This window comes from Mus caroli, unplaced genomic scaffold, assembly GCF_978045245.1.
Source record: "Mus caroli unplaced genomic scaffold, Mus_caroli_1 scaffold_6, whole genome shotgun sequence".
Lineage (NCBI taxonomy): Eukaryota > Metazoa > Chordata > Mammalia > Rodentia > Muridae > Mus > Mus caroli.
In genome coordinates this window covers 72,096,379-72,240,557 of record NW_028227261.1, presented here as the reverse complement: position 1 = coordinate 72,240,557, position 144,179 = coordinate 72,096,379, and the positions used below count along the sequence as shown (strand labels likewise).

General features: G+C 42.5%; 2 protein-coding genes and 1 pseudogene across 7 annotated transcripts; 2 read left to right on the top strand and 1 right to left on the bottom strand.

Moving 5' to 3' along the window:
* Positions 1-55,200: 55,200 nt before the first annotated feature.
* Positions 55,201-55,534, top strand: LOC110293551 (non-histone chromosomal protein HMG-17 pseudogene; annotated as a pseudogene).
* Positions 55,535-66,739: 11,205 nt separating this feature from the next.
* On the top strand, positions 66,740-92,908 carry Snapc3 (small nuclear RNA activating complex polypeptide 3). Of its 4 annotated transcripts, none has more exons than XR_015047359.1 (10): positions 66,740-67,057; positions 67,708-67,785; positions 74,482-74,566; positions 81,174-81,278; positions 82,466-82,615; positions 84,240-84,322; positions 85,830-85,994; positions 86,966-87,073; positions 88,910-90,006; positions 90,873-92,908. XR_015047359.1 is itself a non-coding variant. In XM_021159284.3 (10 exons), exons 1-9 carry the CDS (start codon positions 66,756-66,758, stop codon positions 89,055-89,057), a joined length of 1,224 nt encoding a protein of 407 aa, XP_021014943.1. In that variant the 5' UTR covers positions 66,740-66,755; the 3' UTR covers positions 89,058-89,078; positions 89,810-90,525. The 4 variants fall into 4 exon arrangements, 3 of the variants coding, with proteins under 3 accessions (XP_021014943.1, XP_021014942.1, XP_021014944.1); XM_021159284.3 differs by lacking the exon at positions 90,873-92,908 and having other exon boundaries at positions 88,910-89,078; positions 89,810-90,525; XM_021159283.3 differs by lacking the exon at positions 90,873-92,908 and having other exon boundaries at positions 88,910-90,525.
* Psip1 (PC4 and SRSF1 interacting protein 1) lies at positions 91,547-125,367 on the bottom strand. 3 transcript variants are annotated; one of them, XM_021159287.3, is made up of 16 exons: positions 125,101-125,367; positions 124,542-124,753; positions 121,231-121,307; positions 113,158-113,296; positions 110,820-110,924; positions 109,630-109,692; positions 104,471-104,564; positions 102,616-102,691; positions 100,609-100,834; positions 99,295-99,413; positions 96,889-96,944; positions 96,160-96,230; positions 95,857-95,958; positions 95,547-95,760; positions 93,833-93,944; positions 91,547-92,934 (listed from the first exon to the last, which is right to left on the bottom strand). In XM_021159287.3, the coding sequence occupies exons 2-16, from the start codon at positions 124,611-124,613 to the stop codon at positions 92,874-92,876; spliced, it is 1,587 nt and encodes a 528-aa protein (XP_021014946.1). In that variant the 5' UTR covers positions 124,614-124,753; positions 125,101-125,367; the 3' UTR covers positions 91,547-92,873. The 3 variants fall into 3 exon arrangements, with proteins under 3 accessions (XP_021014946.1, XP_021014948.1, XP_021014949.1); XM_021159289.3 differs by lacking the exons at positions 91,547-92,934; positions 93,833-93,944; positions 95,547-95,760; ... (1 more) ...; positions 96,160-96,230; positions 96,889-96,944 and adding an exon at positions 97,892-98,130; XM_021159290.3 differs by lacking the exons at positions 91,547-92,934; positions 93,833-93,944; positions 95,547-95,760; ... (1 more) ...; positions 96,160-96,230; positions 96,889-96,944 and adding an exon at positions 97,892-98,184 and having other exon boundaries at positions 125,101-125,366.
* Positions 125,368-144,179: the final 18,812 nt, after the last annotated feature.

The following is a 144,179-nucleotide window of genomic DNA, read 5'->3' as shown; positions in this document are numbered from 1 at the left end:
TCACAAGTGCATTATTTATTTATTAACTAGAAATATGTATAAGCAATTGTAAATTTGAGAATTAATAGTATCTGAGGGACGAACAATTTTAAGTAATTATGAGCTCAGAGATATAGCATTGACTATTAATATACAAATTAAGGTTTGATTGTTTAGCATTTTAAAACACCATCTACAGCACACAACCAGATTATTTGTGCTGGGACAGGGGCAACTGTGTGTCTTAAGACTTTGCCCCACAGCAGCTAGTTGGGCCCACGTGGGCCAACGATTGGCTGGGAGGATGAGAAAAATGACTTTACAATAATGTTTTTTCTGGCCAAAGAATTGTCTTGGGCACAACTAATTTTTAATTACCAATTAACAACAATTATAAAAGCTTTCTTTATTTTTTGTAAAACCTTTTGTAGTAAACTAAAACACTAAGTAATAAAAGGATACTGTCTCTGAATCTTTTGGGTGAGAGCAAGGATTTAAGGTAAACTTCCCTTGAGAAGCATTAGTTAATAAAATACTTTCTACTTAGGAAACAATATATACTGAAAGATTAAAACTTTTGGCTTCTTGTATAGAAGCAGAAACAATAAAAAAAATTTTTTTACATAATGTAAAGCTATATTAGCCATACCTAGAGGCAAAATTTTCTAGTGATTACCAGTTTACTAGAAGTAAAAATCTTTGAATTTAAGCATTATTTTTAAACATCTGAATAGATCTGTAACACTGTTAAAAAGAAATTTTCTTGAACACAGGGAAAAACCTTTTCCGGCATTGTTTGCAAAACAAAAGAAAGGACACAAGCTGCTCTGGGGCTGTCCAAAGTCCTGTATTGACTCAAAGGTAAAATACTTTTTAATCTGAGCATCAATCTTAAATTTGCAATCAAACTGCAAGCTGCAGTCAATGGAACAATGGCAGTTTTAACCATAATTTTTAAGTTTTTTGTGCAAGGTTAGGATAATACCTACAACTTCGGGAAAGCAAAACCTAAGTTTAAAACAATTTATCATCTTTAAAATCAATATTAGAAGCATTACTATCATATTACAAAGTTTGGATGTCAATTAATATCTATGAATACCTATTAAAGCAAGCTTTAACGCTTTAATAAAGAGGCATTGCTTTAAATCTTATCTTAAATTTTACTATTTAGAATAGGAACCACATTAATCATTATCTAAACTAGAAATATCTTTAGAGACCCAGCCTCTAGGGCTGCCTTAGGCCACGTGTAGGAAGGACTCTAAACTTGAGTTATCAAATTTAACATTAACCATCTGTAGCAATGTAACAATTATTAATCTTAACCAACAACTTATGAGCTGAATGTGAAAACATGCAGAGCACATTTTCAATAAAGAAGAACCAAATGAAGCAGTTAATTTTAGACCAATCAGAGAATATTAATTTTTGTAGCTACAATCATAGAATAAAAAAGCACTTTACCATTGTCAAACACATTAATCATGAACCATTTATCAGATTATTTACTCCGAAATTAAGAGGCTGTGCACTCGCTGCTTTTTCTAAAAACGAACATTTTTTCTATCAGGGTCCCTCCTGCCACGTGTCTGGTTTTTGGCTGAAACATGTGGCAGCTCTTGGCTTTGCAGATAAAGTTTTTTATACCATCTTTATTATCCAACATAAAACATAGAACATTCATTCATACAGACTGGACATGAACATACATGAATTGAACATGAGAACAGATTGGTGCACCAGACATTAAACAAGACACAAAAAGGGGGCAGAGTACTCCTGCTATTTGGGACAATTTCCTCCCTCATGATGCAGTTTTTATAACTGCGGCAATCCACCTGATTATTAATTTCCTTTTAATAAACCCTTTCCTTTCTCACACCTAACAATGTAGCTTTTGCGAGCCACGGCCTACCGCCTGTGCCTAGCTCCTCTTAAGCTTCACTGCTGAACCTAAGTGAACCAGCGCTCGGGTTTAACACTGTCTCAGCTTAGCCCATACCTTCTCCGGTATGAATTTCCTTTATCCTTTAATTATTCCATGGAGCTCCAAACCAGCAGTGTCTCTTCCAAAAATCCTTTGCCGTTTCTCAGTCCCGCGTTGGTTCGCCAAATGTTGTGTCTGGCCAGCAGATCACAGCCTGGGTTCTAGCCTGGAAAGGCATTTTGGAAACCTGGAAGAGAAGAGGGGCTAGGCGGCGAGAGAAAGAAATGTAGCTAAGACAACATTCTGATCAAAGCTCAATTTTACTATTTCCAGACACTCAGTTATAAAGGAAGGGGGAGGGAACCCGATTTCCCACCAAACAATCTCGGGTCCAGTAGCAGGACGAACACGTGTGTGCCTCCAAGCAACAAAGCGACAGGGTCTAGCAGTGGGCGTGGCAGGACGAATGAGCAGGAAGCTCCACCCTTGAGCAAGCAGGTTCAAGCAGGTGGGGGAAGGGAGACCACAGTAAGGCACACCAATACCACATAGCCTCATCCGCTGCCTGTTGGGTAATATTGATAGCCTTTCCTAATATCACATGTTCTCTCAAGCGTCTACTCTAGCAAAACATCACATGCCCTTTTCCCAGGCTGCTTCCAGAAATACACCATGTGTCTGCTTCAGCACAAACACCCTCTCATAAGACAGTTTGCAGAAAAACATCACATAACAGAACTGAGTTTCCAAAGAAGCCAGAAATTTCCACTTCACATTCATATTACCAAGTATGAGTGAAATTTAAAAGGAAACAGGTGTTACAAAGTCTAGTTCCCTTCTCTCATTGGTATGTTTTATAGAGAGAGAGAGAGAGGGAGAGGGAGAGGGGGAGGGGGAGAGGGAGAGGGAAAGAGAGAGAGAGAGAGAGAGAGAGAGAGTATTTTTTGGGTTTGTTTTCCTGTTTGTCTTGTTTATCAAAGCCTTGGAGATGGAGACCTGCAGTCTTTTATAAATCTCACATATCAGTCATTTTGCTCTCTACATCTCCCTCTCAAAGAATGATCCTCTTGAGAGTTTGTCCTTTCCAGTGAAGCAACAATGGGCACAAAGATGTGTGGGGAGAATCAGCCCCTAGAGAGGTGTTCTGCCTCTTACTATGAGTTTGGGTTTAAGGAAAAACTGAAACAAACCGATGTACTCAGGTCCCTCCAGGGTTCGTGAAAACAGACGCATTTACAGAAGAAACCAGTTCCCTACTCAGCCTTGTGAGCACCTTTGGGATTTAGAGCTGCATCGTGATGTCTTTGTCCACATTAATGTAGCATGACAAGAGACCAGAAAAGGAGGAATCTGCCTGTGTCTTCATTGCCCTAGCAGAAATAAGCAACTGGCACACAAATGAAGCAAAACAGACAACATATTAATAGACACCCGCAGCATCAACCAAGGACTTTGAGATCTTGAAGAAGGAAAAGATCTCCATCAAGGAGGTGGTTTTCAGAGAGAAGAGAGCTGGACAGATCTGGGGGGTGGGAATGACAGGTAAAGGAACTGATGGTGAAAGTTATGAACACAAGTAAAATCAAGATCTTTCCAGTGGACTGCATGAGGCAAGGAAGAGATGCTTAAAAGCACAGTCAGGTCTGGGGCCAGACACCCCATCTTACACTATATACACAAGGCATTTGTGGGTCTTACACTATATATACTAGGTATTTATGGGTCTTACACTATATATACTAAGTGTTTGTGGGAATGGCAAGGAGTTCAGAGAAAGTGGTAAATTTGTAATTTTTGTTATTTCAAAACTGTTGCATAATTAGAATTCTAACTTTTCATTTGAGGATTGATTTTTAGCACTTAGCCTAATTTCTCTGTAGCTCCTGCTCATGCTGCAAGTATCTGTAGATTGCTCTCTCGCCCTTCTAGTTACACAGTGTGTGTGTGTGTGTGTGTGTGAATGCGCGCGAGCGTGCATCTGCGTGTGTGCACGGTGAATCTCACTAGGGTTGGTCACAAATGCAGCGGTGGGAGGTTATTCACACGCATGTGCACACCTTCCAAGAGGCTACACCACTAGGTCTCTTAGCCAGCTAGTCACCATTAGCTGCCTTGTGAGCACTTTTCCCTCTGTGGCAGGATGTTGATAGACCTGATGCCCTGGGACTCCTGTAGGTCTTGGGCAGATAACTGCAGCTTCTACAAGTCTGAGAGTGTGGTGGCCTTGTGATGCCTGGAAGGCAGTGCTCCACAGCACTCCATCCTCTCCAGCAGCTCTCCCATGCTTTCCATCACACGTCATCTCACCCCACCCCCCTTCCTCAGTGTTCCCATCCAGTGCCTTGGATGGAGTAACACGTGTTTCAGTCCTGGGTAAGCACTCAACAGGAACCCGTCCTCAGGACTTTATTCAGTTATGCGTTTCTTTAATTTCTAACACTCACTGCAATAAATTAAACAAAAGCTTCTCTGCTCAAAAATGAGAGTCCCACTGACATATGAACATAAACATAATTTGTAAGAAAGCAGAGTACTATGCATATCATGTTCGTTTAGTGCAATAACATGTAGTAGTAACACTCTTATTATGTTCTTTCCAGCCATGGACTATTAACCAGGCTTACAGCATCAGATGTGAATCCTGTCTTGTGCAGAAGACTTTAAGATTTGTTTATTTGGGGGCTGGAGGGATGGCTCAGCGGTTAAGAGCACTGACTGCTCTTCTGAAGGTCCTGAGTTCAATTCCCAGCAACCACATGGTGGCTCACAACCATCCCTAACAAGAACTGACACCCTCTTCTGGAGTGTCTGAAGATAGCTACAGTGTACTTACATATAATAAATAAATAAATCTTTTTTAAAAAAGATTTGCTTATTTGTATATGTATGAGTATTTTGCCTGCATGTGTGTGTGCCCACCATATGCAAGCCTTGTTCCTGCAGAAGCCAGAAGAAGGTGTTGTATCCCTGGGCCTGGAGGCATTGATAGCCATGAGCTGCCTTGTTGGTGCTGAGAATCAAATCCTGTTCCCCTGCCAATGCAGCCAGTGCTCCTAACCACTGATCCAGCTCTCCAGCCCCTGCAGCAAGCCTTAAATCCATTTTTTTTTACTAATTTAGTTTTAATTTTTAAAATAGTTCTTTGTTTATTTTTATGTACTTGAGTAAACTGTAGCTGTCTTCAGACACATCAGAAGAAGGCACTGGATCCCTTTAGAGATGGTTGTGAGCCACCATGTGGTTGCTGGGAATTGAACTCCGGACCTCTGGATCAGAAGCCAGTACTCTTAATCGCTGAGCCATCTCTCAGACCCCTAAATCCATTTTTAAAAAAAGCAGTTGCTAATTCCAATAATACTTGTGTTACCATTGTACCAGTGGGTATATATTGTCCAATAGATGAACAATGTAACAAATAGGGGCCACCGTTGAATAATACTGTTGATGATAATTTTCTTCCAGTTGCCTGTGTTACCCCTCTAGCATTATGAAAACAAGCCAGCGTATTCTACTTTATTTCTCTATGTCCTACAACTAGAGTATGTGGAGTCTTCAGCAATAGTGCTTTATAATCTAGCTCTGGTGACAACTGAAAGAGATAGCAGTGGTATGTATTTGGGAACCTCAGGAGTCTTTTCAGCCAACAACTCACAGGAGCCCTGGATTTTCATTTAAATAATCTTACGGCTTCCAGGAATAACTTTATCTAGCCATATAGAACATCTCCATTCAAACTTTCATTGTTGTTGCAATTATGTGTCTATGTGTGTGAGCATAGTGTGTGCACATGGATGCCAAAGAAGGGATCTTCCTCCCCCCCCCACAACCTTTTCTTTTTAAAGATTTATTTATTATATATAAATACACTGTAGCTGTCTTCAGACACTGCAGAAGAGGAAGTCAGATCTCATTACAGATGGTTGCTTGCTACGGCCCCATTCGCTACAGCCCCACTCACCTTCCTCTCCCTTTTAGCTACATTTCTTTGCTGGACCTGGAGCAGTTGTTCCTAACCACTGAGCCATTCCTCCACTCTTTTTTTTTTTGTTGTTATACTTTTGTATATGTTGTACGTTGAGCATAGTTCACCACAAGACCCTCCTACTCATCTTTTTCTTGTTCCTCCCTCTCCAGTCGGTTCCCTTGTCCCCTCGGGAAGTGTTCCTTCAACTCTCAAGTCATATTTCACATGTCTACACAAAGCCAAAGTCCAGAAAACACTAGATGTGCAATTTGTCTTTCTGCAAATGGCTTTTTACTAATAAGATTGCTTTCAATTGCATCCACTTTCAGACAAATGACATCACATAATTGTTTTTTAAATAGAAATGCATTGAGTGGGAAATGAGGAGGCACATTTTCCTTAGCACTTCTCTGTGATTGAAAACTGCCTGTTCAGCCGGGCGTGGTGGCGCACGCCTTTAATCCCAGCACTCGGGAGGCAGAGGCAGGCGGATTTCTGAGTTCGAGGCCAGCCTGGTCTACAAAGTGAGTTCCAGGACAGCCAGAGCTACACAGAGAAACCCTGTCTCGAAAAACCACAAAAAAAAAAAAAAAAAAAGAAAAAAGAAAACTGCCTGTTCATTAGCTCACTTGGTTGAGTTGTTTGCTTTCTTGTTGTTTAGTTCCTTGAGTTTGTTTGTTTGTTTGGTGTATTCTAGATATTAATCCTCTGGCATATATGCAGCTTGCAATGACTTTCTCTTGTTCTATAAGCTATTCTTTCATTTTCTGTATAGAAAGGTTTCCTTTTTTGTATAGAAGCATCTTAATTTCACAGGTCTCATCTGGCAATTGCTGGCCTTATTTCCTGAGCATCTGAAGTATTACCTTGCCTGAGAGAAATCCCTCGCCTATGTCTAGAGTTTCAGGTCTTATGTTAAGGTCTTTAATCAATTTGAAGCTGGTTTGTCTCAATGAGGTAAGAAGCTGAGGTAAGAAAGAATTCACAAGCAAAAGCTTCCAAAGGGTTCTCTCGCCAAGATGATCAACTGTAGGATAGCACTGATGAAGAGACATATGTCTGCCTCTATGCCCTATGCAAGAAGAAGCCATTGTCTTTTATATAGGGTTGCTGGAATGAATTAAGACCTAGCAATTTCCCACTAGTCATATCTATCTATCTATCTATCTATCTATCTATCTATCTATCTATCATCTATTTATCTGTAGAGGGTGGTTCTGATGCTAAGGTCCTGTTCCCCAATTGGTTTGTGATCAATCAATAAAGATGTCAGGGGCTAATTGCTAGGCTGAAGGAAAGAAGTGGGACTTCCAGGTACCTCCCTACCTATCTTCTTGAAACAGGGTCTCATATACTCCAGGCTGGCCTTGAGCTTGCTATGTAGCTAAAACTAGCCTTGGATTTCCGATACTTCTGCATCTTCCTCCTAACTTTGGGGTTTCAGGCATTTGCTATCACACCCAGCTTTTGAGAATGAAACTTTAAATTGTGAGTGTGTGTGTGTATGTGTGTGTGTGTGTGTGTGTGTGTGTGTGTGTGTGTATTTGGAGGTCAGGAGACTTTCAGAAATCAAGTCTTTCCTTCTACAATGTAGGTCTCAGGGATCAAATTCAGGTGCCAGGATTGGTGACAAGTACCTTTACCCACTGAGTCATCTCAGCAGACCCAAAATAGAATTTTTAAAAGAAATCTGTAATACTGTGTTATTTGATTTCATTACGTGTAAGGATATTTTCTGCCAATTTAATTGTTTTTTAATTACTACATAACTATAAAATAGAAACTCTAAAACAAGGGACCCAAAGAATTGAAATTTCTCCAGGAATCCTGTGTTGGTGAGGGGAACGTTTAAAGTCTGGTGGCCAAAAGAGGTCTGGGACATTTATCTCACAATTTAACTGACAAGTACATATTTCCTCTGGTTTTGTTCAGTGTTTTCTATAAAATTGTGACATTGCCATGTGAAAGCCAAAAGGAAATCAAACCATATGCCTTTTTTCATGCAAGCCTGGTCCATCCATTTTCCTCTGCCAGCTTCTGTTTCCTAACTTCTCTAGAACATAGAAAATTGAGATGGCTGGGCGTGGTGGCGCACGCCTTTAATCCCAGCACTCGGGAGGCAGAGGCAGGCGGATTTCTGAGTTCGAGGCCAGCCTGGTCTACAAAGTGAGTTCCAGGACAGCCAGGGCTACACAGAGAAACCCTGTCTCGAAAAACCAAAAAAAAAAAAAAGAAAAAAAAAAAGAAAATTGAGATGGCAAGTTCAAGGACCTAAGCCTGGTAACAACTATGGTTGTCTGCCATCTCTAAGAAGAAGGGCTCAAGGTCATTTATTTTATTCTTCGTATTTCTCTATTCTTTCATGAAATGTATGAAACGAACACCTGTTGCTTTTTTGTCTTGGAATTTTTATTTTTAATTATATTTTATTATGTGTATATATGTGAGTGAGACAGCGGAAGTATGTGAACATGGGTCCATGCCCACAGTGGCCTGAAGAAGCCATCTGATCACCTGGACCTGGAGTTAAAGAAATTGTCAGCAGCCAACATGGTTGCTAGGAACAAAACTCAGACTCTCTGCTAGGGCAGTATGTGGTCTTAACCGCTGACTCTGCCAGGGTCCTATATTGCTATTTTAATGCTATTTTAAAATACTGAAATGAATAATGGAAAAACTACAGAAGGCTCTTGAGAAATCCTCTAGTTTCATTCATCTTTCCAATAAATATATAATCTTCCTGTACTGGCTGGTTTTGTGTGTCAACTTGACACAAGCTGGAGTTATCACAGAGAAAGGAGCCTCCCTTGAGGAAATGCCTCTATGAGATCCAGTTGTAAGGCATTTTTTTTTCTCAATTAGTGATCAAGTGGGGAGGGCCCATTGGTGGTGGTGCCATCCTTGGGTTCTATAAGAAAATAAGCAGAGCAAGCCAGGGGAAGCAAGTCAGTAAGCAGCATTCTCTGTGGCTTCTGCATCCACTCTTACCTCCAGGTTCCTGCCTTGTGTGAGTTCCTGTCCTAACTTCCTTTGGTGATGAACAGCAATGTGGAAGTATAAGCTGAATAAACCCTTTCCTCCCAACTTGCTTCTTGGTCATGATGTTTGTGCAGGAATAGAAACCCTGACTAAGACACTTCCCTGTCGATTACTGTTTGTAGGTAGGTGAAGGCAGGTGAAAGATAAGGCTAGAGCCTGTGATTGAGCAGTTGAAAAAGAGGCGGGCTGTGAGGGGTAGAGAGAAACAGAGACAGAGAGGGACATAGAGAGGAGAAGACAAGATAGAACCTATAGGAAAGGAAGATGAGCCTAACTTACATGGCTTGAAAGAGTCACAGGTAGCTGTGGATGTGATAGAAGGACAATGGATGTAGGGTGCATGTAGGTTAATGTAGGGTGCCTTTGCCCCATCTAGGTGTGCAGCTTGCGTTTATATCAGTTGAGTTTTGAGTTCTTTGTGTGGGTATTTTGGGGTTTGAGAATATACTGTTATAAATCTGACTGATAAATTATAAGCCTCTGGAGTCTTCTTTATACAGACAGAGCTCGTGTTTATAGCCAGTCCTGGCAGACTAGCCGCAGGGCACTGATGACTGGGAATGTGAGTGGTTTGGTGGCAAGCGAATCACAGGAAATTGGGCGGACTGCCACTTGGGGATTGCTGGCGAGTAGCTTGAGCTAGCATGGATTGTTTTTTAGTAATTACACGTTACACTTCCCCACTGGCCTCCAATTTAGCAAGAAAAGCTGAAAAGGAGAAGGACAAGATGGATGTATTGGCTTGCCAATTCCTACAGTGGGCAGAGGGCAAGAGAAGGAGATTTCAAGTTAGATTTATACAAGAGCCACTTGTGGGATGCAGAGACTTGGACCCCAAGGCAAGAATGAGACAGTAAGGAGGAAGAGAACGTGCTAAAAATTATGGAAGAGACTCAGGTCCAGCCTTTGCTACGGAGAAAGGGAGGGGAAAATCTGTGATTCGGCACCCAGATTAATTAATTAATTTTGGCCTAGTACAGAACTATGATAATTTAAGGATTGTTCTGCCCCTGTACTATTAAACTGTGAAAGGTTTTAAACAAGAAATGAAAGAGCCTCTCACCACTTGACTCCTGAGGCTGGAGGCATAGGGTGAGCAGGTCCAGACAGGGCTGAGAAAACAGAAGAAGGGTACAATGTAACTGCACACCCTTCCTCGAGGCAAAGGCATCCAACCCAACGGAGAGAATGTGAGCGAAACCAGTCTCTTTATGTACTGATTCAGACACTTTGATATCGCTGGCTGAGGTCCCATAAATATCAGGGACTAGAAGACAATGGAAGGAAAGGCCTTAGGGAGAGGTAGCATTTGATGTTCAGCTTACTGGGCCAGGTGGAATCCTGTTCACAGAAAAGTTAGGGAAGGGATTAATCCAGCAGGGATCTCTGTGCTTGAGCGCTGGTCTTTGGAGCCCCATAATGAGAGGCGATCTTTCTGAGGCAGAAGAAGCTCTAGCAGAAGTGCATGATTTAGACTGGCCTGTAAAGAGGCTTTGTAAAGTGCTAAAGCCATCAAGGGAGGATGAGAACAAGACAAGTAGACAAGAGTCTGCTCAGGTTACTCACAGGTAAATACAGCAAGATTTGTGCCAAGGCAGTTTCCAGGGGGAAAGTGACAGAATGGCAAATACTATGCTAATGAGATTCCAGGCTACATTGAAACCTGAGCAACAGTTCCCAGAAGCTGTCTATGAGAAAGGGATGTAGGAGGAATAGCTTGAGCTTGTCCTGGTGTGAGCAGGTGTACCTCCAGAGTATGCAGTATACATAACAAAGAGTCTTAGGTAGGGTTTTACTGCTGTGAACAGACACCATGACCAAAGCCAGTCTTATAAAAAACAGCATTTAATTGCGACTGGCTCACAGGTTCAGAGGTTTAGTTCATTATCATCAAGGTGGAAGCATGGCGCAGGCAGAGCTGAGAGTGCTATGTCTTCATCCAAAGGTTGCTAGTGGAAGACTGACTTCCAGGCAACTAGGGTGAGGGTCTTAAGCCCACACCCACAGTGACACACCTACTCCAACCAAGTCACACCTATTCCAACAAGGCCACACTTCCAATGGTACCACTCCCTGGCCCAAGAATATACAAACCATCACACAAAGTATATTAGGGGTGAAGATTGTTTACCCAACCTACAATCCTTTCAACATCCACAGTGGCTACCAGACAGGGAAAGGCCATGCTGCTGGCTTGAATTGTCTGCTCTCTGTTAGGCTCAAGCTCAGGCAGGATAATGCGGGCCCACGGAAACCAATGTGAGTGAAGGGGTGCATAGCAAGCCCATAGCAGCAGCAGCACCCTAGGATGAAGAAGCCAGATAGCTCACAGGAAGTAATTGGAGTGTAGAGTCATATTAGATGGGGTGTTGTCTCCAACACACACCACTGTACCTAAGACCAACACACCCCACTGTACCTAATCGTGTGCTTTTAATGAAACAGCCAATACAAGTGAGGACATGTTTTAATTGAGTGTCAACCTTGCTACACACACACAGAGAGAGAGAGAGAGAGAGAGAGAGAGAGAGAGAGAGAGAGAGAACAAAACTTTGAGTGTCTTAAAGATTTGTAAAAGCATTAGAAAGAACAGAAAAGACAGGAGTTTAAATAAAATTTCACGCATGGGAAAATGCACTAAGCTATGGGGTTATTTGGTGAAAATCTAGTGATCTAGTGTCCAGGGCAGATTACGTCTCTTTGAGTTGTTGGCTGGGGATGCCCCTCCAAGGACACATAAACAGTAAAACTATTGTCACTATTGTTAACTGCAGACCAGAACTCAATGGTAAATTCTTATTGGAAAAGACACTAGTAGCTGCAGAACATATTCTAGCTGCAGAAAATGGAGAATTCAGGCTACAACAATTCTTGCTGACTGGATTTGTAATGTTGAAAGGCATTACAAAGCCTTCTGGGAAGAACTATGTGTAAGTTTGAATGAGAATGGCCCCTGTACGCCTGTAGAGAGTGGCACTATTAAGGGGTGAGGTGTGGTCTTGTTGGAGAGGATGTGACCTTGTTGGAGGAAGACTCACTATCCCTGGGGGTGGCTTTGAGGTTTCTGGTTTATGGTGCTAGTTTGTCTTAGTTAAAGGCCCAGTGGCTCTCTCTCACTTCCTGTTGCCTGAGGATCCAGATGTAGAACTCTAAGCTATCTCTCCATGGGCCGCCATGCTGCCCACCATGATGATATTGGACTAAACCTCTGAACTATTAGCTAACCCCAATTAAATGTTTTCCTTTATAAGAGTTGCTGTGGTCATGGTGTCTCTTCATAGCAATAAAAACTTTAACTAAGACAAACTAGCACCATAATCCTGTCTACATGTCAGTCAGGATGTGCTCTCTAGGGGGATAGTGGCTCAATTATTCTCATTTAACCAACTACTTTTGGATTGAATTTTAAATCTGTACTCCAGGAAATAGCCCATGTTTGATGCTATAATATAAATGTCAGGGAAGATCACAGTGTCCATGGAAATGTCGTGGAGCCCCACCTGAGCTATCACACGTTACCAGGGGAACTAGGGTCCCCTCTTGGGATTCTTAGTCTCTTTAATAAAAGAAATCAAGAACTGCCTCAAGAGAATCACAAGGGCAATTTTATTAAAGTAAAGAAGAAAAAAAAACCTAAAACACAGGGCAGCTGTAAATCCACAGCTTCCCAAGTAAAGGAGATGATGAAAAGGAAGAGGAAAGGAAGGGCATGTGGTTGGAATTAAGCCAGCATGATGGTCAGCCACAATGTGGGCAGAATGGCTTCCAAGGAAGAGTACAAACGCCAGAGAAAGCTTTCCTCAGCTCTGGCCAGCATCTGAAAGAGACAGAAAAGAAGGACAAGGGAGAGCTGTGATTTTCTGAGTGATTCAGAAAAGCAGGCAGGCTTAACTTGGCTGCAGCTCCATTAACAGCCATACTGTGGGTATTGTCTTGGGGTAAAGAAAGTATGGTTCCTTTAGCTTGACTCCAGGAGAATCAGTCCCCTTAGCTTGACTCCCGGAGGATCAGTCTTTCTGAGGTGGGCTCTTGACCAGGTGATTAACCTACCCAACTGGATCAACTCTTTAAGGAGGAGACAGGGCATGACAGCCCCTGCAGTAGATTCATTCTTTCGAGCAGAAGGAAATGGTTTTCTCTTAATGGGCTTTCAACAAGAAACCACATTGGGGAAGCGACTGCCAGTCTTTTGTTAAATGGATAGGAATAATATGCCTTTTAAATAGCTTTTGAAACATTTATGTTTGTGCCCATAGATTATTACTGCTGTTATCCTTAGTTGGTCATGGCAAGGAAACTTCTTTTCTCTTTCTTTCTTTCCTTTTTTTTTCAGTGAAAAATATACTGAAAAAAAAAAGACTCATAACTGCTCAATATTCTAAGAATAAGTGACTATTGTTCTGGCATCATGGCCCAGTACTCAGCCATGAATGGAATTAACAGGCATCTATATCAATACCTCCTAGGATCAAGGAACATTGCAGGGAAAAGGCATAAAGAATATAAGAACAAAGAGAAGGATCGTGTTGTGTAGGTATTTCATCTAAACTCACATATTCCCTATCATGACACATCTTCCTCCCTTTATAGAGAGGAGGGAAAGTCATACAGCTTACAAGGTCCAGAGAGTTCCTGAAACTTACATGACTCACAAGGCCCTTCCCCCCACCCCCCACCCCAAGTTATAAAAGCCCTAAGCAGTTGCTGAGGGGAAAAAAAAAAAGACTCTCCCATCAGCCCACCTGCCTACGAGCTGTGTAGGGAATGGCAGGGATACAGCTTTTATGAGTTGTCACTCATTCTGGGGTGGGCTTTTGGTGGGTTAGTTACTCTTGAATTGCCCATACTCCTATAACTCCTCACCCACACTGCTGTAAATAACCATAGTGAACTTACTATTCCATCAAGCTGGACTTGGATGCAGTAATTTTTTTTCAGTCTATTGATGGGGCACTATCTAAGATGAGTGGACATTCATTCACATCTCCTCAGGAGAAGTCACAAAACAAGGAGTCACTTACCCTTTCCAGTGACGTCTCCACTGGGATCCCTGATCATCCATCTTCACAGGGTGGCTCGCTTTGTACTGGGCAAGTGATCTAAGAGAATGCAGAAGCTACAGGTACAGTTTATCATCTGCCCTCAAACATTACTGTCTTTTCTACCTTATCCCATCATTTATCTTATCCCATCATCTAGGATCAGATCTGATTCTATATGGGCAGGAGTCACCAAGCTGTGATAAGGAAGAACTGTTTTAGAACTGGATACTCAGTTCAGGATTTAAAAATAAAAATTACTTGAAACACAAATGCAAATATTTGTAAGAGTAAATGTTTAGACTGAGCATGGCGCCATATACCTTTAATTTCAGCACGTAGCAAGCAGAGGGAGTCAGATCTCTATGAGTCTGAGTTCTACATACTAATTTCTAAAATAATTAGGATACATAGTGAGATTTTGTCTATAAAACAAACAAACAAACAAAAAAAAAAGCCAGGTGCAGTTCCTGGTGCATGCCTTTAATCCCAACACCCTGGAGGCAGTGGCTGGTAAATCTCTGTGAGTTCAAGGCCAGCCTGGTCTATAGACCAAGTTCCAGGACAGCCAAGAGAAACCCGGTCTCAAAAACAAAACAAAACAAAGGTGAATTATTATTGCTATTCATTTAAATAGAAAACTTGGTTGGCATTGACTCAATTGTAGAAAAATAATCTACTTCCACAAACCTACAAAGCATCGATTGCTTAAGTAAAGCACACTTATAATCAACCACATAAGCAAGATAACCAGAGCATCTCGGATAATCTAACTTTAAGGACCACCGTTATGTATGTAATCTGTTCCTGACTGGGATGGCATTGTGTGGTCATATATCCTTCCTCTGACTGACTTTAAAAATCTTAGAATACATTTGCCTTCAGGTTTCAATGTTCTGGAAGCTCCTTTGTGCAGAATCCAGAAATCTGTAGAAACAAAGCCTTATGGATGACAGAATGATGCTTCTATGTGTTTGCTTCTTTACAGAAAGCAAGACGAATGATCAGTTATGGAGAACTCAGCTTTAGGAAGTCTTGCACTTTAATTCCCTTTGTACACAAACACTGCTAAAGCACCACGCATAGATTTTACTCTTCTCAACCTCACTCGGCCAATTTCAAGCTAACATGTATTGACTTCACCTATGAATGACTGTAGCTGGAGTTTCTGAGTTGGACAAGGTGCCAAAGAAAATGTTTGCCTTTACTTATCGTGGCAACACTCTTGTCAGCATAGGCACACCTCTCCTGGGTCTTAGCACCACCACACCCCGCTCTTAAGCTATCCCGCCCATCCCCCCACCCCGCCCCCTTACAGCGCTAGATGCTAATTATTTGGCTGAGCCCAATCTTTACCTTTTACTTTGCTGTTCTCTCCCTTCCCCAAAGAGCAAGATTTCAAAGACCCTCTAGTTCACACTCAGCTACCTGTTTCCAAGGCAAGAGGTCTCTCCAAACACTGTAACTCTGCTGTTCTCTCAGTCCTCTAAAAAGGAAACTTCTGTACTTAACTTTCAGTTACACAACCTGTAAACTCACTTCAAAGACTGTACTGTTTACCAACAGGAGAGACTTTACCAAACGTTGTCTGAAGATTATATGTAAGGAAGACAGCGCGTTTGGTCACTACAAGGAACCATTCCTGAAAGTATCAAGCATAAACAAGTCACATAGCCCAAGATGGTCTCAAACTCCCTATGTAGCTGAAGATGTCCTTAGACTTCTGATTCTCCTGCCTTCACCTTCTAAGTTTTGGGATTACAAATACATGTCACCATGCCAGTGGGGGTAAAAAATAAAAATGTGAAAAGTGTTTTATAATGCTTAGCATCACAATATATGTTTAGCTATAAGGTGAACATATTACTGAAAGAATGATATCATCTCTTCCACCTTTTTTACATTATTTATCTTTTAAAATACTTTTTATATCGATAGGTATATTTTTCTGCATACATTTTTATGATTCTGCATTTGCCTGGTGTCCATGGATGCTGGAAGAGAGTCTGGGATCCCCTGAGACTGGAGTTACAGATGTTTGGAGGCCACTATGTGGGTAATGGGGTTTTTAACCCAGTTCTTCTGGAAGAACAGCAGTGTTCCCATCTCCTGAGACATTGATGAACCAGCCTGCCTCCGTCTTAGGAAAGAGCAACAATGTCTTTGTTTCAAAAGGTTGTTATAACCATTGTGCAACCCGACCTTTGTCTGTTATAACCACCAGTTGCTATGATCACCTTGTTGTGTTGTGCTTCTATAATTCCACCTACTTGCCTATCAAATCTCCTGTTTGGAAATCCCTACCCCTGGACCTATACAAGCCCTCATTTTACACATGTCCAAGGCTGACATCTTGAACCATGCCTCAAGGGGGAGGCAGCCCATGAACATGAAATAAAAAGCTTGCTTTAATGAATTGCTTGCTTTTTAAAATTTGGCCGTGATGATTTATTTGGGCTGCTGATCTTTTCTTCTCAAGTCTTTTCATCACTCCAATCTCTTATTTTATAAAGATTTATTTTATTGTTGGACCACAGTGGTGCACACCTTTAATCCCAGCACTACCAAAACTCAGGAGGTAGAAGCAGTTAGATCTCTGAGTTAGGGGCCAGCCATAGAGTTCTAGGACAGCCAGAACTACATAGAGAAACCCTGTCTTAAAACAAACAAACCGGGCTGGTGAGATGGCTCAGTGGGTAAGAGCACCCAACTGCTCTTCCGAAGGTCCAGAGTTCAAATCCCAGCAACCACATGGTGGCTCACAACCATCTGTAACGAGATCTGGCGCCCTCTTCTGGAGTGTCTGAAGACAGCTACAGTGTACTTACATATAATAATAAATAAATCTTTAAAAAAAAAAAAAGTTTGTGCCACTACATCCAACCTGAAAATAATTTAAAAAAAAAAAAAAAAACAAAAATATTTTATTTTTTATTATTTCTATATGTGGCGGGGTGGTGGTGGTGGTCATATGCATATATGAGTGCAGATGCTCTCAAAGTTCAGAAGATGGTATCAGATGCCCTGAGGTTGGAGGTTTGGGTGGTTATGAACTGCCTTGTGTAGGTACTAGGAACTGAACTACGGTCCTCTAGAAGAGCAGAATGTAGTCTTCGCCACTAATGAATGACAGGGTTTTGAAGTGAAAGACTATCTTAGTAATTGGGGGCAATGAAAACCACAAAAATCACACCATACAACAGACCTCATACAAGAGATATATTGGTGATAGAAGGTGAAAAATGGTTGCCCCTGAGTGGGGATGGAGACAATGGCAGACAAGGTCATGATGGCAGGCTTAATCAGGGGAGCTGGTATGGAACATGTGCATGTGAAAATAGAGCCCCTAGCCGGGCATGGTGGCGCATGCCTTTAATCCCAGCACTCGGGAGGCAGAGGCAGGCGGATTTCTGAGTTCGAGGCCAGCCTGGTCTACAAAGTGAGCTCCAGGACAGCCAGAGCTATACAGAGAAACCCTGTCTCGAAAAACAAAAACAAAAACAAAAAAAACAACAACAAAACAAAAAACAAAACAAAACAAAACAAACAAACAAACAAAAAAAGAAAATAGGGCCCCTGAAGTGGAAACTTAAGGGGTCTTTGGAGAGTCAGTTGTGGTATATCATGCTTTGCTGGGGCAAACACGTGAAAGAGTGTTTTCCTGAAGTGCACACAGGTGAAAGACTAAGGCAGACTCGTGAAGGAGTGTTTCACTGAAGCAGACATGGGAGAGAGGATGTTCTACTAAAGCGAGCATGTGAGAGGACGCGTGATGAAGGATTCTTTGCTAACAACACACATGTGTTGGCCCGCCTTACACTGAGAAGCATTTGTTGTCACTGCGCAGAGAGAAACACACCAAAGCCTTTAATCCCAGCACTTGGGAGGCAGAGGTGGATGGATTCCTGAGTTCGAGGCCAGCCTGGTCTACAGAGTGAGTTCCAGGACAGCCAGGGCTACACAGAGAAACCCTGTCTTGGGGGCGAGGGGAACTCCACAGACAGTGACAGGGCCTGAGCTAGGCTTGAACTTTGCTTCCCTGAGACAGGCTGGTCTCTCGTGCTGATTTGTATTTGCTATCCTGACTCTACCAAACTGGACTGCTGCTGTATCCGGGAAGCATTTGCGAGTGGATCAACTGCTAACCCATGAAATAAACTGGAACTCAGCAGATTTCCAGACAACACAGAAGGGCGTTGTCCAAAAAACCTTTCTGAACAGATTCACTTCCCCCCAACCCCCATCCTTCCTTTTCCACAACCTCTGGTGGGTGGTGAGCCACAAGGTAGAAACCTATCTCATTGGCTGCTAATGATGACAGCCCATTAGTACTGGATGCTTGAAGGCCAGGTAGATGGGAGAACACCTGGTTCAAGAATGTGGGTAGTTCTTCATTGACTAACAGCTAAGTCCTCTCTCACCCACCTCCAATTTATTATTTTTTTTAATGAGACACAGCCTTACTATGTAGCCCAGGTAATCCTTTTGCCTCAGCTTCCTGAGTGCTGGGATTACAAATATACACTAGACACCTTGTTAAAATAAACCTTGCTAGAATCGTTTCTTCTGAGTGTTTTGAACCTCTTTCTGGTAACACCTCCAAGATGCATTCAAGGCAGATTCACAAAATCTTAACCAAGAAACACAGAATGCTATACATATACACAGCCTATGCACATTTCTATGTTCATGTATTGTTTTAAGGTTCCCACTCGGCATGGTTGAGAGGGTTTGGAAAAAAAAAAAAAAAAAAAAAGCACAACTATTACCATGCAGGAGTAGGAGGCTGTCGCTTGACTCAGACTTAGTCACCCTCTATGAACAATGACATCTCTGCTCATTTCATTGTGAGACAGCGTGTTTGCCCTGAGTAAATTTAGTTCGTGATCCCACACCATAAACCAGCTGTGGTGGCAGATGACTGTGAAGCTGGCTTCCTGACCCTATACCTCCACAGTGATAAGCACGAAGCAAAGCAAAGAAGAAAACCCCACAGACCTTCAAGCTCCATCCCCAGTGTATGAATAGATATGAATAGATTGTATGTCACTAGAGAAAAAATGCAAACTCCAAAAGAAGACATTTTTGTTTGTGGATTGTTTGTTAGTTTGTTTGTTTGTTGAGGCAGAGACTCCTGGAACAAATTTGAACTCAGTCCATAGCTGAGAATGACTTTGAACTTATGACCCCTGGTTTTCTGTAGCATAGGAGATTGAACTCAAGACTATGGGTGTACTATATGTTTACACCTTGCCTTAGCTACATTCTCAGCCCACGGACTTCATTATAATGACAAGGACATCCATGAGAGTTTGCCACAAAAAAGCAAAGGGGTCCCAGATGAAGCAGTAAAATTCTTTCCAACTGGTATCTTAAAATATGCTGTGAGCTGGGTGATCAATCAGGCAGTGGAGGAGGATCAGTCACCTGATCCAGGTGCCCAAGAAGGTGCCCAAGAAGGTGCCCATTGCTTGGGCAATGTAGTGAGAGGCCATCCCGAAATAACAAAGCACCTAGGTTCTCCTTGCTCTGCGTTGTGGTTTGGGCAATCAATCGGTTTGATTTTTTTTTTTTTTTTTTTTTTTTTGGTTTTTCGAGACAGGGTTTCTCTGTATAGCCCTGGCTGTCCTGGAACTCACTTTGTAGACCAGGCTGGCCTCGAACTCAGAAATCCACCTGCCTCTGCCTCCCGAGTGCTGGGATTAAAGGCGTGCGCCACCACGCCCGGCTTTGATTTGGTTTTTGATAGCGGAGGCAGGGTTTAACATCCTCTACAGGGCTGAGATGCTGGGAGGACCGTGGGGTAGAGTCTAAGATCCAAACATTCCTGGAGACCACAAATTTCAGGGCAAGAATTTTAATTAACACCCAAGCAACCCTTACTCGACAACGAGGAGTTAGCAAGCGAGCCCTAGCTACACAGCAGGGAGAATCTTACAGAGCTCTGTAGTGACCTTTGCAAGCATGCACAGCCTAACCAAAGCGGAACTTTGCTGGTTACTGTTTAGCATAAATACATTGTTAGTTTTTAACGTCTTTGTGGTCAGCCAGTTTCTGAAAGCCCTGGAAAGCCTCATTGTTCAAGTCAAGTCGACCTGGTTCTCAGGAGGTATTTGTGATCTGTTGGTTTGGAAAACTGACAATAGGAACATAAATCTTATTTCACCTGACAAATACAAGTAACAATACCAAGACTTTGGAAACAAGTCTGGAAGCTGAACAGGGAAAATGGAGACCCTGTTATTATTTAACCCCTATTAAAATCAACAGTGAATGCAGACATGGGGGAGTCAGCTTTTAACAATTTTCATAAGATATTTTAAGGCAGTTAGTTAGTTAGTTAGTTAGTTAGCTATAGAGCTAGTTAGTTAGTGTATGTGTGTGTGCGTGTGTCTCCATGTGGAGGTCAGAAGTCAACCCACCAGCCCTGGTTCTCTCTTTAGAACATGTGGACCCATGGGGCTCAGACTCAAGTTGTCAAACTTAGTGACAGGTACCTAAAAAGTCATTTCTAATGTTGTTGTTTAGAGAAATGTTGCGGCAGATATTGATGTGTTAGAATAGCATCTCATATCTGAACTTAGCACACCAGGCCAAAGCAGTTTCACACGTAAAAGGTTTCACTGGGGACAAAGAGAAAGACAAAGGGGAAAAGAAAAAAAGGGGAGAAAGTGGGGAAAGGTCTGCCTTTTATATATGCTGTGATGTAATCTGTTTGTAGGTGAGTGTGGGAAGTGGGCTCTTTGTGGTAGCCATAGCAACACATGATGATACCTATGTGTGACATTCTGGGTTTGGAGGGATCTGCAAAACAGGTCTTTTGATGCCAACAGATATAGCTGTCCAGCTAGCAAAAGCTTATGTTGCCTGGGTACTAGCTACATGTGAAGAACTAGCCTGCCTCCCTCTTAGTCTTAAAAGCCACCTTATAGTAAATATACACTGGGTTTATTCCTGTTTATAATCAAACCGCTGTTTGTTTCTCAAGGATTGGGCTATCCCCATCTGTAACCTTAACTACAAATAGCTGTGTACTGCCTGCTTCAGGAATAGCATATAAATATTAAGTTATAAATAACTTCAGAATGGTGTTTACAACTACCTTGCAATGCTACCTTTGTTTCAAAAGGTTATACGGCCACCTGTGACTACCTTGTTATGCCTGTGCCCACCTTACAACCATGACTTTGTCTCAAGAGGTCCTTAAGACTCAGTTATTTGCTCTGCTCCAGTAACCCTGACTATTTTACCCACCAATTCCTCCACTTTGAAAACCCCTATACCATATAAGTCTTGTCTTCTACACATTCATGGCTGACCACTGGGACCCTGCCTTAGGGGGAGGCAGCCTGCATACGTGAATAAAAAGCTTACTTTACTTAATATAGACATGATGGCTTGGGTCAGTGGCCCTCTCCTCCCATCTCTGGAATTAACACATGCTCTACCTCATTTCCGTGGTCCATGCACACAGTGGCATTTTAAGGTTCCCTGACCCTTCTACATTTTCATTTTTATTGTAGCCCTACTAGAAACTGCCTCAAATAATCTCTAACAAAGGAGAATAAACATACAATTTAAAACAATCCTGTCGGGCCAGGCATGATGGTACACACCTTTAATTCTGTCACTGGGGAGGCAGAGGCGGATGGATCTTTGTGAGTTTGAAGACAGCGTGGTGTACATGATGAGTTTCAGGTGGGCTAGGGCTATACAGTAAGACCCTGTTTCAAATAAATAAATAAATAAATAAATAAGAAAACAAACGGTGATCGTGTGGTGGTTGGGATGAGAAGTGTTCCCGTAGGCTGGTGTATTTGAACACTTGGTTCTCAGTGGGTGGCGCTGATTAGAGGGGCTATGGAATCTTTAGGAGACAGAGCCTTAAAGGAGGAGGAAGTAAATTGCTGAAGCCAGGCTTTGGGGGTTTGTAGCCTCATCCACTTGACATTCTCTCTGCACTGGCTGGTGCATCTCTCTGCTACTCCATGTAGTGTCTTCTCTTAAGTTATATACACAGCGTTTGTTTCTGCAGGCTTCTGCCACCCACAGAATTTAATGACAAATTCTAGGGTCCATTCCTCAGCTGTCACTTCTCTCTACCTGCTTCCTAACCATTTGTCCCTCGTTTCTCTGCACGCTGGGCTGCCCTGCTCTGCTCTCCATATAGGTACCTACATGTTTCTCTGGCCTCTCTTGCTACTTCATAGCTGTGATTTTGCTGTTGTTATGACCTGTAATATAAAAATCTGAGAAGCAGGATATCTAATATGCCACCACTGTGAAAGGGTCATTTGACTCCCAAAGGGGTTGGGACCCACAGGTTGAGAACCACTGCTCTAAAGGAGCAGAACTGGTAGAATGCATCTAAATTTAGATATAGAAAGGGGATGTGTTAGAGTGGCCTACAGGCTGTGGTTTAGCTAATCCAAACAATGACTGTCTGCCAACGGAAATTCCAAGAATCTAGTATCAGAATGTTGTTCAGTCCACAAGGCTGAATATCTCAGTTGAGTATCTTCAGTATATGCTAAAATCTTTAAGATGTAATCTCTGATGCCAGTGAAGGAATGGGCTTGTCAGCAATGGAGAGGAAAGTCAAGCCAAGCGAAAGCAATCTTCCTTTTTCCATTTCTTTATGTAGGCTTCCAGCAGAAGGTGTGGCCCAGATTAAAGGTCGATCTTCCCACCTTCAAAAGATACAGATTAAAAGTGGATCGTTCCCACTTCAAATGATTTAATTGAGGAAAAAGAAATCCATCACAGTTACCCAAGACAATGTTTCCAGAAGGACATACCAATGTACCCCGGGAGCCACAGTGTTTTCCCATGGAATGCAATGGCATGTGTTTGAATCATAAGGCCCAGAAGGCCATAAAGTCAGACGCACACAGAAACTGTCCATTATAAAATGGAGGCAGCATATTATGTGATCAGGCCAGAACAGGTCGTAAGGATACAAACTACTTACATAAACCTGTCTAAATGTCCATGCTCCTCACTTATGTTACAAGGCTTTCTGTACACAGGCAAGCATCTATAACTTCATGGAAGATGCTCTATGACTGGTAGAAGAAAAGAATGCAAAAAAAAAAAAAGAGAGAGAGAGAGAGAATGCTAGGGCCTGGTTCACTGCTGGTTCTCCACTCTAGGCAGGAATGATCCAGACGTGGGCGGTTAGGTTATAGCACTTTCCCAGAACGGCCCTCAAAGGCTCTGGTAAAGAGAAACCAGCACAGTGCGCAGAATCCCAGGCACTTCACATAGACATACATTTTGCCCAGTGACAGGAAAAATGGCCAAATATATGGTTACATACTTATTCATGGCTGTAGCCACTGGTTTGGCTGGATGATCAGGGACATGGAAGGAGCATGATTATTAAACTAGTGAAAAAGACACCTTTCTCGAAATGGGCAAAGGACATGAAAATATTTGTATCCCAGGTGCAGCCATTCAACAAACACAGATCCTGGAACTTCACAGGTGAGAGCAAGCCCCCAGATATGCCCCACCATTATGTTCTGTATCCAAACGACTAAGAAAAACTGATCCCTGAGCCAAATAGTAGCAAGATGCTGACAGGATATAAGTCATCACTTTGCCATCTTGGCCACATAAAAAATCGTCTGGGAAGCTCTTTCAAAATACTGGTGCCTGGCTCCAGTGTGATTCATTTGGTTTGAACTGGGGCCAAGGCATTAACAACGCATATACGCTACAGAGACTAACTTGTTCCCAAGCTACAAATATCTGATTTGCCTACCTACATGATTGGGAACCCCAATGATTTCACTGACATAGGAAACGGCTTTTGTTCTCAGGTCTCTAAGTGGTATAACTAGTATGATGGTAGACAGGGGTAACAACTATAATTACCTAAGAAAAGTAAGACTGGAAAAACCATTAGGAGGCTAAAGGTCATGGTTTAAACACAAAATGTCTCCCATAGGGTTATGTGTTTGAACATTTGGTCTCCAGCTAGAGGTGCTGTTCAATAGGTTATAGAAATATTAGAAGATAGAGCCTTGCTGTGTGGTGGTGGCACAGGATCCCAGTACCAGGGAGGCAGAGGCAAGCAGATCTCTGTGAGTTCAAGGGCAGCATGGTCTACATAGTGAGTTCCCAGATAGCCAGGCTATATAGCAAAACCCTGTCTGGGGTGGGGGTGGGGATGAGGAAGGACCTTGCTGGGGAAAGTATATCATTTTTATAACCTGGTCCTGCTCCCTCTTCTCTCTCCTTCCTGACTACCTCATCTTCCTACAGACATGCCTTCCTATAATCAATGACTGTTCTGGTCCTGGACTGTAAGTCAAAATAAACCCTTTTTTTTTTTTTTTTTTTTTTTGGTTTTTCGAGACAGGGTTTCTCTGTATAGCCCTGGCTGACCTGGAACTCACTTTGTAGACCAGGCCTCGAACTCAGAAATCCGCCTGCCTCTGCCTCCCGAGTGCTGGGATTAAAGGCGTGCACCACCACGCCCGGCTCCTTTATTTCTTAAGTTGATTTCTTGGGGTGTTCTATCAGAGCAGCAGAAAAGAAGCCAATACCCCTGTCATCCAACTACTTGAGAAACTGAGGCAGAAAGATATAGGGTTCAAAGGAAGGCTAGGCTAGACGGCAAGACCTGTGTCAAGAAGACAGTAGGAGAATCAAAGCTGAAGATCAGTAAAGACACATATGCAGCAAGAGCAGATGACAAACAAAGGCAATTTGATTGGCTGTGTCATAAGCAACAGGTTTTTAAAACACTGGCACTGTGGGAAAGAGTAGACCAGTCAGAGGGTGGGTTTTTAAAGTACTCCCGGCATCAAGGGCACAGGAACGCCAGCCTGCGAGCCCTGACATTCAAAATTAACCCACCAGAAGGAATTCAGCAAGCTGTCATACTCTGGTCCAGTGTAAAAATTATTCCAGGCCAATGAAATGGCTCAGGGGTAAAAATACTTGCTGCACAAACCTGAATTCAATTCCTGAAGCCCACAGTGGAAGGAAAAAAACCAGCTTCAGAAAGTTCCTCTGACGTCCACACATGTTCCATGGCATGAGTTTACCTATGCACACACACACACACACACACACACACACACGCACACACACACACCACCACTGCCACCACCACCACCACCACATCCCCCACAACCTCCTCCTCCTCCTCCACCACCACCATCAAAAAAAAAAAAAAAATTAAGGAATATTTTTAAAATAAAACATTGTGACCCAGCAAAAGGATTCATTCTCTCAGGACATCTGGTCAATGATCACATTGGCTTGGCTGGTGTGTCTTCTAAGGAAGAATTCAAGTCTTTCCCTGCTTCAGGCAAGTACGCCCAGGTGTGGCAGAGCATGGTTGAAAGCCAGAGTGGGTATATTGTAGAGGAGGCTGGAATTGAAAGGTTTGTTCTTGGTTAGTTGGAAACTCTACAATGCTCTGACAGGGAAAGGGATCTTGTACCAGCTGGCAAAGTTGATGATTATGTTGGACAGTTTCATGTCAACTTGACACAAGCTAAGGTCACCCGTGAGGATGAACTTCAACTAAGAAAATGCCTCTAGCTATAGGCAAGCCTATAAGGCATTTTCTTAATTAGTGATGGATAGGCGAGGGCTCAGCCTATAATAGGTGGGCTACCCCTGGGCTAGTGATTCTAGGCTCTTTTTTAAAGCAGACTGAGTAAGCCAGAGGAAACAAGCCAGTAAGCAGCACCCCTCCCTGGCCTCCACCTCAGTTCCTGCCTCCAGGATCCTGCCCTGTTTGGGTTCCTGTCCTGACTTTGATGATGAACAGAAGTATAAGCCAAATACTTCCTTTCCTCCTCAACTTGCTTTTGGCCACGGTGCTTCGTCACAGCAACAGCAACCCTAACCAGGACAATGATCTTTAGAGGAGTTTTTATAGGAGAATGATGTTATGGTCCTCAAGAAATTCTCAGTGTCCCAGATCATGGGATTGATACACTGCGAGCGCGGAAAAAGAGGCATGAGGTGAGAAGAATCTGCATATGGGTGTGGGGGCTGTGGAGATAAACCTGGTGGAGGAAGAAGATGGACGGGGGCAAAGCACCCCAGGCTCCTGCGACTCCTAGAAGAGTCCTGATCCCACTCTACAGTATATGGTCTGACAAGGTTCCTGAATACCAGTGAGCCAAGGCCAGGGTGGTGGCTGCTTCCTCTGTCTTCACAGAAATCTCTTGCACCTGCATTTCCCATAGTCCTCCACCCAACGCAAGGGGGAAACCATCCGCCACAGCAGCGTGCGTACATACGTACAGAGGAGCCCTACTTTCTAGAGACATCACAAAAGTTTAGGAAAGCTGTGGCAGAGAGGGGGCCACATTCTCCCTTTGTGGAACAAATATTTGAGTCCATGGCGCCACTTTGAACACCCCTCACGATTAGAAAACCAATATGGGAGCTATCCTACTTGGGGCCCAATTCCTGCAATGGAAGGTGCCGTTCTATAACAAGGGGGTGGTGCCGGGTAATGACAGTTTAAATCGGGGCATCCAGCTGCCACCAGATTCCTTGCAGGGTGAGGGAACTGTGCTTCTCCAGTACAAATGGGGGCCCTCCTAATCATTTGGTTCAGGTGAGGCTATGTGTCATGAGCTGTGAAAAGGGTAACAAAAGGAGCGACCGTGCCTCTTTATAGATTAAACAAAAGCCTGCCCGCCGAATCCTTTGCTGCTGTTGCTTCCTTCGTACAGCAGTCAACCACCACATAAGCCATCGTGCCGAGACAGAGGCCCTTGCTTAGGAATAGATTTGGTAAGGAGCCACTACGGAAGCTCGGAAGCTCACAAAGCAGTCACTCCCATAAGGAATAGAGAGCTGGAGGACCAGAAAAATGCTACCAAAGACACAGGCATTTGCTCAGGCAATGCTGAAAGCTTGGCAGTGGCTTTCGGTGTCCGTTTGCAAGCCAAGGATGGCACTAATAAAGAAAAGGGCGCTGGGGCTGCCGGGGGTGGGGTGGTGGGGGGGTGACCGAGGCCATTTTTCTAGGTGATCCCCCAATAAAAATCAGAAAGAAAAAAAAAAGAGGTCAGCCTCAGTATCCCCTAAATGTAAAAAAGGTTTCATTGGGAAAAGGATTGTCAATCTGAGAAAACTAAAAATGGTCGGCCATTAATCTCCCAACAGAGTAGTCTCCAGCACTCACAGTAAGGGAAAACAAAAGGTGAGCCCTATCGTGGACTATTCCCATAGGGTTAAAATCAGGCCCCATGAGGCTTAAATTGAAAGGCACTATATTTGGAGGTATCTTGGGCAAAGGGGCAAAACAAATTGCCTCCTTAAAAGCTCCGTCACAGGCCTCACGTAAAAGGCGTCAGTGGCTTGACTGCTTCCTGGCAGACTGCCTGGCCCATAACCTGGCAAGATAATGATAGTAACCAAGGAGCCATATGGCCTTTGGTCTTACTAAACCTGCCAAATAACTTATGGGACAGAGATGTACTTGAGGACACAGATGCCATGATTACAACAGACAATAAGGTCTTTTAATGATGACTACATAATCCAGGATAAACTGGATACACAGCGCCCCCAATTCTAGCAGCTGTTGCTGACACAAGGTTCCAGTTCCCTCCTCAAACTCACTTAAAACTCTGGTGCCCCAGTAGGCGTCAGAGGGGCCTGTAGGGGGCGACAAATATACTAAATTATTAAAGCTTGTAAAAAGAAAATTACAAGTAGGGCATATAGAACCCTCAACAAGCCCTTAAAATTCACCATTTTATGGCATCATAAAGTTGTAAAATTTTTAAATTTTTACATAATTTAAGAACTACTCATGCAGCCAGGCCTCCTTGCATTGTCAGCTATACCAAAGACCTGTTATAGACTAACTATAGGTATTAAAGACTGTTTCTTGTCCACACTCTTACATGAAGAAAATAAGCAGCAATGTACATTCTCCATACCAGCAATCGATCATCAGACACCCATGTGGTGTCATCCGTGGAAGGCACTGCCTCAGGAAATAAAAACCAGCCCCACTGTCTGCCAGGCCTGTGTGCGGGAGGCCTTCTGGTCTATAGTAAAGAACTGCTCTGTCACCAACGTACTGGATGATATTCTTGTTAGCTGTGTTAACCCTGAGCAACTCCAACAAGATCTACTGCTGTTACGACCACCTTGCAAAAGTCTGGGTTGTATCTAGCAGCAAAAAAGTTACAAAGGCGGGAGGCTTAGCTATTTGTAGGTCACACCACCACAGTCAATATAATTAATCTCAAAGGCTTCAGTTCACCTTTGCCATACCTACTTCTCTAGCACCTATGGCCTGGATCGACCTAGTGTGCCTAGCTATCACATCTGGGCAATTAGCCTTCCTTGTCAGCTCTTAGAGGGGCTAAAAAGGCAAAAGATGGACTGGAGAGATGGATCAGTGGTTAAGAGTACCGACTGCTCTTTGGAAGGTCCTGAGTTCAAATCCCAACATGGTGGCTCACAACCCCATGGTGAGATCTGATACCCTCTTCTGGTGTGTCTGAGGACAGCTACAGTATACTTATACACATAAATAAAATTAAAAAAAAAAAGGCAAAGGATTCATCACGATCGCCTTGGAGGCAAAAAAGGCCCTCAAAATAGTCAATGAGGGTCTTCAACAGGCCAGCATTGCAACACGCCTACTCTAGAGCCGGGGGGTGGGGAGGCGCTGGTTTTCCACAGCAAAGGCCTCTCTACCGGAGCTTTTCAACCTGACAGGATCCTCTGTTGGATTCATCTTGCTCACTCCCCTGCACCCACAATAACACCATTTATAGATGGTATTTTTCTTACATCCCTTAAGGTGCTAAAAATGACCCTTACAATCCTTAGCAGATCTCCCCAAATGATGGTACTGCCACCTTTCCTGGACCTTCTGGCCTGGTGCCTGAGCTCTCACCACCAGCCCAGGTGTTTTAATAAACTATCAAAAAAATAGACAATAATTTCCTAAGACATAACCTCTTTTCAGTTTTGCCCATGATAGACATGACTGTATGCCACCAGCTGTCAAAAAAAGCCTTTCCCTAAAGCAGCTGTTGACTTTACAGAGGCCTCTAAGCCTGCATCTGGGTTTATTATTCACTCCCCTCCCCTCCACCCCCAGAAAACAAAAAGCCAATAATATTTAAGCAATCTTTCACAGGGTCCATGCACTTGAAAAAACTTGCTTGCCATCCTCTCATTGTTCAAAAATTGGTCAGACCCTATGAACATATTTAGTGATAGTCAATGTACAACTAACATGACTAAGTCCTTAACCGTTATCTTCCCTCAAAGCCCCCGAGGAGCCCTTACATCTAGCCATGACTCAACTGAAGACCCTGATGGAGATGCACTCTGTACCATCTCATCCTAACCCCCCTGGATGCCTGTGCTAGCAGTGAGAAGATGAGCACCTGGTGGCATCCTTCCTCATAGATCAGGCTGCAGCCCTCACTCTCGATTCCATAATCCTGCCATTTCCCTACACAAGCTGTTTCCCCAATTGGCATCAGCCTCATCTAAGCGTTTGGTACAAACTTGCACTGCTTGTGGGCCATTACTATCCTTGGGACCCTACCAGCCCCCAAAGTAAGCCCCCGTGGCCTGAGGCCAAATGCCCTGTGTGGCAAATAGACTTGACACACGTGCCTCAAATATGTACATACAAATATTGATACCTGTTCCTCTTACATGTTTGCCATGACACAACTCCCAAAAATACAAAAAAAAATGGTCATTACATCTATAAAAATAACAATGTTAATGATGGGTGTGCCCTTTGATATAAAAACAGAAAATGGGCCTACATACGCTAATGACAAATTTCCCTCTTTCTACAAAAAATTTAAAAAACGAAACCACTTCACTGAAATACTTCATAACTGGGCTAGAGAGATGGCTCGGCGGTTAAGAGCACTCATTGACTGCTCTTCCAGAGGTCCTGAGTTCAATTCCCAGCAACCACATGGTGACTTATGACCATCTATAATGGAACCTGATGCCCTCTTCTGATACATAGGTCATATATGTATATATAGGTCATATGCATTAAACACACAAACAAACAAACAAACAAATCTTTTTAAAGTACTTCATAACCCCACAACCCCCAAGGACAATTTTGCAGTGTGTTTGACTCTCCTCCTTATTTTTTCCAGCAAGACCCACAACCTGATGATTGGTGGCCTCTGGAATCAGTCTGGGGCTGCCATACCTCTTCGACCCCTGGTCCTGTATAGATTATAGGCCATTCATCCCCATTCAGAAGGGCTCCTTTTATGGCTCCCTCTTGGAAGGAAATCAAACCAGACCTTTTTCAGAGGCTTCTTGGACTGCCAACCACACATCACATGGGTGTCCAATGCCCAAGTTGGCCCATACTGCACATCCCTGTGTGAGACCTCCTTTTTCTTTCTGGCCTGTCTCCAAAGTGACACTCTCAAGACCAAGTTAAACTGTTCAAAAATTAACTGTATTCTCTCCCTCTGCTAGGATCCAGTGAATGGAGATACTACCATGCTTCTCCAAGAACCACCACTGACCTAGGTCTTGGTAAATGCCACTGATGGCTGGACTGGGAAACTTGCATCTCTGACCATGCCCCATCCCTGCATCATTACAAGAGACTTAGGCATATCTGCCATCATTGCTGCCACAGTGGTAGGGCAGCCACTGCAGTTATAGCCTTGCAAAAACTCCGTGCAGGTGGCCACTGCACTCAATACTATTTCAACCCTGATGGCCTCTGCTTTAGATAAGCAGTAAACCAGCTCTTACAATTAGGTGTGTTAAATTTACACCATCAAGTGGGACTTTTACAAGATGATGTTCATCATCTATGGGATCTCGTTCTAATCAATTGTCATCCATGCTATCCTGCTTAGCTTAACACTATTTCAAACACACCTTAATAATATGACAACACTAAATTTACAGCATAGCTATATCACAGATACATGGAATTCCTCATTTCTTTCTTTCTTACATCAGTTGCATCAAGATATTGTCTCCATTAATGCTACTCTTAGAGCTGTTGTTACCTTGGGCCAAGTGGCTGGACTCTTTAAGGGCATAGGGTCAAAGCTGTTCCATCTTGTTTCCCCTGCAAACCTTTTCATTTGTGCTACTATTCTTGTTGGAAGTAGAGTTGCAATTTTTATAATCCAAGCCATTAGATATATAAGGGATAAACAGCCCGACAGCAAATCCCTTTTATTGGAAGTACTCAGTCCTAAAATAATAATAAAATAATTCCTGTAGTGAGCCAAGGCCAGGGTGGGGTCTGCTTCCTCTGCTTCATGGAAATCTCCCCAGGAGACTGGACCTTCCCCTACAGGCTCATGAACAAGCCAGTCAGATCTGGCTAGACAACACAGGTTGTACCCTTGAGTACATAAACATACCCTAATTGCCTAAAAAGCTATATATAAGCTCATGCAATGAACAATAAAGTTAGACCATCTGATGCTGGTCTCCGGAGTCTGAATCCCGGTCATCTTCATAGGCTTCATCCTCACTTTCCCCCACAAATGGGTTGTGCGTAGGTGAACAGAGAAAGCAATATCAGTGGAGAATAGACTGTCTCATCCTAAAAGTGGAGACAGGATAAGTAAAAATCCATGTGTCTTCAGACACAGGGAAGTGGCTAGGTTTTAAGGGGTTGGGAGGTAAGGCCAGCCATCTCCACAAAAAAGACAAAGGATGAAGCCATTAGTCTTGAGTATTCAGTTAAAGATGAATGAGTCTAAAAGGAAAGATATTGACTGACCTATACCTGTGATGCTTATTCTAGGTTCGTCCTTAGCGACAGCAATGTCTGTGAGCACTTCTGGGTCTGGCAGCAACATCTTCAATATCTGATCCCAAAAGGTTAGTGTTCTAGTTGGCTTTCTATTTCTGTGATTAAACACCATGACCGAAAGCAACTTGTGGAGGAGAAAGTTTATTTTAGTTTAAAGCTTACAGTCCAGTACAAAGGGAAGTCAGAGCAGGAACTCAAGTCAGGAACCTGGAGGCCGTAACTGAGTCACAGACCTTGGAGGAATGCTACTTACTGACTTACTCCCCATGGTTTGCTCAGCCTTCTTTTTATACAACCCAAGAGCCCAACACAGAGATCGCACAGCCCCACAGGAAGCTGGGCTCTCCTACATCAATCATTTATTAAAATATCCCACAGGCTTGTCAACAGACCAATCTGATGGGGTCATTTTCTCAACGAGGTTCCTTTTACTGGCTAACTCTAGCTTGTGTCAAGTTGACAAAAAACTAACCAGCCCAGTTAGGTGTTAGGAATCGTGGCTCAGAGTTAAGGTTAGGAATAGCTAGCCACCACCCAGTGATTTAACATCAGTTCAATTCTCAATGTCCCTTAGTGGTCCATGCTGGTTAGTGTTCAGTAGAATTCATGGATCAGGGCAAGATTTGACCCAGTGTTCCTCCAATTCACTGTTATTTAACCTGATCTTTTACATGCTTGCGGTCTAGTTATTATTATTAAAGGCCTCCTTTATTAAAGCGTTTAAAGGGTACTTTAATGAGGTACTTTTAAAGAGTCTAAAGGCCATTCTCAGGTGTGGGGAGCATTTTTCTAGTGTCTGAGGAGATTAGGAGATGCATTGACTGGGTATGTAAACATAGATTTCCCACCTTTGAATTCAGATCACAGGTTGTTATACGTGAAAAGGCTCTGTCAGGCAGTTCATAGGAGAAACCAGGTTTTCATTAGCCCTCTAGGTGATTTCTTTGATCTTAGCTCACTGCCTTAAGGGAGGCCTTTTCCACACCCTGGATATGCAGGTGAGGAAGTGATGTGCATACCAGATCTCTGGAGTTAGTAAAATAATACTATTTAGTGTTGCTAGAGGGAACCAACGCATTCCCAGAAGGGTGACAGTCGGGGTCCTGGGAATGGAGAGACTCTGAAAACAAAACAAAACAAAACACTGCCAAAGCCCAGATGTGAGCTTTGCTTTTTCAAGCATGGCAGAGAAGACAATGTCAACATAAATGTCCTAGAACATGTTGTGTTTTAAACAAAAATCTCAATTGTTCAATTTTACCAGTGAAGACTTAGGAACCATATACTGGGCTAAAAGCCTGCTAGCTCAGAGAAACAGAGAAAGCACCCAGCTGTCCTTCCTCCTCAGCCTACATCCCAGAAGGAATGCATCTCTCTCATGCTGTCTCAAAAAAAAGTCCTTCAAACTCAATGCCCCTCCCTTCTACTTCCTGTGCATCTCTATCCATCCTCCTGACTCACTCTTACTCTCTGGTTTGTATGTTTCGTTTTGTTTTTCGTTACTAATCCTATGTTCACTTCCTGCCAACTGTTTGCTTGCTCTGCCTCTTGACCTATGGTTGACTTTATTTAATCATAAGTTTGAGGCCAGCCTGGTCTACAGAGTGAGTTCCAGGACAGCCAGGGCTACACAGAGAAACCCTGGGGGGGGGGGGGCACGGGGAGTGTGACTCAAGCAGGCCTAGAGAAAGGGGAGAGAGGGAGGGGGAGCTAGGATTCTTGGGTTCCCTTCCAGTCCCTGAATCCCACAGGCAATGGAACAGACGGAAAACCCAGAGGAATTTCTGACCTAGTACCAGAATTCCTGGAAGAGACAGACAGGGGTCTCAGAGGACCTGGGAGAGTCATCAGAAGGCAGCACGGGTCCTGAGTTAGAGGCAGGGAGACCAGCAACAAAGGAGGAGAGGACCCACAGGACCTGATTCCTTAAAGCTACCACTCCCAGGTGTTAGGTTTGGGAAGCAAAGTTGAAGAGGGAGGTATAGAGTCTTTTTGTACCTTGAGTAAAAGCCATTAACACATTGGAGTCTGAGGTAAAGCTTCAGCCTACCCAGGGAAGACAAGGGAATTTTCCTTAAGACCACAGCCATGTACCTCAAGAGACAGGCAGGCAGGCAATTCCCAGCTGTACTTGGGGCTTCAGTACAGTACAACTCAGTCCCCAGTGTTTGACCTAGCCCTCTCTGTCCAATTATATTTAGTATTGAAAGAACCTAGTGGGGAAACCCCCACTCAACTCCCGATTCGGTGTGCACCCAAGAATCACAAATAGAACACAACACCTTGATGTAACAACACGAGGTATTTTAATGGCGGAGCTCCGAGTCGAAACGTATTTCACACAGGAGACAGTGGATTCGACCACGAGGCTTGGAAGCTAGGGGTTTTTATAGAAAAGGAGTGGGGCTGGGGGAGGAATTGGTGCGGTTTCACATGATTGGTCCATTTAAACATCAGCAGCCTGTCAACATTCAACTTAGGTCAGAGGGGTGGGAGATAGGGAGGTGACGGGCCTGCCCGGGCATGTCCTGGTCTGTTCTGCTATGTTCTCAGCCCCAGGTTTCAAAGCTCACAAACAACTCTTTGGGCTATTTGACATACATTACATGAATCACAGGTCTCAAGTTTTATTTCCTTTCAGTATCAGTCCGTCTATTCATTCATCCATGCAGACCTGGTTGTGTACCTCAACTCTGTGGTCCTGCACCTCTTCCCCAAAATCTCCTCCGGCCCCCAAAGGGGTTCATGATATTGCAGCTCAGGTCCGCTCTCCTCCAGCAGCACTCCAGCTCAGGTCCATACAATCTTATTTAATCACCAGTAGTCATTCTTCTTACATCTGTATCTGTGTACTGTCTCTGCCTTCAAGAAGGCCTTAAAAAAAAAAAAAAAAAAAAAAAACAGAACAAAGGGCTGGAGAGATGGCTCAGCGGTTAAGAGCACTGACTGCTCTTCCAGAGGTCCTGAGTTCAATTCCCAGAAACCACATGGTGGTTCACACCCATCTGATTATATATATATATATATATATATATATATATATATATATATATGATTCATCATATATATAATTCATCATATATGAAATATATATAATCACGTATATATAATATTCATCATATATATTATATATTATATGTATATCATATATATATCATATATATATATATATATATATATATATAATCTTAAACAAAACAACACTCCTTGAACTCCACTGTGGCCTCTTTAACTCCATGTACATATACAGATACAATTACTGTGTGAAAGGTAATTTATCTTTATAAATTAATCTTTGAAAGTTAATATTAGTAGCATGGACTGGTATAAAGCAATCTGTTCTTCAACAGCCAGCTTTTGAGAGAAATCAAGGGACTACTTGGCAAATCACAGCCAAAGAAGCTGATAGAGTTTGTGAACTTACCATTTAATAAATTCTGACATTGTAGAAAGCCACAAAAGTGTCCGCCCATGCTTCTGGCAAAGTATGCTCAAAACGCGGAGGTAGGTGAGCCTTGGACTTCCCATCCTTGGGCCTCTGCTTCCTGGGGAGCTAGGATCCAGTGACAGCCCTGATCCAGCATGAGGCCCCAAGCTCCACCCACAACAACCGCCTAGTACTGGAGTACCAGCCAAAGCCATCAGGCCTTGAAAATGTTTTAAACAAACCTTTTACCCGATTGTGTTGTTTTTCTCTAGCTTAGATTCAGTTTTTGCAGTTATTAGTCTCAGACAACCAAATAGAGAAGTCACTTAATTTGCGAGCTAATACTCGTCAGTGGGAGCTTACAGACCTGTGGGTACAGACGATCCACCGCGCTCCTCTTGTGATTAAGACTGCCTCGGCCACTGTGCAGTCAGTCTGCTAGGGCCAAACTTTCCCTAGTTCACACTTTGAAGGTCAGGGTCCAGCGAACTGAATGACGTTCTTTCTCCTTGGCTTTTTAAAAGCTAAGACAGCTTTCATATTACAAAAACAACACCTCATGTTACAGGAAATTCTGAAAACGGAGATGATCAGCAATAGAACATTAGTCCTGTGCTAACGGACTTCCTGCTGATGGGCCAGCTGAGATCTGGGTGAATATGTAAAGGACAAAGGAGAGAAGTCTCTAGAGCTAGAGACACTGAGATTGCATCTTGTTCTGCTCTAGGATTCAGTGTGCTTTCTCCAGGTCACCACAGAAAAACTATGCTACTTTTTGTTTGTTTTTGTTTTTTTCAAGACAGGGTTTCTCTGTGTAGCCCTGGCTGTCCTGGAGCTCACTTTGTAGACCAGGTTGGCCTCGAACTCAGAAATCCGCCTGCCTCTGCCTCTGCCTCCCAAGTGCTGGGATTAAAGGCGTGCGCCACCATGCCCGGCTACGCTACTTTTAAAACAGCAAAAGGTTAGATTTGCGCCCATTTCCTTGGGAGTGGAGCAGGGGGCAGGAAGCATTTGCTCAGCTGAACTGCCAGATCACCACAAAAACAGTCTTCCCGCCCCCGCCCCGCCCCGCCCCGCCCCCAGTTTGTTTTTGTTTTCTCTCACATGGGAAAAAAAAATCCTTAACTAAATTCATACTTTTTTCATTCATTTTAAAGTACAATTCTTGGAACAAGGTCTAGGTTTAGATCTTCAACACCCACGTAAAAAGGAAGATATTTGAGGCTTGGGTGGCCAGCCAGACTAACCAAACAGGCCAGCTCTAGGTGAGAGAGCTTGTCCCAAAAAGTAAGGTAGCACTGATAGGCAAGAGCAGGTAGATCTCTGAGTTCGAGGCCAGCATGGTCTACAGAGAGAGTTCCAGGACAGCCAGGGCTACACAGAGAAACCCTGTCTTGAAAACACCAAAGTCAAACCAAAAAAGAAAGAAAAAAAGAAAAGAAAGAAGAAAAAAGACAGACACATGATCTTCACTGCCCACCTGGAATCTGCTGTGTAGCCCAGACAAGCTTGAGCCTGTGGCAATCCTTGTGTTGTGTCTTGGCCTCTTGGGTATTGGGATTATAGGTGTGAGCCACTGAACTTAGTGGGAGAGGATATGCCTAGCCTTTCAGAGACTAGAAGTGCTGGGGGGGGAAGGGGGGATACCCAGGGAGACCCCACCCACTCAGAGGAGAAGGGGAGGGAGGATAGTGAAGCATTATGGGAGGGGGTGGCTGGGAGGGAGGCAATGAGTGGGTTGTAAAGAGAATAAGTAAATAAATTAGTTAATTATTTTAAAAGCCTGTCTGCTCTTTGATACAAACAAGGGAGGGAAGTAAAGAAGGAGGTGAAAGGAAATAAAACTTGAGACCTGTGATTCATGTAATGTATGTCAAATAGCCCAAAGAGTTGTCTCTGAGCTTTGAAACCTGGGGCTGAGAACGTAGCAGAACAGACCAGGACATGCCCCAGCAGGCCCATCGCCTCCCTATCTCCCACCCCTCTGACCTCAGGCTGCTGATGTTTAAATGGACCAATCATGTGAAACCGCGCCAATTCCTCCCCCAGCCCCACTCCTTTTCTATAAAAACCCCTAGCTTCCAAGCCTCGTGGTCGAATCCACTGTCTCCTGTGTGAGATACGTTTCGACCCGGAGCTCTGCCATTAAAATACTTCGTGTTGTTACATCAAGGCGTTGTGTTCTATTCGTGATTCTTGGGTGCACACCGAATCGGGAGTTGAGTGGGGGTTTCCCCACTAGGTTCTTTCAGAGGGAGGGAGGGAAGGAGAAAAGAGAAAGAAAGTAATGGAAAATAGCCGGGCGTGGTGGTGCACACCTTTAATTCCAGCACTTGGGAGGCAGAGGCAGGCAGATTTCTGAGTTCGAGGCCAGCCTGGTCTACAAAGTGAGTTCCAGGACAGCCAGGGCTATACGGAGAAACCCTGTCTCGAAAAACAAAACAAAACAAACAAAAAAAAAATGGAAAATAAGAGTAAACAAGAGAAAAACAAAAAACAAGTCAGGTGCTAACCCAGATCAACGCCCCATAATCTCATTTTTATGCCCCCAAGAATCTATTCCCTTCTCTCCCTCTTTCCCTACACTAAAGTCAATAAGGAATGCAATTTAATAATGCTTTCAGGGTTTGGCCTGTGACTATTCCATTTTATAAAGGTGACTGCCATCCTCATTTATTTTAGCTTGGAGATATTTAAGGATGTTTTTGACTTACCAGTGGGATTTGCAAGATGCTTTTCTCTTGTTTGAAACCCTCCGAGCTCACCTATTAGTGGAGCACACTAGCGTGGCCTTAGCTACTCGTTCTGAAACACCATCCATGCATTAACGATCACTGGAGCTGGCTGTTGACTCTACCGAGATTCTGTATAGTCTAATTCGCTATTGGCGAGCTCACCTCAGGCTGTAGTTGTTATTCAACGTTCATGGGTGGTTTTATGACATGAAATTGTGTTAATTAAATTTGACTTGAGGCTGCCTCCATACATTGAGCTCCTACTGTAGCAAACTGGAACCTAGTTTAATGGGGAGGCTGAGAACCTAACATAAGTCTATTCTTGTCACAAAGCGTGGAGTCTCAGCCAATCACACAACTGTCAGTCAATCAGTCACAGGCAGCCAACCAATCAGATTAAATTCAAGGTGCAGGCTTCACCCATCAGGCTGACTGCAGACAAACAAAAAGGATGGAACTCAGAAACACTTTGGGGGCAAAGCTATCAGAGTCAGGTCTGCTGGCGCAGGGTTATAATCCCAGCTACTGAGCAGTGTGTGCTGAGAGGGTTGTAAGGAACAGCCTGGGCTACAGGCTAGGATTAAGGCCGTTCTGCATCTAAGATCCTGTCTCAGATAAAAATTCAAACTGGAGTTGGGAAAACAGTTCAGGGATATCTCGAAGGAAATGTACTCCTGCTATGGTTTACGGGAAACAAACCAGGTATGGTCACAGCTGGTATGCAACAACATCCTGATTTTGAAATACACCTTTAAGTTTGGTCCAGCTCCAACAGGATACACAATTCTGTGTAATTTTACAGTTACCAGAGTGTTTACAACAAAAGCCAGGACCCCAGCAATCCTAAGAGGCTGGGCTCAGCCATCAGACCTCAGGATATCAAAGATATTAATGATAAAAAACAAGGAACAGATTGATTGCATATGTCCACATCAGGAAGAACAAATAACTGGGCCTAGTGACCCCAAGTCTTAGGGTACAGACATGTGTTTTAAGCAAGGGGTATGCATACTTCAGAAGTTCTGGTCAAGGTGTAGTTCTGCCTTTTATTGCCCCATCGTTAGCTCAAATCTGGCTCTACAAGGTGGTCCTGCATGTTAGCCAGAGCCACGCCACTTTTTCAAAGCCTCTCCATTTTGGGTGAATTGGAACAGTTCTGAAATCATAGTAATTTGTTTTCCAAAACGGAAGCAACTTCTTTCTCTAGATTCTGCTCTCCCACCCTATGGACACCCAAGAATGGCTAGGCAAGGGAAATGCTTACCCATCACCTGACATTCTCGCTCTCACTGCTCCCTGGTGACCACTAGCAATGGCAAGAATGGCTAGCCAAGGGAAATGCTTACCCATCACCTGACATTCTTGATCTCACTGCTCCCTGGTGACCACTAGCAATGGCTGATCATGAACCAAAACATGCACTTTTTTTTTTTTTTAAAGATTTATCTATTGGTTATATGTAAGTACACTGTAGCTGTCTTCAGGCACACCAGAAGAGGGCGTCAGATCTCATTACGGATGGTTGTGAGCCACCATGTGGTTGCTGGGATTTGAACTCTGGACCTTCGGAAGAGCAGCCGGGTGCTCTTACCCACTGAGCCATCTCACCAGCCCAAACATGCACTTTTCAGTCTGCTTCTCATCCTTCCCACTTTCGGCCTTGTGTGGACTCCAGCCTGTAAGCAGATAGTGGGCTCCAGTTCCCGAATCAGAGGGTTTTCTCTGAAAACAAAAACAAAAACAAAAAACCAAATTATCTTCAAGTTTCTCATACAAAAACAAATTATCTTCAAGTTTCTCCTTACTTTGTCTGTCCTTCCGTCCTGTCCACCTTACAGTACAAGGTCTGGTAATCTGTTAATCTGTTGATGGCCATCAACCCAGTTCCTATGAGATTCAGCAAGTAGGCTTGCCCTCATGGACACCGACCCTATCTAGAGGGAAAATTGTTTATCCTTGTAGGTTTTGCTCTTTCTAGGCTTCAGGGTGACTTGAAAGGAAAGGACAACGACAAATCTGTGTGCTTTCATCCAGAGAACTGGCATACAATGTAGGCAGAGATAAAAGCAGAGATGCCAGGCTTGTCTTCTTCTCCCCCTCTTCCTCTTTCTCTTCCTCCTTTTCATTTTTTAGATTTATTTATTTTTATTCTAAGTGTATGGGTTTTGCCTGCATGTATATCTGTGTACCACATGTGTACAGTGTGCCTGTAGAGTCCAGAAGATGGGAGATGGGATCCCCTTGGAACTGGAGTTACCGAAGGTTGTGAGCAGCCATGTGCCTGCTGGGAATCAAACCTGGTCCTCTGGAAGAGCAGTCCCTGCTGAGCCATCTCTCCAGCTCTGGCTTACCTCCTCCTTTTAGTTACTTCATGTGCCCAAATGAGAAATTAACATTTGCCGGGCAGTGGTGGCACACGCCTTTAATCCCAGCACCCAGCACTTGGGAGGCAGAGGTAGGCAGATTTCTGAGTTCGAGGCCAGCCTGGTCTACAAAGTGAGTTCTAGGACAGCCAGGGCTACACAGAGAAACCCTGTCTCAAAAAACAAAACAAAAGAGAGAGAGAGAGAGAGAGAGAAAGAGAAGTTAACACTTGTTAACAAAAACAGGCTCTACCCACACATTACATTGCTGTAAGTGTAACAACTTAGCACTGAAAGAAGAGAATTCAGATGACTAGTAGCCTAGGAGTTATCACAGTGCTACAGAACTTGCCTCACATGCCCCAGATCCAGTGTTGGGTTCCAGAACAGTAGCTGTCTGGAAGGAGGGATCTTCCAAGGAGACACTTTGTGCTCCTTCCTTGTTTGTCCATCAGACTCTTGAGACATGGACACTCCCACACACACTCCCACTTCCAAGACTGGCATTTCCCTGGCTCTCATGCTGGGAGAAGAAAGAGATTGTGGCCCAGGTGCCAGCCAGAGGCAGAGCTTGCCTCCCAACAAGAGAGTTCACAGAGCTCTGAGAACTTGTCAGGCCACCCTGGAAGAGGACCCAGAGCTAGACTCCATCCTGAACCAACTGCTTGATTTTATATACCTCTTGCCCTTTATCTATCCTAAAGTTCATGTTTTGAGAGTCACTCTACTTCCATGTTTGTTCCTCTTCCCAATGTGGCTGATAATCAGCCTGCCTCTATCCTAGGCTTAAAAATCATCTGACAGTAAGGACAAATTAGTTCATTCTGATTAAACCTGTTTCTCAAGGACTGGGCTAGGTTCCACCTGTGACCTTAACTACAAATGGTTCTGTACTGCCTGTTCCAGGAAACACCAACCATGTCTTTGTTTCACAAGATTATTATTATTTTTTTTTAAACAATTCTTTTTTTTTTTTTGATTTATTTATTTATTATATGTAAGTACATTGTAGCTGTCTTCAAACACTCCAGAAGAGGGCGCCAGGTCTCGTTACGGATGGTTATGAGCCACCATGTGGTTGCTGGGATTTGAACTCTGGACCTTCGGAAGAGCAGCCGGGTGCTCTTACCCACTGAGCCATCTCACCAGCCCCCACAAGATTATTATTACCACCTTGTTAGACCAACTTGTTCCTGCCTTATTAGGACCACCTTGCAAACACATCTTTGTTTCAGGAAGTTGTTATGACCAATTTATTATCTTATGCTTTGTTTCTGTAATTCTACTTATTTTGCCTGCCAAATCCCTCATTTGGAAACCCCCTACTCCTGAGTATAAAAACCCTTAGCTTAGCCGGGCGTGGTGGCGCACGCCTTTAATCCCAGCACTCGGGAGGCAGAGGCAGGCGGATTTCTGAGTTCGAGGCCAGCCTGGTCTACAAAGTGAGTTCCAGGACAGCCAGGGCTATACAGAGAAACCCTGTCTCAAAAAACCAAAAAAAAAAAAAAAAAAAAAAAACCCTTAGCTTACCCACGTTCAGTGTTGATCTCCTGAGCCCCACCTTTAAGGAGAGACTGAATTATGAACACAAATAAACAAAAGGCTCATTTTAATCAATTGCTAGCATTACTTAATTTGATCATGATTTGGGTCCATGCTCTTTCTCCTTGTATCTGTGGGATTAACAGTGGAAAGACTGAATAAATCAATCTCTGCCTGTCTCCTTGATTGCTCTATTTGAGGACAAATGATCAAACATAGTCTCTTAAGGATTTCAAGGTCAAGGCTTAGACCATAACAACTCTGCTAACAGCTTGGTGCGGGTGGGGGGAAGGAGAGAGAGAGAGAGAGATTTACAAGGGACAAAAAATTGATTATAATAGGAAATTTCCTTTTGAAAAGATGTTCAGAATGTCTATGACTATAACAAGAAATTAAATAAAGGGCTGGGCCCTGCCCCATCAGTCAAAGGCAGATCTTACGGAAGCATTCGCTCAACTGAGGCTCCCTTTCAGATAACCCCAGCTGGTGTCATGATCCTAGCCAGCACACCCACTGAGCCAGCTCACTGCCCCATCGGATGCTCTGTGAAAGGAGCTGCTTTTCTGGAGTGTTAGCTGCAGCAACTGACTTCAGAAGACTATTCTCACTAGTGCTGTCTAAGGGCAGCTGTCACTAAGAGGCTGTCACCACGCATTTGCTGCACACTCTGAAAACTTGAGTCCGCTGTTGTTTTTTCCTTCAGTTTTATGTTCTTCAAATTTCTGAAATCTACCCTGTTGGGCTGATTGATTATGCTTAATAAAGCACTTCTATTATAAAATTCTTACATTATTATTTTCATGTCTAATAATAATTCATGTTTAGTAATAATGATAGAATAAAAACAAAATGGAATAGAACAAAACAGAAAAAACAAAGAGCACAAGAAACGCATATAGAAACAGAGATGCACACAGAGAAAAATCCCATAAAACACAAAACCAGAAACCATATATATATATGGTATATGTGTATACATACAAAAGACCTGTAAGGTTAAAAACAAAAACAGAAACAGAACCCTCCACTTGGCCACTGACTGCTGGGCATTAGCCTGCCCTTCAGTGTGGTTTTTATATGACAGTGCAGAGCTTCCTCTAGCTTGTATTCTTGCTCAGGACATTTCGGGTTTAAACAGTAAAACATTAGGACACAGTTTCTGCTTTTAAAAACCACAAGTTCTGAACGCTTGGCGTTAGACTCAGGTTTCCAAACATTTGGGTGTGGCTCCAATCTGTGTCTGAGTGATCACCTCTCTCTGAGTGGTCATCTCTGGCCACTCTCTGTAATGTCAACAGGTGCTACCTACCTCCTTAACACAGAATAATCTCTCCAGTGCTGTTACTGTTACACCACGGAAACTGCAGAATCTTTCTACTAAACAGTATGGTCCTAGCACATATAGTAATGCATATTTTTTTTTTTTTTTGCTTTGAGTTTTATTTTAGGGGTGTTGGAACTTGAACCCAGAACTTCATACATGCTAAACTTGAGTTTACCAGTGAACTACACCCCAAGCCCCTATTTGCCTCTTTGAAATTTGTTCCTCTTCTTCCCCTTGGAAGAAGGAAGCAGGTAGTGTTAGGCTGGAACCCCTGCTTATGTCCTACACAAGCTGGGAAACCCTATCTGCTCTTCTTCCTCAACCTCCCTAAACAGAAAACTCCCCTACCCACTTGGAGAAAACTCCCTGGCTAACACATCATCACTCCCTGTCTCTACCCTTCCAGCAACCCACCCAGGAGCGCCCGCCCAGGGGCACAGTTTGGGGCCATATATGGACACCATCCCAGCACCTAGCTGGCACATCATCACTCCTCGCCTAAGCTCTATAAAACCCCCTTGTTTTAGCCTGAATGTGTGATTTCACTGATCTCCACCTGTGAGATCAGAGAGCCCTCCCAAGAGCTGCCTCCTAGTAATCCCTCCTTTTTCTACTTTTTATCTGGTCTAATCAGACCGATATCTGCATCTATGAGGGACAGAAAATGCCTGTTACTAAGGACTTCCTAGTTACTGTTCTATTGTCATGACAAAACACCATGACCAAGGAGACTTCAAAGAAAAGTCCTTCTGGTTTCAGAGGTTAAACCCAGGAAGGTGGAATGGAAGCTGGAGGCAGGAACAGCTGAGAGCTCACATCTTGGTGTGCAAGTGGGAGGCAGAGGGCCAAATCAGAGTACCTCAGATATACTGAAACCTCAGAGCCTGCCACTGGTGACAAATTTCTTCCAGTATTGCTACACACTTCCCAATCCTCTCCAAACAGCCACCAACTGCAGACCAAGCAATCAAACACAGGAGCCTATAGGACCATTCTTGTTCAAACCACCACAAAGGCCTTACCAAGTTGTGTGGCCAAGCTTTAATGTCTTGGGCATGTCAGACTTGGATATTTATTTATTTGTTTATTTTCTATATATGAAACTACACTGTTGTACAGTGTTGTACACTGTTGCTGTACAGATGGTTGTGAGCCATCTTGTGGTTGCTGGGAATTTTACTCAGGACCTCTGCTCTCTCCAGCAATGCTCGCTCCAGCCCAAAGATTTATTTATTATTATATGTAAGTACACTGTAGTTGTCTTTTTTTTTTTTTTTGGTTTTTTCGAGACAGGGTTTCTCTGTGTAGCCCTGGCTGTCCTGGAACTCACTCTGCAGACCAGGCTGGCCTCGAACTCAGAAATCCGCCTGCCTCTGCCTCCCAAGTGCTGGGATTAAAGGCGTGCGCCACCACGCCCGGCTGTAGCTGTCTTTTGACACACCAGAAAAGGGCATCAGATCTCATTATGGGTGGTTGTGAGCCACCACGTGGTTGCTAGGATTTGAACTTGGGACCTTCGGAAGAGCTGCCCGCTGAGCCAACTCTCCAGCCCTAATTTGGATTTCTTGTAATGTTGGGGTGCAGGGGGAGCTCTCTTCCCATTTCTTCTTAACATTACCAGCCATATTTCTAATATTTCCAGGAAAATTATTAGTGAGCATGAAAAGTTTTCCTGGCACAATCGTGGCTATGCAGTTACTCTGTTTAATCTCAGATTTGTTCTCTGCTCAGTGTTTGACTGAAACTAAGAGACAGGAATTGATAAAAGGAAGCGTGTTTATTTAGATTTTTGGCCAGAACTAGGGAGGGAAAGATTCTCTGCTCCCTGCTGCCTTGCCTACAGCTCTGTTACAGTTTATAGAAAAGGTGAAACAAACCAAGAATAACTGCATATTACTTAACCTTTCCCTGGGAGACAGACCCTCGTCTGGGACCAGGACTTTGAGATCTTCTTTTAGGGCATGTGTACTGTACCACAGACGGGGGCACGGCGAGGTGGAGAATGCTCAGACTCTGGGAATCTCAGAGATATGAGAAGGCATAAGTAGAGCTCCCTGTGTCCATGACTGCTTTGGAGCACACGCAGTCAGTTACCTAGCACACTACTTAGACGGCCTCTCCATGCTATTAAGGCGTATGAAACTCACTCCCAATAAAGAAATACAAACAAGCTAAGACTGTCTCAGAGAGTTGCTTCATTAAAGATGGCCACAGGGAAGGCCTTCACCTAAAGGCGCTGTAACATTAAGATTCTTTTTTTTTTTAAGATTTATTTATGTATTTTATGTATATGAGTAGACTGTAGCTGTACAGATGGTTGTGAACCTTCATGTGGTTGTTGGGAATTGAATTTGGGACCTCTGCTCGCTCCGGTCAACCCTGCTCACTCCGGCCCAAAGATTTATTTATTATTATAGATAAGTACACCGTAGCTGTCTTCAGATGCACCAGAAGAGGGCAACAGATCTCATTACAGATGGTTGTGAGCCACCATGTGGTTGCTGGGATTTGAACTCAGGACCTTCGGAAGAGCAGTTAGTGCTCTTGCCTGCTGAGCCATCTCATCAGTCCAACATTAAGATTCTTTAAGAAACCTCCCCACCCCGCTTCCCCTCCACCTCTTTCTCATCCCATCTCCCACACTCACCTGGCACTCGCTCCAAACTGGGCCAGGATCTGCTTTCTCCTTCAGGCCTGGCATACAGCCAAGTTTGAAGCCTCAAAGGAAATTTGGACTGTGGACCCCGTTCCAGACTTTCCTCCCCAAGGTGGTGTACCGGTGGTGTCCAGACACGGCAAAAGGAGAGGCAGGATGCAGTGCCACAATTCTATTCCCCAGAGTCCTGGCCCTAGAATGCTTCCCTGGAGAGATTGTAATACCTTTTTAGATCCTTGCGACCCAGTGATAGTGCCATATAATCACAACTGTTATTCACTAATGGGCACATTGGTGACCCCCGAGTCACCGTCTTGATAAAAAATTGTACGTGTCTCAGATGGTCCTATCATAGACCATAACATCCACCATGTGGATTACAGAAACAGACTGAATGGGACACAGAAAGAAAGAACGGTGTTGTCTGTAGATCTGTAACCAAAGAAAGCCATTACCACCCCAGGCAGGAGAGCGTAAAGGAGGAACTACTAACCAGTGATGGCCAAGAGTTTTCCCACCACTGAAACCGTGAGCATTATACCGAATAACACAGACCTAGTGTCTATGGTAAAGCAATAAAGAGTATCAAGGAGCAGTCTAGCTGTATAATCCTGGAAGGATGCTGGCATTGCCAAAGATATGGCATGGATACAGAGAAGCATCAGGAAAGAAATTCCGAAACTCACTCCTCTTGCTCAATGAGAAACTGCCAGAGCCCACACTGGCCAGTCCAACTGGGAGCCAGCCAGCTTGCGTAAGAGGACCCAGAGCAGTAGCCTCCAGAGAGTGAAATGGATGTGAGGACAAAGAGAATAGCCATTGTGGCCCCTCACTGGAGATCTCGTTTTTGCCTTCCCAGTGAAGGCAAGAGCCTCTTTCTCAACCCTCTCTGGGTTAGCTCTGTAATGGCAACAGCTTCCCTCTATAGACGTCCACAGGTCACTGTTCATTTATTCACTGTTGTTCACATGTGATGTTTACTACTTAATACTCAACTTATGATATTCCAGATGCTGTTGCAGATAACATGCACTATTTCCTAGGCACCCACTCATTCAGTACCAGGCTTGTGCTAGGTGCCTAGATGCCTGCTCCTCAAATCTCACAGTAGCTCACAAAGGCGGTTATTATCTTCTGTAATTAAAGAGAATGATTAGAGGAAAGAGATCCAACCTGAAATAACTCAGTGCCTTATTCAGGCCGCAAACCACATCCTGTCCTAAATAGCCCCTCAGAGCGGAGAAAACAGTATTTCTTTGATAACCATCTGTTTATCCTGTGCACACCTCCTCCTTGCCTGGCACCAGCATGAGCTGAGATTGGACACCCCGAACTGATCTTGGCTGGGACATCCAAGATCTCCCCCTGGGACCTGCCTTACGTCGTCCAGTGAGCAGAGGAAACCAGATTCTGTGTGTCCTCCTTAATTGCTAGCTCATGGGTTTAGTTCACTGGTTGTTTTATTTGGGGTCTGTGAAGGAAGAACCAACCATCTGTTTTCCCTGAGTTAAGGCTTCTCTCCGGCATCAAGACAACCCGTAAGATCCATCTCACGATGTGACTATCACATGGCAGAGCTATTTAGTCCAGGAGAATTCTAAATGATAATGCTCCAATCTTGTCAGGAAAATGGCTTCGCTCCCAAATCTTCTTCTCTTGGTCACATTTTTAAAGGATGTGAATCTGGGCCTGTGTGTTCAGCCCCTTGGGAACATTCCCAGGACAACCCAGGCCTGAATGCAGCTTATTCTCGCTTACATGCATGCTCTCCTGGGGCTCTCCCAAGTGTGGAGTGCTGTGCCTAGCAACTCCTGTTAAATGTCTCTTTATGGGTTTTGTGTTGTTCTATCTCTTCAGTTTTGTTCAAGTTTGGTTTGGTTTCTGAGGCAGTCTTATGTATTCCTAACTAGCCTCCAACTGCTGGTCCCTGCATCCACCTCCCCAGTGCTTGGATTACAGGTTAGCATTATGATGCTCAGCCTCTTCTGCTGCCTAATGCATCTCTTTCTTTCCAGTGCATCCTATAGAATTTTACTCTGCATACTAATAAGCAAAGATAAGGCCTGTTTTTCTACCGTTTTTCCTTTCTTTTTCCCTCCTTTCCCAAAAGTTAAAAGGTACTTTATTTTACAGAAATGGCATTGTTCCTTCTAGGAAAGTTACAACTGTCTCTTCCCTAAAAGCAGTTTTACTAAGATATAATTTATGTGCTATGGCATGTCATTTTAAATATATAATTTTTTAATTACAAACAAAATCAAGATATGGAACATTAGTTGGGTTTGGTGGCACATGCTTTTAACCCCAGCTCGCAGAGGCAGAGGCAGAGGCAGAGGCAGAGAGGCAGAGAGGCAGAGAGGCAGAGAGGCAGAGAGGCAGAGAGGCAGAGAGGCAGAGAGGCAGAGAGGCAGAGAGGCAGAGAGGCAGAGAGGCAGAGAGGCAGAGAGGCAGAGAGGCAGAGAGGCAGAGAGGCAGAGAGGCAGAGAGGCAGAGGCAGAGAGGCAGAGGCAGAGAGGCAGAGGCAGAGAAGCAGAGGCAGAGGCAGAGAGGCAGAGGCAGAGGGGCAGAGGGGCAGAGAGGCAGAGGGACAGAGGGACAGAGGGGCAGAGGGGCAGAGGGGCAGAGGGGCAGAGGGGCAGAGGGGCAGAGGGGCAGAGGGGCAGAGGGGCAGAGGGGCAGAGGGGCAGAGGCAGAGGCAGGCAGATCTCTGTGAGTTCTAGACCAGCATGAACTACATAGTGAGCTCTAGGACAGCCAGGACTACATGGGGAGACCCTGTTTTGAAAAAACAATAAAATAAACAAACATGGGCTATCTCATCACCTCAAAAGCCTTCCCTCACACTGCCCTATGCTCATTCCTTCCCACAAGCCCCAGACCAAACCTGTCTCCTGTCGTCATGGACCAGAATTCAGATCCACCATTCTGGGTGACATGGTGGCCCACCATAATTCTAACACTCAGGAGGCAAAGACAGAAATCCCTGGAGCAAGCTGGCCAGCTAGACTGAGCTATCAGCAAGCTCCAGGTTCAACTGAGAGACTCAGTAAATAAGGTGGAGACTACCAATATCAGCCTCAAGCTCCCACATGTGAACACACGTGCCCCACACATGTAAACACATGTACACGCAAACAAAACAAAAAGACAATCCAGTCTGAATATATACATATCTGTTGAGAGAATATCTTGTGTGCTGTATGGCTGCCTCACCTGTCAATTTAAGAACCTATGGCCTATAGGAAAGGGTAGAATAGAGGGTGGGACATCCTGAGGAAAAAAGAATGCTGAGATAGAGCCAGGGGTGGCAGGGTTGCAGGAGTGCTGCACCCACTCAAGAGCTCTCTGGATTTGAGAATGAAAGACACACACAACACACACACACACACACTCATGTGTGCAATGGCTGGGCACTTCTAAACCTCCCTGTGGCTAGCAAACACTCCCCTCCAGTATTCCTGAGCTAACATCTTTAATCTATATTTCACTCTGCTACCCCAGATCCAATGGGGAAGTCGCCTCCAGGGATTTTTAGTTGCTGGCAGACCTTTAAGTTTCATCTTTCGGGCTGGTGAGATGGCTCAGTGGGTAAGAGCACCCGACTGCTCTTCCGAAGGTCCAGAGTTCAAATCCCAGCAACCACATGGTGGCTCACAACCATCCGTAACGAGATCTGGTGCCTTCTTCTGGAGTGTCTGAAGACAGCTACAGTGTACTTACATATAATAAATAAATAAATAAATAAATAAATAAATAAATAAATAAATAAATAAATAAATAAGTCATGAAGCTCATATGTAAAGATTAAAAAAAGTTTCATCTTTCTACTTCCCATCTCTCCCCCTCCCCCTCCCTCCTCCTCCTCCCTCCTCCCTCTCCCTCTTCCATCTCCCTCTTCCCTCTCCTCCTCCTCCCACTCCCCCTCCCTCTCCCTCTCTCTTTCTCCCCCTTGTCTGTGGAATCTAAAAGTCCATCCCTGTCTCTCTGCCTAGCCATTAGCTGGATGGCAATTCTTTATTATCAACTGAATCCTGCTGGGGGCAGAGACCCTCAGGCTTGGCAGCTGACTTTTGGGAGCAGAAATAAGACAAAGCATTAGAACCAATTCCTAACATGGGAGAGCCCAAAAACCTACAACACCAGAATTCCAACTTTGGCTTATTTCGTACTTCAACTCACTGGGACCAATGGCTAACTGTGAGAGCATGCTCTGAGTTTTATTCTATCCTCCGTATAAATCGTACCTCACTGTAGGGAAACAGAGACAGACTAAGAATACTCTTCCCAAGTTTTAACCAAAACCACAAATAAACCCTTTTTTTTTTAACATTTTATTTGGTTTAAAAAATTTTATTATTATTATTTGGGGCGGGGGGTGAGACAGGGTTTCTCTGTGTAGCCCTGGCTGTCCTGGCACTCACTTTGTAGACCAGGCTGGCCTCAAACTCAGAAATCCGCCTGCCTCTGCCTCCCAAGTGTTGGGATTAAAGGCGTGTGCCACCACCGCCCAGCAAAATATTTTTTTATTGATGTGGGCTAGTGATCAGAAGGCCAAGACTAGGAAAACAAAGCCAGTTTACAATATTTAAGATAAGCCAGGCAGTAGTGGTAGCACACCTTTAATCCCAACACTCAGGAGGCAGAAGCAAGCAGATCACTGTGAGTTCAAGGCCAATCTGGTCCTACAGAGGAAGTTCTAGGCCAACTAGGACACAGAGAAGCCCTATCTCCAAAAACAAACAAACAAGCAAACAAACAAGCAAACAAAAAAAACCATAAGTTATCTTGTCATGGAATTCAGACATTTTAGTTCAAGCCTTTTGGCAAAACACTGCATCTTTTCCCATATCCTCCCCCCTACACACACACAGACAACATATCCAACATCCTTATTTCTTAGTAGAAGTAGAATATTTTCTGATATTTTTTCTCTGATTTTGAAATTTTAAGCATATTTTCTCCCTGTCCCTGCTAATCTAAAATCTCAATATCTTATAATAAATTGGGCACAATTCTTGACAAATTCCTATTTTTACATAGCCATGGAACTGAGATGTCTGTGGTAGGAGAGCAAGTAACTGTGGAGATATTTTAGGGCAATTTAGAAAATAGAGTCATTATGCATATAGCTATCTATTTCGTTATTCAGGCTGTAAGAGAAGTACCGCTCAGAAGAGAGGAAGCTGGAGTCAGGCTTTCCACCTGCTGGGTAGAATTCCTTATAATTAACGTCAGGCTTCTGAGTGGCTTTCCATCTTGCTTCTTACAGAAATCGCTATTATTTCTCTGCTAACCTGCCTTCATTACCATTGGCTCTTTTGCTGGCTTCCTGTTGATACAATTCTCTCCTCGTGGACTCCACTACTCTTTCCTTTGGCATAAAGTAGATGCCCTTCTGGCTTCAGGAGAAATGTCAAGCCAACATGTCTCCATTTTGAATCCTCAAGTATATAACACAGCAGAAGAAAAAAAAAAAACCTTACAATAGTTACCTGATGTTTAGAGGTGTATAAGAAAGCCACCTGAGGGCTGGTGAGATGGCTCAGTGGGTAAGAGCACCCGACTGCTCTTCCAGACTGTTCCTCTGAAGGTCCAGAGTTCAAATCCCAGCAACTACATGGTGGCTCACAACCATCCGTAACCAGATCTGACTCCCTCTTCTGAAGTGTCTGAAGACAGCTACAGTGTACTTACATATAATAAATAAATCTAAAAAAAAAAAAAAAAAAAAAGAAAGCCACCTGAATAGTGCTTTGTCAGAGAATTGTCTTAGAGTCCCTTTTTTTTTTATAAAGGGACATACATATGTGTGCATGTTTGTTCTTTACAAGTTTTCATCGTCTTGATCCTTTTCATTATATTGGCTATAGAGACAAAAGATCAAACACAAAAGCCAAGTTCCCACACTGCACCACCAAGAACACACCTACACAGAGTCTGACCCCTAGAGTATCTTACACACACATCTGGAGCCTAACAGTATTAGGCAGGAGGTTAGCTCTGAAAGGGACTGATAAACACAATGCCATAAGTAGAACACCAAGAACAATGGGTTAGACCAACCCAAGGCTCTGAAACAAAACATAAAGTGGATGGTGGTGGTGGAATGGTGGTCAAAATACAAAGATTAAAACGATGGCAAACATGGGGTTCATTCAAGAAGCTCTTCTGAGAAACAGTAGGTGACCACATTCTATGACTTGGATAATCTCCTTCTGGTAGCTCTATCTCCAGCTGTGACCTTTTTTTTTTTTTTTTTTTTTTTTTTTTGGTTTTTCGAGACAGGGTTTCTCTGTATAGCCCTGGCTGTCCTGGAACTCACTTTGTAGACCAGGCTGGCCTCGAACTCAGAAATCCGCCTGCCTCTGCCACCCGAGTGCTGGGATTAAAGGCGTGCGCCACCACGCCCGGCCCTCCAGCTGTGACTCTTGAGCAAGGACTCCTTTTGAAGGATTCATCTTCCAGGTCTTATTTTTCTGTCTCACCCCAGATCTATGAGCCCTTTGCTTTGCTACTGTCCCTTCCTAGGGAAAACACAAAACAAGCCGCCCTCCTTCCTCCCCTTCTAGGCCATATCCCTCAGGGATAAGAGTGTGATGAGGACTCAGTAGTAAAGATTCTCTGTCTTGTATTCTTTCTCCACCCCCCTATGGCTGGTCTTAGAGATCAGATGTAGCACCCTGAGAGAACAGAGAACTGGCAGTGCCTGCTAGAGCTCAGAGGCCTTGTAACCACAGTGTAAGCTTGCGATCCTATCTAGTCCTTTTCTTCCATACTGGGTTCCACATAGGCTGGGCTTGGCCTGGTTTTATGGTATGGAACTCCCCACTACTTCCCTAAAAAGCTGAGTCAGAATTCCCTTTGTTGGGTCATTTGGAGGTTCTTTCCTTCAGTCTTCTCCTCATATGTCTGTGGCCAGTTTCTCACTAGCCCTGTAAGGCACCTCTGTCCCATCTTTGAGGCCCATTTTCTAGTAGAGCTCTCCTGGAGCTCTTCTTTTCTCATTTCTAACCTGGGACCAATGGATGAGGTGCTTATTTAAGATACCAAAGCAGACACTGGCCACTGGGTGCTCCCTGCATCCCTCAGTGGGTGCTGGCAATTGAACCTTGGTCCTCAGCCAGAGCAATAAGTGCTTTTAACTGCTTAGTCATCACTCCAGAATTAGCTGTTAAGTCTTTAAATCAGGAAAAAAAAAAAAAAAAAAGGCTGGTGAGATGGTTCAGCAGTTAAGAGCACTGACTTTTCTTCCAGAGGTCCTGAGTTCAATTCCCAGAAACCACATGGTGGCTCACAGCTATCATCCATAGTGAGATCTGATGCACTTTTCTAGTGTGTCTGAAGACAGCTACAGTGTACTCATTAAATAAATAAATAAAGTCTTTTTTTTTTTAAAAAAAGACTTTAAATCAGGATTATTTTTAGCAAATTAACCAATTTAATCTGAGGAACTTGAATTCTTCATTAGCATAGTGGGTGACAGACCTGTCTGCTCTCAGCCAGCACAATCTTCATATGAGACTATTCTTATGGGAAGTCTTTTTTTTTTTTTTTTTTTTTTTGGTTTTTCGAGGCAGGGTTTCTCTGTGTAGCCTTGGCTGTCCTGGAACTCACACTGTAGACCAGGCTGGCCTCGAACTCAGAAATCCGCCTACCTCTGCCTCCCGAGTGCTGGGATTAAAGGCATGCGCCACCACGCCCGGCTGGGAAGTCATTTTTTTTGTGTTATTAGTCTCTTTGATTAAAATAAATAAATAAAAATTTTAAATGGAATTAGAAGGAAGATTGAGGACCATTTTATTAGAGTTTAGTAGAAAAAAAATAAAGAGAAGGCACAACCACTAAGCAATGGAAACAAGTATGAGGAAAGTAGATAGTCGATGCTTTTTAAAATCAGGATTCAAAAAAGCTGGCAGGTTCAGCAATGGAGACGCCTGAGTAACTGTATGGGAGTGGGGTATGTCTTTAAAGAGTGGGAATGTCCAGATTGTTAGATAAAGTATGCTTAGAACTTTGGCTGGCACCTTAGTTACTGTTCTATTGCTGTGAAGAGACACCATGACCAAGGCAACTTAGAAAAGAAAGCATTGAACTGGGACTTACTATAGTTTTGGAGGGTGAGTCCATGATTATCATGGCAGGGAGCATGGCAGCAGGCAGGCAAGCATGGTACTCGAGCAGTAGCTGAGCATATTGCTGTGAAGAGACAACATAACCAAGGCAACTCTTGTAAGCTTATATTTTTCAGAACCTACTTTTAATAAGGGTACTTAAATGCTTTAACCTCCCTTCTAATCCACCATCCACCAACCAGAGATAGTGGAAAGAAAAAGTTAATAGGGAAAAGGAGGGTGTGGACCTCTTTAAAAATAGTTCTTTAGGGCAAATCCAATCTGTGTTGACAGCATATCAGCAGTTCAGTTCACACAAATCAGCAGCAGTAGCTCAATCCACTTGCAAACACCATTCATGAATCAGCAAAGGCAGCTCAATCCAGGAGAGACTCTGAGGCTCTACCACTCTGCCCAAGTCCCAGGAAGCAGCAGGCAGCTGTCAGAACACCACCAGAAGTCCTTTGGTGCATTTCTCTCTATGAAGTCAAGACAAATGATGATCAGCAAACAGTGGCAAGGCGAACCAATACAACACAGTGTTGTGCTCTGTCTGTTGGGTTATATTTATACCCTTTCCAAACATTACATGTTGTTGAGGCAAGGCTGCTCCTGACAGCAATCCCTTTCTTGGATTCAAAGAAGAAATTGGACATTAACAGAGTTGTTCCAGTTGTGGTGAGATAGCCACTAGGCAAGAATTGCCTCATGTCATCTACAAACATAATACTGTCCAGAAAAAGGACACAATTTACAGGTTAGACCAGCTTAGTTCTGCCAGACAGAATAGGCTAGTCCTTAATATTCCTGTTTCTCTCAGGTCTGTCAGCTGATCCTGAGCCAGAAGGCTGAAGACATGCTCCAACTTCCTGATTTACTGGGGCTCTATAGGTAGGCAGCTGTCTCTACAGTTTGTCTCAGTTCTGGAAGCTGTGTTAGGCTTCCTATATGTTTTCAGTTAATCTTGCTCATTCTCAGATTTCTGACGGGGTTGAAAGACTACTTATAATCTCATAGCCAACCCAGGCTATTTACAGTGAGAGAACAGATTTGAGAGGATGGTTTTCAAATGGCATACAATCTAAAGCCAGGACATAAGTCAAATGTAAAATTGTAAGTCTTTTAGTTAGGATAGATGACATTGTTCTATCTTAATGACAAAAATGATGGACTGGGTGTTAGGTCTATCTTATACCCTATAAATTACAAAATGGTAATAGTTGTGTTCAATTTATATTTTAAGAGAAAAGTTGTTTATTATTATTATTATTATTAAAATATGTGGAGAGCAGTGTGAGGAAGCAGCGAGGACAACCCCCGGATGGAGCAAATCCATGCGCTGCTGTACAGTGCTGACGTCCCCTGCCGCCACCATGCCCAAAAGAAAGGCTGAAGGGGATGCTAAAGGAGACAAAACCAAGGTGAAGTACGAGCCACAGAGAAGATCTGCAAGGTTGTCTGCTAAACCTGCTCCTCCAAAGCCAGAGCCCAAACCTAAAAAGGACCCTGTGAAGAAGGGAGAGAAGGTACCCAAGGGGAAGAAGGGGAAAGTCGACACTGGGAAGGATGTGAATAATCCTGCAGAAAATGGAGATGCCAAAACAGACCAGGCACAGAAAGCCTAAGGTGCTGGAGATGCCAAGTGATGTGTGTGCATTTTTGATAACCGTGTACTTCTGGTGACTGTACAGTTTGAAATACTATTTTTTATCAAGTTTTATAAAAATGCAGAATTTTGTTTTACTTTTTTTTTAAGCTATATTGTTAGCACACAGAACACTTCATTACTGGGTGGGGGAAGGATCATGTGTCAGTAACAAAATTGAGGACAGAAAACCTCTTTCCCTGATAATTTTGGAAGGCTCCTGTTGGCTCCCAGGAGAAATATCCTGGTCTTGACCTAGGTGGCCACCAAGGCACAACAATGCCTTGTGGTCTGGGAAAAATATAAATTCACTTTTATATCCTCTTCCCCCTGTACTATCAACATAGACTTAATTCCCTTAAAAATCAGAGACCTGTTGGAACCTGGCCCCCAAGATTGGTTTTCCAGCCTATTGGGCGATGTACACTTTGCAGTGACTTCATCGAGTGTTCTCAGAAGAGCGCTGGTTCCTTTTATAAAAGATTGTGGATCTTCAGATTGATAATTCTGCCTGAAAGTCAGGGTCGGCTTGTGAAAAGTTGTTAAAACTACATCCTTAATGTGAAATGTCAACCCTCACTCTAAGCTACTTCTCCCTTTTCAAAGCATTGAATGAAGACTTCATTGGGTTTTATAGTGGCTTTCAGATTTTGTTAGTCTATACAAGAAGGGAATTTGGAAGTCCTTATATATTGTTGATTGTTTGCCCATGTCCTGCCTGAAATACCATGATTGTTTATGAAAAGTATCTTTAATAAAGCTGGTTACAGTTAAAAAATAAAATAAAATATGTGGAGTGGAATCTGTTTCCAGGACTTATTGTGTTTTCTTTATTAAAATAAAATAAGGGCTGGTGAGATGGCTCAGTGGGTAAGAGCACCCGACTGCTCTTCCGAAGGTCCAGAGTTCAAATCCCAGCAACCACATGGTGGCTCACAACCATCCGTAACGAGATCTGGCGCCCTCTCCTGGAGTGTCTGAAGACAGCTACAGTGTACTTACATATAATAAAGAAATAAATCTTAAAAAAAAAGACATTTATTAAAAAAAAAAAAAAAAAAAAAAGGGCTGGTGAGATGGCTCAGTGGGTAAGAGCACCCGACTGCTCTTCCGAAGGTCCAGAGTTCAAATCCCAGCAACCACATGGTGGCTCACAACCATCCGTAACGAGATCTGGCGCCCTCTCCTGGAGTGTCTGAAGACAGCTACAGTGTACTTACATATAATAAAGAAATAAATCTTAAAAAAAAAGACATTTATAAAAAAAAATAAATAAATAAAAAAATAAAATAAAATAAGACTCCAGCTAGTGCTGAGGCTAAAGAGTTTTTTTGTTTGTTTGTTTGTTTGTTTGTTTTTATACCATTCTAGGTACACGCAAAGAAAATAAGTTCTAAGGCATAAACAGAGTAGTTAAGGAACGAACAAAGCATAAACAAAGGTCCTATGACTACTGTATTCAGAATCTCAACAAGAACTATCAAGATACAAAGAGCACACTCCTCAGCTGTTATTCATCTTGAACCTACTTCCTAGTCCTAGCCCAAGCCCAAAGTCAGATTCCTGCCAAATTTCTAGATGCGGCCCCAAGAGCTCTCCACAATATAAGAGTTAGAAAAATCAATAGCCGGGGCTGGCAAGATGGCTCAGCGGGTAAGAGCACTGACTGCTCTTCCGAGGATCCTGAGTTCAAATCCCACCAACCACATGGTGGCTCACAACCACCCATAAAGAGATCTAACACCCTCTTCTGGTGCATCTGGTGAGTGGGATTGACCAGAGCGAGCAGAGGTCCTAAAAATTCAATTCCCAACAACCACAGGAAGGCTTACAACCATCTGTACAGCTACAGTATACTCACATACATAAAGTAAATAAATAAATCTTTTTAAAAAAAATTACAAAAAAAAAAAAAAAGATAACACCCCCAAACCTTCTTGCCTTGCACCAGTATGCAGAATTTCTGCCTTGAAATTCCACACCACGATCACAACACAGTGGCTGCTTCCAATGGCCACAATTATGAAATCATGAGGTTTGGGGTTTTCGTTTTGTTTTATGTTTTTTGTCCCTCCCTACAAGTTAAGGATAACGGTTAGATCAAAGAACTACAGGGACTATACCTATCCTGGAAGTGGGGCTCTTTCCACCTCTTTCTGCTATCGTCTGGTCCTACTGCCAGGCTTCACATCCTCATTTGCCAAATGTGCTATAGGGCCAGAAGATGCTGTCACTGTGCCTCTTCCCAGGAAGGGACAGCTGCTGACAAAACCCATCTGATCCAAGTGGAGTTTCCAGTGGTGCTCACCATCAATCCTCTTGGGAACTATTCCTGAAACCAATGTTACTGCACCTTCAGATACTATGAAAGAATTCTACTTGAAGAGTGCTATATCTGGAGTGAGAGCTCCCTCTGTTGATCTGGACCAAGTCTTTTTTCCTTTTTTTTTAAATTTATTTTTATATGTAAGTACACTTCAGACACACCAGGAGAGGGCATCAGATGTCATTACGGATGGTTGTAAGCCACCATGTAGTTGCTGGGATTTGAACTCAGGACCCTCGGAAGAACAGGCAGTGCTCTTAACTGCTGAGCCATCTCTCCAGACCCCTGGACCAAGTCTTACAGGCCCTGGGATTAAAGGCATGAACCACCATGCCTGGCTCATAACACAAAGTGAGTTCCAGGACAGCCAAGGCTATACAGAGAAACCCTGTCTCAAAAAACCAAGAGAGAAAGAAAGAAAGAAAGAAAGAAAGAAAGAAAGAAAGAAAGAAAGAAAGAAAGAAGGAAAACTTCCAAGACATCCTATTTATATAGGGACATCTTGTCTCAACCAAACAAGAAAATCAACAACAAAACAGAATGGAAATATCCCCTTGAAAGATCCTTTCTTTTTTGTTTGGTGTGATTTTTTTTTTCTTTTTTTAAAGATAGTTTCTCGCTCTCTTCTCCTCTGCCTCCTGAAGAAGTAAGCAATAAAGCTTTTGCCGCAGAAGAAAAAAAAAAAAAAAAAAAAAAAAGATAGTTTCTCTATGTGGCCCAGGATCTCCAAGAACTCTCTCTATAGACCAGACAAGCCTGAAATTCAGAGGTCCGCCTGCCTCTACCTCCAGAGTGCTGAAATTAAAAATGTGTGTTGCCACCACCCAGTGAAAGATCCTTTCTTATACCAACAAGAAAATATCATTCTTTGCCGTTCCCCACCCCCACAAAAAAACGCAGGAACTTTATTATAATCACTATTATTCTCAATGTCAATGACTAAAGGAAACAGGTCACTTTTAGTGACCTAAAGCTCACAGACCCACACCAGAACTAGCTTAAGATACATGGAACACACAGCAGCCCCTCAGGTTGCTGAACTTTACAAAACAATTGCAGATGCTTCCGAATTTATGCTGCATAAGGTGCAATGGTCTGCACAGAGTACCTTGTGTCACCTGATCAAGGGCCTTCAGTTAGTTTCATAAAACAGAGTGAAGCTATTGGCTCCTCAGCAGTGCTGTGGTAAAGCCTAATTCAAAGCCACCCTTGATTCACACCAATATTTCATAATAAAGAAATGTAGTCACCTGGTATGGTGGCACACACCTGTAACCCTAGCATTTGAGGCTGGGGATGGTGGATCTCTGTGAACCAGAGGTCAGTGATCTACATAATGAGTTCTAGGACTGCCAAAGTTATGTAATAGAGATCCCACCTAAAGGAAAAACAAGGAGGAGGAGGACGAGGAGGAGGAGAAGGAAAAGAGGGTGGGGTGGGGGACTAACAACACAGGCTATGGGTGAAGAAGTAACAAAATTCCAGGCTTTTGGGCCCAGGCTTGAGAGTGTGGCTTTTGTGGCTTAGTGCTCCAGGTGCTGGTCATAAAACAGATAGTGACATTCCTCCACCCACCCGCTTCCTGGGTTCAATTCAAAGAATGGCACCCTGACCATTACTGGAACCTGCAATGCAAATGTGCTATTGTTAGGGGCTCTTAGATTGTTAGGGGCTCTTAGAAACTGTCTTGAGAGATAACCTGACACTTGTGACTTTACACTTCCTTGTGACTCTTTTTTTTTTTCACATTCTTTTTTTTTTTTTTTTTTTTTGGTTTTTCGAGACAGGGTTTCTCTGTATAGCCCTGGCTGTCCTGGAACTCACTTTGTAGACCAGGCTGGCCTCCAACTCAGAAATCCGCCTGCCTCTGCCTCCCGAGTGCTGGGTGCTGGGATTAAAGGCGTGTGCCACCACACCCGGCTTCCTTGTGACTCTGTGACTCTTAACTGGTATTTTTGGTATTTTCCAACAACGCCCTCCCCACCTCCTTGAGTTGTGGTTTCTTCCTTTAAATACCCCCTTACTCAGCTACTCGGGGCGCCATGGTCCTCTACCCCTGCGTGGTGTATGACCATGGGCCCGAGAGCGCTCTTGAATAAAAATCCTCTTGCAATTTGCAGCAAGACCGTTTCTTGTGGGTGATTTTGGGGTGTTGCCTCTCCTGAGTCAGAACTTGGGGGAGTCCTCACGTTGTGGGTCTTTCATTGGGTCTTGGATACCAAATTACTTACAAAATGTAAGGAACCTGTCCTTCTTAGAAAGCTGGCACAGAGGCCTGATAAATAGTACCAGAAAGGCTGGGAGTGTAGATGCTATTCATAGAGCCACTGTGACCTGCAGCTGACTCCACTACAGGCCACTAAGACAGTCAAGCCCTCCATGAGCAGCTCTGTAGAAGGTTCAACATCTGGCTAACATTTGACTCTTCAGAATAGCGGGAATGCTGCAGCTACTGTGATGGCTAACTTTATCTTTTAAGTTTAAATTATTGTGCTTAAGGGGGCTGGTGAGATGGCTCAGTGGTTAAGAGCACCCGACTGCTCTTCCCAAGGTCCAGAGTTCAAATCCCAGCAATCACATGGTGGCTAACAACCATCCGTAACGAGATCTGGCGCCCTCTTCTGGAGTGTCTGAAGACAGCTACATGTACTTACATATAATAAATAAATAAATCTTTAAAAAATTACTGTGCTTAAGAGATCTATAAAATAAAAATGCAGCCAGGTGGTTGTGGTACATGCCTTTAATCCAGAACCCTGGAGGCAGAGGTAGTGGATCTCTGTAAATTCAAGGCCAGTAAGGACTACACAGAGAAACCCTGTCTCGAAAACCCAAATAATGAGAATAAATAGATAAATCAAGCCTGTATCCTGTAAGGCCCACTTGCCCAAGGACAGGTGGCTTCCTGGAATGCTGGGGCTGCTCATGTAAGATAACAAGGCAAGTGTTTTCACTTCTGTAAACAAGCTAGGTTGCCCCAAGTGCACAGGATGTATGCTTGGTCACATGTGCGCCAGAGGTATATAAGCAGGATGTGCATCAGGATGCATGCTTGCTCCTGATTGGACAAAGGCAGGAAATACAGAGCTTTGTGGATTTTGCATTTATAGTCCCTGACTACTGTAATTCGGTGCTGTACTCTGGGAAAACCCCGGGTATAGACCAGGCCAGTATTCACAGTCCTGGCCAGTACTTAATAAAGCTTAATTCATATTTGGCTCAAAAGTTGTAGTTGGGAAGCCGGGCGTGGTGGCGCACGCCTTTAATCCCAGCACTCGGGAGGCAGAGGCAGGCGGATTTCTGAGTTCGAGGCCAGCCTGGTCTACAAAGTGAGTGCCAGGACAGCCAGGGCTACACAGAGAAACCCTGTCTCGAAAAACCAAAAAAAAAAAAAAAAAAGTTGTAGTGGGTTTTTACTTCTGCCCAATGGAATAGATAACATGTGTGGGGGCTGTTGAGACTCGGACTCTGGACAAACAGCTGAGGTGCAAGTTTTGCATACCAAATTGGACCTAGCCTCCAGGTTCTCCCAGCATCCCTCAGTCCCTGCCAATGCCCTCTACCCTGAACCCTCCTGCCCAGGCTCTGGGCTTCCTGTTCCCCAGAGGTTCTTCAATCTATAATCCAGAAGCTTTGGCTCTCTCTCTCCTCTCTCCTCTCTCTACATTTCCTCCCATCTATTTTTCTCTCTGCTCCCTCCCACTCTTCTGTCTTCCCATCTACATGGTGACATCACTGACTCCTCCTGTGATGTCCAAGAGCTCCCTCCCCTTCTCCTCCAGTAAACTTGCCTTAAACTTTAGTTTGGCCTGAATTGTCTCATTACACTGGTGGAGCTAACTTCACAGGGGCAACATGAGGCAGTCTAAGGCATCTCATGACAGGAAGTAAACACAATTAGTAAAAAGCGTAACGGCATAGTGTTTTGTTTTTTCCTATAACCCTACTAAATCTCCCCAAAGTGGCCTTTTTGGACTTTAAACGATCGATAGCTACAGTATGGAAAACTTCTTTTTTACTCAGGACTTGTCAAGTTCCGCTGATGGCACTTCTGGAGGTACAATGGTTCTTCAATGACCCATAACTAGGACTCTTAGAAACAAAGTGTGGGCTGTGAACCTTTCCTAGCTTTAAACATGGGGGTTTCTGACAACAAATGCGCACTTCTGTGCAGAGAGTTCAAGATCCTTTGGTCCAGTAAGCACCCTGGGGTGCTGCTGCCCCTGAGGGTGCTGGGGTCTGGACACTGGTGACTTGCCCAAGGCTGTTGGATATGCTATGTTTGGCGGAAAGCACATCTGTCCATGTGGTTTTGGGGGAGCCACCTCGCAGGGTGTGGTGTTGTTGGGTGTTTATTACCCCTGGCTGTAACACCAGATGAACATTGTTGTTTTAGTAGGACTGGTGCTTTCCTGTTCTTTTTTTTTTTTTTTTTTTTTTTTTTTTTTTTGGTTTTTTTCGAGACAGGGTTTCTCTGTATAGCCCTGGCTGTCCTGGAACTCACTTTGTAGACCAGGCTGGCCTCGAACTCAGAAATCCACCTGCCTCTGCCTCCCGAGTGCTGGGATTAAAGGCGTGCGCCACCACGCCCGGCTTGCTTTCCTGTTCTTATTCACCCTTGTCTTTTTCTTTCTCCCCATCTAGAGTATGTGAGCCCTTCTGCATGATCTGCATCCCAGCTTTCACGCTCAGCAGGGGTCCAGATTTGGTCTCCAGCTTCCCCTTCAGCCAGAAGTTCAGAGCAGAGAGAGAAAGTAGACTGAACATGACCAGCAGCTGGACGTGGCTAGGGCTATCTTCAGTAGAAGGGAGAGTAGCAGAGCATAAAGACTAGGGGAAACATGGTGGTAATCAGGAGCAGAAGCCTAGAGAAGGCAAGGTTGGGAGGAGAGTGAGTAGCTGTGGGGAGGAAGAGGGAGGAAGCTGGTGGGGGCTGGGAAATGTATAACTAAGGGAGCCGGGAGGCTAGCATGGACCTCTATGGACTGGTAGATGACATACATGAGTATATGCTAATTGGAGAGCCAGATATCCATTTTGCCAGAAGTAAGGGAAATGACTCCTCTGGCAGGCAGAAATGGCTTTAAAAGTTCCGGAGGAATTCTGGCTTTTATCCAGTTGCCAGAAACTCTTATAGTCTAACTTGAGCTTATTTCTGGTTTACACGGCCTTTTGGAGTTTGGGGAATTGACAATGCTTTCAAGTTTCATTCTGACTCCATTTTTAAATTCTTTTGTTTAAGAGACTAAGCCTATGAAAAGGCACTGTATCTCCCAGTGACAAAACCCATACAAACTCCTTAGCCATTAGGCACAAATGAAAGGCACAAGGAGACATTACTTCACACTTGCTAAGATAGAGATAATAAAATTCAGATGACATTGTGTTGGAAAGGATATGGAAACTGGAACCCTCTGGTGCTGCTCAGAGGAATGTGAAATGGGGTAGCCATGTTGAAAAGCCTTAGCCAACTTGATCCTGCTAGACAGTTTAGCTCAGGGAGGGCCCCTCATCCCCAAAACAGGACATAAAGAACAATAGATGGTGGTGATTGCTTCCGCTAGCCAGTTTAGTTCAAACTGGATCAGTTCAAATTTAAATCAGGGACTTCCTTCTGTAGGTCTAAAAGAAACTGGACAAAAGGCTAAGTGTGGTGCCTATTAGCATACCAAATACCAAAGCACAAACTGGCCTCCAGGTTCTCAGGATCTCAAATGATCTGTTACAGAGTTCTTGCTGACATCCAGGCTGGCTCCTGGCTCTTTTCACCCTGATCCCTACCCTAAACTCTTTCCTACAGAACCCTTACATTTCCTGTGTGCCTTTTGGTGTTCTCTCTCTCTCTCTCTTTCTCTCTCCTTTGCCCATACTCTTTTGTATTCCTTTCTTGCTCTCCCCGTATCTTAGAGTTTATTGCTATGATAAAACACCATGACCAAAGCAACTTGGCTCACAACCCTCTGTAATCCTCTGTAATTCCAGTTCTAGGGGATTCTTATGCCATGCAGGGAAAACATACACATAAATCTCAGAACGAACGAACAGGAAAGAAATGTCACTGGAAGTTTTTGTCTATCTTTTTAAATTATGACAATGATGGTATTTATATAAAAGATCTTATACAAACCCACTTTCACACCTCCTGAGTCTATAGCCAGGAGTGTATTTATAATAACTAGGTTGGAGAATTACTAAAAAGAAGGCCCTACTTTTCTCTAGTCTCAAACCAACTGCAGTTTCAGAGTTATCAGGGAAACTGGAGCCCCTTCTTTGGCTTCTTAGTCTCATTAATAAAACAAGATTAAAAAAAAAAAAAAAGGCCTGATGTTGCATGTCTTTAATCCCAACACTTGGTAGGAAGTGGCATCTGGATCTCTATGAATTCCAGGGTAGGCTGGTCTACATAGTGGAACTCTGTATGAAAATAAATAAATAGAACATTTTTATTAGAGTTTGAGAAAGAAAAAAAAAAAGCAACAGTACAGACAAGCTGTAAGTTTCAGCAGCTTCCAGAAGAAGGGAGATGGAAAAGAGAAAGAAAAGAAAGCCAGGCCTTTTGAGTTACATGTGGAGGTTAGACACAGAGCCAAAGCTGGGGAGAAGTGGGGGCAGGGAAGTGTACTGCTTCTGTGGAAAAAAAAAAAAAAAGCCCAGAACATCATGGGAAATATGCCCAGGCTTTGGCAAGTATCTGGGGAAAAAAAAGAAAGAAAGAAAGAAAGAAAGAAAGAAAGAAAGAAAGAAAGAAAGAAAGAAAGAAAGAGAGAAAGAGAGAAAGAAAGAGAAAAAGGTGTAGAAAACGAGGACATGACAGCTCCAAAGAGATGGTTAAAAAAGAAGGCTTTCAGCCGGGCGTGGTGGCGCACGCCTCTAATCCCAGCACTCGGGAGGCAGAGGCAGGCTGATTTCTGAGTTCGAGGCCAGCCTGGTCTACAAAGTGAGTTCCAGGACAGCCAGGGCTATACAGAGAAACCCTGTCTCGAAAAAACCAAAAAAAAAAAAAAAAAAAGAAGGCTTTCATTGTAGATTTGAGGAACAGTACAGCCAGAGGCACTGTAAAGAGTCCGAGCAGGGAGAGAAAGCAGTAAACATGAAAAAAAGGGTAGGTTGTGAGTGAATGTGGGTGCTGAGAACTAAACCACGGTCCTCTGGAATTGCAGCAAGTATTCTCAACCACTGAGGCATCTTTCAACCCCTTGTTTTGTTTTAGTTGAACTGTTTAACTTGGCATTTTTCTTTTTTCTTGTATCAGCTCTTGCCCCTGGGTTCCTGCTCTGCTGGAGTCTTGCCCTGACTTCCTTTGCTGATGGCCTGTGATATGGAAGCCAAGTTGCCTTTGTCATGGTGTTTTGCCCATATTGTCTGTGCACTATTGCATGCCTGGTACCCAAAGAGGTCAGAAGAGGCCCTGGAACTGGAGTTATAGACCACTGAGAACTGCCACACGGGTGCTGGGAACCGAACCCAGGTCCTCTGGAAGAGTAGCTGAAGCTCTTTAGCCGCTGAGAGATATCTCTCCAGTCCTGCTTGTTGTTTAGGAGACAGGGATTCAAACTCCCTCTGAAGGTGACTATGACCTTGAACTTCTGGTCCTCCTGCCTCTCCCTTGCAAATGCTGGGATTATTGGTCCCAGGACTTCACGCATGTGAGCCAAGTATTCTATCAGTTGAGCTGCAGCCCAGTCCATCCAATGAGTTTCAATAAATAAAATATATAATATACATGCAATATAATTTAATTCAACCAAAAAAAAAGGGGAGATGAAGTACTGAAATTTGCTGCAAAGTAAAAATATTGTACAATATTATAGAAACCTATTGTAAAGGTCATATATGATTACATTTATATTACATGTAGAAAATAAACTGGGTGTGGTAGGACATACCTTTAATCCCAGGCAGGACTCAGGAGGCAGAAGCAGGCTGTGAATTCAAGGTTAGACTGTTCTACATAGTGATATCCTATTTCAAAAATCCCAGATAGCAAACCTTTACAGACGCAAAGCCTGAAAAGTGTTGGTTAAAGCTGGAAGGATTGGGAGTCATAACTAAAAGCAATCTTTTCACGAGTGGTGAAAATGTTCTTAAGCTAATGTTTGCCCCAATTGTGAATATACTAAAAGCCACTAAAGGAATAGTTCCAATGGGTGAATTATACAACATGTGTCACAGAACAATCATACAAGCCAGGGATTGTTCAGCACACCCTGCTATATTTGGAACAGCTGAGAGATGGCCAAGCTTCAGAAACATCTAGGCTCACTGGGTTTCAAGCTACTTCCATTTCCTAGTTTACCGGTTTACTCCTTTAACAATCACATACGGCTCTCTCCCCGGAAAAGTGGTGACTTTTCAAAATATATACATATGGCTAAGAATGAATATGTGTGTTGCATAGCGGACGTTCGATAAGCTCTATCGTGCAGGTAGGTATACAAAGGCACGTATACACACACCGTGCCTTCCAGAAGATTCTGGACGAACCAGTCTCAGTGCCCCCGGTCCTTGTCCTCCAGGATTCTCTCTAGGATAGGAGGAACCGCAGAGCAGCTCGCAACATCGTGGACAAAAGTCCCGCCCCTACGAACCAGATTTGAGGAAACTATGAGAGGAGGACCCAATGATTGAGTCTTTAGGTAATTGTGGGTCCCAGATCAGCTCGGAACACAGTAAGCGGCACCGCCCTCGGACAAGCCCAGAGAACAATGCATCCAGCCCTGCCCACAGCGACCGAGCCGCGCCCAGGCGGTAGCCAGCCTGCTGGGAAATGTAGTTTCTGAAGCACAGCTCCCGCAACCGCCCGCCACCCCGGAGCTCCGCAAAACTACAAATCCCGTCACGCCCCGCGACGCCCTCTCGCCAGCTTTTGCCGGAAGGGATCGTGGCTGACATGGCGGAGGACCTGCAGGGCGGCGATGCGGGTGTCCCACAGCATCCAGTCCCCAGTACGAGCCACAGCAGCTTTCCGGAATACGAGCTTCCCGAGTTGCACACGCGGGTGTTCCATGTGGGCTCCTTTGGTGAGCTGTGGCGCGGCCGGCTAGGGGCCCAGGACTTGTCGCTGAGCGAACCGCAGGCAGCCGAGCAGCCGACCGACGGAGGGGCATCCAACGAAGGCTTTGAGGATGCTGCGGTAGCCAGCGATCTGGGCTGCAGTCTGGAGGCAGCGGCAGAGCTGAGGGTCGTGTGCGGGTGAGTGTGCGGCTTCGGGGCTTTGCGTGGATCCCTCAGGGGTCAGCCTCATCCTTGCGCTTCTCAGAGACCCTTAACCTTCGTCCCCCTAAACCCTTTCCGGAAGGCCGGAAGAGATCCTAGGGTCCAAAAGCACTTTCCTGAGGGTGGATCCATAACGGGACTTTACAACTGCACGAAAGACTTCTATTCTGTGATCTTTAAAGTGCTTGTTGAAGTAACAGCGGTATATATCTGTCATTGTTATTTGGACAATGGAAGTACCTGAGGATGGAGGAGACTTAAACAGAGCCGGGTTGAAACCTTGATTAACCGTGCTTTCTAGCGGTCCTCATGAAAATGTTATTGCTAAAATTTCCCTAAAAGTTTCTTACCTGGAAATAGAAATATAAAAACTAACTTGTAGCGGTCCTTCTCCTTTTGACAGTACTGGCTGTCTTCAAATGGACATACACCCTTTTCGGTATAACACTGGCACAAAAACCATTGTCTTGAATTCTGGCCTCTTTTGAGCTGCCTGCTGGATTTCATAAGACTTAATTATTCAATGATGTATGTAGGACAAGCTCTGACCTGCCGTTGAAAAATGCATGGCTGATCATAAAACGTTCCTTTTCCTTTCTCCGTTTCCCAACCTCCCTCTCTCTAAGCCTTGATAAACTGAGATGCCTCGGGGAAGATGAAGACCCGGAAGTCATCCCAGAGAATACTGACCTAGTGACTTTATGGTATGAGTTTTGTTTTGTTATATGCTATTTGTTTTGGTGCTGGAGATGAAACACGACCTACTAAACTACAGTTAGCCTTTCTGCTGTTTATCTGAATACTCTGAATGTTTTACTCTACCACTTAAAATTCAACCATTAGTTTGGTGTCCTGGTTTTTGGCTGTAATCCCAGCCCTCAGGAGGCTGAGTCAAAACTGATATAAGTTAGAGGTTCGCCTTAGCTACCTAGTGAGTTCAACGATAATTGATGACTGGTTGTTGTTGTGGTGGTGGTGGTGGTGGTTGTTTTAAACATTTGGACATCCTTTCTTTAGCTCTGTGGCTATGGGATACAATTGTGTGTGTTTCCCCAGGCTCTTCCATTCAGTAAATCACAGATACTGTGCTAATTTAATTTACCCATCAGTTATGTAGCTCCAAAAGTACCATTCTGCAATAGGGTGATATTCTTTAAAAAAAAAAAAAAAAGATTTATTTAATGTATATGCGTACACTGTCAATGTCTTCAGACACACCAGAAGAGGGCATCAGATCCCATTACAGATGGTTGTGAGCTACCATGTGGTTGCTGGGATTTGAACTCAGGTCCTCTGGAAGAGCAGTCAGTGCTCTTAACCACTGAGACACCTCTCCAGCCCTAGGGTGATATTCTTACATCTAAAGAAAAACATTAAGAACACAAAATCCCTAATATCCACTACATATTCCAATTTGCATTGATTTTTTTAATGTAGACTTTATCTACTTAGATTTGGAATGCAAGCTTAAATACTCAGATAGTGTGTCTCAAAATACCCGTGGTAAAGAAGGAATGGTGACCTACACCTTTAATCCCAGGGAGGCAGGAACAGGCAGATCTCTGAACGAGGCCAGCCTGGTCTACATACTGAGTTCCAGGCCAGCTAGGGCTATATGATGTCTGAAAAAAAGAAACAAGCACTGTTATTTTGCTTCTTAATTTTTAATCTTCAATGGAGTCATTTTATTTGTAAAATACTATAAAAATCAATTCCTAATCCTGGGGCAGTAGCTAAGCACTCAGGAAGGCTGAGCTAAAGCCATCACCATGAAGTCAAGGCCAGACTAAGTTCCAGGCCAACTTGAATTAAATGTGAGATTCTGTCTCATATATACTAAAATAATAATCCCTTCTTAAATGTAATAATAACAATAAATTACTAAAGAGGAAAAAATTAAACCAACAAGCTAACGTAATAGAAGTCCAATTTTTATTGCAAAATTCAGACATAAAAATGCTGTCAACTTGTAAAAGTTTCTAAATGCCTTTTTTCATTTTACAGATTGCTTATCACTTATTACAGATCCATTTTAGCCTGCTTAACACATTTTCAGCACCATTACTCAATGATATATAATATTAGAAATTTATAACTTCTGTTGTAGCCCACTAATTTAAACAGCCTCAACGGTGTTCAGTCATTCCTGAGTCCTTTTGTTATTCCCATCAAGTATTTGTAGGGAGGAGGTGTGTTTGTGTTTGTATATATTTCTGTGTATTTGTGTATTCATGTTTTCTTTGTGTGTGTGTTCAGGTTTTTGTTTTTTGGTTTTTTGGTTTTTCGAGACAGGGTTTTTTTTTTTTGTTTATTTGTTTTTCGAGACAGGGTTTCTCTGTGCAGCCCTGGCTGTCCTGGAACTCACTTTGTAGACCAGGCTGGCCTCAACTCAAATCCGCCTGCCTCTGCCTCCCGAGTGCTGGGATTAAAGGCGTGCACTACCACGCCCGGCCCAGGTTTTTTGTATATTTGTGTGTGTGTTGACAAAAGAGTCTATTCCTCAGCTAGTGTTGGAAAGGTATTGTATTTAAAACTTAAGAAATTAATCCTAGCCGGGCGTGGTCACTCGGGAGGCAGAGGCAGGCTGATTTCTGAGTTCGAGGCCAGCCTGGTCTACAAAGTGAGTTCCAGGACAGCCAGGGCTATACAGAGAAACCCTGTCTCGAAAAACCAAAAAAAAAAAAAAAAAAAAAAGAAAAGAAATTAATCCTAATAACCTTGTAAAATGTTGGACATTTTGCAAAAGTCTAAATCTAGCTCTATGTTTGTCTTCCCTAAAACTCTTTCACTCAGTAACTTTATTTTAAACCAAGGTCTCATGTAGCCCAATCTGGGCTTGAACTATGAACTCTTGATCCTCTTGCCTCTGTGTCCCAAGCGTTGGAGTACAGATTACACGATCATGCCCAGCTTGGGAGACAGATCTAGAAACTGTGTTATGACTAGCAGTTACTGCGTCTAAGCCTTTCAACTGAAGTAGGCTGGATCTACGTTAAACCATGCGTGTACAAACACCTGTTATTTTTGGTGTGCTTGTTTAAGATATGGATACTTAGCTGGGCGTGGTGGCGCACGCCTTTTATCCCAGCACTGGGGAGGCAGGGGCAGGTGGATTTCTGAGTTTGAGACCACCTGGACTACACAGTGAGTTCCTGTACAGCCTGGGTTATTAGGCAGAAACATAACAAAACAAAAAGCTCTGAGGAAGGATCAGAACAGTGAGGCGCTGACAGAATAACAAATGGAATGGGGCTAGGTGGTAGAGCAGATAGCTGTAAGGGGCGTCCTACCCTAGGGCGAGAGTGCTGAAGGAGGTTCTTTCTTCCCCTAGATTAAGACCCACAGCCTTTCAGAGAGGGCCTGCCCGTGTTCACTAAGTGGCAGTGATGCTGCTTTGTAGAAATCCCTGTGCCAGGAAGAGCTGTTGAGGGCAGCTGGTGGGAAGGGAAGCCACTGGGCGCTAGGTGCTAGCGCAGGAGCTGGGTATTGACGCCGAGAAGCCGTGTGCACTTTAGGACTGTTCTGAGCTAACTAGCATGTCGCCAGGAAGCAAAACCTTCCCTAGAGTGCTACATGCAATGCAAGTTCTCTCCTGTATTTATACACTTAATGAGTACCAATTGGCAAAGAAAAATATTTAAACTGCCAAGGTCCGTTTCTACAGAAGAGGTAAAAGTGTGTGTTTGTAGACAAGAGCCAGCTGGTTAGCTGCTGTACCCAGCTTACCTTCCTTCCAAGATTCCCATAGTGTGGCTTGGCTTTCTTCATCCACAAGGATGCCTTGAGAAGCACCGACTCAGCCTTCAAATGAGCTTCATTATTCTACTGTGTGGGTCTCCCATATACACCTATATGGATGTGTTTAAGATAATAGAAATGTTTTGCAAGCTAAACGTGGTGGCTTACATTTGTAATCCTGCACTTGAGAGGCTAAGACAGAGAGATCATGAGTGTTAGGCCACCCTGGACTGGTGAGACCTCATCAAAAATTAAACTAAGCAGGGTGGAGGTGGCATACGCCTTTAATCCCAGCACTTCAGAGGCAGAGGCAGGGAGATCTTTGTGAGGTTTTTTTTGGGGGGAGGGGGTAGTTTTCGAGACAGGGTTTCTCTGTGTATCTCTGACTGTCGTGGAACTCACTTTGTAGACCAGGCTGGCCTCAAACTCAGAAATCCGCCTGCCTCTGCCTCCCAAGTGCTGGGATTAAAGGCGTGCGCCACCACGCCCGGCTTGATCTTTGTGAGTTTGACTCCAGCTTGGTCTACATAATGAACTCCAGGACGACCAGGGCTACACAGAGAAACCACATCTCAGAAAACCAAGAAAGTAAAATAAAACTTAAAAAATAGATAGCTCCAGAGGAACAACAAAATTGCCCTTTGGCTCACACACACAGACACACATACACACACTCACTCTCTCTTCCTTCACCCCCCCCCCACAACTTGGTTTTCAACAAAGAAAATGTATGCCTGCATTTGAGTACATAAACATGGGATACAGAAACCCAGCAAGGGAGCCCATGTGTTTTACAAATGCACAGCACTGAGGAGGATGCAGGGAGCTCCTCTGAGTCCTCTGGTGATGGTGATGTAAGGCTGAGGAGAAGGCCCTGCTCATCTGTCACTGTTTATCAGCACCCAGGAAGCTGAGTGACACCATTACTAGACTTGAACAGGTAATAGGTGCCACTCCTCAGAGCCACCCTTCTCACTTGTGGAGAGAAGTAAGTTGAACACTGTGAGTCTTGTGATCTGGTTTGGGATTTGAAGAATCCAAATAGAAGGCTTCAGAGATGGCTCAGTCAGGAAAGTACTTGCATGAAGTCTGAATTGGATCCCTAGTGCCCACATTAAGAGAGACAGTGGTGCACATCCCAGTGTGCATGAAGCAGAGACATAGGGGTCTTGAGAGCAATACAGTAGAAGGATGGCTTGGGTTAAGAACACTGGCTGCTCTTCCAGAGGACCTGGGTTCAGTTCCTAGCAGCCACATGGCACTTCACAATCATCTGTCATTCTGTTTCTCAGAGAGCTAATGTGTACTTTGCCTTCCATGAGCATTGGGCACTCATGTGGTATACAGACATGTGCATAGGCAAAACACCCATTTACACAAAATAAAATAATAATTTAAAAATAATGACAAGATGAAGCCAGGTATGGTGTTATCAAGGCCAGCATGGTCTACAAGCTCCAGGCTAGCAAGAGCTGTATGCTTAGACCCTGCCATGAGTATTAATTAATTAAAAGAATGAAGCATGATAAAGATACCCACTGTCAACTTTTGGCCTACACACACACACACACACACACACACACACACACACACACGTATCCACACGCATCTGTATCATATGCACATAAAAGTATCCATATCTTTTTTTGTTTGTTTGTTTTGTTTTTTGAGATAGGGTTTCTCTGTATAGCTTTGGCTGTCCTGGAACTCACTTTGTAGACCAGGCTGGCCTCGAACTCAGAAATCCACCTGCCCCTGCCTCCCCAGTGCTGGGATAAAAGGCGTGCGCCACCACGCCCAGCTAAGTATCCATATCTTAAACAAGCACACCAAAAATAACAGGTGTTTGTACACGCATGGTTTAACGTAGATCCAGCCTACTTCAGTTGAAAGGCTTAGACGCAGTAACTGCTAGTCATAACACAGTTTCTAGATCTGTCTCCCAAGCTGGGCATGATCGTGTAATCTGTACTCCAACGCTTGGGACACAGAGGCAAGAGGATCAAGAGTTCATAGTTCAAGCCCAGATTGGGCTACATGAGACCTTGGTTTAAAATAAACAAAACCCCACTCCAGTAAAGGAACTCAAGTTCCTGAAGGGTTAATGCCAAGGTTCGGATAGGAAAAGTAGAGAATGAGGTTTGAATACCTGTGGTTCCACAAACCAAGTAATGCGTGACCTCCCCCCCTATCAAAAATAAAAGATCAGCACTTGGCAGGCAGAGGCAGGTGGATCTCTTGAGTTCGAGGCCAGCCTGGTCTACAGAGTGACTTCCAGGACAGCCAGGGCTATACAGAGAAACCCTGTCTCGAAAAACCAAAAAAATAAAAATAAAAGATCAGAGCCTGTCGCATGTTTGGAGCAACTTGTGACTATTTGAGCAACAAAATAATAATAGATTTTAACCCATGGAATAAAATGAGTGAGTGAAATTTGTACAAATAGAAATGAGCAAATGAGCAGGGACAGGTTATTTCGCAATAGAATTCCAGTGCAGGATAGGAGCACCATTAGGCATATACCGTAGTAAATGGTGGTGGGGGTGTCAGATGGGTGCTAAAATTCCTGCGTGAAGAAGCAGTGTTCGCATTGTCTCAAAGTACCTCCCTCCAAATCTTTATCCATTTCAGAGAAAATAAAGTATTGTTCTAGTTGAGGCACTTGGGAGAGAACTGAACTGAACTGATGCAAACGTTCTTAGTAACATGGTTTACTAACACCAGACCCTTGAGATGGGCTGCACCCCCAGGAGGTGCATTAGTCTTGTAAATGGTCTGAGCAAGATGCTGTGTACTCCAGTCAGTCACATTTAAACTGAGTCAGCTAACTTAAAGGGCATTCAGTAAACTCTCAATCAGTTGCACTCTTCTACAGTGTCAGGATCATGAAGGAAGGCTTAAAGAGACCAATGGAAAACTAGTGCCCTGTAGATAGAACTCTGGAACAGGAAAACAAAGAAAGCTCTAAATTAAGAGTTGTTGTGATCTGGAAAACATCTGTAGCTAATAATCATTGTGCTGATGTTAATGTCAATTCATGATGTGACCATAGAAGACATTAGGAGGAGGAAGCTTGGTGGAGAGGGAGAAGTAGTATAGTCTTGGTGTTATTCTTGTAATTTACGTCTAAAAGAAGTTTAAAATGAGAAGTTAAAAGATTGGGTCTGGTCAGTGTAGCCCAGTAGTAGAGTGCTTGCGTAGCATATGTGAAATTTTGGGTTTGATTCCTAGCCTTGCTTAAAGCGACAGGTGTTAAATCTTCTATGCTAAGGCGTAGGGATGCTCAGTGGTTAGACGCACTTGCTGCTCTAGACTCTTCCTGGTACCTACATAGATGCTCACAGCTCTGGAGGTCAGGTTCCGTCTCGTAGGCACCAAGTACATGTGGTGCCCAGGCATATATGCAGGCATTCACACACAGAAAAAATATATATACATATATTCCCCTGAGACAGGGTTCTCTGTGTAGCCCTGGCTGTCCTGGAACTCACTCTGTAGACCAGGCTGGCCTCGAACTCAGAATGCCACCCGCCTCTGCTTCCCAAGTGCTAGGATTAAAGGCGTGCGCCATCACCACCCAGCAAAAAATAATTTTTAAAGGATACTTTAAGTAAATATTGTAGAGAGCATGCTGACCATTTTATTTCTGTGTCTCTTGTCAGTGTGAGGAAGGGGCTTTTGGACTATCGAGAAGAAAACATCACAATAGATCGCGCCTGTAGACAAGAAACATTTGCTTATGAAATGGTAAGTCTCAGCTCTCCCACTCCCGGCTCCCAGGGTGTGTCATAGACTGTTAGTGACCGAGCATTACCCACAGAGCAGAAGGGACCACCCATCTGACTCCTTTAGCTCTCTGCTGACTTTCCCTTTAGTTCAGTCTGTCAGTTTTAGGACAAATTCACCTGTCTACCACCCTGTCCCTGGAACTTTTTGTTGTTCTTGATTTTATCTTAACATATATTTTTCCCGAGAGAGTGTCAGATTTTGGAACTTGCTATGTACCAGGCTAACCTTGACTTCTCAGAGTCACCTGTCTGTCTCCTGAGTGCTGGGATTAAAGGCATTATCACCATGCCCAGCTTTTTAAACTGTACTCTTAATTCTGTGCTTCATGAATGAAACTCAAAGTGGAAATGGCAAGTGTTAAAGAATGAGGCCCGTGGCTGGTGAGATGGCTCAGTGGGTAAGAGCACCCGACTGCTCTTCCAAAGGTCCAGAGTTCAAATCCCAGCAACCACATGGTGGATCACAACCATCTGCAACGAGATCTGGCGCCCTCTTCTGGAATATCTGAAGACAGCTACAGTGTACTTACATATAATAAATAAATAAATCTTTAAAAAAAAAAAAAAAAAAAAGAATGAGGCCCTAGGAGACATGATGGTTCAGAAGCAGTCACATGCCACACTTGTAGGCACTTGATAATGTGTAAGGGCAGCTATTGGCTTCCACCTTTTAGCCTATGGTACAATTACAGAACAAAATCCACTTTAACGGGTCATGGTGTTCATGCCTGTAATCTGAGCACTCTCAAGATGGACAGGAAGTATCCCTGCAAGCTGCCCCCTAGCCTGGTCTACGTAGCAAGGCCCTGGGACGGTAGCATATGGGGATGGGACACACTCAAAGTACACTCTACATTAACTTTGTTGAAAATACCCTAATGAAACCTAGGATCATAATATGAAAATAAAAACAATTGTTAAAAATTAATAAAGTGAAAACATTTTTGTCTATTTCAAGGGTTCAGTAAAGTGACAACTCAGGCTGGCAAGATAGCACTGTAGGCAGAATGCCTGCCACGGGGCCCCATAATTTGTCAGCTCCCCAGAACCCACATTGTAGAGAAAAGGAACTAATCTTCAAAAGTCTCCCTGCAGCTTCTCCACTCTCACCGTGGCATGTTTTTGCACACATGCACACACACACACACACACACAAGATGTAATAAGTATTTGAGGCTATAGTGATGGCTCAAATGGACTGCTCTACCAGAGGACCTAGCTTTGATTCTGAGCACCCACATGGTGGCTAACAGTGGTTTCTCACTCCAGTTCCAGGGGGATAAATGCCCTCTTCGGGCCTCTGCAGGTATTACATGTACATTATACAAAGACACACTTGCTGCCAAAGTACCCATATACAGAAAAAAAGAAAAAACAATGTAATACAAATTAAAAAAAAACCATAAAACCAAAAACTTAGGCATGGTATTGCTCACCTTTAAATCCCAGCATTCAAGAGGCAAAAATGGGCAGATCTCTTGAGTTTGAGGCCAGGCCTGTAGCAAATTCTAGGTAGGGCCACACAGTGAGCCACTGTCTCAGAAGTAAAAAGGACTGACTGGCCAACCATTAGGTACATTCATGATAATGTTTTTTTTGTTTTGTTTTGTTTTTTTGCTTTGTTGTTGTTTGTTTGTTTGTTTGTTTTTAAAGGTTTATTTATTTATGTTTGTGAGTGCACTGTAGCTGTCTTCAGACACACCAGAACAGGGCATCAGATCCCATTACAGATGGTTGTGAGCCACCATGTGGTTGCTGAGAATTGAACTCAGGACCTCTGGAAGAGCAGTCAGTGCTCTTAACCACTGAGCCATCTCTCCAGCCCTCATGATAATGTTTACTGTTCATAATTTCCAGAACTTTTTTTTTATTATGCCAACATAAATTCTATACCCAGTAAGGAACGACTTGGTCTCCTCTTTTCTTGGTAACCTCTGGTCTGTGTTCTGTCTATGAAATTGCTATTCTATATACCTCATGTGAGTGAACTTACATATTTTTCTTTTTTGCATTTTTGGAGACAGGGTTTTTCTATATAGCCCCACTGTCCTGGAACTAACTCTGTAGAGCAGGCTGGCCTTGAACTCAGAGATCCTCTTTCCTCTGCCTCCCAAGTGCTGGAATTAAAGTGGTCCCACCACCACCCGGCTACTTTTTTTCTTTTTGTATGGCTTGTTTAACATAAAGTTTAAAGTTTCATCCATGTTTTAGCGTGTATTAGAACTTCATTCTATGGGCAAATGAAAGTTTTTGTTACATGAATACACCATATTTTATTTGTTAATATGCTGTTGATTTTTAGCTATTTCTACCTTTTGATTATTATAAATTATTGTTACTGTGAATATTGGAGTATAAATATGTGTCTGGGTGTTACTTTAGTGACATACCTGGGTGATGACTTTGCTTGTCATTTTCTGGGCATGTGGTGATTCTGTATGAACACGCTGTCTTCCATAAAGAGCTGCACTTTCTAGTCCCAGTAGTAATTTGTGATGCTCCAGTTTCTCCAGCTCTTTTTCAATCCATATATTGTTTGTTTAGAATAACCCTAGTAGATATTTTTCTTATTTTGTGATTTTGATTTGTATTCCCCTAGTGGCTAATGATGCTAAGCATCTTTTTGGGGTGGGGGGGGGTTCGAGACAAGGTTTCTCTGTGTATCCCTGGCTGTCCTGGAACTCACTTTGTAGACCAGGCTGGCCTCGAACTTAGAAACTGCCTGCCTCCCTCCCAAGTGCTGGGATTAAAGACGTGCGCCACCACTGCCCGGCTGGTTTCATAATTATATAGATGAGTGTGTGTGTGTACTTTTTTGTGTATGTTTGTTTTATTAAAACCTCAGACCTCGGGGTCTCACTGTATAGCCCTGGCTAGCCTGGAACTTGCTATGTAGAGCAGACTGATCTTGAATTGAGAAATCATCCCACCTCCATCTCCTCAGTGCTGGGATTAAAGGCCTGTACCACCCCATTGACATTCAAAATGATATGGAATAATAATACACGGAAGGTATTCAATATTTCTCTAGCACAGGCTGATATAAAGATAAGACACTTTAGAAACAGCAATTTCAGAAAAGGGTGACAAGAGCCGGGCGTGGTGGCACACGCCTTTAATCCCAGCACTCGGGAGGCAGAGGCAGGCGGATTTCTGAGTTCGAGGCCAGCCTGGTCTACAAAGTGAGTTCCAGGACAGCCAGGGCTATACAGAGAAACCCTGTCTCGAAAAACAAACAAACAAACAAAAAAACAAAAAAAACCAAAAAACAGGAAAGGGTGACAAGGTGAGTTTTATGCAGCTAAACAGTGGTATATAGATTCCATCCATCCCTCTCTTCCCCACCTCCCTCATTCCTGCCTGTTTCTTCTGAGGAAGCAGGAAACACACTAAGTGGTCTCTCAGCATTGAGGGCCACATGAACCCTTTTGTGAGCAGTCTGGAAAGGAACAGAAAGACAAATTTGGTCTGGGCTGAGAGCTTGCATACTGTGCCCAAGGCTGTGGGTTAGACTTCCATCTCCATGGAAGTAGGGTGTCTCACTAGAATTACCATCTCGATTTCATCACATATGGTGAAATAATTAAGACATATAGTTGACCAGTTACCTAAAGCCAAAGACTTTAGCACAGAATTGGCCTTCTTTTTAGCACCTTCTAGAATTGCCCTTTTCTGCTTAGCTGGTGTTTACAACAGTGAGGTTGTCAGCCGTCAGTCAGTGCCTTCCCCCACTGGGCCATATGGACAGCGCCTGCGTTTACTTCTGATTTTAGTAGTTCAGTGTTTCAGAGAGCTCACGTGTGTGTAGACGTGGTTTAGTGGTTAGAGTCTCCTTTACTCTTCCCAAGGATCTGAGTTGGCTCCCAGCGTCCATATTGTTACTGATATCTAGTATCAGTGGTGATGGGGACACTTTGTATGATTTTAGTCCCTTGAAGTTGGTGGTCTGTCGTATAGACTGGCTCCTATCGGGGGGAGGGTTTTGCTTATTTATGTGCTAGTCTCTAGCGTTCACTGCTTCCACTGCCTGGTCAGTCCTGTTAGTATTGTAAAATACAAAAGTTCACAATTGTTTTGGTTTTTTAAACTCCCAGCTTTTGTTGCATATAATTTAGGATCTTTTTGTTCGCTGTATGTCTGTCATTGTATATCTCACTGCTGTATGGCAACGTTTATCAACATATAAATACCCTTCTATGACTCATCTTAATGGAAAGCCTGTTTTGACTGAAAGTAAAATAGCCTATAGCAATTTTCTTTTGCTACGTACTGTCGTCTCCCCTTTCACTTTCACCCTGTGTGTTTGTGTCCTTCTCGCCCCACCCCCACCCCCTAGGGTTCTCTGTGTAGCCCTGGCTGACCTGTAACTCACTCTGTAGACCAGGCTGTCCTCGAAGTTAGAAATATGCCTGCCTCTGCCTCCCAAGTGCTGAGATTCTGAGATTAAAGGCATGCACTACCACTGCCTGTCTCTGTGTCTTTATATCTAAAATGAGTATCCTGTAGATAACAGCTGAATAAAGTTTTTGTAATCCAGTCTGTCAGTAGGGAAGTGTTCTCCATTTACAGCTACACTGGTTCCGGGGAGGGGAGGAAGGGCTTCCTGTAGCACCCAGCTCTTAGCTGTCCTTGTGCCCTGCTCTCCCATCACTTCCTTGTTTAGATTCTGATTTTTGCTGGGTATGTTGAGTCCCACCTCCTTCCTTTTCAGCATACATTGACAGTATCTTCTCGGCATATCTACTGCGCAGCTTCACTTCAGTCTGAAGGTCTGCTGTTGCAGATGCCTCCTCACCTCTGTGTGCCTGCATGCGTCTTCATCTCCTGCATTCCTAGTGGAGACATACTTTTTAAAAAAAAAGATTTATTTAATACTACATGTAAGTATACTGTAGCTGTCTTCAGACATCCCAAAAGAGGGTACCAGATGGTTGTGAGCCACCATGTGGTTGCTGGAATTTGAACTCAGGACCTTCAGAAGAGCAGTCAGTGCTCTTAACTGCTGAGCCATCTCTCCAGTCGTGGATACACACCTTTGCCGGATACAGAATTCTGGATAACTGTTTCCTTTCATGGTTTGAAGTGTAATATCTGACTTGTTTCTTGTCTTTTTCTCTGATGAGAAATCAGCTATTAAATCAGTTGGGGAAGCTGATTTCCTGCAGTTAAAGTAACTGGTTTCTATTAGTTCACTGGCCATGTTTATAATAGCTGGCTTAGCATCTTATTTTATTTGCTTTTTGTCTTAGCTAGGGTTTTATTGCTGTAAAGAGACACCATGACCAAGGCAACTCTTATAATGGAAAATATTTAGTTGGGGCTGTCCTACAGTTTCATCATGGTGGGAATGAACAGACTGTGCTAGAGGAGCCAAGAGTTCTCCATCTTGATCTGCAGGCAACCAGGAATGAGAGTCTGGATCTCACTGGTCAAACTTAAAAGTCTATTTATGAGACCTCAAAGCCCCGCCTCCACAGTGATACACTTCCTCTAACAAGATTACACCTCCTCCAATAAGGCCGCACCTCCTAACAGTGCTACTTTCCCAGCATTTACAAACCACCACACTTTGATTCAGTAGACTTCTATTTACATATGACTGTAGAATTTGCTTGTAGGAATAATTAGTTACCATGTTACATCTTTTTTAACATTCAGAGAGAGTGGGTGAGACCACTGGGCAAGCGTACATGTACATATACACCTGCCACAATTTATAGTCCTCTCCTTCCCTGTAGGAATTTCTGGGATCAAGAACTCAGGTTGTGGGCTGGAGACATGGCTCAGTGGCTAAGAGCACTGACTGCCCTTCCAGAGGTCCTGAGGTCAATTCCATCTGTAATGAGGAACCGACTGCCCGAAGACAGGGACAGTCTATATACATAAAATAATAATATATATACATAAAATAATACAGTCTATATACATAAAATAAATAAATACATCTTAAAAAACAAAGAAAGAAACCAACCAACCAACCAACCTCAGGTTGCCAGGCTTGACAGCAAGTTCTTTACCTGCTAATCTATCTGCCAGCTCTCTTTTTTCCTTCAAGACTCTATTTAGCTCTGGCTGTCTTGGAAGTCACTTTGTAAGCTGATCACAGGGATCAGCCTGACCATACCTCCCTAGTGCTGGGGTTACATGTTTTATGTATACATTCCCAGAAACAACTCTGTAAAGTATTTTCTGTTACTACAATAGGTAAAACTGAGCATAAAGAGAATAATGGTTCACTGGGCAGTAGTGCTGTGCACGCCTTTAATCTCAGTAGTCAGGAAGCAAAGGCAGGAGGAGCTCTGAGTCTAAGGCCAGCCTGGTCTACAGAACTAGTTCCAGAATGGTCAAGAATATACAGAGTAACTCTGTCTTAAAAAACTAAAAAAGAAAGAGGAAGGGTGGGGGATGGGAGAGGAGAGAGAGAGAGAGAGAGAGAGTCAGTCAGTCAGTCCAGCTGGGCATTCCTCACTTTGAATTAGACATCAGACCCAAGGTTGACTGGAGTCCTCGCTGCCTCATAACTGAGTTACAGTGGCTGATTTCAAGGTCTTGTTTTCTTTCTTCAGGAATCTCATGCACTAGGAAAAAAACCTGCAAATCCAGCAGACATGATTGAAGAAGGAGAGTGTATCCTATCTGTGAACATCTTATATCCTGTTATATTTAATAAGGTCAGTGATGAAACCTTGTTTCATGGCTAAGTATCTTTGAGTATTAGGGTTAGAGCCTAGGACTCCATTGCCTTCTAGAGAGGCACTTTATCACTGTGAAGCCACAAGTCCCTAAAAGGACCTTTGGCAAAGCTTTTTTTTTTTTTTTTTTGGTTTTTCGAGACAGGGTTTCTCTGTATAGCCTTGGCTGTCCTGGAACTCACTCTGTAGACCAGGCTGGCCTCGAACTCAGAAATTCGCCTGCCTCTGCCTCCCAAGTGCTGGGATTAAAGGCGTGCGCCACCACGCCCGGCATTGGCAAAGCTTTTAAGACAAGATGTATTTGTGAGTTTATTATTTTAATAAATGTTCCAACAATTTCAAAAGTTAAATTTACATCTTTTAACCAATGATTAATTACACTCGAGCTTGTAGCCGACTTTGCAGTAAAAACTGAAAGTCTGCATACACCTCCATAGTGATTCTAATTCTATGAATTATTGAGGGGTTTTGTTTATTTGGTTGGTTTTGCTAAATAGTTTGTTGGTTGTGGAATGGAATAAACTTTGTTGAGATGCTTGGAAGTTCCTTTTTGATACAAATGCATAACAAGGATGCCAGTGTTTCTTTTGTATTGCCTGAGATGACCACCTGGAAGGAGGCAGTTCACGAAGGGCTAGGTTAGCATCTGTATTAGAGAAGCTTGAGCTGAGGAAGTCCTCGCATGGAAGGGTGAGCACTTTAGGATTGGTTGGTCTGAGCTCTGGGCTGCAGGGTTGTAAACAGTACTCCCATTCCCACCATTCCACATGCATGGTAGATACCACACACTTCTACCAAAAAGCTCGCTCTTTGTAAGAGCTTAATAATGATACAGAATCTAAGAGAACACAGAATGTCAACTCATGGATGCGATTTGTTTTTAGTATTATACTAGGCAGTGCTGTACTACAGAACCCCGACTCCAACCCTAAAGGATAGGTCAAATTAAGAAAATTATGCAAGGCAACCATGCCTTTAATCTCATCACTTGGGAGGCAGAGGCAGGTGGATCTCTTGAGTTTGAGGCCAGTTGGGTCTACAGAGTATGTTCCAGGACAAAAAGAATAGAAAAGGAAAATTAGTAACTTCTTTTAACATGTCTTGGTAGGATTTGTGGTTAAGTGGTTTTGTAAAATGGGCACTGTTACTTTACTGTTTAACTTTAGCACAAAGAACACAAACCATACCAGACGGTGTTGGTACTGGGCAGCCAGAAGCTCACAGAACTCAGAGATTCAATTTGCTGTGTCAGTGACCTCCAGATTGGTGGAGAATTCAGCAACGCTCCAGATCAAGCCCCCGAGCACATCAGCAAAGTAAGATGACCTTCCCTTTCCCCCTTAAAAAGAAGGAAGTAGCAGCATAGGCTGCTCCAGCCTATGCTCCAGCAGGGTCCTAAGTGCTGAATGAGTGTTCTCATTGTCCTTGTAAAGAAGCAATTACGGGAGAAGACATTAAGGTGTTCAAGTCACTTCTAGTGGAGGTTTATACAAGTGTTGTATGATCAACAAAACTGTATGTGTTTCCAAAATGAGGCATTAGTTATGGTAAGGGCATGCATGTATCTATCTATCCATCCATCCATCCATCCATCCATCTTAAAACAGAGAGTCTCATTGTGTAACCCAGGCTTGCCCAGAACTCACTATGTAGCAGAGACTAACACCAAACTCACAGCAGTCTTCTTGCCTTAGCCTTCTTAACAATCGGATTATTCTTATGCGTTGCTATGCCTAGCTCTAGATCATTTACCTTTTCAATGTTTTCTTTTTCCTTTTCTTTTTCCTATTTTGTTTTGTTTTTTGAGACAGGGTTTCTCTGTATAGCCCAGGCTGTCCTGGAACTCACTTTGTAGACCAGGCTGGCCTCAAACTCAGAAATCTGCCTGCCTCTACCTCCCAAGTGTTGGGATTAAAGGCGTGCGCCACCCCCCCCCCCCCCCGCTCTTTCAATGTTTTCTTACACTTTATTTGTATATGTTTGCAAACAAGTGTATGCCATGCTGATGTATGGAGGGCCAGGGACCACTTGTGAGCGTGGACCCATCATCCCTTCTACCTTTAGCACCCAGTGATCAAACTTAGGTCCCCCAGGCTTATTACCAGTCACTTTACCTCCTGGGCCATCTCACTAGCCCTTGGACCCTTATTTTAGATAATAGCTTACTGTTCTGAATGCACACTAAAAAGACTGGTTTGTGTTCTAGCAGCCAAACAGGACATGGAGTACTTAATTATTATTTCTTAACTATACAGCCAGCCCTGAGGATTCAGTGACTTGTATAGTGAGGATCCTGGCCATCCCCTTCAAGTTTGGTGTGATTCAGGATTGAGACCTACTATAACATGGCACAAGAACAGAAACCCTGGTGTTGTATGTCTTTAGTCCTATCACTCAGGAGGTAGATCAGGTAGATCTATCTCAGAGTTGGCTGCCAACCTGATTTACAGAGTTCTAGGAGAGCAAAGGCTACACAAAGAAATCCTTACCCCCTCCCCCCAATCCATACTCTTAAGAGTTACTGGAAATTGAAAAGGTTTTGTAAGAAAGCTGAAAATAAAAGAAATGGCAGGAAAATAAGTAACTAGAGATCCATGTCGTCGCTAGGAACGCATCAAGGCGACTGCTGTGGTTTCTAGTTCTGATAGAAAAGTACCTGCTCGTGCAGGCTGCAGAGGGAAGCACCAGTGATGCTAACAATCTGCGTTCCTCTCAAGTCTTAGAACACACATTTAAATCAGGCCTAATGATTAAAATAGTAATAGGATAAAGCTGAAAAAGAGCTATATCTCTCCCTGTGTGTGTGTCCAAGCAGCAAGGTTTTATTGAGTGTTAGCAGAGAGGTACCAGAGAGGTCTGGTATTCTTGTGGTTTTATAGTGTATTGTGAATGTTTGAATTATGAATAGGCTTTCATTGAGTACTGTCTGTTTTTTTGTAGGACCTCTACAAGTCGGCTTTTTTCTATTTTGAAGGAACATTTTACAATGACAGAAGATACCCAGAATGCAGAGACTTGAGCAGGTACTATTCTCAAAGCATCTTCCCAAAGCCCTTGGAGGAAGGGATTCACTCTGTACCCCTGGATAGCCTAGACCTTGGTTCATCCTCCTGCCTCTGCCTCCCAAATTAAAAACCAGTTACTATACAGCTGTTTTTAGTTCCCTTTTTTCCCCTTGAGACAGGGTTTCTACCCATCTGTCTCCCAAGTGCTGGGATTAAAGGCTGTGCCGCAACACCCAGCCTTTTTCTAACTCTTAGTGACATCTGCATAAATCTTACCACAGTATCCCTCCTTCAAGGGATTGTTAAGTTTGAATGGCTCATACCTCTAAAAAGATTAGGCACACTAAAGTACTCATTATTAATCTCAGATGATAACTGTTCAACTTTTTTTCTTCAGTTTTAAAGATTTTTCATTAAGGGGGTGGGGGGGTGGGGGGGCACACTGTGTGCTGTGAGAAAAGAAGCTCAGATCCCTGGAGTTAAGAGTGTCGTGGCCTGTGGGGGAGCAGTGCCATTTACCCACCCGCTTTTCACTATTTTGTCTGTATGTCTCATACGTATGGATGTGTGTTTAGGTATATGAATATGAAAGTTCATCTCTAATAGCGTTTATTAGCACTGTTTTGTGGCCATATCCTCCCATGTAGGGGTTCCAGCCAGTTTTATTGCAGTTTTCACACCTGTTCTCGAGTTTTAGCTTCTGTGGGTCAATAACTATCAGTGCTTGCCATAATTAGTCATGTCCCTCTGTCCCTCTGTCCTGTCCCCTCCCACCCCTCCCCACCCCCAGTTTTTCAAGACAAGGTTTCTCTGTAGCCCTGGATGTCCTGGGACTTATCAAACCAGCCTGGCCTCTAACAGATCTCCATCTTCTTCTTCCCAAGTGCTGGGATTAAAGGTGTGCATCACTGCCACTGCCACCACCACCCAGCACCAGAATTAGAATCTGAAGCGAAGAGATAACCACACTCTAATCTCCGTACATGTTAAAGTTTTTGTTTAAAAACAAAACAAAGCTGGGTGGCGGTGGTTCCCGCCTTTAATCCCAGCACTTGGGAGGCAGAGGTAGGATGATTTCTGAGTTCGAGGCCAGCCTGGTCTACAGAGTGAGTTCCAGGACAGCCAGGGATATATAATGAGACCCTGTTTTAAGACACAAACATACAATATCCCAAGAATAAAAAAGAACTACTACACAGATGAAAAGTTTGGTGTCTAGTCCCCCTACAAACTCCCTCCCTGGGGAAGGAACATCTTTTTCTCTGGGAATTTGGGTATCTGTGTGTGCTGTGGCATGTGAGCAGAGAAAGCTGGTGGGAGGGAGGGTCTTCCAGGGTCACCATATTTGATAACTACTGGTTTCAAATTCAGTGCTTCTGCTCCAAATGTTTATTAACCACTATGATAACCCTTCTAGATGGCAACCATGCATTTAATTAATAGGCCAGATTGTATGTGATTGCACACAACCTTTTCTGTTCAAGTTCTAATAGCAATGCTCTATACTTGCCCTTCCCCAAAACAGAACTATTATAGAATGGTCGGAGTCCCATGATCGAGGATATGGAAAATTTCAGACTGCTAGAATGGAAGATTTCACATTTAATGACTTGCATATTAAACTTGGCTTTCCTTACTTATACTGTCACCAGGGAGACTGTGAGCATGTGGTTGTCATCACAGACATAAGGTATGTGACATCATTCAGAATATTTTACCTTGAAGATGTCTTTTTAATAAAAGGGAGTTGGGAGGAGGAGGAGATAGCTGCATGTGCTGCTGGAGTGGAGAGGCCAGAGGACTCTTGCAGAAGCGGGTCCTGATAGTGAGCTCAAGTAATTGCACTGGGCAGCGTCTACTTTCCTGTCTCTCACAGTGCAAGAGTGTACTTTACCAATGTGGCTCAGCTTGGATGCAACAAATACATACTTTCTATGCAGCTGGAAATGGAGACAATTTTTTAAGGAAAATTTAGACTAGACATGGTAGTGTGGGCCTATAATCCCAATACTTGGGAAGCAGAGGCAGGCTGATTTCTGTGGATTGTAGGCCAGCCTGGTCTATGTATCATGTTCCAAGTCAGGCAGAACTACATGAGAGAGAGGATTGAAACCCTGTAATTTTTAAGTTTCTCAATTTAATCATAAGCTTAGTCATTCTATAGTGGGAAGTTGAATAATCAATTTTCAAACAATTGAATAGTTTAGAATTGAGGGGCTGAGGAAATGGCCTACACACACGGGCATGTAAAGAATCTTGTGCACCTATCCCAGACACAGAAAACCCAGAGTATTCCACTAACTACACTGCTGTGTTAAACTCTGATGGTGGAATACATGAAAAAAACAAAACACTATATGCAGTAATTCTTAGAATGTCACAGCATGTTAACAAAGGGAATTGAGAAATCAGCTCTGTATTCATTATGAAAAGCTCTCTGGGGAAAGTGTTCAGTGATGTAGGTGATTGCCTGTTAGTCAGCAAGCTAGACAAGGCCTCTGCTACTAAGCGACAGCCCCAGCAGTGAGTATTCTGTAAGATACTGTCTGCATAAATGACAGGTCAGCCATGTTGCAGTAATGTTGCAACATGTTGCAGTAATGTTGCTGGAGAGCAGGTCCAGGTGCATTTCAGTATCTTAATGTGTTTTCCTCATCAAAGGCTTGTGCACCATGACGACTGCTTGGATAGAACACTGTATCCCCTCCTTACCAAGAAGCACTGGCTGTGGACCAGAAAATGTTTTGTCTGTAAGATGTATACAGCTAGGTGAGTATCGCTTTTTTCCTTCTGGTTTTCACAGTCACTTAGTACTCTGGAGAGCTTTCGATTTAGACGTCATGGTTTTATCTACTACAGTCAGTGCAGTTTGCTTAAAGTTAGCATATTGTTTTGTACAAAGACTTGAACCCAGAGCCAGCTGCCTGCTGATGAGCATGTGCACACTAAGTTATACAAGGAAACATCCATGAGGTTCAAAACAGACTTGGCGGTTGTACGGAGCCATGCTTCTTGCCTGTTGTTACAAAATCACTTTCATCTCAGTTTTCAATACAGAACTAACCAGCACATAAAGCCAGTAGGTTTTCTGTTTTGATCAGTCACTGCAACACGGATCTGGGAGGCAGGAGGAGCTGGAATGTAATGCTGGCCCGGACAACAGGATACAAAGTGAAAAGCTGGAGCATAGCGCATGGTAGAAGGCATGTGCAGGCTCTTTAGTCAGTCTTGACTAAAGACTCAGCACCTGGGGCTGGAGAGATGGCTGGGCGGTTAAGAGCACCGACTGCTCTTCCAAAGGTCCTCAGTTCAAATCCCAGCAACCACATGGTGGCTCACAACCATCTGATGCTCTCTTCTGGTGTGTCTGAAGACAGCTACAGTGTACTTACATATAATAAATTAAAAAAAAAAAAAAAAAAAAAAAGACTCAGCACCTTTAAAAAGGTCAGGGTCTCATGTAGCCTGAGCTGACTGACTGTCCTCAAACCTTGAATTTCTGATCATTTTCCTGCCTTCACCTCTTGAGTACATTCCCTTCCCCCTGCTGATTCTTATTATTAATCAGAGCCCAGAAGTTTGGAAACTACTCAAATAGTTGAGTATCTTCAGTTGGCTTTGAGTTCCATATCATAGTATTTATCTAAAGGATTAGGAAAATAGAAATGAAAATCCAGAAATTGGTTCAGATTTTCAGAAAAGTCTAAGAGAAACTTAATAAAGATTGTGATTTCATGTGACCAGTGACATTTGAATGCATGAAACAATCTCAGGTGAATATGATAGCCCAAACTGCCATGTTTTTATCCTCAAATCTCAATTAAAATGCCTGCATTCCCAAACTGACCAGTCTTGGCTAAATTAAGAATGATAGACAGTATCATGGCCCCTGTGCAGGGATGTCTGTTTGGATGTAGTCTTGAATCCGCTACATTGTAAAATAACTGGAAGAACATGGACATGGTCACTATGTAAAGAATTCTATACACTAACAAATACATGTAAGTTTGCCTCATTTTAAAGTGTCTGGGTACATGGGCACATGCTTATAATCCCAACAAGTGGGGCAAGAGGATCATGATCTTAAGGCAACTCTGGATTACATCAGTAAATTAAGGAAGTCCATTGGGGTCTGTAGCAAGGAAGCGAGGGAGAACTTAAAGGACAGTTATTCGGGCACTTTAGTGTGTGTGGAGCTGTCTAACAGATCATTTCCTTACCTTCAGAAGGAATCTCAGGTCAGTTCTGCAGCATTTCTTGTTGGTGTCCCTACTGTGTCTGCTGAGGACACAGTGAGAATGTTCTTTGTGTACTCGTATAGGACAGTGGTTCTCACGCCCCTAGTGCTGTGAAACTTTGATAGAGTGAGTTCTTCAGGTGGCGCTGACTCCCAGCTATACATTTTTTTTTTGTTGCTAACTCACAACTGCAATTTGGCTACTGATTGTGAGTCATAATGTCATAATCTGATCTACAAGTGAACTGCTATAACTGCTATGTGATCCCTATGAAAGACAACCACTATTAGAAAACACAAATCATAGAATGTTGAAGCATTAAAAAAAACTGCTATAATATACTTTTTTTCTTTTTTTTACACTACAGATGGGTGACGAACAATGACACCTTTGCACCAGAGGACCCATGTTTCTTTTGTGATGTTTGCTTCAGAATGCTCCACTATGATTCCGAAGGCAACAAACTAGGGGAATTCCTTGCTTATCCTTATGTTGACCCAGGAACCTTTAATTAGTACCAGCTATTTCCTACTACAGTTTAGTTACTATTACATTATTTATTACAAGGGGTTGTTAATGGCTTTTTACTTAAGTTGTTTATGTTACTGAGATGTAGAAACGCTTTTCTGTATTTTGAATATATAAACCTTGTCAGAAACACAACTTCTGATTCTTTTCTCCAAGGCCTATGCATTCTGTACCCTGAGTGGATTTTGCTAGTGATAGAATGCAGTTAATAATTCATCCCTTAGGGTAGTCTTTTTAAAGAAATCTTTGAAGGATGTGAGAGCTACACCTTCCAAGGTAAAGACCCTTCAAATATCTGTAGTAAGGAGAAATTTAAAACAACTTATTTGTAGTCACAATTTAACATTGGACAGACATAGGCACGTGAGATGACAATGAATCTAAGTCACACTCAGTATTAGTGAGGCCTTGTTTCTTAACAGAATCAGAAAGATAGATGCACTAAGTTTAGAATATCATTTAAAGCCATGGCCGGAGAAAACACTGGCAGACTTTACATTACCATGGGCATATCATGAAGCTTGGCTCACTTTTCATAATTCTAAGACAAAAAGCTTTTTCCTGGCTCAGCTCTTCCATCCTTCTGTTATTACAGTAAAGGCTTCTCTTTCTCAGCTATAGAAAAGAACACTTCTAAACAAATCTATCAAGATAGTTCGTGGAAACTTTTGGGGTACAAAATAAACATGTATAATAGTAATATAAAGTAGACTTTGAACTATTACTTTCTCTGTCCTAGGTTTAAATTAAATTCAGCCGAATCCTACACTTCTCTGGATGGTTAAGAACAGTTATCATATAAATAAACCAATGAAGCTTAAAACATCTGTTTAAAAGATTTTGAAGTTTAAAAGAAGGTGAAGCACGTTTCATGGACGTAAATGTTACAAATCCTGTTATGGCGACTGACGTGGAGCTGACAAGTGCCTGCCTGTGGTATGTCTGCAAGGATTCTCACTTAGTGCTGTAGGCAACACAGGGTACTATCTCCTTACCAAGGCTGACTCACATTGTGCCCAAGTTTCTTACTTTGTTTTGAACAGTGTTAAGTACCCTGAGAATTCTGCTGCATAATCACACATTCATGATGAATGGTTTTACTCAACCCCCAGAGAATTATTGCAGTTCAGGTGGATCTTGTACTAATGATTGTACTCTCAGAAAGTAAATTCCAGCAAGTTTTCCCTAATAACACACATAATGCCAACTACCCCATTTACTAGACAAAGATGACAGATAAACATTACTCTATGGAATCCTTATTTCTTTATTGAGAATGCTATTCTACTTCTTTTTCACCAAAAGTTCACACACCTTCCATTTCTTTGATGGTGAAGATGAAGAAAGGCTAGCCAAGTTACTGCAATTATCACTTATATTTACTCACTAGTTCACATCAAAAGTATTTCAACTTTATAAAGTTTACAAGCTATAAAGTCCCCGATTTTATGCCAATATCAATCTCTTAAATATAACATCATGTGTCACTTTAAGGACATAGGTAAATATGAATGGAGCAACTTTGTCAGTGAACATCCCTGTGGATACACCTGCATGGAAGATAGCTATTTTCTCAAGCGTCTTGCTTAGCTTCACAATTCTTTAAGAATGATTATTCTTGGCAGTTTTACAGCACGGGGCAGTCATCTCTAGTATCTGTTGGAGAATTACATGGCACAAATTTAAGCACATTTTTTAGTAACTCTCATTTCTTAAGGGTCTCAAGGTACAATTTTGCTATTTGCATATTCTCTGACCAATGGAATAAAACTCATTCATTGAAGCCCTTGTTCTGCATACAGGATGGCAGACTTGTCTTTGCCTGGCATCTTTACTCAGGTAAGTTGATCTGAGTCGGAACATTTTTAGTGTATCACATCACGGTCTTGGTAACTTCCTAACTAGAATAGCAAACGTGGTCAGATGAGCTCTGGCCGAATTGTTTATACATACAAGCTTGCAGCCAGATTTTCTCATTAGAGGGATATCTGAAGTTGATCCAAGCAGCTGAGAAATCAAAGTAGGTATCCATACATGCACATTATACATGCATACTCTATACACAGTGGGAGAGGTGGCTATCATTCACTAGATCTCTTAGTTCAGCCATTGTTGTTATCAGAGTTTTGAGAGTGATAGCTTGTCTGTGATTTAGCCTTACAGACAGAGTATTCCAAATTAAAAAAAGCAGCTGTGCTTCAAAATGAACATCCATGGTCAGAGCAAGGCAGCCTCCCAAGTAGCTACATAACCTAGGAGTGCCATTAATGTTCTGAAGTTGGATGTTCTATAACTAACACCTGTGGCTAGGGAAGAAAGGAAAGTCAACCCAAGGCAAATGGCAGTTCTCTCCCGAGCTTCCTACTGCATAGCTCCTGTATCTCCTAGCAGGGTCTCAGTGACAGCTAAGCAGAAGACTTAGCTTCCTTAGCAAGAAATCCAGAATTCCTTTAGGAATAATAACTTACTAGTAGAGTTTGGTAGAAAAAACTTTTTAATTAAAACAATTTACACATTGACACTTATGGCTTAACTAGAATAATTTTTGTCCAAGTTAAAAATGAACTAAGGACAAAGCAGAAGACTGGTGTGTATATAATGTACAGCGTTTGCTCAAAACAGTAGTTAAGTGGTAAAAGTCCAATTATTGAAGTAATTTTTACATAGATGAAAATAATTATCTGAGAAATCAAGAACATATTTAATCGCATCGCACAAAAACCCTGGTATGAAGTCACTTTCCAATGGAATTCCATAGCCTAAGGATAAGCTTTCCCCACTGACCTGATCCCTCAGAACACCCGTGACATGTCCTCCCTAAACTTAAAAGTGATAAGTTCATGTTTGTGTGTGTGTGTGTTTGTGTATGTTTGTTTTTTCTGTATCCTCTAATATGTCTGATAGAGAAACTAAAAATCCCATTCCAATATGGCCATGCTTTCAATTAAGTTAGTTTCCTTATTTATCATTTATCACTTATAAACATCATGGATTGATTCTAATTAAAAAAAGAAAACACACACCTTAATGAGTGACCTTCTTAATGAGTGTAAAATTCAAAACAAACTAGTTTTAGCTTTTTGTGATTAGTAGCTACAAAGGATTGTAAATGGACTTTCCATATATAGGTATACCAGTCCGTTCTCTTTAGTTCTAATGCCACTGAAATCCCAGTCCTAAAACTAAATTACTTTCGAAAGTAAACAAACTTGTACCTTCTATAACAACCTGGTGGCTATCTAGCTGTCATACAGACTACGCATTATTACAAAGAGGCAAGCTAATGTAGCACAATGGACTGAGGGTCACTTCTGATAAAAGAAGTGAGCACTTAGAAGTAACATTCACTTTATCAGCCATAAAAATGCTCCACTTCTAAAAAACCCACAACAGTGAAAAGACAGTCTGCTAAATCCAATATCTGTAAAAACTATGCACAAACCCCACGGTATTTGGGAAAGATTTATACAAGTAGCAGTTTAAAAATATAACTGCCCTACTACCAATTACACATTAACATACACACTAACTGAAAATACACTACAATCATGTCTATAAAGCAGGTTAACCTTTCTAAGTAGGTTTCCCTTACTCTTAAACTAAACGACGGAGCTGTTAATACTGCACACGGAAAATTAGGAATAATTGACTTTTACACAAATATAAAGGGTTTTTCTTTTCCCCCAACTACTTAAACATCAAAACCTATGTTTATAAAACTTTAAACCTTTCAGCAGCCTAAGTATTTCAAATGAAGTCACTCACAAGACTTCTCACACTCTTTACATTTGAAGTCTGCCGACCTAGTTATCTAGTGTAGACTCTTTCAGAGATATTTCAGCCTCTCTCTCTTCTCCAGGTGGCCTAAAATAAAGGGAGAAAAAAGAATATCATTACAGCTAGGCTTGGGAGTTTTCTCTTGAGCAAGCAGGGCATTAAATCTGTGTCCTGTTTAAAGAAAGAAAAGACAGACCCACAAAACACTACTACCAAAGTAATGCACAGATATGGTGAGATAATCCCTAGTAAGCAGTCCAGGTCTGGCACTAACTTTTGTGATAACATAAAAATTGTTTTCCTTCATTGAGTTCCCACCGAGAACTCAATAGGGCAATTTAATTGTTTAGTCTGTAATCACAAGACAGCTGTGCCTGGAAGACTGCTATAAGTTTAAGGCCAACCTGTGCAATATAGGGAGACCTTGTCTCAATCAATAAACCTTGTGAGGGTGTTGGCGATGAGATGGGTTCTCACTCATAGAAAGCTCCAATTTTTTGATGAATAGAGATTGAACATAGAGCTGTAATCACTAACAAACACATCCAGTTCTTCCTCCTGCCTTTTTGATCCAAAACTTTTATTAAAAACTAGTAAGGCTGGGGCTGGAGAGATGGCTCAGCATTTAAGAGCACTGACTGTTCCTTCTTCCAGAGGTCCTGAGTTCACATCCCAGCAACCACATGGTGGCTCACAACCACCTGTAATGAGATCAAGTGAGATCTTGTCTAAAAGGAGTCTGGGGGTCGGGGAGGGGCTGAAACAAAACCAGAAGTATCAAAGTAGAACTATCACTGGGTGTAGAGGTCAGGGATAGTGAGTCCCTACAATGGTTGGGTTTCAGGGAGAAATTGAGTGTATGTTACAGACTGCTGCGAGCTGCTATATGGTTGCTGGGAATCAACCCCAAGTCCTCTGAAGAGCTAGTACTCTTCCCATGTGAGCCATCTCTCTGGCTGACTCTGACTGCTCTAACATGCCTTACTTTGTCTTACTGCTGGCCTCGCGGCTGTCTTTGCTGTCTTCGTTACTATCACCATTATGCTGTGGATGATTACTCTCTTGAGCATCAGATCCGCCATTTAGGCTCTTCGTACCTTTAGAATGGAAAAACTGTTAGCACAATACAAAATGATACACTAAACTATCTTAAAAAGTCAAAGCATGGCCCTCAAGGTGCTGCTGCTTCAGCCTCTCAATAAATGATTAGGTTCAAGTCATTTCAGACAACAATGAAAAGTTGGACTATTGATTTGTACCGTTAAAGTCTAGAACATTTTTTTAAAGGACAGAGGACTTGACTTACTAATCTCATTACATTTAGAAAAAATGTTCAATGGTATAACTCTGTAGTACATCTTGTATGTAGTTTTGGGGTTTTTTCCCTTTTTGTTTAATTTTAGGAGAACCAAATTTTGCATTAATAGTATTTTAGAGCCTAATGTGCTCTAATGTCCAGATGACAAGCTTAGGCATTTCCCTGTAAAACCCTCTAATCTCTTAAAAAAAACCAAAAAAACCCTATTAAGTAAGAGATTTTTGTTGTTGTTTTGCCTTGAAAGATAAGCATATGCCTGTTAAAGTGTTTTTAATGTTGAATTGGGAGGCTGATAATGGTATTCTAGCCTTAGGTAAATCCTGAACCGCAATGTCTCAAAGCTTTTGTTTGGTTTTTGTTTTGTGTGGTGTTTTTTCGAGACAGGGTTTTTTGTTTGTTTTACGTTTTTTATTATTATTATTATTATTTTGGTTTTTTTGAAACAGGATTTCTCTATATAGCCCTGGCTGTCCTGGAACTCACTTTGTAGACCAGGCTGGCCTCGAACTCAGAAATCCACCTGCCTCTGCCTCCTGAGTGCTGGGTTTAAAGGCGTGCGCCACCACACCCAGCTCGAGTTTATTTTTAAATATATTTAGGTTCAAAGGCTGTACAAGACCACAGCATGTACATATGAAGCAGCCCTTTATCCAACACATTTGGAACCTGCAGTGTTGTATCTTGACTATAGGGCTCAATTGAATATACATCTTAAATGCACTGCCGACGTGGCAGTTTTATTCATTGACACAATACAAAGAAAGCATAGCACAGGTTGTGTGTCAGCCATCTATTTGGATAGTCTGCTATTTAGATGTTACCTATCACTAGCCAACCGTGTTCTTACAGCACAGTAGAATACAGCTTATATCAACAAACACAATACCACTGGATTAACAGTGTATATAACATGCTGGGGGTTTAAGTGACATTGAAAACATTGGCCCCAATACCTGTTGGCTATGATCAGAAAGAAAGAAAGCAGGAGCATTTTCAGCTCTGCCCAGGATGCAGCAATTCTGGTCATATGCTAACTATACGTTGTATTTTTTAGCTAAAGCAAATGAGGGAGGGAAGGAATTGGCTGGTTCTCTAACATTCTGATTTCCCTCAAAAGTTATTAGCAAATGTTTTTGTTAGATGTTTCCTTCATAAAGCCCATCATAACATTCTTACAGGTCATATACAAGTACTCTGTGTTAATGGCATCCCCATTGCTACTACTATACTATTTCAAGGTCAGTGGAGATACAGTGTAGCCTTACTGAGTGAGGTTCCTTCATTTCTAACATTGACAAAAACCACTTAGAAAAGCAACCCTGGCAAACGCCTGAGGAGCTAGCAGGGTAGGCACCAGCTGAGCAGACAGACCCCCACATACCTGTTTGTTCCTTCTCTAGCTTTTTGTTTGGCCCTTTCTTCCCCTGATCTTTGGTTTTATTTGCTTCCTCATGCTGTCTCTGTTCAGCAAGAGATTTGTTCAGCACTTGGGTGATGACTGAATCTCCTTCACCAACCAAAAACATATTCTTAAACTTGTTATATAACATTGTAGACTTTTCCATGATAACTTGACTGACTTTGAACCGCCGTATCTGAGAAAACAGTAGTCACAGTTATTGTCCATAATTGATTGAAACTTTGATGAACTGAGAAACGCTGTTAGCGTTGCAGGCGCTGAAGGCACTTACTTTCTTCAGGGTTGTGATCATCTCTGTGTGTTTCTGAGCTTGCTGCATTGTTACCTGAAGTGACGCGAGTTCATCCAGGGCCTCTATGCATCTGTTCACGTCCTTCATGACAAAACAGCAATTTCATAACTGTTAATCACCAAAGCAGCTATGTAATCCATTTCTGACCATCTTAAAAGCTCTTAAGGTGGTACAAAAATGGCCAGGTATTGTTCCTTTTATCTTAAACTTACACACTTAAGTCATGTGAGAAAATATATAAAGCTATTAAGCAGTGCATTTTAAATGAGGTTAAACACTTACTAGATTATCAATTTTGAGTGAATTTTTAATTTCAGCATGTATCCTTTGAAGTCGAGAATCCATTGATGTTTCTATAAATTGAAATATGTGAAAAATAGTAAATAGTTTTTCTCCACACCATATCTCTGTACAGTCTAACATATAAAAGTAATGGTGGTTATAAAAATTTTCTTTATAATCTTCAAGAAATCCATATAGGTGAATAGTGTAAAAAGTTATGCTAATTTTCTTTTCATATATGGTTCCAAGAAGAAACATGCAGCATGAAAGCACAAAATTACAGCACACTGCATTTATTCTGTCTCAGGTGACGAGCTCCCACTTGGACTTGTCACCCCTTAAATCCCTGCTTCACCTTGTGCCTTTAACTGCAAGGTATTTATCAGAAGCCCCCAGCTCTTAGCTGGGCTGCACAGCTGACACCACATAAGCATTAAGATATTAGCAGGGTGACTTTAATTGCTTAAAAAGCAGTTTAATATGGAATCTCTTAGACATGAAAACATGTTTTGTAAGATCTAAGAACATGAAATGGGATTTCAAAAGTCATTTTTAAATTGTTAAATTTTAAAGTCAGGATCCCATTTTGTACCCCTGGTTGGCTTGGAACTTGAGGCTCTCCTGGCTGTGCCTCCATAAGTGCAAGGATTCCAGGTATGTGCCATCTCAGCCAGCTCCCATCAACCTTCTCTGTGTAATTCTCAATGTCTTAGAAAGTAAACAACTAACCTCGCTTCTTCTCCACTTTCTTAACTTCCGGCTTCTTTCCTTCATCTTTATTCTGCCTATCAAATGTCAACACAAATATTTCAAAACACTGTAACTTTGTGACTGAGGTTAGCAGATGCCCATATTCCCCTGTGTAAAGGTTTTTAAAAAATGTTCCTTAAAAACAATCCATCATCAGCCTACAAAATAGGACGCTGACTAGTTTTTAGAACTGTGTAGCTCTACAGCATTAACATAAAGACAAGAAAACATTGCCAAATTCATCTTTCAGTGACATACACAATGGTAAAAGATCTACAAATTAGTAATGAATTTTAAAGCAACTTTACTACGTTTTTTTAAAGCATACTAAAGTAGACCAGCTGTACCCCACATCTCCAAAGGACATGTAATTCAAGGGATTTAGAAATTGGCTTCAATAGTAAATAGACCTGCTTTAAGCTACTGTTGTTGTTTTTTTTTTTTTTAAGTTGTAGAGGAGGCCATTATTTTCTAGGTAAATGACATCCACTAATGTTTACATACCATTTCATAAGTGAAAAAGTACCATTTTACTAAGATTAACAAAAAATAACCGTTTGAGTTAGAAATTTTACTTTCTAGTACCTTGGCTTGGCATTCAGGCCCTATCATGAACCAATTAAAATAGACAAGAACAAAAAAAATACCTAAAAATCAGTTTTTTTTTTTAAAAAACTTTATTTTAAAATTTTCGTTACAATTTCAGTTTTTTTTTTTTTACTTAACAAGTCTACTGTTTAATCTCTCAGGATTAAAAAGAAAAAAAAAAAAAAAAAACCAAGACTCTAGAATTTAACAACAAAAGACTGTCAAGGGCACACCTGCCCCAGTTTTCAAGAACGTAATAGCTATTCCAGTTTAATACCTAGCTTCAAAACAAAATGATTTTCATATTTTCTAAGTGAAATAATGTACAACCACCATCTTCATCTATGTCTGTTATAACTTCAAACACAAAGCTTCATTTTAAGCTTGGCTTTAAAAAAAAAAAAAAACAGGAATGATGGCCAACCTTAATATGTAGTGTGTACCTTACAGGATATTTTGTTAACAATCATAACACAGTTAATAATGCCATTAATAGTGAAGTCCTCAATTTAGAATCTGGAACATTTCTTCCATCAAGGGGGGGAGGGGGAAATTCAGTCCAATGAGTCTGTCTCAAGATCTTCATCGCTTGTATGCTCCACTTGTATTCTCTTTTCAGTTACTGGATTAATGCTTTGAGCCCAAAATGAGATATATTTTTATTACTGTAGATTACATGTTGTTTGGCTGGGAATACAATACAATAAACTTTATTTTGCATAATGCATTTCACACAAGTTGCATCTGAAATGCTTTACAGAGCAAAACTGTCCAAGTACAAAGTTTTGTAATAACAGGAGAAGGAAAGAAAACACAAATATTAGAATTTGAGAAAGTTACATTGGAGGACATTCAAAAGAAATACAAAAAAGATATCTTGAGATTCTGAAGATTTGGGCTAAATTCACTAAGCAACAACTAATTTATGCCTGACTTCCGGGAGCACAAAGTTAAAAGCAACAACAGTCACAGTATTCAGTGGAGAGAAAGGACAGGAATAATGGCATTTACAGATGTGGCCATAATCCAGCATTTTAATTACTTTTAAAAACTCCCTGAAGCAGCTAAACTGCTTTGTATCCTCCAAACAGCTACAGAAGCAGAGACAATGTACCTATAAAAGTGGTTACTTTGTAGATACATCATAAAAACAAGTGAAGAAATGTTTCTTTTTAGTATTTGCCACTGTATAAGTGACCTACAACATGTTTTCAAATAATCTCCTCACTATCAGTAAAAGCCCACAGAAGTTTACTAAGAGGATGACTTTATAAATGAGAAAAAGGGACAGTGATAAACTAGGAAAACAAATGTGCACAAGAGTCGTGACGTCTAATGACTGTAATGACTCTTCCTTGTACTGATAGAATACTGATACAGTGAGGGGGGAAGAAAGGTCTCATGGTAAGTGCCTATCCAAGTGTCAACCTCCAATTAAAGCTTGAGTCATACAGGATCTATCCAATGCTAGCAAGCCTTTGGGCTAGCTTTTATCAGCGTCTAGGTTTCCAATTGGCATTCACCACCAACACAGTTTCATAATTCTATGTTTAACACGTTATACAAAGCCTAACTCTACTTTCACTTATATTACAAAACAGTTCACAAGAGGATTACCTCAGTGAATCGCATCCTCTGAAAAAAGAATAAATAGAGCCTGAAATAGCACATATGGAAGATTTTCTAGTATGGGAAGTCACTTTAAAAGGCTTCATCAACTCTGGAAATGAGAGGCTACTTAAAAGGTTTAACTCTTTAAAAAAGAATGCAAGATTGAAAACTAAAAAGAATACTTACTGCTCAGTTTCCATTTGTTCCTCCTGCTTGCGTTTCCGATCTCCAGCTTCTTTCTCATGTTGGCCTTTTAGCATGTTCCTCCTGTGAGCAGCCTGGAAGTTCCTTCCACCCTTTCTCTTCTGTTTGAGAACAGGAAGGATGTATTAACTCTCAAGTTAGTGGTTGGAGACTAATAATTACAATCATGGTAGGTAGGAAACAAAGTGACTAAGCTTAAGCTTAACAAACAAGAACACAGGTCTACTGACTGGATATGAGTCTTCTTTAAAGTGAGCTAAGAAGCCAGCCAAAGTTGCTGGCTTTGAGCAGGCCATGGTGGCACACACGCTTCATCTCAGCATTTAGGAGGCAGAGCCTAGATAGATCCCTGTGAATTCAAGGCCAGCCAGATCTGCAGAGCACGTCAGCCAGGTTGAAATTACAATGGATAAAGATTAAAGTTTAATGTATAAATTGTGTCTTTGATCAGACATCTGGGTTATCTACAACCTGTCTATATCGCTGGAGTACTGGACGTTTATCTTCTAGAAATTAATTATACTATAAAATATAAGTAAGTATTTTTCATATAAACTGTATACATTTCAATTATGTAATATATTAAAATATATTAATAAATAAAGAAACCCATAAATCTTTTAATATTTGTTAAAGGTTATTTATACATATGATAATATGTACATCTAGGAAATAAATGTACAATGTAATTGGGGAAATAACTCCATGGATTAAATTCTTCCTGTCCAAGAGTGAGGACCTGCCTTGAGATCCCAAGCATCCCCATAAACGTTGAATATGACTGCATAGATCTCTACTTGAGGTGGCAGGGTAGATACGCTGACTAGCTTCAGATTCATTGGGACCCTGTCTCAAAATGTAAAAGTGGTGGGGCCCAATAGATGACACCACTTAGGCTCAATTCCCAACATGGAGGGAGTTTTGTGCCTATCTCCAGTTCTAAGAGATCTGTCTACACATACTGCAGGCAAAGCAGTCACATGAAGAAGAAAACAATTAGCATGAGGAAAATGGAGCTGGGGACATTGTTCAGCACTTTAAGAGGACCAAAGTCTGTGTCAGCAAACTCACAATTCCCGTGGAACTGTGGTGGCCCACCTATAGTTACAGCAAAGTTGCCACCAAGATTAGCCACATGAGTGCTTGAGAGTCTGCTTGAGAGACCCTTGTTAGTGAATTAACAACAATGGAGAGATTGCCCGCATCAACCTTTGGCCTCTACATCCCAGATGCTGCACGAACACCTCACACAGAAACACATGGGGAGACAGGGAATTTCGAATGTGGATTTGCTACCTTTTCACCCTCTTGATCATCTTCATCTTCTGAATCAGAGGTTGATGTAACCCCTGGTTTAGCTAAATTTTTCCGTTTAGATTCAACTTCTTTCTTCCCTTCTTTCTTATCTGGTTCTTTTCTTGGCTTCTCTTCTTCCTTTTGGCCTTCTTCCTCTTTTTTAAGCTGCTTTTTAGGTTGTTTCTCCTCTGGTCCCTTTTTTTTACTTTTATCTTCATCAATAACCCTACATTAAGAGTGTAAGAGCGGAAGATTTCATTTATCCGTTTTCTTTCTTGAAAGAACTATTTGTATTTACTCAAGTGTCTGTGTGAGGAGGTGAGTGTCTGGATGTGGGTGCTGGGAACCAAACTCTGCTCCACTGCAAGAATAAACAGTAGGCGCTCTCTAAGTGCCAAGCCTTCATTTATACTCTCCTTTACCAAACAAGGATTTCAGGGGAGGCAAAATTTATGTTTAAAAAAAAAAAAAAAAAGGCTGGTGAGATGGCTCAGCAGGTAAGAGTACCCAACTGCTCTTCCAAAGGTCCTTAGTTCAAATCCCAGCAACCCACAACCATCCTTAACAAGATCTGACTCCCTCTTCTGGTGTATCTGAAGACAGCTACAGTGTACTTACATATAATAAACACATCTTAAAAAAACAAACAAACAAACAAACAAAACAAAACCACAGTTTGCCATTCTATTGTAAAACAGAATTTTCATTATGTACAATTTTTGGATGTTTCTTGCTCCTATTTAGCATATAAACCCAAGGCCCTATTAAATTGCATTACATTCAAATATTATAAAAATATTTGTTTTAGAAAAAAAAAAATCACAGTCATTTGTAGGGATTGAACATAACGTTAAATAAATGACCAGTTACTTTTAACTGTCATACAAGCTATGAAGATCCCGACATAAATGGTTCAATCAGTTTAACACAAGAACCTTCAAATCTATTTTCTCTGCAGTTTTTAAGTATATTAACTGTTACTGTGTCTACATTTTGATGTTTTTAAAGAGACAAGTTTTATTATGTTACCCTTGCTGGCTGCAAATGCCAAGGAACATGAATAACACAGTCTTGCAAAACAAAAAGGTCTTATTTTTGTGGTGGTGGTGGTTTCCCCCTTTGAGAGTGCTGTAACAACTAGCTTGGAAAGAAAGCTCTTGAAAAGTTTTGTTTTGGTTGAAAAGTACCAACTCTGAAAATATTCAATTCAGGTGCAGAAAAGTGGTGAAAAGTGTTTTATTCTTTCAGAAAACCAGAGTTTGCTTCCCAAGGCTAAGCTGGTGGCTCACCAATGTGAGTTTCAGATCTGATTCTAGAGCACTTGAGCTGCACATACCACAGTAAATCCTATGTTGTCCTGCACAATCATCAAGCAGTCCCCCCTTTTCCTAACTATATCAAGTTTCTCAAGGAAATTCAAGGTGAGCACATTTTCTAAGTGGGAAAAGATAACTAGATAAAGAAACACCAGCCCAGGAGGAGGCGAGGTGGGTACAGAATCATGTGACTTCAATTCCCCAGAATCATATGGTAAATGACCACACATCTTGTGGTACACATACACAAAATAAATAAAATATAAAATAAAATATAGTAAAAATTATTTAAAAAATACATCTTTCTGTGGTTAACTAAGTATCATTCTAAAATATTTAAAACTAATTTTTACACTATTTTAAATTACAAAGATATTTATCACCATTACTGTTCTATTACACAGAACAGTAGGTCTCTGGACACTACTCAAATATAATCTGCACAGAAATTTTTTTCAGCAACTTACCCTGCCCAAGTTCCCTGTTAGCCTACATGACCTAATTTTATCATACACACACACATACACACACAAAGTCACACAGCAGAAGCAGACCTTCAATCCCTTTAACACAAATCCTCCTCCAATCTCTCATCAGTTTTAGAAACAGAAAAAAAACTTACACAACGTAGCAAAAGTATTTTCTAATGTTTACAAAGATCTCAATAATTTTGTATTCCAAACAAACTCACATGTCACCGTCTGAAGGACAAGGCTGCTTTACCACTTTAGGTCTGCCTCTTGGTTTGGGAATCTTGGCTTCAGTAGCTAATTTTCACATAGGAAAAAAAAAAATTCATTCTTAAATGCAAGGCATATGTAGGTAGAATACAAATGTTATATAATATATGTACTCTAGTGACAACTCCATATACAACTAGTGACCCCAGGGATAAATAAAGTGACACTTTAATGATTAACAATACATTTCCATTTGTCCTTATGTTTGACAGAAACTGAAAATTGGGACACTGTAGTCGGGATGGAACGTATGAGAAAAAAAAACCGTATGTATGGTATCACTCATTCAGAATTCATATACCCATCAACAATATGTTATGTACTATACAATTTTATCAGAATTCACAAAGATATTTATCATCATTATAATACTACAAAACATGTACATAACATTTTAATTTTTCTTTCCAACCTGACTATTCATTCCCCTTAATGGTATCCGTAAGGATACTATTGTGATATAGGGGAAAAAAGCAAAACAAAAACCTCTATCTAGTTGATTTTCAGTGTTGTATTCCGTATTAGGAAGAACAACTCAAGATTATTTCCAAATTATCAAGTCAATACTAATCCTATCAGCATGTGATAATCTGAAAGTGAAAAAAGTAAATAAATAAGCCCACCATTCATGGTATTTTAAAGCTCACTAGATTCACTTTTCAGGATTTGGAGACAAAAGAAGCCACAATTATTTCAAACTTAATACTTGTCACAAGCAGAAACCATTTCTTCTTTGAAATTGTTCTTGTATATAGCCCGATGTCTACATGACATTTCTCCAGACATGGAGCACAGTGGTAATTCTTTAAAACTCCATGTCCTACTGACACCACGGACACAGTCATACAATGAAACTGCCTGATGACTAATTTCTCCAGCCTCCTCTATGTCCTCCATGTTAAAAGTGATAATGTGACTCTCTTTAATCAACTTCTGCAGCAATGCTTTAATGGACTGGAATATTCATCACAAACCAAGCTGTGGGGCATTGCTACCATCTGTTGGAAAAGAGTTCCTCCTGTGCTCTGGGCAAGCGGAGGTGGGAGGGCTGCCAGCCGCTTTCCACTTGGCCCCTGGTGGGCATCTAAGCCACTAACCCCACTCTGCAGGGGGTGGACAAGGGGCAGCCTCAGATACCAGGGGCCCTAGGGCGACACCCTTAGCCCCGGGGGTTACAGGAGAGAGGGCTGAGGGAGAGAGGTTCCCACTCAGGCGAGAGTCCTTAGTCCGGCGCTTGACTGGAAGGCCTTCCATCCGGAGATTAGAAAGGGCTCATTAGAAGAAAGCCTATCCCATCATCCAAGCATAGCGAGCCTTGATGAACAGAGACAGTCTATGATTTTAGAGCTTTATTGTAGAAAGGCGGGGGAAAGAGAAAAGGTAGAAAGAGAGAGAGACTGACTATGGCCAAGAGGAGGGAAGAGGGAAAGAGAGAAAGTAAGAAAGAGAGAGTAAGAGAGTGAGTGGAGAGAATGAGGAGAGAGCAAGAGAGCAAGGTAGGGCCAAGCAGCCCCTCTTATGATGGGCTGTGATCTTTACTGTTGCTAGGTAACTGGGAGGAATCTAGCCTGAAGGTCAGAAGCTTGGGACATTGTCTATGCCATGCTTCTCCTGTGGGGGCTGTAACTTTGACAGGAGCCAGGGTTCCAGGAGACAAGGTCGAAGGCCTGCCATCCCATGTAGGTGGGAATTACCATCCATTGGGTTCTCCCAGGGTTCAAGATCTAGCCTGGACTGGAAACCTGGGTGTCTGTACATAGCCCATTGCCCCACACCAAGCAGGTATTTCAGCATTAATGAGCCTACCTGCAGGTCGTCCTCTCTTAGGACTTGCTTTCACATTAGAAGCGGTTGCTGCAGTCACCATTCCCGCCTCTTCAGTGTCTACTTGTTTTTCAGCCTGAATCACAAAAATATAACTAATTTAGCAAAATTTTAAGAGCATAATTTCTGTATGATTGTTATTACTTTTGAACAATCAGCGTTACATCATCTCTGTTTTCAACCACCCTTTTACAAATTTCCCAACCTAAAACAATCATTTGAAAAAATAAGACTAACTTTTTTGATACAATATGAAAAACAAGTAAAATGCGATTATATCGTAACAATTCACTTTGTTACTTCTAACTAATTAACTTTATGTCTCAACCGAGACTGACATCTGATACTATTACTTTTATTCTCTAATACAAAACTACAAGGCCTCAAATGAGAATCAGCTATTACTGGCTTAAAGCCCTTCAGGAAAATATAAGTTTAAGAACAACCAATTAGATATAAAATGAAAACAGGAAGAAATAGATGGCAATGGTTATAATTTCAAAGGGATGAACAAAATTGAAGAAGAAAGTCAACGAAGCATGTAAGGACATTAAATGGTACGGCCACTTGGACGTCAGTATTAATGCACTGACCAGAGCAAGAATGTTCACAAAAAACACACAGAACCCCATTCAATAATAATAAAATAATAAGAAAACTGTCAATATATTTACAAGAAACAGCATTGCTTTTGTTTACTTTTATTTGAGGGACAGAGGTCTCCATTCTTTCCACATAGACAGCCCAGATTAGCCTTAAAACTATCTTTTCCTGCCTTAGTAATTCCTGTCAAGTACTGTGATCATAGGCATGCCACCAGGCCCAAGTCACTCTACCTTTAATTAGTGATGCCCAAGATGATAAAGAATGATATCTGCCTCTAAGAATTTATGCACAATTGTTAAAACTGATCCAAGCCGGGCGTGGTGGCGCACGCCTTTAATCCCTGCACTCGGGAGGCAGAGGCAGGCGGATTTCTGAGTTCGAGGCCAGCCTGGTCTACAAAGTGAGTTCCAGGACAGCCAGGGCTATACAGAGAAACCCTGTCTTGAAAAACCAAAAAAAAAAAAAAAACTGATCCAAGGTTTACTCTCGTTCTCAGAAACCAAACAAACTTTCTCATGAGACCTCAGATTAAGAATATATGAGATCATGCTGCCCTAACTCCAGATCTGAACCTGCAACCCCATCCATATTCAAGAGCCAGACATCTGTATTTCCGTGAGGCTCAAGAGATGCCAAAGGTTAAACTCTTCCTGATGACTTACAGAAGTTCTTTAAAGTTGGGTTTAAACAAATCACCTCAACAGCAAAAAGAACTTAATCACTTACCCTTTCTGCATTTGGAAATAAGTCGAACAAGTAACAATTACAGGTACAACGGGTCATTTGAGAAGATGCCAATAACAGTGAGACATTCATCAATAATAAGTAAAACAAAAACAAAAAACAAAAGAAACACAACAGAAACCCACCAACTCTGGCATTAAAGATTTGCCCTAGCATGGGTTATGTTGGTGACCACTACTGCAAAATCATGTGAGTAAAAGTAAAGCCACTGCTGAGGAAAATATTTTATCCAAAGGAAAGTCTAGTTATTTGAAATGCATGCATGAATATCTTTAATGTTCACATTCTAGCTAGATTGCTAACAGGACCTCTTAACACTGGATTTATTTCTCACTGTTAGCCTGTCTTTCCTCTTTCCTAAAGCCACTCCATATCCATCAGAAGGCCACTGTTCATGTCCTTTTCCAAGCCCTCAGGCTTGCCTTGCTATACCTGTTTCACAAATCCCCACCAAAGATTAAGCTAATAAGCACTAGGAAGACAGGAGGGATAGGATACTAATATGAAATCATTTTCTGTCTTTGAAGTTGGTATTTCAAATCTATGGTTAGTCCTTTGACCTTCTACTGCAAGTCCTGAGTAGCTAACATGCTTGGATCCACCTATTGATTGAACCAAAGTCAGAATGGGAAAGGGAAAAGGAAAGGGAAATAGAGCCAGAAAGAATCCCCTTGATTTTCAAGTCCCTTCCTGCGTCATGCCCACCCAATCACAGATACAGTCACTAAAGCAAGCACCTTGGAGCCATCCCACATTCCGCTCCATTCTTCTTATCATCACTCAGTTATCAGTTATCAACTTAACTTCTTGAAGTGTTATAAAATTACATCTCACACTAACAATAAGTAACTTGATGTAAGGAATTTAATGCTAATCCTAAGGCCTTTCATGACCTACTCAGTTACTAGGTCACTCTTATAGGCCCTCATCTTAACTGCTACAGGAAATTTAGCAAATAAGCCTTTTTTGGCTTCCCTATATATATTAAAGTTACACATATGCTATTGTCTATTAGATGTGAAAGTATTGTCTTAAAAAAACAATGCACATACCTCAATTTAGGGTCATTTAATTAGGATGGGTGTGTGTAATTCATTGATGGACCTTGCCTAGCATGTGCGTGCAAGCACTGGTACAAGCCGCAGCACCACAGAACAAGAACACCCATTGGTTTAAAATGGCACCAAACAGAGCTTGTGTTCACTCAATGGTACAACTTGTGCTTATAATAGCATGTTCAAAACTCCAGGTTTGATCCACACAAAAAACCCACATACATGAAAATGCTAATAAATCATCTATGCCTTCAGTAAGCCAAAGTGGCTGCCTTACCTTAGTGTTGATGGCTACAACTTATCAGCATGGTAGTTACTAAACGTAGGGGTACCTGTGGCAATCTCTTAAAAGGAAACAAAATGAAATCTATCCCATCAACTGATTTATTCCATGCATAGAAAGTTTCGCCATAGAATGCAAAGATTTTTTTTAAAATATATTTTACCTACAGACTTCTTTCAAATTGGGGTCAAATGTCTCAAAATCTGATGCTGCTTTATCAGCCATTTACATAATTAGTCTAAAATCCTTTAATGTCATTTCAACATTTATAGTGCCTTCACCAGGAGGAGACTGTCAAGAAATCCCTCCCACTGCTAATCCCCAAGTGTTGACGGTTTTATTTACAGGCATTGACTATTCTTACTGTATACCTGTGCATTTCCATCACATCAGAGCCCCTGGGCAACCAGGTGGATAGTCAGTGAATATCTGTAGAAAGGAAATGTCCTAGGATTTCCAAAGTGGGTTCATAGTCAAGTCATTAGCAGTTCCAGACCCTAGGCTTTGAATACAGAAATTGAATTCCTGCCGGGCGTGGTGGTGTACGCCTTTAATCCCTGCACTCGGGAGGCAGAGGCAGGCGGATTTCTGAGTTCGAGGCCAGCCTGGTCTACAAAGTGAGTTCCAGGACAGCCAGGGCTATACAGAGAAACCTTGTCTCAAAAAACAAACAAACAAAAAAAAACAACAAAAAAAAAGAAATTGAATTCCTAGCTGCAACTCCTTCCAGAGTAAAAATGTCTGCAATGAAAAGTTAACTGAGTGTGACCCTATTCTTCAGTTTCCCTGTCTGGATAACTTCCTGGAGCTTCCCCATCAGCACTTGCTACTGCTTGCAGCTCCACGAGTGCAGGCAGCCTCCTGCTACACCCACCAGCTGACCCAGGAGAGCCCTGGCTGGACCCTTTTTTGTATGTATATTTAAAAACCTCCCTCAGCTTTCAGAGAATTGAAGACAGGGCCTTGCCCTGGACTGGGCCTTGGCTTACAGCAGCATTCTGACCGGCTTTAGTCTTCCATCCTGAGCACTAACATTCTCCCCTCAGCAGCGGTGATCTCTTCTTCCTTATCATTTCAGAATTCACTGGAGCAGCACTCTCAATTTTGTTCAGGGATTTTTTTTTCCTTTGTACTTACATTCACACCGTGGCTTATTGGCCAAAGAGGCTCAGTTTTCACCCTCCTTCAGCCTTTGAACATACCCTCCTCCACCTGAAGACCTAGAGGCCCTTTTGTAAACTGACTAATCCCAGTATTTTTCTAAGAATGACCCATAAAGGGGGAGCAGTCAGAACATTTTTCAATTAAGATGCTGTCTTATGTAAGCAGTTTGTGGTGACTCAAGATCATTTTCATAATTATCAAAGATCATTAGACTACCTTAATAGAACACAATCTATAAATAATAAAATTTACAAAATGCGACTGAATAAAGACTAGCTCAGCAGGGTAGCCACAATGGGCTGAACATACACCTTTAATCCTACCTCTTGGGGAGCAGAAGCAGGTGATTTCTGTGGGTCTAAGGCCAACCTGGTCTACATGGTAAGTTCCAGGACAGCCTGGTATACATAAAGAAACCCTGTCTCAAAACAAACTAAGCAAGAAAAAAAAAAAATCCTAGTTTGTACAATACAACATACAAAGCTCAAGAAAATGAAGCATTCATGTATGTTCCTGTTGTAATTAAAAAAAAAAAGAGAGACCCGTTTGCTTTATTCCCCATGCAACTCTACCAATGCCAATCTTAGTATTTCAATTCTAAAATTCTAACTATCACTGATCTGTCCTCACTGTCCTAATACAATCTCCTGTGATCATACTACCTATAAGTGAGTCACAGTGACTTCCCATCACAGCAGCTCTTCAGAAAAATACTGTAGCTTTCCTTTACCCTCCGACCTTCAAGCCTATCAAAGCTGAAGTATGCACCATTGTGGTTTACACTCGTCTGTGAGTGCCCTCAGATGGCCTGCTCCTTTCGGTGCTCATTGTTTAACACTGTGAAGTTATAAGGTCATTTCCCTCCAGTACACCAGGGGACAAACAGCAATTAATTAAAAGCCTACAAAATACCTGGCCTAAACCGTCACTGCCCCTCTTGTCTCACACAACACTGGCGGACGACAGCCTATGCTAGCAGTGAGAAATCAGGATTTACTCTAAAGATTTCACAAGTATTAAATCATCAACAATTTGATTATATATTATCATTTTATAGAGGAGATAAGGCAGGTTGAAAGGAATAAAAATTGGTTCACTTTATTTCCTTTTATCATTCAGCTTAACTTGAGGGTGCCACAGCTTTAGCACCAAGAAACTTTATGAAGAAACCAACTCACCCTTTAAGAATTAGAGGGTAGAGGTCAAGTCCAAATAAGGTTTCCTTATCTATTTTTCCTCAATTTAAATAAAATGTCGTTGAAATTCCTACCGTGTATTTAGGAAATTACCTTTCTCTTTCTTCCTCGCCTAGCAGCTTTTGGAGTGGTTATGTCAACTGCTTTAGTCACATCCTAAAATGCATAACAGCAGGGAAAAAAAGGAAAAAAGCCACCGATGAAATTAAATAAATTATACAAGAAACAAATTTTCTTAAACTAAAATTCACAGAACCAGTTTCACTGAAAGTGTCGGGAGGCGTCTCCTGTCACTCTGACCAAGTACAGCAACAACTATATCTCCCGGATACTATCTCCTGCTCTCTCAGGTCTGAGTAAGAACGGCCTCCATAGGCTCATATCTGTGACACAGTCATTAAGGAGTGGTACTCTTGAGAAGGACTACAAGTTGGGGCCTTGTTGGAAGTGCATCACTGAGGGTGGACTTTGGGATTTCAAAAGCCCACAGCTTGGTCCAGTGTCTCTTCCTGCTGCCTGCAGATCTGGGCATAGAACTCTCAGCACCATGTTCTCCATAGTGAAAATGAGCTAAACCTTAGAAACTGAAGGCTGCTCTGGTCCTGGTGTCTTTTCACAGCAGCAACGCCCAAGCAGCCTACAACGATAGCTATCTCTACTCAGATAGTAACACAGGTAGACCTACATTTAAAAGTTTTACAACTTTTTAAGCACTTCCAGCCCATAATACTCTTCTTAAAAGTATTTTTTAATAAACACTAACCTTATAGTTATACCTGTTTTGCTTACAAAACCAATTTCTAATAAAAATATCCATCCAAGAGCTAATGAGAAAGCTTAGGGGCTAAGAGCATAGCGGATCTACGTTTGGGTCCCAGCACCCGAATGATGGCTAACAACCGTTTTAACTCTTATTTCCAGGGTATCTATCCAGTGCCCTCCACGGGCATCAAGAATGCATTCAGTATACAAGCATACAAATAGGAAATTAAAAACTTTAAATTCGTGTATCTTAAAAATGCACAATTTATAAAGCCCTATTTAGTATTTGAGAAAAATGTCATATTTTCATTCACTTTTCAAATATTTTGAAGATTACCTCCTACTTTGCCAGTCAACTCACTTTATATCTATACTTCCTTTCTTGCGGTAACTGTAAAATCCACAGGCAGTACTCAAGATACCCCCACCGCCAGGCCTAGTCCTCCCTTGCAGTATACTCAATAAACTACTATCTACATTTCTTCATTTCTTCTTAAGACCAGAAAAGATACAAAACATACCTCATTGCTGGCTTTTTCTTCCTGATCAGTGTCTTCCTTTGAAACATTAGTTTCTTTTTCTTCCACTTCAACATCAGATGATGCATTTGATTGTTTAGTTGATACCTATGAAGAACAAATTATTCATTTGTTTGTCTGTTTGGTTGGTTTGGTTTTTCGAGGCAGGGTTTCTCTGTGTAGCCCTGGCTGTCCTGGAACTCACTCTGTAGACCAGGCTGGCCTCGAACTCAGAAATCCACCTGCCTGCCTCCCCAGTGCTGGGATTAAAGGCGTGCGTCACCACGTTCGGCTCAAATTATTCATTTTTAAGATAGTTTATCTAACTTGAAATTTTTCTACACATGTAAAGTCAAAAACTTGTAGGTATAGATATGGGAGCACCCCAATTTCTGTTGCAAAGGACATTTAATACATAGAATTTTTAAAGTTTTTTTTACATTTTTTAATTATTTATTTTTTTGGTTTTTTGAAACAGGATTTCTCTGTATAGCCCTGGCTGTCCTGGAACTCACTTTGTAGACCAGGCTGGCCTTGAACTCAGAAATCCGCCTGCCTCTGCCTCCCAAGTGCTGGGATTAAAGGCACCACTGCTTGGTATGGCACCACTGCTCATTAAAGTTTTATCAGGGAGTGGCACTACTATAATCCCAGCGTTTTATATAGTAGGATGCCTACAAGTTTGAGGCAATCCTAAAATAAAGAGCTAGGTATTAGCCAAGCTGGAATATGTTGTTAACACCTTGCCTTAAAGAATTTTAAAGCTGTAAATTAAAATAGTTTTCACAAGATACAGTAGCTCTCAGGAAGACTGAGGCAGGTGAATTCTGAGGTTGAAGCCAGCCTGAGCTTGTTCTCAGCCAAGTAAGAAAGATAAGAGGGTATTATAACCTTAAATGTTGAACATACCTAATCAGAAAATTCCAATGTTTCCAAAATCCAAAACTTTATTATTTTGTAAAGGAGGAAAATAATGTAAAATCTCTAATATAACTAACAAATCAATCACTGGTTTCTTTAACCTGTGCAGGCCTGGGAATAATACATCATGCATGAAATCAGCACGTTCTGTGGCTGTTACGAGTGCAGAAGCAATCACAGTCTACTCTGCTGAGTACCAGGGAGAGCATCTAAGGATGGCTCACTATATCAAAGAAACATTGCACAGAGCAATTTGTCAATTGTTTAAACATCTGTCAAAGCCAAGAAGCAGCATGGTACATGTGAAATTACATTGGAATTTTGTTTGTTTTCTGTTTTTTTTTTTTTTAACCCCAACCCTACCCCAGATACGGTTTCTCTGTGTAGCCTTGGCTGTACTGGAACTTGCTCTATAGAGCAGGCTGGCCTCAAATTCAGATCCATGGGCCTCCACCTCCCCAATGCTGGGACTAAAGGCATGCACCACCACTGCCTTGCTATAATAGTTCATTTTATCAAGAGCTTTCATACATTCAAGAGTACAAATTGCAATATAGAAAAACATAAGTTGCAATATATAAAAACATTATTAGAGTAGTATCATGGGACCACAAGATGGTTTAAGAGTAAAAACACTTGCTAATAAACACACTCAACAACCAACATGGTAAAAGTAGATAGAGAACTCCACAAAGCTGCACTCTGACCACTATGCGCGCACTGTAGCACATGCACACATTATGCACACACCCATATAACCACAAAATAAATAGAACAAAAACTATTAGCAGTACCAAGAGAAAATAAAAATGAAAGAAGCCAGCATGTGAGTACATGCACCCATTTAATCCCAACACTTGGGAGGCAGAGGCAGGCGAATTTCTGAGTTCGAGGCCAGCCTGGTGTACAGAGTGAGTTCCAGGATAGCCAGGGATACACAGAGAAACCCTGTCTCCAAAAAAACCAAAAAAAAAAAAAAAAAAGATGGCTCAGCTCTATGATACAAGCCTCCTGACCTGATTGTTATCCTGTTATCCCCAGGCCCATGTAAAGGTGAATTAGAGAACTTCACAAAGATGTACTTGACCTCCACATGGACAAAGACATTATGTTCCCACCCATATCAAACATACAATAATAAAATTTGAGGGCCCTGAATCTAGCAAGACCCTAGCTATGGCTTTAAATTCAGTAATAGTTTAAAGAAATTTTAATCAAGAATAGCTGAACAACCAAGTATTTCTAACTTTTGAGATCTCTTTAGTCATTTAATTAATAACCATTTAGACACAAACATCAAGGAAAACCCTAAAAAGAGCCCAACAATCTAAAATTCATACAGTTCTTCAATTAGTCAAGTATTTTCCAATGACAATATTTTTACTCTAACTCTAATAATAAATTTTATAAAAGGACTCACCTGTTGACTTGAAAATTTCACTTTCGGATTGTTATCTATCTCCCACAATCCTTCATTAAAACCTTTTCGTTTATTTGGTTTGCCATACTTTTCCTTATTTTCTGAATAAGGAAATATGTCCTTTGGTCCTAAAAAAGCACTGTAACAGAAAGGGAAAATGTAAGTACAAAGCAAACTCAAATTATATACGAGGCTACGAGATGACATTCAATAAATACTTTATAACAAACAAGGGTTTTTTGTGGTTTTTTTTTTCTTGGCTTTTTGAGACAGGGTTTCTCTGTATAGCCCTGGCTGTCCTGGAATTCACTCCGTAGACCAGGCTGGCCTCAAACTCAGAAATCTGCCTGCCTCTGCCTCCCAAGTGCAGGGATTAAAGGCGTGCGCCACCACCGCCTGGCTTTGTGTTTTATTTTTTAAGACAGGGTTTGTCTGTGTAGCCTGGCTATCCTAGAACTCACTCTGTAGACCAGGCTGACCACAAATTCAGAGATCTGCCTATCTCTATCTTCTAAGTACTGAGGTTAAACCTGTGACCCACCACACCCAGCTCATAAAAATTACAAAATAGTTTTAAATCCTAGTGATTTGTGAGGTAGAAAAGACTCTGATAAAACTGTTTGGTTTTGCTTTGGGTTGGTTCTGATTCCTAGTTTATATATTTTAATGTAATAAGAACAAAAGTACTGGGGGCTGGCGAGATGGCTCAGTGGTTAAGAGCGAAGACTGCTCTTCCAAAGGTCCTGAGTTCAAATCCCAGTTCAAATCCCAGATGGTGGCTCACAACCATCCATAACGAGATCTGATGCCCTCTTCTGGTGTGTCTGAAGACAACTACAGTGTACTTACATATAAAAAATGAATCTTAAAAAAAAAAAAAAAAGAACTAAAGTACTGTGTCCCCCTACCAAACAGATTTTTATAAACCTACGTAATTTATAATAACTATACAAAGGGCTTTAAGGCTTTTGTTCTATTAACTCTATGTACACAGGGGAGGAGGGATGCACCTGAGTATAGTGCCCACAGAGACTAGAAGAGGGTGTCAGGTTCACCCCCAGACTTGCATGCAGTTGTAGACTGCAGGAAGTAACTTAAAGAGCAACTGTGTTCTCTTAACCACAGATGATATCTCTAACACTCCTAACCCAAACAAAAAAAAAAAAGATGTTTTGTTTCTGGTTTTTGAGACAGAGTCTCATTAAGTAGCACTGGCTGGCCTGACACTCTCTCTATGTATCAGGCTGGCCTAGAAATCACAGATAAGCTTGTCTCTGCCTCCCAAGTGTTAGATTAAAGCTGTGTCCCATTAGGCCTGGTCCAAGTTTAATCTTATAGGATTTCTTTTTATGTGCACTGACGTTGTGCCTGCGTGTGTGTCTGCTCATGGGCAGGTCTTTGGGAACTGCAGTTACAGGTGAGCTGATGTGGGTGCTGAGAATCAAACCTAAGTCCTCTGGAAAAGCAGCCAGTCCTCTTAACTGCTGATCCATCCCCACCAAGATCCTTTTTAATTCACACCAAAGACACTCAGCATCACTAGCTAATCACAGAAACATCACTGCAACAGTTATCATAAAGTGACAGTGTATGGGTGGGGTATAGCTCAGTTGGTAGAGGGCTCGGCTACAATACAGGAAGGCCTAGATTCAATCACAGTACTACATAATCCATGTATGGTGACAGGTCTGTAATCCAGCACTCTAAAGGTACACAGGAGAATCTGGTTAAAGGTACCCTCAGCTGTGTAGCTTGAAATCTGCCTGACATACATGAAATGAAACCTGTCTTTAAAAAAAAAAAAAGAAAGAAAAGAAAGAAAAAAGAAAAGAAAACTAAAATAAAAAAAATGTTCTGTAGGTAGTCTGGTTGTCTATTCAATGATTGGACACTAAGTTGTCGTTTGAACCAGGAATTCTGTTTCTAGATAGGTGAAAACACGTGCCCAGACAAAGCGTACACAACGGATGACTGTTTGTAGTTCAGTAGTAGAGAGTTTGGCCAGGCTATGCAAAGCTCTGGGCTAGATCCAACATCATTAAAAAAAAAATTGTGCATAAGTGCTCATATCAATGTTAGTCACAATAGCCAACAATGGGAAACCACAGATGTCTATCAAGTAATAAATACAACATGGCAAATTGATACAATGAAATATTAGCTGACACAATAAGGGAAGCATTATCATATGCTACAGTATTAAACTTTTTTTGGGGGGGTGGGGTTCGAGACAGGGTTTCTCTGTGTAGCCCTGGCTGTCCTGGAACTCTCTGTAGACCAGGCTGGCCTCGAACTCAGAAATCTGCCTGTCTCTGCCCACCAAGTGCTGGGACTAAAGGCGTGCGCCACCACTGCCCGGCTACAGTATTAATCTTGAAATACTGTGTTAAATAAAAAAAAAAAATATTAAGTCACTAAAAACCTCATTAAATGGTTTCCTTTATATGAAGCATTCAGGAAAGTACTTTAAGGGCTGCTTCAGCCACAGCAAAAACACTGAACGAACAGAAGATAACTGTTATTGTATAATAGTTTACTTTTGAAAGGATACTAATCGAAAATCTACTGTGCTATGTCTCCACTACTTTCTGGAATTGCAAAAACTACTGAATTCTAGACTTTAAAGTGGGTGAGCTATATGAAACGAATATCTCAATAAAGCTGCTGTCATTTTTCCCCTCCAGGGGAAAAGAAAAAAGGCATGATGGCACACACTTGCAGTGCTACTCTGAAGAGTTTGGAGACAAGAAAATCAGAAATTCAAGATCATCATTGTCTATACATCAAGATCAAAATCAGGCTGGACTACATATATGAGAACATACTCAATTTTTAATTGTTTTCAGAGAATACCATTTCCCACCACTCTAAATGAACACACACAAAAAAAAATCTTAATCTAAGGCCAGAAATGGTAGTGCACTTTAATCCCAGTACACCAGAGCCAGAGCCAGGTGACTCTATGAATTCAAGATCTAGTTTACACAGCAAGTTCAAGACCAAGCAGAACTATAAATAAATTTAAAATATAAATCAGTTAAGAATTAGTACACTTTTCTAAATTACTTTTTTATATTCCTCCTTCCCCATCTCTCTAACTTCTTTTTTTTTTTTTTTTATTTAAGATTTATTATTACACATACATACACTGTAACTGAAGAGGGCATCAAATCTCATTACAGGTGGTTGTAAGCCACCATGTGGTTGCTGGGACTTGAACTCAGGACCTTCGGAAGAGCAGTCAGTGCTCTTACCCACTGAGCCATCTCTCCAGCCCTCTAACTTCTGATTATTACAAAATAGACTTACATCTGAAAAATCCAAACTTATTCAAATAAATAATCCCCCTCCCGAATTTTGGAAGCAGGAAGGACCATCATACACCTATATTTAAAAAAAAAGCTAGGTCAGGCCCTCTGCATAGGTCATAGCTGCATAGCTTGGTGTTTTGTGGGCTTTCTAACAGTGGGAATGGGGGCTATCTGGGACCCTTCTCCTCTCCTGAGCTGCCTCACCCAGCCTTGGTGTGACGGGATGTGCCTGGTCTTACTGTACGTTGCTAGGCCATGCTTGGTTGACGTCCCGGGGAGGCCTGCTCTTTTATGAGGGGGTGAGGTTGGGATGGACCTGAGGAAGAGTGGGTGGGGAGAGACTAGGGGGAGAGGAGGGAGGGAGGAAACTGCAGTTAGGATATAATATGTGAGAAAAGAAGTTCGATAGTAGTGTAGGCCTTTAATCCAAGCACTTGGGAGGCGGAGGCAGAAGGGTCTCTTGAGTTCCAGGTTAGCCTACCAGGGTTACACAGAGAAACTCTGTCTCAAAAAAACAAAAAACCAAAACCAAAACCAAAAAAAAAAAAACCAAAAAAAAAAAAAGGAAAAAGAAAATCTCCAAAGTAATAAAAACAACGTCATCTTTCTAAAGGTGAGTGGTGTGTCCACTCTAGATCAATTTTTTTTTTTTTTTTTGGTTTTTGGAGACAGGGTTTCTCTGTAGCCCTGGATGTCCTGAAACTCACTTTGTAGACCAGGCTGGCCTCAAACTCAGAAATCCGCCTGCCTCTGCCTCCCAAGTGCAGGGATTAAAGGCATGCGCCACCACTGCCCAGCTTGGATCAAAATATTTTAAGTCCATTTTGAAATAAAAATATCATTAACTTTAAAAGCCTTTTAATTTTTTAAATATATCCTCATTTCTTTGATATTAACTCATTTTCTTCATTAGCCACCTTTATTAGTGTGGTGCTAGGGAGTGAACCTATAGTGAACCTATAGCCTCCTGCATTATAGGCAAATACTGTACCAAGAATTGTAATCCCAGCCCAACATAAAGTCTTTTTTCCCCCACATGGTTTGTGTTTATCTTATGTGTACTGGTATGATGCGTGCATATGTCTGATGAGGCATCAGATCCCCTGGAAGAGGAGTTACAGACAGTTGTGGCCTACAAGTGGGCGCTGGGACTGAACCTCTGGAAGAAGACCCAGTGCTCTTAACTACTGAGCCATCTCTCCACTCCAACAGTAACCAACTTAATTTCAAATTAGCCACATATGTAACAGTTGAACTCCAACTCTATAGAGATACATAGGGTATAATACTCAGTGGTAGGGCAAAGCCCTGGGTATGATCTTCAGCACTGAAAAAGAAAAACCTTAAAAATACACATACTACAAAAGTTCTGTTTTTAAGTACTGGAGAGGGTGGTCTCCTCTTCAGTATTTAAGGGTTGGGTGGTGGCTCAGAGTGAGCGCACATGGTTAGTACAGACACAGCCAAAGGGTAGATTCCCAACAACTCAAAGGAAAGAGTTTAACCAACTGTGAGTCATAGAAAACTACAGAATATAAAATCATAAAATCTTTTAAAATCAGAGTAAATTTTAAACCAAAAAGTCCTTAAAAAAATGCCTCCTCACAATTATTTTCAGACCCAGGACAAGGGTCTGATATGCCTATTTTATATAACCTGGCCCGAAGCTTTTCCTAGCATCCCTCAGTCTTTACCAGGAAAAGCCACCCCCAACCGTGCCCATTGCAGCTCCTCCCACAGAGGCTCTTCCCTCTACAATCCAGAATCTCTGTTCTCTGCTTTCCCTCTCTCCCTTCTCGCTTCTCCCTCCCCATGGCAACTTCCCCAGCCTTGTCCTTGGGGCCAATGAACTCGTCCGAGAGCAACTTCCCAATGAGCCTGTGTTTATATACTCTAATCTGGCTTAAACTGGCTCATTTCACCCACGAAGAAATAACTTATCAATTAAGATGACTCAAAACCTTGCATGCATCGGGATCACCAGAGAGTTAGAAGACCCTGAGCCCCACCCCTATGTCCAGGGGAGGCCCTAGGGGCAGTTTTTCAACTACAGCTCCACACCATGCTAATCCAAATCCCTACTCTGATACAAAGCACAGTTTCTCCTGCAGACCCCTCCCTACTGAATGTCTCCAAATCGTAAACCTTTACCCTGAAAACAGAAAGCCAGCACTTCTTTTCATTAGGTTTTCTGGAGACAGGGTTTCTCTTTGTAGCCTTAGCTGTCCTGGAACTCACTCTGTAGACCAGGCTGGGCTCGAACTCAGATCTGTTGGTATCTGCCTTCCCCAAGGAGCTTTTCTTTTTTCTTTTTAAGATTTACTTTATGTGTATCTGAGTGTTCTATCTGCGTGTATATCTATGTGCTAGAAGACAGCATCAGATCTCATTATAGATGGTTGTGAGCCACCAAGGGGTTGCTGAGAATTGAACTCAGGACCTCTGGAAGAGCAATCAGTGTTCTTAACCCCTGAGCCACCCATCATCTCTCCAGCCCCCAGGGAGCTTGTCCTATTTTCATATACAAAATATATGTGAACCCAACTCAAACTGAACATTGTGAAGGCCAATCCAATCTAAGATACAAAACTGTGTTTTTAAAAACTACAGGCCAGGCAGTATTGGCACACGCCTTTAATCCCAGCACTCCAGAGGCAGGAGGAGCTCTGAGCTCAAGCCCATCCTGGTGTACAGAGGAAGTTCTAGGATGGCCAGGGCTACACAGTGCTAAATAAAACAAACAAACAAAAAATTTATGTGGCCAGGTATGGAATCCCAGCACTCAAGAAGCAGAGGCAGGTGGATGTCTGGCAGGCCTACAGAGCAATTTCCAGGATACCCAGGGCTACACAGAGAAACCCAGTCTCAAAAATTCAAAAAAGCAAAACAAACAAAAAAATGTAACGTCAAACAATACCATTAACACAAAATGTCCTTAAGTGGCAAATCTACACAGATAGTAATTAGTGCTGTGTAAGGCTAGGGAAAGAGAAATGACCGTAGTGGAAAAGGGCACAACTATACTAAAATCCAATGAAATATTTCAAAATCAAATTGACGGCGTACTTTAAACATTGTGCAATATAAATCACATCTCAGAAAGTTTACCAAATTATGTGTAAGTTTAGAAAGTAGAGAAGCAGGAAACAGAAATTAAACCAAATGTTGCCACTTTTATATCACTCTTAAGGACAGAGTGAAAAATAACTAAGTAGACAGCTATCAGAGGGCTCAATGCCCAGCAGCCACCTGAGAGCTCTGTTCCAGATCTGACACCCTCACACAGACAAAATGTACAGGCAAAACACAAAATTAATAAATATATATATGAAAAAGAAAAGCCAAAAAAATAGTGATAGGGCTGGTGAGATGGCTCAGCGGTTAAGAGCGCTGACTGCTCTTCCAAAGGTCCTGAGTTCAAATCCCAGCAACCACATGGTGGCTCACAACCATCCGTAACGAAATCTGATGCCCTCTTCTGGAGTGTCTGAAGACAGTGTACTTACATATAATAAATAAATAAATAAATAAATAAATAAATAAATAGATAGTGATAATTGAGATCTCCACAACTACGTTTCATCTCAGTTAAACATGCTATTCTACAGAAATAATAGTCCAACTCCCGTAAATTATACAGTGCAGGGAAAACTATTCAGCTCTAGGCATCTAAGAATAGAGCCTTGGCAGTTAGACTGCAATCTCATATAGTTACAAGGAACAAAACAGTTCACCATGCAGCTGTAATCTCGCACAATATTAATTTCCTTCATCCCATCAGTTCTCTAGCTATATATCCACCTGGGGCAGCAGGTCAGCTTGGCTCTGGGAGTGACCAGACACACAAAGGGCCCTCTGTCTGGCTTCCCACCACCTGTGTGGCTCCTGAGACCAGGCCTAAGCAGCATCCATCGGAAAATCCTTAGTTTACTAACAAGAATGCGCAGCCTGGCTACTTTCACTAACAGTCTTGGCATTATTTCGAGCCTAACTTTTTTGATCCTGTTAATTACCTATTCCATTAAGTAAACATTATTTTTAACTTTTTTTAACCTTTGAAAACGCCATACATGTACACAGCATGTTTTGATCAATCACATCTACCCCTCACTCCCGCTTTCAACTTCCCTTTAATTCTCACCAAGATGTAGTGCTTTAAAGAAGAATGGGGGGTGGGTGGGGTGGGCTTTAATCCCAGCACTTAGGAGGTAGAGGTAGGTAGATCTCTTTTGAGTTTGAGGCCAGCCTGGTTTGTAGAGTGTAACAGGACAGACACCCGAGAAATCCTGTCTCCGTGGGGGCGGGGGCAGGGGCAGGCATGGTGGCACAATGGCAACAGAGTCTATATAGTAAGTTCTAGGCCAGTAATACAGAATGACATTCTATCTCAAACAAACCAAAGAGCTCCTAGCATTAAACTGGAAAGTACATTTTACATTTTTAAAGGAAGCTTAAAGGGCTTGACTTTTTAAAGTTTTCTATTCCAGCCCAGGTATGGCATTTTATCTCCAAACATAGGAGGCAAATAACAAGTTGATCTCCATGAGCTCAGGCTAGCTCATCTCTATGAGCTCATGATAGTCGGGTCTGCATGGAGCATCCTAGGGCAACCAGGACTACAAGAGACTATGTCTTTAAAAATATGTTTTTAATTTCAATTGTCACATCCCACTTAAATTTTGAAATTTCTACTTGCTTTTTGTTTTATACCTAACTTCTGCAAGTTTAACTGTCATTTCAGCTTAAAGCTAACAGGACTTACGTCTCATGGGTTCCAAAAAAGAAAATGGGTAGTTTGTTTGTGGGTGGTTTTACAGCTCCATCAGGAACTTCATCTACCTGTAAGAAAGGAAAAGTCAGATCTTACAAACCTTAGTACACATGAGTGAACTCAGAGTAAAGAGCCCCAAATATGTCTAACAGAATCAACCCACTTTACAGTTTATTGTAACAGAGACCATTCCCTCCCGGCCCCCAGGTCAGCTCCATTGAAAATGACCATTTATACTAATTTATGTTCTGCCATGTGACTGGTTTCCTCTGCTCAGGTACCATGTGTCTGTCTGTCTCCCATCTTTCCAGTGCTCTATCCCAGTCTTCTATCTGCCTCCATATGTCCCACCCTCTAGTCTACCCTTTCCCATAGGCCTTAGAGATTTTAATTGACAGGTGATATATCCATACACAACACAGAAGATATTCTCTCTACAACCCATAATCTCAAACAAGATCTAAAAAGCAAGGTTTTTTCCCCCAGAATTCATTTGGTGTCAGAACTGGTCCTGACATCAAGACCCTTTTCTTTTATGTAACTGTAACATTTTGATCGTTGTTTTTCTGGAGAAGTACAAAGGTTATCACCACCTGCTTGCTACTCAAAATCATCCCAGAAGCAAATCCTGAAGCAATACCTACTGTAATTAGCTTCACTTCCTAAAATCTGCAGCTACTTAATTCTTAAAACAAATTTGACTGACGACAAACATTTCCTATATGGAATGTGGAGCTGGTGTGCAATCCTGCAGGAGAGCTGTTCAAACAGTAAGCGCAACGAGAGGCAAGGGAAGTGGAGGGCTTGCAGCGAGAGGCAAGGGAAGTGGAGGGCTTGCAGCTCTTCCAAAGAATCTGAGTTCAGTTCTCAAGCCCCCCCCCCCCTCACTTAACTCAGGGCATCACCTCTTCTGGCCTCCTCGAGTACTCACATGCATGTGGTACACACACAGATGCAAACATACACAGAGGAGAAAATAAGGAACATAAAGGCAAGCAGGATCCAAAACTGAAGGCATTAATTCCCAATGTTTAAAGAACATTGAAAGGAAGTATTAGGTGTTGTTAATTAACAATTCTATTTCAAATTGTACAAGTTAAAAATAAATGATTGGATATGAGATGTCATCCTTACAATTGAGACGTTAAATATTTAAATACTCTTAAATTCTCTACAGCAAAGATTAAGAATATCTAAGAATGAAAAAACATGTAAATCTTTTGGGGGGACAGGGTTGGAGACAGGGTTTCTCTGTGTAGCTCTGGAACTCACTCTGTAATTCTTAAAGTATGTAAAAACCAAATTCAGCTGCTTCTAAGAAAAAGAAAACAAGGGGAAAAAAGATAAAAATGTCCTATCCCAATCCAAATGAGCTCATCCCAAGTAGAACTTGTAGCTGGAGAGATGGCTTACTGGTTAAGAGGACCCAGGCTCAGTTTGGTACCCACATAGCAGCTCCTGACAGGTTTTTTCATCGTCTCAAGTTATGGAAGTAGTGTAGACACACATGCAGGCAAAACACCCAAAACGCAGAACTTTAAAAAATTGTTAATTTTGAAGACAAAAAGAGGAAAATGACTCTCCAAAGGCTATTTTACCTTCGTTACCAGCAACAACTCTTAACCTGTAACATACTGCAAGAGGTAAGAAGACAATTTACAAAAGATCTTACTGAATTAGATGTAGGTGTGTGTGCCTGCATATGGCTGTGTGCAGAGTGCAGGTGGTGGCACTGCCCTGTCATCACAGACAGATCACTGTGGTTGTGAGCTGCCTGAGATAGGTGCCGGATTAGGTCCACCGAGCAGCGAGTCCTCTTAACCACTGAGCCATTTCTCTACCCGTCGAAAAATCGGAAAAAAAGTAAAGTATTTGCACCGGCCTCTAACCACATTGGGGCAGGAACTCTAGGATACGAGTGTCAGATAGCCCTGATTGTTAAGACCTCAAAATAAGGATACCTAGAGTCATCAAGTGTCTCTTGGGGGCCTTTAAACCTTCCCACGTCTAGCAAGCCGTCTGTAAAGTTGAAAGGCAATGTTTTACAAGTGCATGACTATGTAAGAGCAGTAGGATAAAGAAATTCAGCTTTAGGTCACTGCCCTAAAGATGTTTGCAACATATGTAACAGTCAAAGCACACACACAGCAGTAATTTACAAGTTTTCCTATAGGAAAACAAGAACACCAATTATATAGACAAGGCTTAGGATTAAGGCTCTACCAAACAAGGTACCCCAGGAGGATGGGAAGTTAGGGAGCAGTCTAAGTCAGTACTCATACACAGCTGTCGGAACCCAACGATGGAATTCATTATTTTTAAGTAATACCTTTCAAAGATTAAATTAGTTACGTGCATTAAAAAAAAATAGCCAGGCAGTGGTAGTGCACGCCTTTAGTCCCAGCACTCCGGGGAAGCAGAGGCAGGTAGATCTCCGAGTTCAAAGCCAGCCTGGTCTACGAGTGAGTTCCAGAACAGTCAGCGCTACACAGAGAAACTGTCTTGAAAATGAAAATAAAAAATAGGTTGTACGAAAAAATAATTACAATTTTAGAACATCAGTATTTTTGAGTTTATCTAATCAACCTTCTTTAAGTCTTATCTATAGTATTCTGAACCTTGACACCATTATAAACAAAAAAAGAACAACAACAAAAAAAGCTTTTTTTTTTTTTTTTTTTTTTTTTCTGAAAATGGAGGTGGGCTGTTTAATGTACCATCTTGAGCCCTTAGGACTTCTCCAGTTAGGTTAATCCAGTGTCTGGTCTACTTCTCCCTTTGGCTATGGAGAATAAAAAATGGAAAACAACATCTTCAAGGTCATAAAGCCAAAGACTGTGAATATAAAGGTCCAAATAAACCGCCAACTGCAAATCGGCACTAAGTAATCTAAACCACAGCTGACATGCAAGGGCTTGGAATCTGCATTTTTCGTTGACGCTTTGTATTTTGTTCAAAATTCCAAATTTTAAGGAAATGTCATGATTTCACTCACTCTTAAACACAAAAATCCTACTTGATGATTTCGCCTCAATGAAACGTTAATTGAATGTCATCCCCAAATACTGCTATATAGAACACCTGTCAGAGACTCAAAAAAGCAAGGCACAGGGAAACCGCCGCGGGTATGAAGGAAAACCTAGAATTTTACAATTGTACGGAGTATACAGAAAAAAAAAAAAGCTAAAATGAAAGGTTCCAAGTAACGGTAAAGGGAAAAGGAGAGGAAGGACTTAAAGGAAGCCGAGAAGAAACGATGGGAGGCAGGCCGCACCGCTACACCGGGGTTACAAATCACTTACTCGAGCTGGCCAATGAGGATAACCTTTCATCTTGGCGAAGATGAGGTCTCCAGGTTTGAAATCGCGAGTCATGTTTGAGGGGCGACGCCGGGAGTCCCAAGACCAGAAGGGGGAGCAGCGCAGCCGCGATCAGGAGATGCGAGAGCACAGACGCGAGCTGGGACTGGCGGGCCCGCGGGCGGGGGAGGATGCCTCGGGGTGTCCCGACGCGCCTGCGAGGGACAGCAGGGAGGGCGGTTAAAGCGCAAACCCCAGGGAGGGGCCGCGGGGAGGAGGGCAGGGGGAGGGGAGGGGAGGCGGCGGAGGGGGAGGGGGAGCCGCCTGCGCGCCTCCTCGGAGCGCGGCCTCGGCCCCGAGCAGCGCCGGGGCCTGCGGTCGCGGCCACCTGAGGCAGGGATGCTGCCCGCCACCGGGCCGCCGGCCTCCCACCCCGGCGCTCCCAGGGCTTTTCCCACGGGCCGCAGCCCACGAGGGAGGGGCGCGGCGGGGAGAGGAGGGAGGCTGCGAGCGCGGCCGCCCGCTTCCCATCCGCGCCGAGCGGGGGCGGGGCGGCTCTCACCTGCCGGGCGGCGGCGCTGGGGCTGCGGGGCGCGCTGGCCGCTCCTGCCCACGTCCACGCCGGCCACCTGCGCCACCAGCTGCCGCAGAGGCGTCTCAACGGCTCCGAGCTGCAACCGCCACCGCCGCCGCCACCGCCGCCGATGTCGCTGCGCCGCTCCCGCGCGGCTCCCGCTCGGCGCCCGCTAGCGCTGGGCCGTACCAAGTGCTCGCGCAGGCACGGGTGGCGCTGCAGCCTCCGAGCGTCGTGGCTCGGGAGCTGAGGGCCTGAGTCCCCTAGAGCCCACAGGTGCCCCTGCTTGCGACCAATTGCAAGCAGATGCCGTGGGAGGGGAGGGAGAGGGAGGGCCCGGAGAGAGGCGCGAGGGAGCTGTCTCTCTCCTCCACCCCCCTCGCGCTGGCACAGTGGTCGCGCCCGGCCCGCCCCTGCTGGCTGCTCTGCGTGTGTGTATTTGTATGTGTACTGTATGTAAAAGGCGGGGAGGGAGGAAACGATTGTTGTGGACCCGGTTTGGGGGCGGGTATCCGGGCCTGTAGCCCACGGCTGCATGTTTAAGAGAATGTGGCAGCCCAAGGTGCTTGTTCTCGCATCCTTCTCCTTGGTGCGAGTACTGTAGTGCTCCTGCGCAGTTTACATCATCCCCAAAATGAAGAGCTGTGCAAAATCCCAGAGATGAAATTGGAATATGAAGCAGTTGCAGGGTGTGCACCTTGTAGGCCTCTTACACCTCGCAGAATGGGCTTTGCAGTCCCCTTTTCTTGGGACTGAAACATGAGAAAGCCGATTTCATTTCCCTGATATTTCAACCGCGGAGAACCGTTAACAAAAACGCAATCCTGATGAATGCAAAACGTCAAGGATATAAAACAATGACAGAGAAAGCGTAGTTAGCTTGTTAGTTAGGATGTGGATTTGAGCCCAATCTAAATTTTAGCCCTGCACTTAAAATTCTATTTCCCTAGAAAAGTGATATATATGGTGGTAGGTGGTACAGGAGAGAAGAGTTACTAACACCTAAATATTTCATCACTTAAAATACTCTTAAAGGGTATTTAAAGGTGAACTTATTTTTGATCTTTTAACCAGTGGATGCTTTTAATGTTTTGTAATACACCTTCTGAAATGGACTGACTCTTACAATCTTTACTATAGCAGAACTAATATTTATCCATTAACATCCAGGTTCCCAATAAGTAAGGATGTGGCAAATTAGAAGACATTTAAGTATTAAAAGAATCTTTTGTTTCATCCTTCATTGAATCATTCCAAAATCCTGTTTAGATTTAGAATAGAGCACTGTTTGGTGTTGAATATACAGCTAGGAACAAGATTAGGTATTTCCTATATCAAACAGGCTAAAAATGTTAAAGATATTAAGAATATTAAAATGTGTAAGCAATAATTCTGCTTTAAATAAAGACTCACAGCTGAGACTCAGGAAGAGCTTTGTTTGAATAGGCAAAAATTCAGGGCTTTATTTATAAAAAGAATACTGCATGTCTTTAAAAGGAAATCTGGCACCCCCAATGTTAAATGCCCTGCAAGCAGGCCACTGTAGATGTGCATCGTGCAGAGAGCTCCGCATGGAGCTAAAAGAAAGAAAGGGAATTATTGGTGATATGTCTTCAAGCCGTGAATCTTAGGTTGTGTGCTTTGGGGGCTATCCAAGGTTGCATGGTAAAAAGGGGGGTAAAACTGATTGCTTAAAACTGGATGCTTGGCGTTTCAGTGCAGATGTGAGCAGAGGGAGCCCTTTTTTTTATGTGACTGTTGATTAAGAAGGGAGGAAAAAAAGGTGGAGGAGCACAACTAAGTAATTACAGAAACAGTCGTCAGCTAAATCATGGACCTGAAAGAACAGAAAGCTGTCTTAAAGGGAAGTCTCTAATCCCGAGTAATAAATATCGAAGTGGCACCCAGCTATCTCGTGTGTGTGTGTGTGTGTGTGTGTGTGTGTGTGTGTGTACACCTCCCCCTCCCATTGTCTTCAACTCCATAAGGCTTTGAAACTCCAGTTGTGGTCAGACTCCACATCATGGGCTTCACCTGAGGCCTTGTGAACAGCTCAGCTCAGCCCCTCCCCCGTCTACTAATCTGCATTTTTAACAAGATATCCCACGTTGTTTTTTTTTGGGGGGGGGGTGTTGTGTGGTGGGGGCACTGCCTATGGAGATCAGGAGACAACACCTGGGTCTCTTTCTACCACGTGGGTCCCATGATTAAATTCAGGTCACCAGTAAAACTCAGGCTAGAATATGGAAATTAGAGGCCAACCTGTAGGCAAAGCTTTCTCTGAAAGAGAGAGACACACATAAAGAGAATATCACAAGAAGATCTATAATTCTATTAGAAGATACCTTGTGTTAGTGCTAAATAGCCAACACCTAACAGAGATGGGTGCTGTGAGTGGGGATAATTGGGAAATTAAAAAAAAAATTTTTTTAAGGGAAGTGGAAATGCACTTGATGTATTAGTAGTGAACCAGTGTGATACACTCACTAGCTGCACATTTTGACAATGTCAGTTAGAAATTGTCTGAAACAACTGGAGACACCTTTTAAATCAAGGCAAAACAGGTGGTGATTTAAGCCCCCAGAGAACAAAGAGCCAGGATCCCTGAGAACAACAGTTCTGAATCTAAGTGGGGGGCTGGGGGGGGGGAAGGGGTGGATGGAAGTGGCTGGGTGTGTTTAAGCCACTGGCAAAGCTTTGTTCCTCCCCCACAGGAGAAAGAATACACTTTCCTGAACTGTAACCAGCTAGCCGGAGAGAGACAGACCAATTTAAGTGAGCTGAGACAAAACCCAAGGAAATTTCTTCCCATTCTACAGATGAGAAAGCAGGCTCCTAGACGTTAAGCAACTTGCCCAAGGACACTTGGAGTCAAGGCACCCGAGCCAGCTTGCAGCACTTCTGTTCTCTGCACTACACACACCCTTTTGTGATTTTTACAAGCCCTCTAGGTTACACAGGAAGGTTGGAGGCTGCAGATGAATGAGAATGGCCCATAATTAGAAAAAGATGCTGGAAGTAGACGCAGCCTAGTTCTCTTATTCCAGCTTCAAATTCCCTCCCAATCTCCGGAGACCCACCCCATTCCCCAGCTGGTCCTCTCGACCAGCCCTTCTGTTTAACTCTTCATGGGCCTTAAATGACTTGACCCAAAATGCACACCTAAATATCATCTTCGAATGGCTTAATCTTTTTGTCTTTACAATCTTCCTAGTCTTTAAACTACTTAGAACAAAAGTACAGGTGCGGGACTTAACATTTTTCTCCAAGATGGAGTTACTGAGTGAATAGCAAGAATAGACAGCCGATGAGCCCTGACAACGTTCTAATTCTTTAGGGTCAGGGGCTGATTGCTCTTCCCGAGGTCAAGTCCCAGCAACCACTTGGTGGCTCACAACCATCTATAATCGGTTCTGATGTATCTGATGTTCTCTTCTGTCAGGCTGGCATACATGCAAATTGAGCACTCATACGTAAATAAATTTTAAAAACAGAAAAGAAAACAGGCCACAGGACACATGAGGCGGCGGCCTAGGCTCCTCAGGAAGTCGAGGCCTCAGTGCTTCTCAGCCTGTAGGCTGGGACCTGTACAGGGGTCACACATCAGATATGCTGCATAGAAGATATTTATGTTAGGATTCCGAACAGCAGCTGGATTGCAGTTAGGAAGCAGCAAAGAAAATAATTTTATGGTTGGGGGTCATCACAGAATGAGGAAGTGTATTAAAGGGTCGCAACATTAGGAAGGTTGAGAACCACTGGGCAAGTTAGAGGGCAGCCTTTACTTAGCAGGCAAGAGACCTGGGATTCAATCCTAAGGGCAGGAAACAAGCAAACCAAAGTGAAGATATTCATATTTGATTTTATATTCTCATCATATACTTAAAGGTTGTCCTTTAAAAACACTTTTCCCCCCTCTACAAATCATTTAATAGAACTAAATATGGCTCAATTGTTAAAAGTTCTTGCTGCTCTCCCAGAGGACCTGAGTCCAGGCATACATACATACACATACATACATGCATATATACACATATATACATGCATGCATGCATGCATATACATACATACATACATGCATACACACATGCATGCATGCATAATACACATACATATACATGCATACATATACATACATCATACATACACATGCATACATACATACACATACATATACATGCATGCATGCATGCATATACATACATCATACATACACATGCATCATACATACATACACATACATATACATGCATGCATGCATGCATATACATGCATCATACATACACATACATACATGCATGCATACATATACATACATACACATACATGAATACATATACATACATGCATACATACGCATACATACACATACATACATACATACTTCTTTAAAAATAAAATCTTCAAATATATGTGAGGGTCACAGAGGCAGAACATAACAAGGTAGTCATAACAATGGGTGGTTGTAATAGCTTTTTTGAGACAAAGGTAGGGTTGCAAGATGATCATAACAATGTTTTAAAACAAAGACATGGTTGCCATTTCCTGGAACAGGCAGTACAGAACCATTTGTAGTTAAGGTTACAGGTGGGGCATAGCCCGGTCCTTGAGAACCAGGTTTAATCATAATCATAAGGTTTAATCACATTAGGAATGAACCTAAGTTGTCCTTACTATAAGATGGCTCTTAAGTCTAAGACAGAGGCAGGCTTGGCCATCATTATACATTGTATTTCAATCTCATGTCAAGAGTATAATGAGAAGTTAGCAAATACATTATTTGTTTAATGTCTTTTTTTTTTTTTTTTTGGTTTTCCAAGACAGGGTAGCCCTCGCTGACCTGGAACTTACTCTGTAGACCAGGCTGGCCTCCAACTCAGAAATCCACCTGCCTCTGCCTACCAAGTGCTAGGATTAAAGGAGTGTGCCACCACTGCCCGGCAATATCCTTTATTTTAAACAAAGAGCTATTAGTCAAAGATGCCCTAAATGTTGTCAAGGCTTTTTTCCCTCATAAGGACAAATTTGGAAGTTCACCCTTAGGTAGAGAAAAACTAAAATGGATCAGCTCATGAGGCAGTGCCTAGAAGGACTGCTGAGCTGATGGGCCAATCAATGATCAGAAGACAGCTGCCTGTAGATGGGCGGCTAAGATGGTAGCATGTCTAGATGTTCAGGGGATACGCTGGAAAGAAGCTGGACGGAACAGGTATTACCAGGTCCCCTGTGGGAGCCACCGTAGCTGCCCCAGTGGATTCTTCTTTTTAAATAACCTGGGCTGGGTATAATGGCACACATCTTTAATTCCAGCATTCTAGAGGCAAATGCCAGAGATCTTTGTGAGTTCAAGGCCAGCCTGGTCCACATAGTGAGACCATGCCTCAGAATGAATTAATTGGATCGATCTTGTCTCAGGCATTGGGCTCCTTCCCTCGCTTCTCCGTGTCCAGCTTTACTTAAGACTTCCTCTCCTCCTCTCCACCCACAGCTGCTCGGTCTGCTTCCCTCCGTTTTCTGTCTTTCATTGTTTCCTGAACTCTATCACATGTTCCCACTGGCTTCCCAGTTTTGATTCTTGAGAATTCGCTTTAAAAGTAAAATCTTTCTCCAGTCTAGTCTACAGTCTGCGTGCCTGATGATGTCTCTTGTTTTGTTCATGTTCTTAAGTCTCCTAAGTCAGTGTGCTTTCTGATAATACAAATTAAAATGTGTGAATTGAGTAAAGGGAATCTGAAAAATAATGAGTTGAAGTTACACAACTATTTTAAACACAGGATACCTTTAAGAAGCTGTGAATATAGTAATTTGCTGTTGAGTTTTTCAGGGAGGATTTTAGCATCCATCCTATGGGTTTTTGTTTGTTTGTTTGTTTTTGTTTTTGTTTTTTTGGTTTTCTTGGTTTTTTTGGTTTTTCGAGACAGGGTTTCTCTGTGTAGCCCTGGCTGTCCTGAAACTCACTCTGTAGACCAGGATGGCCTCGAACTCAGAAATCTGCCTGCCTCTGCCTCCTGAGTGCTGGGATTAAAGGCATGTGCCACCACACCTGGCTCATCCTATGGTTTTATGTGCGTGTTTTGGAGACAAAGTCTATGTGTACCAAGGTAGCCTTGAACTTACTATGCATCTAGGGATAACCTGGAAGCTTTGATCTTCCTGCCTTTGCCTCCTGAGTGCTAGCATGGCAGGCATGCACCACTAGGCTTAGTCCAGTTCAAAATCCTTTAATGGTAGAACTGTTTTTTTCCTGGGAAACTTCCGTGTAGGACCAGTGATGATAGAGCATATTGTAGCACATTTTAGCGATATACCTTTTCAGCTTGGTGATACACAGGACACAGACCTCTGGGCTTTTGTAGCTAAACACAAAGAGCTTTATTTAATTTTTAGATTTTTAATGTTTTTTGCAGGGTGTGGTGGCACACAACAGTAATCCCAGCATTTGGGAGGCAGAGACAGATGGATCTTTATGGGTTCAGGGCCAGCCTGGTAACAGAGTAAGTTCCAGGACAACCAGCTAAGTGTAGAGACCCTGTTCCCCTGAGGTAAATTCATTAGGTGAATAGCTAAATAAACTGTGTTGTGTCCACACAAGGGAATGCCATTTAGTGCTGAAAAGAAATGAGCTATCGATTTGTGAGAAGACACAGAGGAAACCAAAGTCAGTTACAAAGTGAAAGAAGGCAGCATCTTGACCCTCCTTTAATTTCCCAGTGCCAGGAATGAAAGCCAGGGACTGTGAATACCAGGCCAGTGGGCTCCATCACCATCCCAGTAAACCTATCCTAAGGGCTGTGTACCATGATTGCAACTGTGTGGTGTTCTGAAGAAAAAAAAAAGTCAAACAGAACAACTCTGGAGACAGTAAAGAAAGATCCATGAGGGCCCACGGTTGCAGAAATAAAGGATGAACAGGGGGATACAGGATTTTTAGGGCAGTGACACTTTTCTGTGTGGTATTGTAATGGTGTCTACAAGTCATTAAAAATGATGGAAACCAGGGCTGGAGATATGACTTAGTGGTTAAGAGCAGTGACTGTTCTTCCAGAGATCCTGAGTTCAATTCCCAGCAACCACATGGTGGCTCACAACCCTCTGTAGCGGGATCTGGTGCCCTCTTCTGGTGTGTCTGAAGACAGCTACAGTGTACTTTATACAATAAATAAATAATCTTTTAAAAAAAGTGTTGGACACCAAGGGAGAATCATAATATAAGTCATTGTTTGAGGGCAGTGTGAGAGGAGAGAGAGAGAGAGAGAGAGAGAGAGAGAGAGAGAGACATGATGACCTTGAATTCCTGATTCTTCAGCCTCTACCTCCCAAAACTAGGATTAGAGGCATGTTATCACCATACACAGCAGTGAATTTTTAAGAGATTATTTATTAACTTATTTATTATTTTAAAATTTTCCTTGTGTGTGTACATGCATGTGTGCTCTTAAATGAGTAGAGAAAAGAGGCCAACTTGTAGGAGTGGGGTCTCTCCTTCCATAAGGTAGGGCTAGGGGTCAGATGCGCATCAGGCTCAGGGGCAAGCACCTTTACCTGCTGAGCCATGTCGCTGGCCCTACAATGTTATTTCTTTGTGAATAGATTTTCATTCTCACCAAAATATTCTATGCACATAGAGCATCCTCCTACCTACATTCCCTACCAGAGTGTTTTGTTAATTATGATTGCTGATCCTACGATGACATGCTACTTATGTTATGGTTCTCCCTTGATGTTGTCGAACATTTTTAGTGACTCTTAGACACCGTTACAATACCACACAGAAAAGTGTCACTGCCCTAAAAATCCTGCATCCCCCTGTTCATCTTTATTTCTTTTTTTTTCTTTCTTTTTTCATCCTTATTTCTACAACTGTAGGCCCTCATGGATCTTTCTTTACTGTCTCCAGAGTTGTTCTGTTTGACTTTTTTTTTTCTTCAGAACACCACACAGTTGCAATCATGGTACACAGCCCTTAGGATAGGTTTACTGGGATGGTGATGGAGCCCACTGGCCTGGTATTCACAGTCCCTGGCTTTCTTTCCTGGCACTGGGAAATTAAAGGAGGGTCAAGATGCTGCCTTCTTTCACTTTGTAACTGACTTTGGTTTCCTCTGTGTCTTCTCACAAATCGATAGCTCATTTCTTTTCAGCACTAAATGGCATTCCCTTGTGTGGACACAACACAGTTTATTTAGCTGTTCACCTAATGAAGGATATCCTGTTTGCTCCACGCCTTACTAATGAATAAAGCTAGTGTAAACACCCGAGTACATTTTTCTGTGTAAGCATGCATTTTTAACTCCTTACTGTGAATACAAAAGAGTGTGATTCCTGCTTCATACAGTAAGTATGTATTATTTAGTTTGTAGGAAATTGCTAATCTGTTTTCTGAAATAATCAAATCATCGTGTATTCCTGTCATCTGTGAATGAGTACTCCTGTTGGTACATATTCTCTACAGAACTTTGTGTTGTCTAAATTTGGGACCTACCAATGTAATGGTATTTCACTGGTTTGTTTTTTGCTCTTACTTTTAAAAATATAAGTATCTCTGTGTTGTTATTAGATTTTCCACAGTGATTAGTAGAAAATTTCAGCTTAAATATAGCTATTTCAAGATTTATTAACCTAGAATAACATGAAAATGAAGAGCTTTTGAAAAACTGAGTTCATGTACACAGTAGTTGAAATGGATCTTTACATTTTCTATATATATTAATTACCTTGCTGGAGCTGGGGCACTAGTGCAGTTAGTAAGATGCTTGCTGTACAAAGGAGATTGTGATTTCAATCCCCGAAGCCCATGGGGGAAAGCTGTATCCAGAGCTGGGGAGGTAGCAGAAAATTCCTGGGTCTAGCCTAGACTACTTGGAGAGCCCCAGGCCAGTAAGAGATTCTGTCCCAAAAAATAAGGGGCATGTTTCCTAAGGAATGACACCCAAGGTTGACCTCTGGCCTCCATGTGCAGACCTACAATCATGCATGTGAAACACACACAGAGATACACAGACCTATACACACAAAATCAGTTTCAATTTACATTAGTATAGATTTTTTTCTTTCCCCCTTTTCTCTCGCCTCCTGCTCCCTCTCTCCCTTCCTCTCCTCCTTCCTTCCTTCCTCTCTCTCCCTATCTTTCTTTTCTTCCTTATTTCTTTTTTCTTTCTTTCCTTCTTTTTTTCTGATCCTCCTGTCTCAGCCTTATGGACTTCAGGTGCACATCACAACATGGAATTCCATATGTGTAACTTGTTAACATACTTTGTAAATGTTTCGGTTTTGGAGGTTTGAAGGTTTTGCTGTTGTTGCTCTTCTTTAAGTTAGCCTGAAGTGGTGGAACACACCTTTAATAGCAGCAGCTGGGAGGCAGAGGCAGGAGGATTTCTGTGAGTTCACACTGATCTACTCAGTGAGTTCCCAGTCATCCAGAGCTACACAATGAGATCCTGTCTCACATGGGACCCAGCAGTCAGCTGAGGTTGTCTTTGGTTATTAGAATTGCTTCTGGGCAGCCCCAGTAGATAGGTTTTTTGTTTGTTTGTTTGTTTGTTTGTATTCTCCCTTGACTCCAATGTCCTACATTGGGAAGGGGGAAGTGATGCGAGCACGCGCGCATGCACACACACACACACACAAAGCAAAGTCATGCTGTCTGGCTGGGCAGCAAGTGCCTTTGCCACTGAGACATCTTCCTGCCTTCCACTGTACTTTCTGAGACAGTTTCCTCACTGAATGTGGAGCTCACCCACTAGGCTAGCTAAACGAGCTCCAGGGTTCTGCTGGTTTGGTCTCCTCAGCCCTGGGATTCCAGAGTCACTTTGCCCATCTTTGTTTTGTTTTACATGTGTGTTAGTGGTCTGAATTCAAATTCTTGTGTTTGTGTGGCAAGAATGTCACCAACTGAGCCATTTCCCCAGTCCAGATGTTTTTTGTTTGTTTTTTTGTTTTTGGTTTTTGTTTGTTTGTTTGGTTGGTTTTTTGAGACAGGGTTTCTCTGTACAGCTCTGGCTGTCCTGGAAATCACTTTGTAGACCAGGCTGGCCTTGAACTCAGAAATCCGTCTGCCTCTGCCTTCCGAGTGCTGGGATTAAAGGCGGGTGCCACGATGCCCAGCTTCAGATGGGTTTTTAATAACACTTAGTCATCATAGCTAATCAAATAGCGTAGTGGTTTGAATGAATGGCCTCCCTCGGCTCATGTATTTGACCGTTTCAGGGATGGAAGTCTGAGAGGACTACCAGGTAGGAGGTGTGGCCTTTACAGAAGTGTGTCTATCACTGCGGGTGGTTTTCCAGGTTTCAAAAGCCCATGTCAGGCTCAGTTCTTTCTGTCTGACTGTGTCTGTGTCTGTGTCTGTGTCTGTGTCTGTGTCTGTGTCTGTGTCTGTGTCTGTGTCTGTTTCTGTCTCTGTCTCTCTCTCCCTCTTGCTGTAGCGCTTAGTGACTGCTCTAGTACAGTGTGACCTACAATGTTCCCTGCTATGATACTAATGGACTAACACCTCTGAAACTGTAAGTAAGCCCTAAGTTCAATGCTTTTTTTTTTTTTTTTCTTTTTCATAAGAGTTGCACTGTCTGGCTGGAGAGATGGCTCAGCAGTTAAGAGCACTGACTGCTCTTCCAGAATTCAATTCCCAGCAAACACATGGTGGCTCACAACTATCTGTAATGGGATTCAATGCTCTCTTCTAGTGTGTCTGAAGACAGCTACATATACTCATACATTTAAAAAAAATGAATATATATTTAAAATTGCAATTGTCATGGTGTCTCTTCACAGCGATAGAATAATGAGTAAGACAAATAAGATATATAATAGATTTTGATAAAGTATTCATCATCAAAATTGCTTCTGTTAAGCAGATGTGTTTTAGCCAAGGAATAATATTTAGTAACTATATCAAAATGCTCACTTATAGTTTTTCATTTGTACCAATAATTTGATAAAGAATGTAGGAAGCTGGAGAGATGGTTAAGCAGTTAAGAGAAGTTGATATTTTCCAGAGAACCCACATTTAATTCACAGTATCTAACTTTGGCAGCTCACAAGTGTCTATAGCTCCATCCCCAGAGAATCTGATGCTTTCTGGCCTCACAGGCACCTGCATACATAGACACATACATAAACTTTAAACAAAAATCCTAAAAACGTAAATTTCATCTTGTCCATATGTTTAATTAAAGGGGAAATGTGTGTGTGTTTCAGCCTAGCAGTTAGTATATATTTAAAATTTTTTTTTATCACATATTAGACATGTTTTAACATGTTGCAAGATAAGAGTAATCTAAAGGTTAGCTAGAAAATGTTATAAAAGTTTGAAATTTATTATGATTTTAGAATACATTCCTTTCAACAGAATCACATTTTTATTCTGGATTTGAATGGACATACTTGGAAACAGTAATCGTGGGAACTTCCCGGATATCTGTTAGAGTCAAAGTTTGCTAACTGAGGATCCAAAGCAGTGAATAAGGAGGACGGTGAGGGGCTGGAGGCAGCCCAGGTCCAGTTCCCAGCTCCCACATGGCAGCCCACAGCTGTCTGTAGCTCCAGTTCCAAGGGCTCCAATGCCATCTTCTGACCTCTGCAGGTCCCAGGCATGCATGTGCAAAGTGCCCATAACCCATAAAATAGAATCACTGAGAAGAATAATTTGTTTAAAAGGAATGAGGAAACACTCTAATAGCTAGATTTCTTGTCAGTATTGTGTCTATTCTGCTCTTGTGAGAGCCTCTTCCTCTTTTATATAATTTGAGAGGTGGAAGAGACAGTACTGGGCCATAGTCTGCTGTTCTGGTAGGCCATACGTGCTGATAAAGAGATAAAAATCACAAGTAGCCGGGCGGTGGTGGCTCACGCCTTTAATCCCAGCACTTGGGAGGCAGAGGCAGGTGGATTTCTGAGTTTGAGGCCAGCCTGGTCTACAAAGTGAGTTCCAGGACAGCCAGGGCTACACAGAGAAACCCTGTCTCAAAAAAAAAAAAAAAAAAAATCACAAGTAAAAGTCTAAAAGTCCAATTAATACTGTAAGCCTAGGTTTTACAAACTTCTTGTTTTTTGTGACAAGGGTGACTGGTTCACACTTCCTATGTCACCAGAGATGACCTTAAACACCCTTCTTCTTGCCTCTACTTCCCAGGTGCCGGGAAAGCATAAATAAAACAACACAGCCTTTTTCATGCTGTGGTAGAAATGGAACCCAGGGCTTCATTTGCCTTCTCTGTAGAAACTCTACCAACCCAGCTACATTCCCAGTTCCACAAACTTTAATAATGAATATCCGGAGCCAGATATGGTGTGGTCTCCATCCCCAATCCCAGCATGGAGGAGATTGAGACAGAAGGATCATGAACTGTATAGACAGTTCATAGTGGGTGGGTGGTGGCATAAGCTTTTAGTCTTAACACTCTGGAGGCAGAGGCAGGCAGATCTCTGGATTTGAGGCCAGCCTGGTCTACAGCACGTGTTCTAGGACAGCCAGGGCTACACACAAACTCCCCGTCTTAAACAAACTAAACAAAGCAACAAAAAAAAGTATAGAGAATTTAAATTCAATAATATATCCTATTGCTTTTCCATGGAGCTGTGCTTACACTCAACTGGCCATTCCTGTTTTTTTTTTTTTTTTTTTTTTTAAAGATTTATTTATTTATTATATGTAAATACACTGTAGCTGTCTTCAGACACTCCAGAAGAGGGTGCCAGATCTCGTTACGGATGGTTGTGAGCCACCATGTGGTTGCTGGGATTTGAACTCTGGACCTTTGGAAGAGCAGTCGGGTGCTCTTACCCACTGAGCCATCTCACCAGCCCTCAACTGGCCATTCCTTATCTTACTTTTAACTGTTTGTTTTTATGCATGTGTGTCTGTGTGCACATGAAGGTAGGTGTCTGCTAAGGCCAGAGCTTGGAGCTAGAGTTATATGCCACTGTGAGCAGCCTGACATGGGGGCTGGGAACCCATCCTGAATCCTCTGCAAGAGCAGTACCCCTTCCCAACTCCTGAGCCATGTCTCCAGGCACCTCTTTGATTTCAGTTTATGCCAAAAGGATGTTTTCCCAGAACCAAGACTTCCCCCTATCTGATGTCAGCTAAAATATAACATTGGCAACCTTTTTTTTTCCCTTAAGGCTCAATATGCACTTTACACACGTACACATGCGCATACACACACACACACACACACACACACACACACAGAATGGTGAAATGGAAAATGAAAGAAGAAAACTGTACTCCAGTTTGTGGGGAACCAAGATGCCACTTTCTAACTGAGAAGGATTTCTTTGGGGGGGTGGTCTCGAGACAGGGTTTCTCTGTGTAGCCCTGGCTGTCCTGGAACTCATTCTGTAGACCAGGCTGGCCTCGAACTCCGGAGTGCTGGGATTAAAGGCGTGCACCACCACGCCCGGGCTCCTGAGAAGGACTCTTAATCAGCAACGAAATTCTATAGTAAAGTAGCAGTCTCCACTTTCAGGAACCAGCCCCTGTCCCCTGCAGGAACCCTTCAGTTGTATCTTCATCCTCCGCTTCAACTGAGTGGGCGTGTCTGTTTCATTGATTGGCTGTCCATCAAACAGGAATCTGAGCTGAGTTCACTAACCTTGTCGTTCACAATGGGCTTTCATTGCTTTACTAAGTGGTTCAAGCTTCTTGGATCTTAAATTGCACCACAGAACCATCCGGCCCCACTACCTTCAAAATAATATGATCGTTGTTCTCAGGCTCTGCTCCTCCCTTGGGGTTCTTGTGCAGCTGGGAGTCTCCTCAGCTGCGTCTTGACAAAAGAGGTTGGAGGTCCTCACTGAGGGAGCACAGCAGCACTGGGCGAAGGTGGGGGGTGGTGGGAGGGGTGGGAAGGATGGGGGTGGGGTGGGAGGGGTGCGCAAGGGAGCATCAGGCAGAGGGCGCTGCGATTCGCGACTCCTCCTCTCCGCTCTGCTCCTGTGCGCATGAGCATCCTTTACATTTTAATTTTTTTTAAAATAAATTTTAAAATCTTATTATGGAAAGCGTTGCAAATAAGAAGCACCATACGCTGAGATTCGGGATTTTTTAAAGGAATGGTTTAATTAAGTGAAATATTCAACCATTAGGATTTCTAGTTGATAGTATCAGATTCATAGGCGGTGGGGTGGAGAGTTGTTTTGTTTTTGAGACAGTTCACTCCCTAGCCCTAGCTGTTCTAGAATTGGCTGTGTAGATAACACCGGTCTGGAAACTGCTGGGATTTGCTGGGGCTTGCAATATGCTACCGTACCCCACAACCCCATCCCGCCGTGTGTGTGTGTGTGTGTGTGTGTGTGTGTGCTTGTTGTTGTTCTGTTTTGATGGCTGGTGTTTTTTCCCCTTGAGACCTGATTATCTAGTACCCTGGCTACTCCGGCTTACTGTATGTGTTTGTGTGTGGTGCTTGGCAGTAAGTCTAGTGCCCTGTATGTACTAATCAAGCATTCTACCACTGAGCTGCATTTTCAGCCCTTTCCTCTACACTCTTTTACTTTGAGACAGTCTCAGGAAATTGCCCAGCTAGTCTTGAACCTGCTCTTATATACCAGACAGGCCGGTGATTCGCCTCGTTCCACTGAGCAGCTGGGATAATAGACTTTGGCCACTGAACCCAGCTTTCTGCTTGCTCTTTTTGTTTTGCTCTTTTTGTTTTGTCTTGTTTTGTTTGTTGCTCTTGTTGTTGTTGTTGTTTTGAGAGGTAGTATTTCTCTGTGTAGCCCTGGCTGTCCTGGAATTACCTCTGTAGACTAGGCTGGCCTCAAGCTCAGAGATCCTCACCTACTCAGCTGCCTCCACCTACTGAGTGCTGAGATTAAAGGCATATGCCATCATGCCTGGCCTTCATGCTTATTTCTGATAAACATTTGCATGGTATGACTTTTCCAGTTGTTTATTTTTAATTATATATATATATATATGTATATTTATACATATATATTTATGTATATGTATATATGCACATACACACACATATAATGATCACCTCATATATATATATGCATATATATATATATATATATACATATATATATCTTGACCATATTCCTCACCCCCACTATCCTCTTATTAAACTAACCTGTTTACATATTTGAGGTGTTTCCTAGAAACACACTGTAATCGGGTCTTGCCTTTTTATGCACAATGCTCCCCTCTGTCCTTTAGTCTGTGTATTTAAATGATTGAAGTCATCACTGATGTGTTAGGACTTTACTTTGGAATTCTGCCTTTTCTTCTCTGTCCTTTCCCTTTGTCGCCATTGTTTGCTTTCGTCCTACCTTCCTGCATGCCACTTCTCTGTTAGTATCCATTTCAGCCTGTCCTTGAGCTCTAAGTCTCTTTGTTTAGATGGTGAGCCTGACTCTGCTGCTGTAACAAAGGAGGCAGGCAGGACGTGTTCCTTCCTCTCTAGCCTACACTAGAATTATGCTTCACACACGTAATTCCTGATAGCCTATTTGGTTGACACTGACCAGTCCAAGTGACGTACAGGATACTTGCTCATTGTAAGTACCTTACCATTCCCACTAGGGCAGCCAGCTTTCAGTTACTCTGACTAAATGACCGAGGCAATCAACTTATAAGGAGGAAAAGTTTATTTTGGCTCTTGATTTCAATCTATGATCACTTGGTCATCTTGCGTTGGACCAGTGGAAACACAGCGTAGCATGGTGGGAAAGCATGCTGTAGGAGAACTGATCACCTCATAGTTGCCAAAAAGCAAAAAACAAAAATAAAAACAAAAACAGACAGAGATACAGAGCTAAGCATCGGTAACTGTCATCCTAGCACTTGGGATGTTAAACAGAAGGATTTCCATGAGTTTGAGGCCAGATAAGGGGCTATATAGCAAGACCACATCTCAAAACAAAGAGAGAGAGAGAGAGAGAGAGAGAGAGAGAGAATTCAATACTGAGGACAAGGACTGGTACCATGATCTTTTCCTACCCTTGGGCCCTGCCTCTTAAAAGTTCTATGGCCTCCTAATAGTGTAATGGGCTGGGGACCAAGTATTTTTGTTGTTCTTTGTTTGTTTTTTGGAGACAAAATTTCCCTGTACAGCCTAGATGTCTTGGAACTAACTCTGTACACCAGGCTGGCCTCGAACTCTGAGACCCACCTGCCTTGCCTCCTGAGTGCTGGGACTAAGGGCCTGTGCCACTGTACCCAGCATAGTTATTATTCTTATTGCCTCAGCAAGTGTGCTAGGCAGCTGGCTCAGTGGGTAAGACGACTTGTTGAGCAAACATGGAAAGTTGAGTTCCAATCCCCAGCACACATGTAAAGACTTCAGGCATGGCTTGCATGTGCCTATAACACCCAGTTGTTGTAGTATGGATAGTCTCAATCAGGTTTCTACCCCACCTCAGATCATTAAGTTCCCAGATAAAAGACAAAACTTTTATATTTAGAATAAGCCTTTAAAGCACTAGAGCTGGACAGAATCTACCCTCTATGCTACTATGTCTACTTCCCTAATAATAACCCCTGTTACTCCTAGCGGCCAGCCCTCTTGGCCAGTTCTCATGATCACCTACCCCGTGGCATCTTCTCCTCTCTTCACCTTCTCCCCTTCTCTTCTTCTGGTCCTACCTCAGACCCCAAGCCTGAGAATCAAAAGCCTACCTACCTTTTTTTTCTGCCCAACTATAGGCTGTAGGCATCTTTATTTAACCAATAGTTGTAAATTAAGGAGCAAGGTTACATAGCATCAACTTGGTGTGCGTGAGGATCTCATGGTCCATGGGAGGCAACCAGACTTCAGGCACCAGTATTTAGCATTATAATATACAGTAACAGACCAAATCTCAACACTCAGTGTTGGGTAGTAGAGACAGTTAGGTCCCGGGAGCTGGATGGCTGGCCATTCAGCCTAGCAAAATGACAGAGCATGATGGTGCAGAACACTTGATTTCCCTCTCTGGCCTCCACATGTATACAAGGGTGCACACGTCCTCCCATGTACACGCATGGGTTTCTACCCTGCCCTGTGTTTTGTGTGTAAGAAAGCACAAAAATGGTAGGTAGATAAATAGACAGACAGACAGACAGATAGCAAACAAAGGAACAAACAACCCTGACAAGAGCAACGTAAGGAAGGATTTCTTTTGACTCCAAGTTCAAGGGCTCAGTCTGTCCCAGCAGGGACATCTCTGTGGCAGGAGCTTGAAGTCAGATCACATCCAAGATTAGGGAGCAAGGGAAGAAGGCTGGTTTTCTACTTGCATTGTTCTTTTTATTCATCCCAGGACCTCAGCCCTTGAAACTGTGCAACCCATCCACAGCTAAGGTATTCCCACCTTCGTTAACTCAAGATGTGTCTGGCTGAAGGTTTATCTCCAAGGTGATTCTAGAGCCTGTCAAGTTCTTGATCAATATTAATTGCCATACCTACCTACTCAAGAGGCTGATGTAGAACCATAAGTTCAAGGCCTATCTGGGATACAATATGAGTTCGAGGCCACCATGGTCCATTTAGTGAGATTCTTTCTCAAAATAAAAAAAATTATAGGGGCCAGCAAGATGGCTTAGCATGTAAAGGCACTTGCCACCACAGCTAATGACCGAGTTCAATCCACAAAATCCACAGCTTCATGGTGTACACACACACACACACACACACACACACACACACGGCTTAGGATGTGTATGGCTCAGTGTATAGCATGCTTCTCCAGCATATACTAAGGTCTTGTGTTCAATCTATAGTTTAGGAAGGAAGGAATACCAGCCTTTTGTAACTACTTCATGTCATTCCATTATTTAGCAACTTTCCTTCCTCTGTATACCCAGTACATCATCTTGGTTTTTGTTTTTGTTTTTGTTTTTGTTTTTGGTTTGTTTGTTTTCTTTTCTTTTTCTTTCTTTCTGTGTTTTTTTTTTTTTTTAGACAGGGTTTCTTTGTATAGCCCTGGCTGTTCTGGAACTCACTTTGTAGACCAGACTGGCCTCAAACTCAGAAATCTGCCTGCCTCTGCCTCCCAAGTGCCGGGATTAAAAGTGTGCGCTACCATGCCTGGCTCCCAGTACATCATCTTAGGACAGAAACTCTTGATGTCACATACATTAAGATATTAGTCTTTTCTTTTGATTTATATCACATCGTTCTGCTCTGAACTGATGAACCACACCTTTGTGCATACATCGGTTTGTTTGACTTAATTTTTTCACACCGATTGTCTTCATACCATTATCTCCTGAAAGTCCTTCAGTTTCTTTCTGTCTCTGTCTCTGTCTCTGTCTCTGTCTCTGTCTGTCTGTCTGTCTGTCTCTCTCTCTCTCTCTCTCTAACTCAAGACTATACTCTGAGGTCTCTCTCTCTTTTTGACCCATCATCCTGTCATACAACCCTATGTTCACTACTGTCCTCAGTATTTATTTAAGAAGGAGCAAGGTGAGGTGCAGTGGTGAGTCTGTAAACCTAGCACTGGGGGAGGGGGGTTCTTATGTAGAAGTTAAGAAGCTGAGGTGCCCAAAAGGGTGAGCTTTCCTGAAAGGGAGTGTGCGTAGTACATCTAAGAACCTGGATTCAATCCCTAGAAGCCAAAAAATAGGAAAAGTAAAGAGGAGAACAAATGTTGTAATGGCCACTGGAGAACTGATGGCTGCTGTGGCTTTGCCTGCTGTCTAGTCTACTCACGGACAGGAGATGGCTCCTCTTTGGGAGCCATATTGAGTTTCAGGAAGGAAGAAAAGGCATAGGATGCAGGGACAGGTTTACCCAGCCATCTCACACACACCAGAAGCCCTCCCTGGAGCTGCACCCCAGCTTTTTATTATTACCCATTGAACAGAATCTTGTATATAAGCCCCCAGCTGAGGTGCACAGGTGAGAAGGGTGTGCATACAGAAACTCAGCACTCATGTGCAATTATCTCTGTGATAGGATGGCTAGGAGTCGTTTGGATAAACACACATTTTCCAAATGACTCAGGAGTCCTATGGAAAGTTTACTTTAACATTTGTTTGTTTGTTTGTTTGTTTGTTTGTTTGTTTGGAGAAATCTCCACACTGATTTCCCTAGTGGCTGGACTAGTTTGCATTCTTACTAGCAGCCTTTATGAGTTTC

Excerpts from the sequence above, each read along its gene's own strand:
- Snapc3 (XM_021159284.3), top strand. The coding sequence starts at position 66,756 with ATGGCGGAGGACCTGCAGGGCGGCGATGCGGGTGTCCCACAGCATCCA. Across the intron at positions 67,058-67,707 it reads GAGCTGAGGGTCGTGTGCGG|CCTTGATAAACTGAGATGCC; the intron begins GTGAGTGTGCGG and ends CCTCTCTCTAAG. Across the intron at positions 82,616-84,239 it reads CCCCCGAGCACATCAGCAAA|GACCTCTACAAGTCGGCTTT; the intron begins GTAAGATGACCT and ends GTTTTTTTGTAG.
- Psip1 (XM_021159287.3), bottom strand. The coding sequence starts at position 124,613 with ATGACTCGCGATTTCAAACCTGGAGACCTCATCTTCGCCAAGATGAAA. Across the intron at positions 110,925-113,157 it reads TGAAATTTTCAAGTCAACAG|GTATCAACTAAACAATCAAA; the intron begins GTGAGTCCTTTT and ends TGTTCTTCATAG. Across the intron at positions 95,959-96,159 it reads CACTCAAAATTGATAATCTA|GACGTGAACAGATGCATAGA; the intron begins GTAAGTGTTTAA and ends TTTGTCATGAAG.